At 31.7% G+C, this 130157-nt stretch overlaps 5 protein-coding genes and 1 non-coding gene across 9 annotated transcripts; 4 read left to right on the top strand and 2 right to left on the bottom strand.

The window, feature by feature from the left end:
* Positions 1 to 15559: 15559 nt before the first annotated feature.
* On the top strand, positions 15560 to 17945 carry LOC133681049 (small ribosomal subunit protein eS6-like). The gene is made up of 6 exons (XM_062104138.1): positions 15560 to 15680; positions 15819 to 15883; positions 16270 to 16327; positions 16415 to 16523; positions 16693 to 16965; positions 17492 to 17945. The coding sequence occupies exons 1-6, from the start codon at positions 15675 to 15677 to the stop codon at positions 17728 to 17730; spliced, it is 750 nt and encodes a 249-aa protein (XP_061960122.1). The 5' UTR covers positions 15560 to 15674; the 3' UTR covers positions 17731 to 17945.
* A 34647-nt stretch (positions 17946 to 52592) lies between these two features.
* LOC133693316 (ABC transporter G family member 1-like) lies at positions 52593 to 55730 on the top strand. Its single transcript, XM_062114505.1, has 8 exons — positions 52593 to 52983; positions 53187 to 53266; positions 53395 to 53865; positions 53971 to 54057; positions 54230 to 54355; positions 54444 to 54635; positions 54729 to 54815; positions 54898 to 55730. The coding sequence occupies exons 1-8, from the start codon at positions 52644 to 52646 to the stop codon at positions 55588 to 55590; spliced, it is 2076 nt and encodes a 691-aa protein (XP_061970489.1). The 5' UTR covers positions 52593 to 52643; the 3' UTR covers positions 55591 to 55730.
* A 1081-nt stretch (positions 55731 to 56811) lies between these two features.
* LOC133704500 (polyadenylate-binding protein 2-like) lies at positions 56812 to 59475 on the top strand. 4 transcript variants are annotated; one of them, XM_062129338.1, is made up of 6 exons: positions 56812 to 56988; positions 57118 to 57220; positions 58024 to 58097; positions 58524 to 58715; positions 58851 to 58978; positions 59098 to 59475. In XM_062129338.1, the coding sequence occupies exons 1-6, from the start codon at positions 56935 to 56937 to the stop codon at positions 59144 to 59146; spliced, it is 600 nt and encodes a 199-aa protein (XP_061985322.1). In that variant the 5' UTR covers positions 56812 to 56934; the 3' UTR covers positions 59147 to 59475. The 4 variants fall into 4 exon arrangements, with proteins under 4 accessions (XP_061985322.1, XP_061985329.1, XP_061985346.1 ...); XM_062129345.1 differs by having other exon boundaries at positions 56813 to 56982; XM_062129362.1 differs by lacking the exon at positions 58024 to 58097 and having other exon boundaries at positions 56813 to 56982.
* A 1806-nt stretch (positions 59476 to 61281) lies between these two features.
* LOC133704491 (protein EXORDIUM-like 2) lies at positions 61282 to 62410 on the bottom strand. The gene has a single exon (XM_062129326.1). The coding sequence runs from the start codon at positions 62324 to 62326 to the stop codon at positions 61436 to 61438; it is 891 nt and encodes a 296-aa protein (XP_061985310.1). The 5' UTR covers positions 62327 to 62410; the 3' UTR covers positions 61282 to 61435.
* Positions 62411 to 90242: 27832 nt separating this feature from the next.
* Positions 90243 to 90323, top strand: TRNAL-AAG (transfer RNA leucine (anticodon AAG)). The gene has a single exon. It is a non-coding gene; the product is annotated as a tRNA-Leu (tRNA).
* Positions 90324 to 100618: 10295 nt separating this feature from the next.
* LOC133672248 (paired amphipathic helix protein Sin3-like 3) lies at positions 100619 to 102347 on the bottom strand. Its single transcript, XM_062092653.1, has 2 exons — positions 101198 to 102347; positions 100619 to 101106 (listed from the first exon to the last, which is right to left on the bottom strand). The coding sequence occupies exons 1-2, from the start codon at positions 102345 to 102347 to the stop codon at positions 100619 to 100621; spliced, it is 1638 nt and encodes a 545-aa protein (XP_061948637.1).
* Between the last annotated feature and the right edge of the window lie 27810 nt (positions 102348 to 130157).

Raw genomic sequence — 130157 nt, 5'->3', positions numbered from 1 at the left:
ACTCCTCACAGCCGAGAACAAGGACCGAATAAGTAGCTCCTCTTTTCACTGGACCATCACAAATCCATTGTCTCTCCTCCAAAATCAAATCTTCATAGCCACTTGAAGTTGTTTCTCCCAATAAACCCAATTCCACCTAACACCCACCATCTTCAACCTCATTTTCTTAGTCGGCCCTTCCTCAAACTAGCAAAATCTCATTTCAATCTTCTATATTTGATTAAAATACACAGCACTCATCATCCTTCTTGCTATTTTCATTGATTTTCATCATTCTCCACTATTAAACCATCACTCCAACACAGCAACCAAGTCACTAAACTGCCATAAAACCCAACCAACAAACCCGACTGGAACCATAGCCTCTCATCTCCTTTATTTTTGTAACCCATAACTATGCTCAACACCTTAAAACCAAAGACCCCATCTTTATCCTAATCTATCGACAACCTCCACACAAAAAATCCACTACTAGCCATATTTTCCCACTCAATAACCCTGTATCTCTTCTAACCATGACAACTCACTCTCCCATATACCATTAACAAAGAAAACTTGCCTCTTTTTCTTTTTCTTTTTTTAAGAAAAAAATTGATTGACATATCTTCCTCTTTCATTTTATCTTCTTCATCATCGAGGAACATAGTACAGATATAGTTGCCATATCCATATCGGGCTCTAGGCAATGGTAGCGGTGTCCCTCACCAATGACAACCTCCTTTTTCTTTCATCCATAGCACTTATTTCTTCCTTGAGAAAAAATTAATGGTATTTTTTCCTTTCAAATCGACGGCCAACTACGTACTGCAACACAAACTCCTCCTTAAAGTAATAATAGACAAAGAAACATTGTCTCCATCGTGGTAAAAACCAATAGGGAGAGTTGAAAGAAACAAACTTGGAAGAGAGACAAACCTAGAGCTTGGGGTGTCCAAATCTCCTTTCTCAAGCAGTGCTAAGCGTCACCGCTAGTGTAGGAGCGAAGAGGAGACATAGGAACATCGGATCCGACAACTCATTATCCTTCAGTAGTGATGACATGTGAATCCACCCACCAATAGTGTTGGGGGTGCGTTGTACACACACTGCCAGAATTCTTACAACCCTTTCAATTTGATTTCACTAGATCCTGGACACACCAAACACCTTGGAAGGTCAATCCATGAACTCCAATCATCTTTTTACAAAGTGTTAAAATGTTATAAAATTTGAGATGAAATGTTCATTGTTGTGTATATTTTTTGGATTGTTTGGATATTATTAGTTTGAATTGATGTTGTTTTTTCATTTTGAAATGATTTGATAATTTATGTTGGATTGTAAATTTATTTTTAGGGTTATGATTTCTAATTGAACATTAAGTCTTGATCATGGATTATGCTTGGGTTTATATTAATTTATTTGATTTAGTATGAGATTTGAATATAATTCATAATAAGACTTGATGTTTGATTGTTAGTGATTGTTAGATTACTATGTTGGTGAGTGATGAATAAATAGTTTATTTTGAGTTGATATCTTGATAGTTTGATTAATACAATTTTTCAAACATAGTCTTAGTCTAATTTTAATAAATTTTAAATTTTTTAAAAGATCATTTTGCAATTAATTTTGAGCTCCCCATATTTTGTTACCCTTTCATATTTAATATTTGAGATTGTTGCCTACAAGCGAGACGCTTTTTCAATATTAAATAAACTTGTTTTTTTCTACAAAAAACAAATATCTTTCTTTCAAAAATACAACTTTATTTTAAATTGTACATTGCCAAGTCTCTCAAATAAAAATCACATTTGTATAAAAAATAATAAAATAAAATAAAAATACATGGCATATGGGGATATATTCCCTTGCAAAGTAAAGAGAAAAATTCATTTTTTTAAGTACCAAAATTCAAGAAAAATATTTTTATTTATATTTTTGCATGCATTTTTGGATTTAATACACAAGTTTATGAAATTCATGATAACTTGGCCTATATTTCAAAAATACCAAAACAATTATTTTTTTATTCCAATATCAAGGATTACAAACTTATATGTAAGACGTATTCTTAAATATTAAAAGAAAAAAAATGCAAAAATATGTTTTGACTTTAGAATAGTTAGGTTTAACCTATAAAGTCACGGTTCATTATACGAGGATGGATCGACTTTAACCAATAGACAGATCCACGATTAAAAAAACACAATAGTGCCTTAGGAATCAGACAAATAGCAAACAACTTACCTTAGGTAGGATGTATTAGAGGTGATATTGTCTTTCTTATACACAATCAATTCCCTTATCTAAACTCTTAAGACAAGTTAGAGATACTAGTGACCAAGATACTAGTGACCAAAATACTAGGTGGTGACTCCAAAAATTTTTAACTGATAAAGGATAAGAAGTCCTTGTTATTTCCACCCATACCCGAGGATCATGATCTAAAAGGACGATCATCGCAATGCCGCACATATGCGACAAGCCACATGCATTATTAGATTGTTATTTGGAGTGGGTTTATGTTTGATTTATAAAGAGAAATTAAGGATCTTTAGAAATCACCCTCGCTAAGTTATGACAAGTAATTTTTTAATGCCTTAAATCTCTATTCTTTATTGTGATTGGAAAAAATGCTTTTTTCAGGTTTTAAAACAGAATATATGAGAAATTTAGAGAAATTAAAGAAATTGATTAAAAGATGAAGGATCGATTAAGAGAAAATGGGTACTTTGAAATCAAAAATCCATTAATTATTTTTTATGGTGTTTATGAACAATTTAAAACTACATGAAGTTTTATCTCTTTTTCCTTTTTTACATTGCATTTATCCTTTTTCAACATGTAGGGATTGTATCAAAGATAAATGGATTTCATGGATTATGCAACATAATCCTCGAACTCCAAGGACTAAAGTGAATATATTTTTTTTAAAGAAACCACATTTCTTTTAGAATAATGACATCATTTCACACCAAAAATAACTAAAATGGCATTGTTTTGGCCTTTGTGGACAAATAGATTAGTAGTCAATAAATAATTGAGTGTGTCTAGAGGTACAATATAACATAATAAAACACCAATATATATATATATATATATATATATATATATATATATTGTTAGAAATTTGTTTAACTAACATGATTTAAACAAATTATGGGTGAATGACAAATTAATTTCAATGAACCATTGGTTTTTCTAGATTTAATTCTTGATATATGATGGCTAATCAAAAGTTGATAATGGTTGGAATTAATTCTTCAATCTTTTAGCTTTTAAAATTCATTGTAATAAGAAGGGCAAATGAAGAGTTTCTAACTTAAATTTTTTAGATTTTTTTCACACACTTTCTTGCCTTATTTTTAGTGTTTTCATTCTCTTTTATGCTTTATTTTTTTCTCCCAAATCTAGAGCTTAGGTTCTTATTTTGTTGAGAGATATTTGAGTTCTTTTATTTTGGTTAATTGACCTTGTTAAAAAACGTATCTAAATTAAGGTGGTGGTGTTGGAATCTTAAGAAGTATATTGCAAATATTCTATTATCATCTTTCAAGATGTATAGTGAGAAACCTGAAAAGTTCAATGGATGAAATTTTAAATGGTGACAACATAAAATATTGATTTGTGTGCCCAACTCAAACTTGGTTGAGTTCTAGTAGAAAAAAGTGCCAAAGTGTCAAATAATAAATCTAATTATCATTATTATGGTAGCTTTGGATATATGGAATCATAATGATTTTATGCATAAAAACTATATTTTGAATAGATTAAACAATATACAATATAATGTGTATAGTTCAATCAAGAGTGCAAATGCACTTTAGAAAGTTTTGGACAAATGGTTCAAGTTTAAAGTTGTCGTTATGAAAAGATTAATAGTCGACAAATTTCTAAATCTCAAGGTTGCATTTGAGAGTAATAAATTTATACTCTCTAAAAATGGCATTAGGATATATGGTTGGTTTTGTTAATGTATACAATACTATTCACAAATATATTACTATTCTCATGTGCAGAAAACCAATACGGTGAATAAATACAATCTAAAAAGTTTTGTCTAAAGAGATTGAGTTTTAAACCATTTATGACCCCTTCAATCTTTTATGGGAACTTGCTTAGTGAAAGTTTTATTCACACGGTATTACTTTTATATATGTCACAATTTATAAATGAAATGATGATAATTGAACAAATCATAATCAACAAAATAAGGATGAGCAAAATAACCCAAGAAAAAAAATGATTGTTGAAGCCAATATCAACAAGGTTGATTATCTCGTTGATAAAGTTTCAAAAATGAACATGTTTGTTGTTTTCAAAGTCGACTTGATTAAAAACTCCAAACAATGATAGGTTGACACTAGTGCAACAAGACATGTATGCACCAAGAAAAATGATGTTCCATTTACAAAGAAATGTATGGAGAAAATATATACATGGGGAACTTATCAAGCTCCAAGGTACTCAATGTTAAAAGTGTCATATTATATGTTGTTGACATTAAGAACTTAGTGTTTGACTTATTGTTGAGAATATATATATTTTTAAAATGGTTTATTAGAGTGAAAAATGTGTTTCTGTAATGATCTCTTAAAATGAATGTAATAACCATTGTAACTAATGATAAGAATAATAATAAGATTATTTCTTCTTCTTATTTGCTCGAGTCTTGAGATGTGTGACATGAAAGGTCAGGTCATATGAATTGTAATTATATACAAAGGTTAATAAACCATGAATTATAATTAAGAATGGTTTTTAAGAAAAATTGCAAGTGTGAAATTTATAAAGAATCAAAATTCACAAATTTTTTTTTTTAAATAATTAAAAGAAGTACTGAACCTCTAGTTTAGATATTAGTGATTTAAAGTTTGTGCAAATGAGAGGTGAAAAAAAGTATTATATTATTTTTATAGATAATTGCACAAAGTATTGTTATACCTATTTGTTTAGGAGCAAAGAAAAAGCTCTTAAAATATTTAAATATTATAAGAATGAAGTTAAAAATCAACTTAACAAGAAAATAAAAGGTAATTAAAAGTGATAAAGGTGGAGAATACAGAACATCATTTAGTGAATGTTGTTCCTAAAGTGGTATTATCCACCAAACTACTAATTTTTATTCATCATAATAAAATTACATTACGGAACATAAGAACCGAACATTAAAAGAAATGATGAATGTCATGTTGATAATTTTAGAAGCACCTTAGAACTTTTTAGGAGAAAACAATTTTAACTGTCAATTATATACTTAATGAAGTACCCTATAAAAAGTTAGAAAATACACCATATGAATTATAGAAAAGGTAGAAGACTTCCTATAAATACCTGAAAGTATATTGATGTCATGTAAAGATAGTAATACCTGATCCTAAAAAAGTTAAGAAAAGACCTAAAACTATGAATTGTGTATTTATCAGATATGTATACAATAATAATGCATATGAATTTCTTGTACACAAGTAAGATATTAAGGATATATATATATATATATATATATCCTAAAACTATTATAGAATCAAGAAATGATATATTCTTAACTTAAGAGAATGATTGAGTCTAACTCAAGTGATTATTAATCAAAAGATGATGAAGTTGAGCTTAGAACAAGTAAAAGGGCAAAAAAGTATTTGGTCTGATTTTTTAACATATTTGTTAAAAAACAAACCTCGAACCTACTCTAAAGTGATGTCATGTCCAAAAGCTTCTTATTGGAAGGAGGCAGACAATATTGGAATTGAATCCATTATGAAAAATCATATATGGGAACTAATGGATCTTCCTTATAGAAGTAAACCATCAGGTTATAAGTGGATCTTCAAAATAAAGATGAAAACTAATAGCACTATTGACAAATATAAAGCTAGGCTTGTTGTTAAAGGTTATAACAATAAGAATGTGTGAGCTATTTTGACACATATTTACTTATATCAAGAATAACTTTCATATGAATGTTAATAGCCATTATAACTATTAATAAGCTTCAAATACATCAAATAGATGTAAAAATAGCTTTATTAAATGGTGCCTCAATGATGAGGTTTACATGAAATAACTCGAGGGGTTTGTTATCAATGGACAAGAAAAGAAAGTTTGTAAACTTGCTAAATCATTATATGATTTGCAATAAACACTTAAACAATGGCACAGAAAAATTGATAAGGATATGTTGTCAAATGAGTTCAAAACCAATTAAGTTAATAAATGAATTTATATGAAAAACACAGGTAAATATTATGTCATTTTATGTTTTTATATGAGTGACATGTTAATTTTAGGTAACAATAATCACATGATTAAATCTACTAAGAAAATATTAACTAACAGGTTTGACATGAAATACTTGGTTTTTACAAATGTCATACTAGGAATACAAATTTCTAGGATATCTGATGGATTGATATTATCTTAATCTCATTATGTTGAGAAAACTCTCAATAAATTCTCTAAATGTGACAATAGCACTATCAAAAAACCAATTGATATAAGTGTATATATGTTCAAGAATAGAGGTAAGGGAATAAATCAATTAGAATATTCCTAAATAATTAAAAGCATAATGTATGATATGAACTGTACAAGGCCTGATATTGGTTACTCGATTAGTAAACTAAGTAGATTTGCAAGTAATTCAAGTATTGATCATTGAAAGACAATGAAAAGGTTACTCAAATATTTAAGGTACACCATGAACTATGAGCTACATTATATTGGTTACTCGGCGATACTAAAGTGGTATAATGATGCTAATTAGATATCTAACACTAGGGATTTGAAATCTACAAATGAATGTGTCTTTACACATGGTGGAGCAATCATGTTATAAAAACCCTTCAAAAAACATGCATTACTAGATCCATAATGAAATTAGAGTTTATTGCTCTTAATAAAACTGAAGAGGAAGCCAAATGGATTTAGAATTTCATAGAGGATTTTCCATGTTGACCAAAACCAGTTTCAACTATTTGTGTCCATTATGATAGTTAGTCAATAATTGGAAAGGTACAAAGTAGTGTGTATAATAGGAAGTCTAGACATATACATCGTAAACATAATTTCGTTAAACACTTACTCTCAAATGTAATTATTTTCATTAGCTATATAAAGTCAAAGGAAAATATTTCAAATTTGTTAACCAAAAGTTTGTCGAGAGAGCTTGTGAATAATTCATCGAGGGGAATGAGTTTAAAGCCTTTAAGAGATGAAAAAGTGTAATGATAAATATCATACCTAGTTCATTGGAGATCTTAAGATCTAGGTTCAAATGGAAAGCCAAGTCATATGACATTTTTTATAGCATTAGAAAATTATTATTTTCTGTTTATTTTTATGATGAAATAAGTGTTAGTTGCAGTATGATAAAGGGTGAGCTGAACTCTTAATGATTTTTATGTCTTGATACACCAAGTGGGGAATAACAGAAGACTCTTATTGAAAAATCACTTATATAAGTAAGAAATATAGTTATTTCTTTGAAGATTTCAATAAAGACTAAATTCTCTAATGCACTCATAAATTCAAGAGTTGTTTAAGGCCAAAATAAACACAATAGTGAGAACTAAAGAAAATCTCTATGTAGAGAACTATGTAAGTACTATTGTCTTGGTTGCTTGGTTTATATAAACAAATTAATTGTAATGCCTTGAAAATTTAATACAATTTTTATCTATATGATTGTCATGTACATGAAATTTAGAGATAATGTTATCTTTGATAAGGATTGTCTTTGATTCACCATCCATTTATTTCATCTATAAGTACACTAGTATAATATTTATACTTACACATTAGCGCAATTACAATGCCTTACAAAATACATACATAACTTGTTTACAATACATTCATTAAATACCACCAAGACCTATCTAATATGAAAGTCAAGCAGCTTGATAACCCTTTTATGAGAATTGAAACCCTTAATAGAAGATATTTGTAAAGCTAACAAGATCATGAAAATTACTGTATGTATTCACATCATCATGATTACTACAGTTTTACAACTATATGAACAAAACTAATATTATTAACCTTTCCATAAGTACATCAATATATGTCCTTTTCAATTTAATACTTCCTCATCAAGTGACAAACTCTTTTTTTTTCATTAAACACATTACACAATCGTCATCACTTGTACAACTACTCTTTAATTTACCATCTATTCCTGAACTCATCTCAATACAATTTTTTACTTGCTTCTTTTTATGTTCATCGAATTCATTATAATGTTTCCATAATATATTTCCTTTTCACATGATATTTAATATATACCTCCATTTCATCTCATGAGTGTATTTAGTTTATGTCATTATTTCATTTCATAATACCCTTACTTCACACCACATTTCATCTCTTAATTGCAATTTTATACCTTTTGGCTTTTCCAAGTATTTATTCCAATTTAATAAACTAATTTCATGTGTTCATCTCGACATCCATTATATCATTATTGGCTTATTAATGTCAATTTCAATTCCAATGTCCATTACATCCATATGGTTTATCCATACAAATTTATGCTTATGATATGTTTCTGGCTTATATATACACACTTCCATTCTTATATACTTTATGTTTATTTGGCTATTTTTAATATATTTTTTTTATCTTAAATATTTCGTAGACTCATTTATGTGCATTCCAATGTTTATTTTCATCTTGAATATTTCTCATGGGCATTTATGTCACGTTATAATATTTTTCTAACTTGAACACTTTTCATGTCCATTTATAGCATATTATAATATTTTGCTGACTCAATTGTTTTCCATGCCTATTTATGGCATAATATAATATTTTTTCTACTTAATTGTTTTTCATGCGTATTTATCACACATTATAAATTTCTCACTCAATTGTTTTCCATGACCATTTATGACATAATATAATATTTTTCCTACTTAATTATTTTTCATGCTCATTTATTACACCTTATAATATTTTTTCACTCAATTATTTTTCATGCCCATTTATGTTACAATATAATATTTTTCCTAAATTATTTTTCATTCTAGATTCACTATTATAACCAAATTAATTTTTTTACATACTAAATCTCTTTATAATGGTCAATTTAATTTCTACACATTACAATATGTCGTTGTGATTCATTTAATTTGTAAAAGATTGAGTTCCTATCATGAAAATCTATTTCCTTTCATATCATTTATTATATAACCATAACCTCAATTCATAGTCATCATCACAATAGCCAACTGTGTAACTAACAATCTTTTAGTTTGCTTCTCTAACCAACTAAATCCATATTCTCTATCACCAGAGCCGACTATGTAACCTACGATCCCTTAATTGCCATCCCCGACTAGCTAAGTTTATAGTTCCCATCACTAGGGTTGACTGCAAGGTTGTTAAAATCGTGATTTTAACACGGCATGGAAAATACAAAACAAACTCGGATCGTAAAAACGGATCGTAAAATCGTAAAATCATAAGGAAATTTTTTGACAATACTTGCACTGATTTTTTTTTGAATTCTTATCAATATCTATATCATGTTGTCATCTTACATCAAGCCTATTACCAGAGAAATTGTTTCTAAATGCCATGTGTTCAATAAGTCAAGAATCAATTTAAATCAACCTTGTAATCAATTCAAACATGATTATTAGAACCAAATTGTGATCAATACAAACACAACTTAGATATTCTATAAAAATATTTTATTTTGGAAACATCATCAATAAATAGTCAATAAAATTATGACTATATCAAATTGCATATTAGTACACTGTAAATATTATATCATTTCAAATTTTTTTATAAATATTTTTAAAACGCAAAAACAAATAGAGTTCAAAAAATTATTAAGTGCTATAGATGTTGGTTTAGAATTCAATATATATACAGGAGTTTATAAGTGAGTTCCAATTTTTTTTAATTTGATTTTTTTTATTTTAAGTTAAAAAAATTAATATTTTTAAATTATTTTAATATCTTAATATTGAATTTTAAAAATAAAAAATATTTTTTAAAATTATTTTTAAAATTATTATTATTACAGTTCCACGCAATTTAAAAGAGAAAGCTGGGCTACTTATTTTGGTATTGTCATGTCAAAGTGTTCATTTTTATGTCAAAAACTAATCTTGAATGTGACTTTCTGGCAGCAGAAAATAGGTCCTCTGTAAGATTCTTACTTTTCCTTCGACAAAACTAACCACTGACATAGATCTAGTGGTCTGTGCTTGGAGTTGCTTCGTGTGGCCAACAATGTTTTGCCTGAACGGTCGCTTGGAAGGATAAATTGGGCAGTTAGCATCAAATAAATGGTGAAATGACATATAAACAAGAAATTTCAGGAATACTGCAGTATATGATGGTTTTTTGGTTAAAATCATAAAAAAGGTTGTAAACTCGCGATTTCATCCGATTTTACCGATTTTACCTGATTTTAACTCGATTTTACCTCTTTTCGAGTTTTTAAAGTAATTTGGCACGTTAAGCATGTATTGACTCGTAAAATCATACGATTTTACAAGTCAACTCGCGATTTTAACAACCTTGGTTGACTGTATAACCAACAATCCCTTTGTTTCCATCATCGATCAACTAAATCTATAATCCTCATCATTAGGGCCAACAATCCTTTAGTTTCCATCCCTGGCCAGCTAAGTTGATAGTCTCCATCATTAGGGCTAACTATGTAACCATTAATCCATTAGTTGCCATCCTCGAACATCTAAGTCTATAGTCCTCATCACTAGGCTTAACTATGTATCTTCATCAATTTCATTGTTATTGTCTATTTGAAATTTAGACATTGCTCTATAACATTGCAACCATTTACAATTTTTTTAGTGGATATATATCGTTGCAATTGTTTGCAATTATATCAATTTCAATTATATGCTAGATACCACTGTTACGGTCAATTACAATTATATGCCAAATATCATTGTTTTGGTTTGTTATGATTATCTACTAGCTACTGTCGTTGCGATTTATTACAATTATCTATTGATTACTGCCATTGTAGTTTATTATAATTCATATGTAACCTTTTACCACCTTTACCATCAGTTACAAAACTTATATAATTTTCTAGTTACAAACAACACAATTTAATATTCATTGAAAATTTTATTTAAATAATTAAACAAAAAGAGTAAGGAAGGACAATACCTTACCTTAACTCCCCTGCTATCCAAACTCTTGTGAAGTCATATCATAATTTGTCCTGTAACTTTCTAATAACAACAATTTGTATCATACCATAATTTAAAATTCAATCATAATCATATCTATACAATAAATCCTAAAATTCCAATTACTATCCATACATATCTCAAACATCCTTTTTATAATATAGTTCACAAGTAATTATCCATGTCATCATATTTTAAATTCATATACTGGACTTTTATACTCTTAAATCCCAATTTCATGTTTAATAAATCCCAACCCAATAGTTAATATTCACATCCTCCTACTCCAATCACACTTAATATCAAACATGTCCAATATCATAACAACATATATAATATTTCATTGTCAATGTCCCAATTATTTATCACTTTCCTATTTCATCCATTTTAATGTTTCTCACACTATTTTTTCAAAATCACAATTTAGTTCCATCACTTCTTTACACACTTACATTTCTTAAATTTCACAACATACTAACCTACATTAAATCCCAAGTTCCATTCTTACCCATCCATTCTAAAACATTAACTTAATCCATGTACATGTTATATTACAACTCACACAACATTTTCTTATCACAAATCAACTACTCCATCATCTTAGATTCAATCTTCATCAAATCATATTCCATCTAATATTTTACCTTAACTCTAACACACTAACAACCTCACAATCCAACAATTTTCAAAATCAATCTTTAAATAAATCCAATACTTTTAAGAATCTAGCTAGTATTCAAAATTATATTCTAAACTTGTTTCTTTACATGCCACACACTCAAAACACACTCTAATTATCACCTTTACATATCATTTGAACACTTCTCACTATTTTTATAATACATAAATCATTTCCTTAAAATACCTATAACATAATTTATAGAATAAATACCAAACACTTGATTCAAAATACATTTTTCACATGTTTATTTCATATTAACACACAATTTCACCAATTTCCCATTAAATTCTCATTTTCTCCCACACATGTACCATAGCTGACCCTAAAACTCATTACCATCTCTTGATGCTTCTTCATTTTTTACTACTTTCTAGTCTAGCTAACATATATTTCATATCACAATAATATTTTTTAAATAAAAAACATCTTCCCCCAAATTCCACTCAAGAACTCTAACTTGAAAAGTAAGGTTTTCACTAAAATTGTTGCAAAACTCAAAACAACAAGAATAATTTAGTGAAGAACACATTACCAAGTTGAGTTGCACTTAATTTGTGGTCCCTCTTACAAGCTCCTTCGATTCCTTCTCTTCCTCCTCTTCCCTCTTCAAATTCCTTGCTTTCTCTCCCTAAAAATTTTATCTCTTGGTTTTTCCCATTCCTAAACAAGTTGGTGTATAGTTTTTCCTTACAAATCTTTCCCAAATTTATTCTTAAATCAAATCTCTATCATCAATTCAAGAAATAAAAGAAGAAGAGAAGAACAAGAACAAGATGAAAAAGAATTGAAATTCCCCCCTCTCTTGCTGCTGAAATAGTCAGTTCTTTACCAAGAAAAAAAAAAGGGATGTTTGAACAATATTACCAAAATATCATTAATGAGTCAATGTGTTATTTTCTGTATTTTTTATTCAACCATTAGCACTCTCGTATGGCCTTCCTGAACTTCAATTGATTTTACATTTTAATCCTAGATAGAAGAATATGTCAGGGGACTTCTTGTAAAATTTTAGCTTGATCCGATTGTCAAATTATGAGTTATGCTTGATATCGTAAAACTGGATAGTGGGTAGTTTTACATAAAAATCCAGATTTATGTACTACTTATTTACTTAAATCATCAAGATTTCAACTAATTCATCGAGGATTTCATCTTTATTCATAATAGAATTTTTCCCCCCCTTAGATTTCCTCCCCTTTCAATTAAAAACTACACAATTGTACATGGGCTTATACCGATAGTTAACGTTTTTCGCTTGTAAAATCATACATTAATTTATTTGGATTTCCCTTGTATTTTTCTAAATATTTTAATCTCAAAGTTACAAAGATTCTTCCTTTAACATAATTATTTTACTCGGTTAGAGAGTTTACACAATTTATTACTAGTTAACATTTTGCGTACCAATTTTATTACTTTATTTCATCCAAGATTTAAGATAATTCACTAGAGATGTCTATCCTAAATCACAATAATTTTTGCACTTAATTTACCAATTTTCAATTGATTGCCTGATTAGCACTAGTTTAATGATTTTCGGACCGGGGGTTTACATTAATATTTCAAGATACCATGTTCACTATTCAGCCGAGTAAATCCGATAATATTTTACTAAGAAAAGTTCAAAGCCAAAAGCTACCTATCCTAATATAGCTAGTAATCTATCAAATCCATATCTCTTAACAAATCTTCTAGTCATTTTAAAACTGATGAGACAATTTCAATTCATGTAAGGGGTTGTTGAAAATTTATTTAACTAACATGATTTAAACAAATTATAAGCGAGTAAAAAATTAATCTCAAATAACCCTTGATTTTTCTACTCAAAGAACTCTTGATTTTTCTAGATTTAATTCTTGATTTATAGTGGTTAATCAAAGGTTGATAATGGTGATGATTAGTTCTTATTAATTCTTCAACCTTTTAGCTTTCAAAATTCATTGTAAGAATAAGGGTGAATAAAGAGTTTTTAACTTGATTTTTAAAAAACTTTTTGAGACATTCTTTCTCATATTTTTTTTAGTATTTCATTCTCTTTTATGCTTTGATTTTTTTCTCTCAAATCTAGAGCTTAGGTTTCTATTTTGTTGAAAGATATTTAACTTCTTTTATTTTGGTTCCATGACCGTTTAAAAATGGATTTAAACTAAAGTGGTGGTATTGGAATCTTAGAAGACATATTGTAAATATCTTAGTTGCACGAGTGAGGAGCAATAAAGTTTTAAGGATAAAGGATTCATCATTGACAACAACAAAAGTTTTATTCATTTAAAGCGCTTCAACAAGTAAGTACTATTCATTATTTTAAGCATTGTTATTTTTATTATTAGGATACATGCTAGAACTTTGATTTTTTATATCATTTGCAAGTTTGAATATATTCTTAGTATGCATGCTAATATTCTTTTATTTATGTTAAAAGCATATTTGCTTTTAGTTTTAATTTTGCTTGTTTATATATTTAAACATGTATGTACTCTAGACTTTTCTCTTGAATAATTTTTTATATATATTTTGTATGCTCTTGTTATGATAAACTAAATATTTTTTTTTCACTAGTTTAGTATTACTTTGAAATAAATATATGTTACCGATTAGTTCTTTGGTAAGATTTGTGAACTTTTTCAAGGATTTCATTGAAATTTATGTAGAAAAACTCATTGTCTCTCATTTTCTTTTTATATTTGTGTTGGTATCAGAAAACTAGTCCTTTCTTTATAATTGGCTCTTCTTCTTCTTTTTAGGTCGTTTTCCTCCTTTTGTTTTGTCTTTTTTTTTTTTTATAAGGAGAGCCTCTTCTCTACATATCCTTCTTATCTTATTAGAGGTTAAAGACTTTCCTCTAGATTTAGTTTTTTTAATGGTTTTAATTATATTTATTTTTTAATATTTTTTATTTTCTTGGTTGCTAATTGTTTTTGAAAAAGAGTTTTAAATATGTGGATGTTATTTATTTAGAGTTTGTTTATATGATTTTGATGGTTTTGAAGGTGAGGAAAGCTAGTGATTTATGTTGAGCAAGTTTAGATTTTATGCATAACAATATTTTTTTGTGGATTTTGTTTTACTATAGTCTTAATGTTGCCACTCAATTTGAAACTCTATTCTTTTTAATAAGGATAAGACAATTGTTTATAAGTTAGTATTTTAAGTTTGAGTAGTTTAACTTCTAGATTGTTCCTTTGTTTATGTTACTATGCTTTCTACTTTAATTGTATTTGATTTCCCTTCTCAATGAATTTTCATAACTTATTTCCATTTAAATAAAATAAAAAGTGCAAGTTAATGAGTTAAAAAAAGTGGAGCTACATTTTTTTAATCTTAAATTTAATTTCAATATAAAAAAAACTATGAGGAATGCATTTTTACAATTAAAGATTAAAAAAAAACAATAAAAAAATTATTTACACATTTTGCGTAAATCTACCCAAAAGTAATCTATTCCCATTAATTCAATTTCTATCCAACTCAATTCAAATGATTATGAACACTGAAAAAAAATTATATATTTCTTACGCATTATATATAACCACTATAAAAAAACATGCATAGCTAAATAATAATTATTTATTTCTTAATTTATATATACATTAATTGAATATATTTCTTAGTTTATATTTCAAATCTAAAACCTGGTATATTATGGGCCGGACAAGAAAAAGGAGAAATATTCTTTAACCAGGCCCAAACGCCTCTCGATATTACCTTCAAACCCAACCCAAATAACCTCACTATAAATTCCCTACACACGTAAATCCCTAATTCCTTTTGTCACCGCACAACCAAAGCCACACCCACAGTGTTTGAAGCTCGCGGCGAGAGCTAGCAGTGGATCCAAAATGAAGGTTTGAATCTAACAAACAAAACCCAGTTTTCATTCATCAGATCTCTTTCGATTATTTTCATTTTCATAAGTTTCAGCTATTTTGATTTAGAAAACGATATTTTTTTTTGTTTGAAGAAAATCTTTATGTTCTTTGCAGTTTAACATTGCAAATCCAACAACTGGGTGCCAAAAGAAGCTTGAGATCGATGATGATCAGAAGCTGTAAGCTTTTTCCCATTTGCCTATTCTGTTTTTCTGCTTGGTTGCCTAGAAAATTTAGAAACGAAATGCTAGAGAGTAGTTTTACTTTGGTTCAATTTTGATTGAGCAAGTAGTAAATTTTCTGGCTTGTGTTGACTGTTAATAAAAATGGGTTTTTTCTTTTTGATAAATTTGATTTGTTTGTTTGTTTGTTTGTTGTTTTTCAATATTTTTAATACCCTTTTAAAATCCTCGGTATAAAAAAATTCGATACTTTCTATTTTTTTTGTGATTGAAATTTGTATCGATTGCTTAAAATTAATAAAGAAAACAACCCAGTGTCCTTTGTTGTTTATCGTCCTATGAAAAGTTATCAAGGTTTTTGTTAATGTGAAATTTGGAAACAGGCGAGCTTTTTTTGACAAGAGGATCTCACAGGAGGTCAGTGGAGATTCCCTTGGTGAGGTATGATACTACGCCTTTATACTGCAGTTGTTATAATGGGTTTGGTCAGTGGTATGTTTAGCTTACCTATGATTTAATGTTTGACAGGAGTTCAATGGATATGTGTTCAAAATCATGGGAGGCTGTGACAAGCAAGGATTTCCAATGAAGCAGGGAGTTCTGACTCCTGGTCGTGTTCGTTTGTTGCTTCACAGAGGTGGGTAGATTGTGGGGTTTCTGTTTTTGTATAATCTAGCAAACTAAGAATAATCTAAGAATAATGTAATTGGCTGGTCAGGTGTGGAATAATACTTTGAATTAAGTTTTTTTTTTTTAAAATTAATTGTAGAATTGAATATGTTTTGCATCTTTTGTTATTTGAGCAGGCACCCCTTGCTTCCGTGGATATGGAAGGCGCAATGGAGAACGCAGGAGAAAGTCTGTTCGTGGATGCATTGTTAGTCAAGACCTCTCTGTTCTGAACTTGGTTATTGTGAAGAAGGGTGATAATGATCTACCTGGTTTGACTGACACTGAGAAACCCAGGATGAGGGGTCCAAAGAGGGCATCCAAAATCAGGAAGCTTTTTAACCTCTCTAAGGAGGATGATGTTCGCAAATATGTGAACACATACCGCAGGACCTTCACAACAAAATCTGGTAGCGTTTCTAAGACTCTTTTACTTGTATTTTATTTGATTTGCATGACTATACATAGGGAAGTGCTGATGCATGTATTTGCACGTTTAGCAGTCTTTCTATTTGAAATATTGCAGCTGTTGAAACATTAGAACTGTTTTGCATAACGATTACCTTCTAGCAAAGTTTGTTTTTCTTTATCTTTTTTGCCTTGAATAAATGAAGGTGGCAGGACTGCAATGCATGATAGTTTGGTTTCATCAAATCATGTAGCCTGGAGCCAGTTATGTAATGGATTAAACTGTTAGTTTGCAAACAGAGATAAATAGAATGTATAGTGGCAAAACAAATCCCTTGATATATTTAAAAGTATAAATTCTCCATTCACAATGATAAGAACAAGTATATAAGAATTTAACAATCTTTTCTGATTTTGGGTGATGTGGTCATCGGGTCAGGGTAGGGTTGTTAGGAGAAGCATTGTAGATGGCTGTTATATTTAGTTCCAATCATACACGATAATGAGTGCCTTTTTTTTGGTCCGCAGGGAAGAAAGTCAGTAAAGCTCCAAAGATACAAAGGCTTGTAACTCCATTGACTCTCCAAAGGAAGCGTGCCAGGATTTCAGACAAAAAGAAGAGAATTGCAAAGGCCAAGTCAGAAGCAGCTGAGTACCAGAAACTGCTTGCTACTCGGTTGAAGGAGCAGCGCGAGCGCCGTAGTGAGAGCTTAGCAAAAAAGAGATCCAGGCTCTCAATTGCTTCCAAGCCATCTGTTGCTGCATAGAGTGGTGATAGTTTTGGTGAGGATTCACCATTTCCTTTTTGGTAGTGTAATATCATGTTTTCGCAATTTCAGTGCTGTAATACTTCTTAAGATGAGATTTGTTTTGTTATTTGATGCTTGTTATGAACTTTGTTTTAGCACTTGAACGCTTTAATTTATAGTTTATTACCTTGTGAAGGTGATTATGGTATGGGAAATGTTACACCTTTTTGAAATGGCAGTGCTACAATTCTCAACAGTTTGGGTTGGCTAAATATGGTGTTTTTTTTTCTGGTAACAACCATCCCATGCACAAAGGGGTTATGGGCCTCGATTCTAAGTTGGTTTTGGCATGGAATTAAACTCCTTTTGTTACCAATATTTCCAATTTTTTTCCTAAAAATCTCTACAAGTATGATATTTCTTTCAACTACATTTCTATTACCCGCACCTCACTCTAGGCGCTTGTGAAGGCTCAAATTGAGGAGTTGGCTAAAGACCAAGCCACCCAGTCTACAGCCCATTTCGACAATGGAAAACTCAAAATCCACCGTCCGCATCTCACAGTATCACTGTTACAATTCCCTCGAAAGTTTTTTGAAATAAAAAATAAATAATTCCCTCCCAAGAAAGAAGTCGAAAAGAGAGACGAAATCCGTAACTCCCCCTTGCTTTTCACATCTTTGTTTTTCAGTAACAAATTACTTTGCCGCTTCAGGGTTCAAGAAACTAACAGAAATAACAGAAAAAGATGCTTCTACGGGCTGTGAAACCAGCCAATACACCAGCCCCAATCACCCCTCTAGAAAAGATGAAGATCCTACCACCTTTACCACCTCCAGATGATGACGAAGCAGCACCTTCGAACCACCCATCTCTTGCTGCTAACGAAGGTAACGCATGTAGTTGTTGCTTAAGTGGTTGCTGCCACTTTGCATGTCATTATTGTATTAGTGAAAATGAAAAGAAAAGGAAAGGAAGACAGAACAAGAGAGAAAAAGAAAAATAATTTGTGACTTGAATTGTACTATATGCCTATGCCAATCATTTGCTATTGTTTTTATGATGAGAGTTTTTCTTTCTTTGTTAGTTTCTTGAACAAGAATCTTGATTGTAAAAGAAGATGTCAAGTTCTTTGGTTGTCTGCAACTTTTTCTTTCTTTGTTTCTTTCTCTGCATGTACATGTCAGACTATTAAAGCCATAGTTATGTTTGTGTTAAAGCTGATGATGAGAGAATCAAGTGAGAATTCATTTAGATAATGAATTCAGTTTTGTGGTTAGAATAGAAGCACGAGTATGGTTACTAGTCATGTTTCAATATCATTAGTATATTTGATTTGTGTTATAGAGTAGGAGCATAGGGGTGTTTGTTATTAAACTTGTTTACTACGATTAAGTATATTGAAGTTAGTGCTATAATAAATAATCATAAAAATAAAAAATATTATGAATTTAGTGTAAGTATTGAAGAGTCTAATATTAATTAAGTACTTTGAAGATTGTAAAAGACATTCTATAATGTTTAAATATATTGTATAGATTTTGATAATGAAAAGTGTGAGAGTATCATTATTTAGTGTATTGTATTCTATTAAATCGTGTGAGTAACCCCTTCTCTGTCATTTTGTTATTGTTCTTCCAACAAATTTGGTATTAAAGCTTGAGAGTAGTTATGGTTTCCAGTAATAACAATGCTCAGTTTTATATTCCCCGTCTTCCAAAACAAAATTATAATCCATGGTGTATTCAATACACTGAACCAGAATCAACAAGAGAAGAGGCAATAATGAGCAATGCAGAAAGACAAACGTTGAGAGAATCAAGGAAGAAGGATAATAAGGCTTTATTTATGATTTATCAAGGACTTGATGAAGCAACTCTTGAGATGGTGACACCAGCAAAGACATTAAAGGAAACATGAAAAATGCTTAACAAGACTTATAGTGGAGTTGAAAAGATAAAAAGGATACAGTTGCAAGCATTGAGAGGAGACTTTGAGAAGTTGAATAAAGAAAGTAATGAGACAATTTTAGATTACTTCACAAATGTAATCTCTTTAGTGCACCAGATGAGAAGGAATGGTGAAAATATTGATGATGTTCATGTGATGGAGAAAATTCCAAGGTCTCTGGATTCAAAGTTTGATCATGTGGTTGTAGAAATTAAAGAATCAAAGGATTTAGAAGATCTGACAATAAAAGAATTAATGAGATCTCTGCAAGCTTATGAGCAGAAAATTGATAAAAGAGAAGAAGAAAGATTTCTTGAACAAGCATTGCAATCAAGTTAACTGTGAAGAATGTTAGTGAATCTGGCAGAGGAGCATTTTAAAGAGGAAGGTTCTTTCATAGAAGAGGAAGAGGAGGAAGATCATTAAAAAATCAAGAATCTCATGGTGCAAGCAATCAAAATTTTAATTTTAAAAGCCGTGGTAGAAGTAGGGGAAAAGGTCGTGGAGGATATTCAAATTGGAGGAATAATAATGCAAACATATAATGTTATAATTGTAAAGAGTTTGGTCATTTTGCTTCAGATTATTCACAATATAAATTTGAAGACAAGAATGTTAACTTTGCTGAGAAAGAAACTGATTCTGAAGAACCTGTGTTATTGTTGGCCTGTGAAAACTTTGATGGCAACAACTCCAGCACCTGGTATCTAGATACAAGAGCATCAAATCATATCTGTGGTATGAACTTTGATGGAAGCAACTTCAAACTTACATACAAATTTTTACCATTTAAACAAACCAAAGTTTTATGTAGCTTTTGATATCATAATTAAAGTTCATAATATAAATCAACATCTTAATACAAGAGTTAATACAAATATCGTAATTGTAGAGCACTAACTGGACATAATGGAACAATATTCATTATAATAAAAGAGCAGGTTTTGAAGTCCAAAAAAAGAGACTTACTAGCAAAACTATACACTTGAAAATGATAAATAACGAGAGGGTGAGTTCAACAACTCAATGAGTAGATAACGTTCAATATATACATACGAGATAATAAGGCAAAGAGAAACATTTACAAATTTGACTTTGGCCTTTTATAAGAAAGTTTCACTAATAGACCATAACAAGAAATATCATAAGGTAAGGTTTATTAGAAAATCAAAATGCAATGAGCATATGGCTTTAGACTGTGTGATAATCAGTCCACACAGGCTAATGACTCCTTCAACCAACTAGGGTTTAGATACAATGTGCAAAAAGACTAACATTACCATGTTAGCATGGGTATTCTGACTGTCATATCAAAGGTCATATCATAATCAAACAAACATAATCATATATCAAGACTTAACTCATGACATTAATTAAATAAGGAGTTATCAATTTAGAAGTGCATAATGATTCATATCAAATGTTCAATTTCAATAAGTGATCATGTTTAATCATAAATAAGGAATAAATAACAATATAGGGATTACCAAGAAGTATGCTTAATTTCATATTAACAATTTAAGTATTTATATTAATCCTCTAGGATATGAGAAATTATCCACTCACTTGACTCAAAAGCGAAAAGAACACAAAAATAGATATCCAAGGAAATCTTATCGATGTCCCGCGGATAAAATATTAGGATTATTTGAATATCAAATGGAACATACTAAAAAATAACTCCAAAAGAATGTCCAATCTATTTAATACACTTAACTTAGGTCTAACTCATAAACCTATATGTTTAGGAACCAAACTGGTCTTTTTTTTCTCCCCCAAAAACCCTAAAATCAAACGGTTTCTCGACATCTAATTTCAAAAGAAAACAAATTATAAAACTTGATAATAATTCACAATAAACCTCAATTATTCATTAAAACCAATATGAAAAACTAAAATTATAGCTAGGGACCAATGTAGATTTTTCTTAGAATTTAAGGGGTTAAATTTTAATTTTATCAAATTAGAGAACCAAACTGAAAATGTTATAAATTCATAACTATACTAAAATTGTACCCATAATCCATCCTCAATTCTTTCCAGAATCTCGAATTATGCTCTAAGGACCAAAATATAATTTTTCCAAAGTTCAAGGACTAAATTATAAATTTCTAATATTGAGAAACCAAAATGAAATCTCATCATCTTCAACCTCAAGATCTTACTGTCTAGATTTTTAGAAAGGGTTTTTTCACAATTTATCAATATTCTTACATCCAATACATCAATTAAAGCAATTAATCTCAAAATTATTATCCATAATAAAATCATCTAAAATTCCAACCAATTAAACTATTATTTATAACAATTAACCCATAATATTCCAATCAACTCATCAATTAAACCTAAAACAAAATCTTCAAAAATCTTCAACAAATTCAAAATCTTAACTAATAACAACCCTTATACACATTAAAGTATAAATCTTATAGTTTAAACTTATTTTCTCTAACTCTCTTCCCTTTCCTTTATCTTTCCCTCTTTTCTCTTCTTCTTTCTTCTTTAACTTACAATCTTTTCTCTTCTATTTTCTATTTTCTTTTTTTTTCTCATCTTATTTATATTTACCAAGTCTTTGTTCAATTACTAAAATATTCTTTATTTATGTATACTAAAACTTACCCTTACAAGGGTATTGTTGTAATTTTCTATCAAATCTTTCCTTCTTTATTTCAAAATATTACAAGGATTTTGCTGGAAGAATTCTAAAAAAATTTGGAATGTTTGGTTGCAAAATTATTGATACGCCTTTTATCACGACCCGATTTCCGGATCCATGACCGGTACATAGGTAAGGTTCTCCTTTAAGGTTCCATACCTATGTGAATCCAAACTTACATACAAACTTATTCTTTAAATAAATCAATCAGAGTTCAATGCAGCAGTAACAACAAATCTAACTTCATAATCTAACTTAATTGTCTTAATACGAGAGTTAATACAATTTTATAGTTGTGAAGCACTAACTAGACATAAAAAAAGTACAAATTACGACCAAAAGAGCAGGTTCTGAAAGTCTAATAAATAACCCGCTAACAAGCTAAAAGCTTGAAAAGATAAATAATAAGAGGGTGAGTTCAACAACTCAGTGAGTAGATAACGTTCAATACACACACACACACACACGAGGTAATATAACAAGGATGGATATATATAGACACACACACACACACACAGACACAGACACAGACACACACACAATTATGGCTCTAAGTTCTTATAAGAAGGTTTCTCCAATAGGTCATAACAAGAATATCATAAAGTAAAGCTTGTCAGAAAATCAAAATGCAATGAGCATAAGTCTCCGTACTATGGGATGATCAGTCTACACAGGTTGCTGACTCTCCCGACCAACTAGGGTTCAGATACGATGTGCATAAAGACTAACACTGTCCTCTTAGCATGGGTATTCTGACTGGCATACCATAGGTTCATAATCATAATCAAACAGACATATTCATATCTCAAGGCTCAACCCATGATATAAATCAAATGAGGAGCTATCAATTCAGAAGTTAATTCAAAATATATATTGGTTCATATCAAGAATTCAAATTCAACAATTGATCATGCTTTATCGTAACAAGGATAATAATTAACATATATATATATATATATATATATATATATATATATTATCAAGAAGCATGATTCAATTCATATTAACAACTCAAATATTTATAATATTTCTCACTCATATGAAAAATTATCCACTCACCTAACTCGAAAGCAAACAAAACTTAAAAGCAGATATCGAAGGAAATCCTACTGATGTCCCGCCGATAGAATATCAGGATTATCTGAATACAAATGAGACATATTCAAAAATGACTCGAAAGAATATACAACCTATTTAATACACTTAACTAAGGATCTATTCTATAACCTTATATGTTTTTAAACTAAACTAGTAATGTTTTCTAAAAATAAAAAAATTAAACGGTTTTCCTGAAATCTAATCCATAATAAAACAAATAATAAGACATGATAATAATTCACTAAATAACCATCAAGTATTCATCAAACCAATCTGAAAAAAAAAACTAATAATACGGTCTGAGACCAATCTAGAATTTATCATATTTTAAAGATCAAATTGTAACTTTGTCAAATTGGAAGACCAAACTAAAAATATCATAAATTCATGACTATAGTGGAATTATATCCATAATTCATCCTCAGTTCTGTTCAGAATCTTAAATCATGCTCCAGGGACCATTCTGGAATTTTTCCAAATTTTTAGGATCAAATTGTAATTTTTATCAAATAAAAGGACCAAATTGAAAGTGTTATAAATTCATAACTATACTGGAATTCTGCCGATAATTCATCTTTAATTCTATCCAAAATCTTGGATTATGTTCCAGGGACCAATCTGTAATTTTTTGAAGTTTTGGGACTAAATTGTAATTTTCACAAATTGAGGGACCAAACTTAACTTTCATCATCTTCAACCTCAAAACCAGAACTTCCACAGATTACCTACTGGTATCTCCTGATTTCTAACACAAATTCACCAATTAAACAAAATCATAATTCAAAATCATCATCTTTACCTACAATCTTTCATAATCAACTAAATAACTAATTACTCATAACAATCAAATCAATTCATCAATCAATTCAAAACACAATCTTCAAAACCCTAACATTCAACAAAACATAAATTTAAAGCTAAAAGAACACACATTTATACATTTAAAAACCTAAATTTTACATTTTAATCTTATTTCTCCAACTCTCTTTTAATTCCTTTATCTTTCTCTCTTTTCTTTTCTTCTTTCCCTCTCATGGTTTGCTCTCTAAGAACATAACTTTTTTTTTTCTATTTATATTTATCAATTTTTTGTTCAATTACTACAATGCTTCTCATTCATTTATACCTACTTTTAAGCCTCCAAGGGTTTTGTTGCCTTTTCCTACTCATTTATTTCAAAACATCACAATTTAGTGGTGAATGAAAAGTTAATGAAAGATAAAGGAAAGAAGGTGGATATTACTTTTTATACAAGTTTAGTTGGGAATGTATTGTACTTAACAGTTATAAGGCCAAATGTAATGTTTGCAGCAAGTTTGCTTTTTGGGTTCATGAATTCTCCAAGTCACTTTCATCCTAGAGCTACTGAAAAGGTGTTAGATACAAGACACTATCGAGTATGGAATTAGATTTGACAGAATTTTTCAGTTGAAAATGATTGAACTTTGTGACAATGATTGAGATGGATATGTTGATATAAAAAGTATTTCAGACTATGTTTTTTTGTCTTAGTTTAGGTGTGTTTGCTTGGTGTTTGAAAAAACAACATTTAACGGCTCAATTATCCGGTGAAGTTGAATATGTTGTAGTTAGTTTAGTTACTCAAAAAGCTATTTGGTTGAGAAGAATTATAAAAGATATAGTTGAAAAGCAAAAAGAGCCAACAACATTAACAATGTGATAATAAATCAGCTACAACAATGGCAAGGAATTCAGTTTTTTACAGTAGAACCAAACACATTGCACTTGAACATCATTTCATTCATAAAGCAAATTAAGGAAGAGTGGTTAATATAGATTTCTGCAAATCAGAAGAGTAGGTGGCTGATATCTTTACAAAAACATTGTCAAAGGATAAATTTCAAAAGCTGAAAAATATACTAGCAGTTCAAGTTTAGCATATTAAGGTGGAGAATATTAAAGTTAATATGCTGTAACTAGTAGTAAGTTACTGTGACAACTATTTAACTTTTACTTTAGTTCGTTAATTTATGTTAGAAAGAAAGTAATTATAGTTAGATTAAAAGGTGAAAGAAAGTAATTATAATTAGATTAAAAAGTGATTAAGATGAAAAAGTGTGAGGCTAAGATATGTTGGTTTTTTGTATATATATCTGAAAGTTCTGGAGATGTATGAGAGAAAAAAGAAAGAAAAGTGTGATAAGTTTTTACGGTGTATATCTCCTCTTGTTCATGCTATTCAGCAGAAAATTACAGACTTGTTTTCTCCCTTAGAACCTGCATTTTGTTGTTGTTTTAACCACACACAAGCTAATACCACATCTCACTCTGGTGCTTGAGAAGGCTCAAATTCTGGAGTTGCTCAAAGAGATCACCACACGGCCTGCAGCCCATTTGCCCTTCTATGTGCTCCCAAAGGGCCATATCGACAATGAAAAACTCAAAATCCACACCGTATCACTATACCATTTTTCTTGTAAAGTTTTTTGAAAAACAAAAGTAAACCCTCCCGAGAAGTTGAGAAGGGAGAAGAAATCCATAAATCGCATGCACTTGCTTTTCACATTTCCTTTTCTTTTTCCTTTTTGTAGCCATGCACGAAGTACTTTGCTGCTTCAGGGTTCAAGAAACTAACAGAAATAACAGAAAAGATGCCTCTGCTGCTCTGCAGGCTATGAAACCCTCCACTACAGCCTCCCCAATCATCCCTCTGGAAAAGATCCAACCAGCTTTACCACCTCCAAATGATGATGGAGCTGCACCTCGGAATCTTCCTTCTAATGGAGGTACACATAGTTGCTGCCGGTTTGCATGCCATTATGGTATAGTGAAAATGAAAAGAAAAGGAAAGAAAGATAGAGTGAAAAGAAACACAATTTGGGAATTGTGACTTGAATTGTATTATATTCCAATGATTTGCTATTGTTCCTGTTATTGTTTTTATGATCAGAGATTCTTCTTTCTTTTGGTTATCTTGGTATAGTTTCTTGAGCAAGAATCTTGAATCTTGATTGTGAGAGCCTTGTTTTCCAATTTCAGTTTTGTGGTTAGAATAGGAACATGCATAAGTTTAGTGTTTATGCTTTGGCATCAATACCATGTTGTGTTTGGGTTATTGTAAATTTGTCTCAAATTGGGGCTTATCACATTTATAACAAAGGAGCTGAATGGTGGTGCAATTGTAGGAACGGGAAGTATAGACTTCGAAGAAGAAGGTGGTCAAGGGAGATTTGATGGAAATGTTGCTTAGGGAATGGAAAAAGAATACATGGCGGAAGTTGAGAGGGAGAAGATGGAAAAACACTAAGTGGAAGAAGTGAGAAACGAAGTTGAGGAGCGTCAAGACGTGCGATTTAAGGTCTTTGTTGGAGGGTTAGATAATTATGCTACTGAGGAGGATCTCGGGAAGGATTTTGATAAGGTGGGGGTAGTGACAAAAGTGAGAATAAGTCAGGACCCCGAATCCCATTGGAGGGTTGCTTTCCTGACGTTTGCAACTGTTATGCAGGCCAATTATGCTATCTATGAAATCTCAGATCCAGTGGTATGGTTCTTTTCTTTATTTTATTGTGTTTTCATTTAACTTGTTCAATGTGTTTTTTATAAAAATTGTGAATCCAAAATGGTATTAGATGCTGATTTGATGCTTTGTAGAGTATAGTAAGTTGCTATCTTCATGTTTTCAGGCTGCCACTTCTTGTTCTGCCACATAGATTGAAAAGCAATTTTCAAGCCATATTTCTTGTACTAGTAGTTGGGATATTTTCCTGTTCATCTCTAGCTACTTTATGGTAGTGTTTGGTATACTGGGCAGTATTGATGGATCGTTCTTTTCAGGCGAATATGTGGGCAGAGTTAGCAGAACCGCGAGCGAGAATTCTTTCAGCAGGTATTGCTCAAGGCAGTTGTTCTGTCACACAGGAATTGGCCGGGAATGCAAAGTTCCAAAGGATTCTCATCGCTCTCACTCAGATGCTCCTTGCACTACAGATAGTAGTAAGATAAGGGATCCAGGTTGTATGCCATATAATTGTGGTCCTAGAGAATCATTTAGCCCTAGAAATAGAAATGCAGCACCCCATAGAGTTGGAAGGCAAAGGCAGAAGAGGTTCGCACCAATATATCCGAGGAGAATTTGATTGTTGTTATATCTTTATACAACAGTGCAAGACCTCTGCTCAGTTCATATAGCTCTCTGCTTGGATTATAGGCTTATGTCTATGGTTTTTTTTTTCTCTGTGCTTGTTTTAGATTGTCTGATACATTTTCCATGGACATGTCCCTCGGTAATAGGAGACTAGATTGCTGGACACGAGAAATTGTGCCGTGCATGATTAGACTAGTTTGGTGACGTATTGACATAGCCGAACCAGAATTTCTGATAGGGTTCTAAACCAGAATTGTAATCCTTTACGGAGAGGCAGACATTTAGAGAATAAACTATTCAGTAATAAAACACGGTTAGATCCTTTAATTATGTCTGAGACAGAATCCCTCAACATATACGAGAAAAAAAACTGAAATTAAGGTTGAAAACCTGAAATTAAACAGGAGAGTAAAATAACTAAATCAAATCCTATCTTCTGGGCTTTTTTTAAAGGTTTTCTCGATGTGAGCCGACGAAGAGGGCTGGCCCCCATACCTGTGAAATCTCGGCAAAATTTGAGCGTGATCTAATTGTTCAAAACCCCAACATCACATATTGACAGGATTTATCCCATTGGTCTTGTTTCTTTCTACTTGAAAATTTGGATCAGTGTGTGCCGGTGTGCAAACAACTGAAATATTATGCGAAAATGAACTCCTTGGGACTTGGATTATTGGTCTCTACATCATGTTAATGATTCATTTATAAATACAACAATAGAACGCTTGATAGATCATTCTTCTGAAAACTGCGGTGAGCATTTTGGCTGCCTGCTTGTCACAGCCAAAATTGTCCTGCAACAACAGAACACTCAGTAGAGACTACCAACCTATTGCTTCGATTCAGTAGACCTAACAATGGTGAAAAGCATGTCTTAAACAATTTATTATGGATTTTCAGTGCAAGTAAAAGGAAGAGTGCTTAGGCCAAAACCAAGCAAAAGAGAGCACTGCGTTTCCACAGCTACTTCCACTGTTCCACCACTCCCTGCAACAACCTTTTTCTCTGTCAAGTCTAACGTGCATAGAAAGACGTGTATCTGGCTCGACCCATTAGCGTTTATCTGTGACAACAAAGGAACGTCCTCATTGAAAAGCTAAAAACGAACAGTCCAAATCTGTTTCTGTGAAAAAGTTGACAAGCTTCACGATCATGCACCATCAGTTTTTAGCAACTTTTGTTTCCCTTCAAGAAACAAGTTAAAAAGAAAAGGAGATATCAAAACCTCATTTCTCTTTAATTCTCTGTATTTGTTTCAGTTACAAAGCATAACTTTGCAGCTTCTTCAGAGTTCAAGAAACTAACAGAAGTAACAGAGAAAAATGCCTTCACGTGCAGTGAAACAATTCTCTACTGGAACCGCTGACACCCGTCCCAAAAAGATCCAACCACCTCCACCTCCAAATGATGGAGCAGCACCTCCGAACAATCTTTCTCTACCTTCTAATGATGGTAACATATATAGTTTCTCAATGAGCACTGCTAGTTTGCTTGCCATTATTATATAGTGAAACCAGAGAACTCAATTTACGCATTGTGGCTTGAATTATGCTATATGTCAATCATTTTCTTTTGTTTCTGCGATAGGACTTCCTTCCTTTCTTTTTCTTTTTGTGTAGTTTCTTGAACAAGAATCTTGAATCTTGATTGTAAAGGAACATGTCAAGTTCTTCGATATTCTGCAAGTTTTCTTTTACTTTCCTTCTGTGCATGTCTAGACTAATTATGTTTGTGTTAAAGTTGATGGCGAGAGAATTGAATGAGAATCCATGTAGGTAAAGACTAACGAGGAAAGAGTTGTTTTCCAATTTCATTTTTTTGGTTAGAACAGAAACATGGATATGGTTAGTGTTTCTACTTTGACATTCTATCGGTGTAACAGAGGAAGTTAAGAGGGAGAATATGGAAAGACATGAAGTGAAAGAAGTGAGCAATGAAGTTGAGGAGCGTCAAGATCTGCGATTTAAGGTCTTTGTTGGAGGGTTAGATAAATATGCTAAGGAGGAGGATCTCAGGAAGGTTTTTGGTGGGGTGGAGGAGGTGACTAAAGTGAGACTAAGTTGGGACTCCGAATCCAAAAAGAGGGTTGCTTTCTTGACGTTTGCAACTGTTGAGCTGGCCCGTCGTGCTATTTGTGAAATTTCAGATCCAGTGGTATGGTTCTCTTCTATTTTTTATTGCGTGTGTTTTCATTTAACTAGTTCAATGTGTTTGTTTATAAAAACTGTGAATCCAAAATGGATTTAGATGATTTTCGTCATTTAATGAGAGCTTGTATTAATTAGATGCTGATTTGATGCTTCGTTGAGTATAGAAAGTTGCTATCTTCATGTTTTTCAGGCTGCCACTTCTTGTTCTGCCACATAGATTGAAAAGCAATTTTCAAGCCATATTTCTTGTACTAGTTCAATACTAGTATTTGGATTATTTTCCTGCTCATCTCTAGCTACTTTATGTCATGCTTTTTGATTCCATAATTTTTCTTTCCTTGCTTCCATATATAACGTATTTAGATGTGACTTTGATGTTTTAACTGTCAGATTAATGGCAAGAGATGTTGGACTGCTCAAATCCAAGATGGCAGTAAAACTCTCTACGTTCCGAATATATGCAAGGAATGGACGAAGGATGATGTGAGTGTTTTGTTATTGAATTGTATTTCCACGTTTGGAGGGAAGGTTCAGATTTTAGTTGCTCATGTTGGGTTGTTTTGCTGTGTAGCTGGAAGACAAGCTTGCAGAATATGGTGTTAAAAACTATGAAATCTTGACCTTGAATCCTGCTAGAGAAAACAAAGAGAAGAACCGGGGATATGCTCATCTGGATTTCCGTTCCAGAAAAGATGCATCGGAAGCTCTTGAGCTCTTAAAAAAGGAGAACGTTTCATTTGGTCAGAATCGAGCTGCCAAGGCTGATTTTTCACGCAAATATGCTAGTGGGAATGACGAAATTATGTCACATGTATGTATGTCCTCTTTTACATGTAAAGATTCTTGTGTATTCCTCTGATCTTTTCCGCTGCCTTGGTCTAATTTATATCACTTCAGGTCCTGATAACTTAGTGAATGGTTTCTAACATTTAAGATTCCCAGCACAGGAAAATAATTGATAGTCATTTGTCTATACAGAAAAATATTTTCTTGATTTATACGCAGAAAGGTTGAACACAATTTCTTTCTCTTGATTGTTTGGAATTGGTTTTAGAAAACGTACAAAGGAGAATAATCCTTGTGATGATATGTATACAACGCATTTATTATTCCAGGGGATGCATTTTTCTACTCATGATACCTTGCATGAAACTGTTGAGGTATTTTCTTAATTCAAATGATAAGAGATGTTTTCGAGTCGTAATTATTTCCTATGAACTTGTTGGAATTATACAAATATAGGAATGTTCTGATATGTCATAAGTATGGCTAAATGGTTTTCTTCTTTCTAGGTCAAGAGAGTATATCTAGATGGTATCCCTCGTGCATGGAGGGAAGAACATGTTAAGAAGCATCTTAAGGAGTTTGGGAGGATTGTAAAGGTTGAACTTGCCCGCCACATTCCTTCTGCTATAAGAACAAATTATTGTTATGTAACATTTGAGACTCATGAAGCTGCAGCGACTTGTGTTAATGGTGTTAATGTTGACGGGCTTTACTTCAGAGATAAAAGGGTAAGACAATTGTTGTTTACTGTGTCTTCAATGTCAGTTACATTGCATGGTTTTCTCGGTCGAGTGTTGTGTCATTGTTATTTCCATTTAAACAAGACATCATGTTTAATTCAGGTTTAATATCAGAGGGAGAGTAAATGCCGATTTTAAGTTTTAACATCTGAAATGTTTTGGTGATATATTGCATTATAATTATGTCAATGCAAAGTGGTGCTGGCTTGTAAAGAAGAGTCATTCTTTTCAGGTGAATGCGTGGGCAGATTTAGCAAAACCGCGAGTGAGAATTCCTTCAGAAGGTACTGCTCAAGCCAGTAGTTCTGTTGCGCAGGAAATTGGCCTGGGAAACGAAGTTCAACAGGATTCTCATCGCTCTCACACAGATGCTCCTCGTGCTATAGATCGTAGTGAGAGAAGTGAGGTGAGAATTCCTTCAGAAGGTATTGCTCAAGCCCGTAGTTCTGTTGCGCAGGAAATTGGCCTGGGAAACGAAGTTCAACAGGATTCTCATCGCTCTCACACAGATGCTCCTCGTGCTATAGATCGTAGTGAGAGAAGTGAGGTGAGAATTCCTTCAGAAGGTACTGCTCAAGCCAGTAGTTCTGTTGCGCAGGAAATTGGCCTGGGAAACGAAGTTCAACAGGATTCTCATCGCTCTCACACAGATGCTCCTCGTGCTATAGATCGTAGTGAGAGAAGTGAGACAAGTTGTAAACCATATAATGGTGGTCCTAGAGAATCATCTAGCCCTGGAGATAGAAATGCAGTATCCCATAGTGTCGGAAGGAAAAAGCAGTTTCCTTCGCCGGAGAGATTAAATACTGGAACGCCTTCTGGTATGTCTTACCTTAATCATTTTAGTAGCAGTACCCCACCTCCCCCAACGTTCTCTTTTCTTCATCTTATTACTGTGTGTTTACTTGACAGTTCCATCTCAAGGAATTTCTCGAGGTGCTGCTCAAAGACCTTCTCGTCACAATGACTACAGTTATGGAAGAAATACCAAACAGCCTTCAAACTATTATGAAAGTCATATCTGTTCTAAACGTCCTCATTCTGCAGTACTGGTCATCATCTTGTCAACAAATTTTATTCATATGCGACTGTTATATCCATTTGTGACCTTGTTAAGTCTGTCTTTGTTCTTATCAGGAGGAAGTTTGCCCTCGCAGTACTGAACCTTTCGTTCAACGAACAAGAGCTCGTGTTGATCATAAGAATTCTTACAGAAATTATTCACAACGGTGCGGATTTTTAACACAGCCTTGCCCTTGCACAACTTTATTGCTTTCTTTTGTTTACCTAATTTTGTATCAATTTTGTCAGGAAGGAGCATAGTTCTCAAACTGTCTATGGAGGAGAAGGTGTTCCTCATAGACCTTCTCGTCACAATGACTACAGTTACGAAAGAAATACCAAACAGCCTTCAAACTATTATGAAAGCCATAGCCGTGATTACAATTACACTTCTGGTTCTATACGTCCTCATTCTTCAATGGTCAGCATCTTGTCAAAAAATTTCTTCATATGCGACTGTTAAATCCATTTGTGACCTTGTTTAGTCTGTCTTTGTTCTTATCAGGAGGAAGTTCGCCCTCGCAGTACTGAACCTTTCGTTCAACGATCAAGAGCTCGTGTTGATCACGAGAATTCTAATCGAAATTATTCACAATGGTGCGGATTTTGAACACAGCCTTGCCCTTACACAACTTACATGCTTTCTTTTGTTTACGTAATTTTGTATCTATTTTGTCAGGCAGGAGCATAGTTCTCGAACTGGCTATGGAGGAGAAGGTGTTGCTCATAGACCTTCTCGTCACAATGACTACAGTTATGAAAGAAATACCAAACAGCCTTCAAATTATTATGAAAGCCATAGCCGTGATTACAATTACACTTCTGGTTCTATACGTCCTCATTCTTCAATGGTCAGCATCTTGTCAAAAAAATTTCTTCATATGCGACTGTTAAATCCATTTGTGACCTTGTTTAGTCTGTCTTTGTTCTTATCAGGAGGAAGTTCGCCCTCGCAGTACTGAACCTTTCGTTCAACGATCAAGAGCTCGTGTTGATCACGAGAATTCTAATCGAAATTATTCACAATGGTGCGGATTTTGAACACAGCCTTGCCCTTGCACAACTTACATGCTTTCTTTTGCTTACGTAATTTTGTATCTATTTTGTCAGGCAGGAGCATAGTTCTGGAACTGGCTTTGGCGAAGGTGCTAGTAGTCCTGTCAGGAATTCTCGTGGACTGTCTGACACTAGAACATCAACTGTGGCATCAAGGGGATGTATGTGAATAGGAATTCTCGTGGACTGTCTGATACATATACATAGTTTGTTATTTATACATTAAGCAATTTTCTCTTCGGGTTTCTGTTATATTTTGGACTCTGCTCGCGTAACTTTATTTCTTGCAGGCGAGGTTGATAGAGGGGATGATCGGAGGATGCCTTCTAGATATGGCAAGGATTACTCATCCAGGGATCATCCACGCTCTGCGTCAGATGATGTATTATTATATTCTGTTGAAAATCCCCTAACCCAGTATCTTCTGTCTCCCGTCTGTTCTAGGAATTTATTTATGTGAAAAACTTACTTCCCCATGCATTCAGGCACATGAAGAATCACACCGATCTGATTACCATCACAGTCGTGTGAAAGATGGTAGCTCAAGCAGCAGAAGAGGTTCACGCAAATATCACAAAGGTGAATTTGGTTGTTGTTAATTATATCTCTATATATTTGAGCTTGGTGTGGCACAACTTGTATATATATAAACTGATCCTCAAGATGGATAATTACTGCTATGTAGGATGACTGGTGCAGCACCATCAGGCACTCTTAACTAATTCAGTGTTGAAGTAGGCTCTCGGCATTTATTACTTGGAGACCTTCAGAAAAAGTTTTAGCCATTCAGATTTTGAACTGATTGTGCTATCACATAATATAATGTTCAGTAAAGTGATCTGATAGAGATGGAAAAAGTGTGTTTTGCATATAGTCAGATGTTTTAATATAGGAGATGTTCTAAAGCCTATTTTTTAGATAACGCTAGCTGATCGTAAGGTAATGGATATTCTCGCTCTATGGTTCATAGAATGCCTCAGATCAGATCAGTTGAAAAAAGCTCACTGCTTGGGTTACACCTGCATGTTCTTTTTGCATGACTAAAGGGAAAAGTAAATGTCGCAGTTCCATTCAAAGGAGTTTTTCGATTTTCGCGTTCGGGTTATTGGTGACATATTGACAGGATTCCTTGTTTCTTTCAACTAGAAATTTGGATCAGTGTTTGCAGATGTTTGAACCAATGAAATGTTATGCAAAAATGAACTCCACAGAACTTGGATTGGTGCTTTCGGCATCATGTCCTAGATCGATTCATGAATACAACAATGGAATGCTTGATAGTTACGAAAACTGTGATAAGCAGTTTGGCTGCATGTTTGTCGCAGCCAAAATTGTCCTTCAACTACAGAAAACACAAAAGATGCTGACAGACTGCTTTCCAGTAACATCGTACGTAACCCTTGCTTCTGTTAACTCGTGCCTGGCATCTGAACTTCTTGTTGATTTTGGATAAGCAGCTTGTCAAGGTGCACTTTATAGGCTGTGAGAGTGTGTATTTAGACCTAGCCTGATTCATTGCAGTCATTTCCTTTGATCTAGAAAAGGTGATCACTAGTTCATCTTTCATTTAGTGAAGCTTGGAATAATACTTCGAGAGATTGGTGGTGGCTTTGAAATACTGAGGGGGATAAAACACATTGATTAACTTTAACAACAAGAAGCTTACAAATAACTAAAAACTCTTTAAATACACCCTCTCCTTCTTTCTAGTATTTTTTTTATATATTTTTCATTCTATATTATTTATATATAAATTGAAAGTTAAAAAAATCAAACTTCAAATGTAAATATAAATGATTGGCAGTGGTGTGAAAACGGTTTGTGGTTGTGGTTGCGGTTGATGATTACAGTTGGTGGTTATAATCTTTGACTTTTTTAATTGAGTTTATTACAACAATTTTCATCTTTAAACTCAATCGAGAGATATCATGTCAAGCATATATGAACTTTATTTTGATAAATGTTTCTCCTTTTCAATGGCTTTGTAAAAATATATGCTACTTGATCATTTGTTTTATAAGATATCAATTCGACTTTTTTGTTCTTCACATGCTCTCGGATAAAATGATAATATATATCGATGTTTTTATTTCTTTCATGATACCCTGAGTTTTTTGTTAATGCAATCCCTGATTGATTATCAACATAAATCTCTTTAAGATTTTCTTAAGAAAATCCCAAATACTTCAGCATATTCCTTAACCATATTAAATAGCATACAACTGAGTTGACAATTACATACTCAGTTTCACAGCTTGATAAGGTTACTACCAAGTACTTCTTGAATAATCATATAAAAGATATATCTCTCATGAAAAAAATATTCTATTATGTTTTTTTTATTTTTATCTAGATCTCTAATCCAATTATTTATTATCTGAGTAGCTAATAAAATTAAAGTTTTTACTTTGAAGTATAGCAAACAGACCGGAGTAAAACTTCTCTCCTTGCAAAATCATGTCTTGGCTAATTAAGGGACCAATGAAATCTCAACATGTAAGCTTAAGGATCAGGATTTGGTGTCAGTTGCCAAGATGGTCCTACCAATCTTTAAGTTGAAATTGTGCTATGGTTTCTGGTTTCTGGTTAGTGTTTTGGGTTCAATTGAGCAGCTAGGTTGTTTGTTTTTGGTTTTAAAGTTTGTTTCGTAATTAGAAATTTGTTGTTTTTTAAAATATATTTTTGCTTAAAATTATATTTAAAAAAATATATTTTTATTTTTTTAAAATTTATTTTTAATATTATTATATCAAAATGATATGAAAACATTCAAAAAATTAATTTAAAATAAAAAATAAAATAATGTTAATTTTTTTAAAAATATTTTTAAAATATAAAAATAAATAGGCTCTTAGCCTCTTGGCCTTGGATTGAATGAGGAGGTTGATATGTTTGGTGGATGGTCAATAACAAAAAAATAGTAATAATTTTTTTTAAATTTAGTGACAGATTTATTTTCCAATCTACTAGCTAGTTCTTCATAAGAAAAAAAGAGGAGGAAGTGATTTTTATTTTATACTGTAGATATTTTTTAATATATCACCAATTTTATCTCTGGCTAGTACTTCAAATGTTATAGAAAATACTATGATGACTAAATATATTGATTGATATTAATAGAAATAAAAGAATTCCTGACATTCAAAATATATAAAATTAATTTAAATTTTTTAAAAAATCATTATTGAAGTGCAAAAAGTTTGAAATTTAAAGAGTTTTATTTTCTTGAGTTGGTACTTTTTATACTATGGTCATCCTTAATTTGATCCTTTGTCCTTCAAGTTGCATTTTGTGCAAATTTCAAAGTAATACTTTTTGAAAAATAATTATTAAAAGTTATGTAAAATATAGTTTTTAAGTACATATATTTTTTTAGAATAAGTTCTTAAGTATATATGGTGATAAATTAAAGGGTGAATTACTAGTGGAAAGACATATAAAAATTGAAATTGGTTGTATTAGTAATGATAGGAAACAAAAACAAATATAGTTAAAGGTACTTGGTGACCCTTTAATAATCACTATCCGAAAGAATAATTTTTATAAGGTTATTTTTATCCAAACATAGTTTTTTTAAGTGAATAAAAAATATAGTTATCAAACCCAATTCAAAATCTAATTTAAAAAAGATTATAGGTTGTTGGTTACTAAATTAACTCGGGTCAATTATTTTTATTAAAATAATAACATTTTATTTTTTCTTTAATTGTTTTATAAGATATTAATCTAATCGGTTTTGATCAAGTTAACTAAATCATTAAAAATTCATCTAGATAAACAAGAGTTTTGTTGTGCCAATATATAAAAACACACTTATTGAGGTTAGTTTAGAAAAATATATGTTTGGTTAAAACTGTGGTTAAAATTGAGGTTGAACAAAAAGTTGTATAATATGTTTGGTTAATAATGCTTTTTAAATTGAGATTATAAAATAACTAAAAAACATATATATTAATATTGATAATTTTTAATTGAAATAGTATACATTTAACTACTGCTATTACATCATAAAATAAACAATATTTTATATAAAATATTTTTTATTATTCCATTAAATTATTTGCAATTCTATTATGTATAAATTTCATCCGACAAAAACTACAGTTTTCATGACTTGTAACAAATTCATAAATATAATGTGGTGGTTGACGCACACCACCACATTCGATAGTTTTTTATTGTTCCATTAAAATAATAAAAAAATATAAAAAATAATTAATTAAAAAAACACAATTCTAAATATCACAAAAACCTATTCATAATTACCACCTAATTTCAAAACATAAATCAAAGTACTAGGTCGACACATATAATCTAAAATCGATTATTTTTTTTATATATAATAAAACTAATTAATTATTAATACCTTTTATTTTAAAAATTATTTATTTATTCTCTATGTATTTTCTTGGAAATAAATTAAAAATTAAAATTTTTTTATAAATAATACACAAAATAAATTAATTTTTTAAATACATTTTATATGAGAAATATCTCTTTTCCGAGGCTATCATAATTTTTTCTAAAATAGTAATAAGATGTTGTCATTATCATACTTATTTAATATAAAAATATCATAAAAAAACAATTACATCAACTAATTTGAAGTTACCACGAAACATAACCTTCATAAGAATTTTCGCATTCAAAAGCTTTTTTTTTCATTATTCACATGAATAATAGAAACATGTTTCGTTGTTTAGTGAACAGTAAAACATGATTCAGTATTTTGCCACACAAGAAACACCTTCTAGCTACCTCTTTTTTTTTTACGTTTCAAACACAAACACAGCATTCCGTGAAACTCATAAATAATAACCAATATTTTTTTAATTATCAAACAAGTTACGTCAGTGTTTTATTTACGCAACCTCTTAAATAAAGACTAACATCTTCTGACACCGAATGGTGTTAGCAAATCCCAAGCTGTGGGAATATGAAACTGACAAAGCTAGCATGGGCTTGCTGCGAGGGTTTTTGTCTTTTTTTTCTTCTTTTTTTCATCGCTGTGTTTATAAACACATCATTTCTTTCTAATTTGATTGTTGCTTTCCATTTGGCTTTTTTGCTGCAGAAAATATCTCTGTGGTAGGATGGAGACTGATCTAGAAACTAACGTTTCTGTTGAAAATCTTACACCTTTTATATATATATATAAAACAACTTTGCGTGCTTATGAATTATGACTGATGGAGCCAGGAAGGTTGCCAAGCCGACAATTGAATACACAAATAACACGAAACTATCAACCACCTTTGAAGGGACTGAAGGAGATAAAAAGAGGCTTACAAGAGTTTTAAGGTCATCCATCAATCATAGTTGTCTACCAAATGACCCAAAAAAATTTAAATAAATAATCACAGATGAACGCATGTCCACTCAGTTAAAGGGTGCTTTACGCTATGATAACGGTTGTTTTTTAAATAATTTTTTTTATTGAAATGCATGCTAATAATATTTTTTTATTTTCTAAAAATTATTTTTGATATCAGCATATCAAAACGATCCAAAACGTAGAAACCATATTAAATTTTAATAAAAAAACAAAATTTAAATTTTTAAAAAATATAATTTGTATCCCATTTCCAAATATATTAATCAATTATTTTTATTAAAACAGGACATAGATAACGTGCAACTAATTTGGATGATTGGATCACATATGAATTTCTAGTTTGCTAAGTTAATCTGGTTCAATTCTTAATGTTAACTTAATTAATTATATCTAAATTAAATTTAATTAAATCAACTTAAATTTTATTATATTTTTTTAATTTTATTTAAAACTTCAATGAGCTTTGTATTATGAATTTTCCAAAAAAAATCTTTAAATTTTTGAATTTAACTACTATACCATCTTTCCTTTATTGGAGGATATTTGAGAATGTATTAGCGGTTAAAATGCTTTTTATTTTAAAATACATTAAATTAATATTTTTATTTTTTAAAAAATTATTTTTGATATCAACACATCAAAATAATCTGAAAAAATAAAAAATATATTAATTTAAAAAATAATATTTTTTTAAAAAAATTTTTCAAAAAAACTTTCAAAACACAAACATAACCTAAATATCAGGGTTGCGTATTGCATTGGACATTGATATATGAGAAGCTGAATGAAAATATTACAGATACAAGTGCTTTTAGGGACTTTGCAGTCGCTTTGACCAAAAATACTAATGCCTCATTACCCAAGCACATACATGATTGTCATATCTATTTTTCTGCTCTATATATTCCCAATACAATAAATTATTTATGAAAAATAATTTTTAAATTTATAATCCTTTTTTTCACTTTAAATCCATATAAATATTTCTCTTTTATTCATTGTTTTATGTTTTATTTTTTTAACAATTTTAAATAATAGTTTGATAGCGATAACTTTGTTCAAAAATACTGTGAAATTTTTTATATTTCAATTTCAGTTCTTTTAATTTTAATTTTTGGCATTTTATAAAAAAATTATTTGTTTTCAAGTTTATTTTTTAATTCTAATTTGTTAAATATTATTTTTTAATTTGATTTTTATTTTTATGATTATTTTTTTGAACTTCTTTTTGAATTGATTTTTAATTTAAATTTCACTTTTCAATTAAAATTTAATTTTAATTTTTATTCTGATTTTTTTTTTCTACTTGAATATTATTTTTAACATAAAAAAAGCCTTCGGCGTTGGACGGTTACACAACTAGTTGGGTAACAATTACTTTTTTTCATTCCAGTTCGGAACATAAAATTACCACTTATACTTTAAAAAGTTTAACATATGGGTCTTTTTTTTACATGTGGACAAATCAAAATGGATTGAAGGATGAGTATAATGGGAATATAACCAAAAGTAAACTATTTTCTTGCTTAAAAAAATTAACATTAAAATATTATTCCAATATAATAATAATAATTTTATAAATTTTACGTGGTATTTAGATTTTATAGTTGTAATTTAATTAATTCTCTTATGTTGATATTTAATTTTCCTTTGTGTTTGTGTGATAAATGTTTTTTTAAAGAAAGCATTTGCTGCTAAGATTTTATAGCTGCAACTCGTTGATTTTTAATTTTTGTATTATAATAATATTATTTTGATTTTTTTTAAAAAAATTAACTCAGATAATCTAGTTACCTGATGAGAATTCAAAATCTGAATTTTAAATTTAATCGGCACCAAAACGGATCTGAAAACTATGCTATGAAGTCTGAGCTTGTTCTGTATAGTCAGTACACGCAAAACACATTTGGGTGGGGGCGGCTCAAACTCTCCATCAAAGAGTAGTTATTGTCATCAACTCCCTTTCGTGCGAATGGTTACAAATTGGTAGGAATTGATTGTGAGCTGGTAGAGAGTTTGATGCAAATCGTGTTTGAAGTCTTGTATAAAAAATTAAATTTTAAAACCTGACTTGTAATAAGAACTCTAAGGTAAATCCTAAAAAATACTTAAAAATAAAAAATTAATATGTTTATGGTCAGATTTTGTTCGGATCACTAGATCAATTCAAGATTTTAACTGGGTTAGCTGAGTTAATTATTTTTTTCAATATAGATTAATCTATGCTCTATATTGATCAGGTAATGAGTTGATTTATTGAGTCAACCTAAGTTTTAAAACAATGCATCAAAGGGTTATGAGTTTCAATCCCATTTGATAAAATTAAATATAAAATAATAATATGTTTGTATAAATTTTAAATTTTAAAAAATTTCACTTGAAAATATATGTTAAAAAGTTTAATATAAAATTTAATACTCACCCAATAACTTAATTCTTTGAATTAAAATTGTTTATTTTTTTTACATAAATTAGTCCTTATAATCTAATAAAACTAATAACAAATATACTATAAATTCATCACCCCCCTCATATTTTTCTATTCACCACTATAATGTGGTGGTCATTTTATCATCCTGATAAAAAAAAAATAAATGTATTTTGATTAAAAGTATTTTGATAATTTCATATAATTCATAAGTAATTATTAATTTATTCGGGTATTTTTATCCTTGTATTTTTTCCTAATAAATCCCTACATTATTCAATACGTTTATAACTAGAATTCTTTGTTATGCCGAAAATCTACAAAATATTTATTCTAAATACATCAAGCTATATATAAATAATTTATATATAAAAAAATAGCATTATTGCACCAAAATTAATCTGAAATACCTTATCATTAATAAGCTTTGCGCGCGCACCACATATAAATGTTCCAATAGCCGAATTAGTCTACAGCCTGTCCCTCGAATGTATGACATATGGAAGGCTCATAATCCCAAGAAATCAGGGCCACATATTAATTGCTAGTGTCCTATGATTTTTGTAGTTGCGAGTCAGACCTGGCTGCTCATTTCTTTCTCCATGTAAAATAATTTCCATGCATTAAATGACTACATACGAGCTATCAAACACCTGGAAAACGATTTATGATGTTTCTATTCGAGGGCTTGCAACAATGTTATTATAAAACCGGTGGGTAATTTAGTGGCTCAAGACATCACTAAGTTCAGGTTTTATATTGAATTATTTGGGATTCATTCGGTAATTTTAATTGATCTAGTAGATCAATTTATAACCCGATCAAAATATAAAAAAACCCAACTTAATTTTAAAAAAATAACTTTCTTTTGGAATAAGCAACTACGTATGATGTTCTTGAGAAGGGTTTGCAATAATTTTATAAAATAGAGCTTTACCTGTGATTAATCCAGTAATTTATTGAACTTAAGTATAACTCAAATCAGATTTTATATTGAATAGGATGAGAATTGATTTAATCAAATCCAGTAAATTAATATGTGACCCAATTAAAATACAAGAGAAATTCAGTTTTGTTTTTTAAAAAACATATCTTTTTAATTAACACATCACCCGATGAAATATTGAATTTTATAGCCATGATGAACAAGACTTTGTTTTGTAATTGGCTACTGGTGATGAGTAACATCAATTGTAGTTTTCATTCATTTACTGCCTTTATTCGGTGCAAAATAGTCAGTGGACACATTAATGATGGATTCCCTGGATATTCATGAACGTGTGGCCACTACTTGATGTAAGAGAAAAACAAATTATACGGGGAAAGGTTACACCAGCCAAACACACCCAACCACATCAATTATTATTATCATTATTTATTTCACTGCAAAAAATAAAAAAATTGTCGATTTTCAGCCAAGATTGTGACAGAAACGTTATGTGATTAACCGATGATTTTTTTTCTAATTTGATGTTTGATGGCTTTTAGTTTTTATTTGGTTTTATGTTGTTTTAAAAATTATGGCATTTTAATTAAGCAATTGAAAATAAAATAGGTTGTTAAATTCTAAAATTAGGTTGTTACCTTGAAATTGTATACAGAGATAATAAATTAGGATTTTCAAGTTGATAAGTTAATTTTTGGTGAAACATGTTTGAGATTAATAAATAATTATTTGCTGTATGAAATGATGCTAAATTTTCAGGAAACGTAAGCATTAATATATAATTAGTTAGTTTGAGAATTTTGATTAATTTAAAGAGTATATTTGGATCCTTTTATGTTTCCTTATAAACATGATTGATTATGTTCTAATTAAAAATAAATAAAATCTTTTATATATATTTTTTTTCTAGTATATTTTGAGGGAATATTTTCATCAGTAAAATTTATTCTAATTTACCGACGAAAATATTCCGTCAATATTTTCGTTTGTATTTATTAATTTTCTAATAGTCGTTGTTGACTAACCCAAAGTATCAATTTTATATAATAAGCTTTGAGATGTAGATATTCTTGAAAGATTAACCTAGATTGATAAACATGTTACATGTTTTACTGGCTATTTGGTCTGTGCTTTATTGCGGGTGGGATCTAACAAAAATTAACACAAAAACATAAATGTGCAAGTGTTTTTGATGTGTTTTTTGACATTAAAAAAAATTAATTGTAAATTAAAAGTCTGACGTATGCATTTAATTAAATAAATCAAGAATTATTTGTGTTAAAAAAAAATCATTAATGATAACCACAAATTGAACTGAAAAGTTGAAAGATTGATGTAGATAACAATAAAAGCTTTCATACATAAAATATACACCATAAAATCTTCATAATCTGGTCCTATTCCATCTCTTGAACATAGAAAAACTAGCAATCCTACGAAGATCAACAACAAATATGGATATTTTTGTTGGGTTTTCTAATACACATACATGCAATGAAAAATATAAATTCAAAATCTTTTAGGTGTCCTAAGATCCCATTAGATGGATCAAGGGTTTGTGAATTATACGAAAATTACTTGAAGATCAAATATTTGTTTTAACTTTGACACAAGTCATATTCGTTTTAACCTATATAAACTATCATTGAGAAATATCATCTGCAAAGGAGGTTTGGGATCATCTGCAAAGGTTATTGACACAATCAAATTTTACAAAGCAATATCAGTTAGAGAATGACATACGGGCTCTTCATTAGAAGAACATAAGTATTCAAGAGTTTTATTCTGCTATGACAAATCTTTGGGATTAATTGGCTCTTACAGAATCGGTAGAATTAAAGGCATATGGTGCCTATATTGAGCTATTGCCTGAAAAAATACGTTTTCAGTCTTATTCTGAAAAGAGAATTCTTTCTGCTTCGAATCCTTCTGTACTAGTAGTACCCTTTAAGTCATTCTTTAATCATCAAAATAAGCCTTACACAAGAGTTTGGCTTCGATCAGTGCAATTTCTATAAGCAAAGAGGGCATTGGAAAGCCTATTGTCCCAAGTTGAAACAACAGAATCAAGCTTGAAAGCATGGCAGCTAGTCACAATCTAATGCTCATAGACCACCTTAGGGTTATAAACTACCATACCACAATACTGCAGTAGTAACTTCATAAGGCTCTATTACCTATCTTAGTACTCTAGCTATGCAATTTTAGAATTTTCTCTCCTTACAGCCACAAGCAATGTCCACTTCTCTTTTCATAGGTCAGTTGCCTCATAGTTCCTTAGGTATTTCATATTCTGAATGGATCTTAGATTCTAGTGCTTCACATCATATGTCTCAAGATTCTTTATATTTTACCTTTGTGTCCCTTTCGCCCTTTATATCTGTTATGATTGATGATGACACTCTCATTCCTACGTGTTGGTTATGTTATTACACCTTACTTGTCTCTTCCTAATGTTTATCTCATTTCAAAACTCAAATTAAATCTTGTTTTCATTAGTCAATTATGTGATTTTGATGATTATTTAGTCATATTTTCTTTTTTTTTTGTTGTGTACAGGATCTGCAGTTTTAAAAGCTGATTGGGACAGGTCGTAGGGAGAATGAACTATATATTTTGGATGAATTAAAAGTGTCAGTTGCCGCTGCTGCTTCTACTACTATTGATTTGTCTTTTTTTTGTTTGAGTCTTTCATCTTCTAGTTTTTATTTATGGTATTCTCGTCTAGGTCATGTTTCATCTTCTCGTTTGAGATTTTTAACATCCATAAGAGCTTTAGAAAAATTACAAATGTATGGTGTTTTTTTTTTGTAGTAGATGTAAACTGACAAAATTTTCCGCTTTACCTTTTAATCAAAGTATTTCTGTTTCTTCTTCACCATTTGACTTGATTCATTCTGATGTATGAAGACCTTTTTTTGTTGCTATAAAAAGAGGGTCTTGATATTATATTTCATTTATTGATGATCATACTCATTATTGTTGGGTTTATTTAATGAAACATCGTTCTGAATTCTTTGAGATGTACACAACCTTTTAAACTCTTGTCAAAACTCAATATTCTGCTATAATCAAATGCTTTAGGTGTGATTTGGGTGGAGAATACACCTCTAATAAATTTTGTCAGTTGTTTGCCTTAGATGGAACCATTCACCAAACTTCATGTATAGATATTCTTGAGCAAAATAAAGTTCCTGAAAGAAAACATAGGCACGTTGTCGAAATTGCTCATTTTCTCTTGTTGTCTGCTTCTATTCCTAGTGAGTTTAAGGGAGACGTTATCCCTAATGCTGTAAGTTTGATTAATATCATTGCATCACCTCATAGTTCGGGTTTGTCTCCTTTTGAAAAGTTATATGGATGTGTCCCTGATTATTCCTCATTTAGAGTTTTTAGTTGTACTTATTTCATTCTTTGTCCTTTGCCCTCATGTAGAACGCAGTAAGTTGTCCTCCCGATCTATTATTTGTGTCTTTCTAGGTTATGGTGAAGGTAAAAAAAGGTATCGTTGTTTTGACTCAATAACTCAAAAACTTTATGTGTCTCGTCATGTTGTCTTTCTCGAACATATACCTTTCTTTTCTATTCCATCCACTACTTATAACCTGGCTAGACCTGATCTTATTCGTATAGATCCTTTTTATGAGGATTCTGATAGTTTATCATCTTAAGTTCCTAGTACCTTAGATACTCCTCTCCATGTTCAACCAATTTGCACTCATAATTCTGCAGGTACTGACACTTTACTCTCCAGCACACCTAAAGCTCCATTCTTATCTACAACTTCTCAAGCTTTATATGAGATAGTGAATCCATCTCTATGTCAATCCATACGCATTCGTAAGTCCACAAAACTACCATATTTTACTTATTCTTGTTATTCTTCATCATTTACTTTCTTTTTAGCTTATATTCATTATATATCTGAGCCCTCTTTCTAAAAAAAAGACAATTATTGATTCTCTTTGGCAGCTGGCTATGGATGAGGAACTTTCTGTCTTGCATAAGATAGATACTTGGGATCTGGTTCCTCTACCTTCTGGTAAGAGTGTTGTTGGTTGTCGTTGGGTGTATAAGATCAAGACTAATTTTGATGGGTCTATTGAGCGATACAAAGCTAGGTTGGTTGCAAAAGGATACTCTTAATAGTATAGTATGGATTATGAGAAGATATTTTCCCCTGTTGTAAAAATGACTACTATTTGTACTCTTATTATAGTGGCTTCGATTCGTTAGTGGTATATCTCTTAACTTGATGTTAAAAATGCCTTCTTGAATGGAGATCTTCAAGAAGAAGTTTATATGATGCCCCCTCCTAGTGTTTCACATGACTCTAGGTATGTTTGTAAGCTTAATAAAGCATTACATGGTCTCAAACAAGCACCTCGTGCTTGGTTTGAGAAATTCTCTGTTGTGATCTCGTCTCTTGGATTTGTTTCTAGTAGTTATGATTTTGCTCTTTTTATTAAGTGCACTAATGTAGGTAGTATCATTATATCTTCATCAATAATGTTCTGGTTTAGACATTATCATGAAGTGTGTTTACTCTGTCAAATCATGTTTATTCTCAATACCATAGTCATTAATTCTTTGAATAAGATTTCATATTTTTTTTTTCAAATTTCATTCCACCTTGCAATCAATATTATTTGAGAACACGTGAATCTTTTTTTCCAATTCATCTAGGGTAATGAATTATCTCATGATCACTCAAATAATTTCATATAGTTCATGTTATACCCAATATCTGCTTGTTTGTTATCCTTGGTTAGGATAACGTATAGTCATGATCAAAGCATCACATGTCCTATATAAAATAATTTAGTGATCTCAAGTCCAATGATCACTTACATAACTGTCAAGTGAGCCTTTCCATAGACATAAGTGATCTCTCTATATGGAATTCTTATTGAGTCAATTCAGTACTGTATATGTCATCTAACAGGTACCTACATATTAGTTTTAGGTATTCCTCATGCATTAGCTCATGAGAACAATTGTTTCTTTTTATAAAGGAAATAACATAATATATATAAGTCTCAACAACTTTAGTTAATTTCTATTCTTAATAAAGCATTGACTAGAAACATGTAGCAATAATGTTTTGATGCAATAAGAATCTCGTTATTATAATGAATTTATAATTTTATTTGCAAAATATTTTTTTGTTCCAAGTGCTTTATCTTTACTCCAAATTCATTAATCAAATATTATATTTATTATATTTGATGAATATTAAAGATAAATAAAGACTTTATTAAAATAAATATGTTTATATGAACAAAGTCAAATAATATGATGTGTAACTAACCGATTATCAACAACGCATATACACTAACAATTTTCACTTGTTGGTGTCCTATGATTTTGTGTAGATCTTGACAATGTTATCCCATGTTAAATATTTTTCATGCATTAAATGACTAGTACTTAACATTATTATATATCCCATGTTAAATAATTTTCACGCATTATTAACTAGTACTTAAGAGCTTTCAACGACATGAAAAATGATTTGGATTAGTTATACACCACTTCACCATTAAACAGTTTTATCGATGGATTCATTCCGTCGGTCTAAGGCACGCAATTTGTCAGTAAAATTCTTACCGACAGCATCACCGACGGAATATCGATCATCAGTAATTCCCTGTTTCGTCGCTAACTCTATCAGAAATAAAAAAACCAAACCGACGGTTTTACAGATGGCGAACTTTTCTGACAGAATATTTCTGTCTGTATTTTCAACAGCAATCACCGATGGAATGGTCGTCGGTGATTGTGGCATAAGCGATAAATATTTCAGAACTCTCTGTAAACTATCGATGAATATATTCTGTCTGTAGTAGCGATGCGACAGAAGATATCCATTGGTGATTGTGGCATGGATGGTAATTGTTTTGCAACTCTCGGTTAAATACCGACGGCCTGGTGTCGTCTGTAAGGCCGTCGGTATTTATTTAAAATATTTTTTAAAAAATTATTTATTAATAGTAAAAAAAACTAATTAACCTAATAAATAACAAAATAAAATTGTATTAAACATTAAAAATATACAAATAATGTTAAATAATATTCATCCAAATATTCATTACAAATTTAATGTGTTTCAAAAACAAAATTAAACAAGAATAACAAAGGAGTTGGAGGAGGAGAAGGAGGAGGCTGGTTGTTCCTGGAACCGTACGACCAAAAAAGGGATGCACATGTATCATCACCCATCCTTGATCTCATCTCCATGACCATTTGATGGTGCTGATCATAATTCGTCAAGAGTCGTTTATATTGTTGTTTCAAGGCCATGAACTCCTCAGACTGGGTGCTCGATATTGATGAAGAGCTCCCAACGGTTGAGACACTACGGGCCGACTGCAAGTTTTCAACCGTAGTGTTGGAGAGCCCGTAGATCTGATTTTTTTCAAGTCCACCAGACAATCCTACCTCCATCCACAAATCTAGATCGAAATCCGGATGGGTCGAAGGATCGTCCCCATATCTCTCCCTCAACCAGCTATTATAGGTCTCCTGAATTTTTTTTTTTAAAAAAATCATCATATTCAAGTCAAGAAAATAATAACTTACGAAATAAAATGATTGAAAAAATATACAATGAAGTGTTGAGCATGGTTATCCACGAACTGTTGCACCCCCTTTTGGCGGTCTTGACTCCGCACGTGCGTCTCTACAAACAGCTCCATTGGGCTCGGCTCACGTCCAAGAGACGTAGCCTGTAAGGAAAAAAAAGGTTGCAAGTTAAATATATTTATAAGCAACAATAAATTAATTAACGATATATTTCATTTAAATTAATCTTACCATCCGCTTCGCATGTGCACTGAATGGGACAGACTCGCCGGTGTGTGTGGTCACCGAACCATGAATTTGCCGGTACCGGTTGTCGGCACCGGACTATATACGTCGTGTGAACCGCTCAGACGTCACGTGCTCAATATATGTCATCCATATATCCTCCGAGATGAATGGCGGTTTGAATTTTCGCCAAACCGCCACCTCATTCCATCCTTCAAGACCGTTATCTCTCACATATCTTTTTGTTTTTTTTTTTGTGTGTCATACCAAAAATCACGCAACCTACTTTCATAGTAACAAATTAGAATTTAGAACATAAAATTATAAAACAAAAATAAATATTACTTTCAATGTTACCTAGTTGCCGCGTGATTCTCCCATACCCTCCTCACAACATTGTTGTCCGCGCTATCCCACTCAAATTTATGCTGTGTATATAAATAATTCATTTAAAATAAAAATAGTATAAGATATGAAATTATAAAAATAATTTATTAAAAATAAGCTAGAAATTAAAAGTTAACACCTACTTGAAATCGTCGAAACCATGCATCGATATTAGGTCTCCAGTCAGGATGTTTGGAAACCTGACTCCATTGAAATAATGGAATCTTCATCGATGATTTAAACACCGATGTTATTGTCCGGGCAGCCTTAATGTTTGTGAACATGAAATTAAATAAAATTAATAAAATATTAATTAGTTGTTCATAAATTATGTTATAAGTATAAAAAAAACTAAAACCTAAACAAACTGACATTGAAAGGTCATCCTTTCATTGTGCCTGATACTTGCGGGTGAATTAACCATGCTATGAAGGTACACCACCTCTGCGCTGTGAAACTGCGGTAGAAGAGGTAGCATCACAAATTGACGCAGATTCATCACCATGATCAACACCTAAGGATACGTCCTTCTCGCTGTTAAAAGAACTAGCTGCAACCGTCTGTTGACGACTTGTTGTAGATTTCATTCTACGCATCTGCACAAATTTATAAGAATAATTACATAATTAACTTTGATTATTTAAAAAAAATTTGGCAGCACCTCCCCTATACTAGAGACTACCCATAATTTTCAAACCTACAAATCTTTACAATAACCACAAACCAATTGACTCCATTGGAAAATCTTATATACAACCTAACATCTATAGAAAGTAAACATCTATATATGTTCAACTAACATCTATAGAAATGCATAAAGTGTTTTCATGCTTTGCCGTCAGAAGGATGCACCATCACTTCATCAACCGCATGATGTGATTGGTGTCATATTATGTGCTCAGCAGTCCTTGGTGACATGAATAACCTCTACAGTCTAGGTGTGATTGGGAAGTATCTAAGTTTTTTATATGCCACGAGAGTCTTTCCCCTACCGGTTATAGGAATGCCCACATGTCATGCACTCGGTCAGCTCAGCATTTTCAAGGTAATATAATATGCAGAAGTTAGGGCTCATGTCAATTTTCTGGTATCCTAAACCAAGGGGTTTCATCAGGGACTTTGCAGTATAAAAGTTCTCTTTTAGCCTGTTCCCTTCAGGTAAAATGCTTATCGCCCATTCGATAATCTTGTCATAACCGGCCTCACTCAACCCGTGATCTTACTTGATGGTGAATACCTGTGCTACGACCGATAATTTATTGTGGTTCGTGCAGTCATCCCATAATGGTTCGTAAGAATCTTTCAACATATCAAAAAACCCTGTTGCATCTGCATTATGTTCTTCTTCTACGATTGGACATTCACTGACATTACCTTCATTCATTCTCATTGCATCCATAACCATTTTCCTGTAAGGATTACTGTTGTCATTTCCAACTTCATGCACGTTGTTAGCACTAGAAGTTGACCCAACCACCATATCTACCATGCTCTCATTAGGAACAAATAGTTCTCCGTGTGCATACCAACACAGGTAATCCTCCATGAACCCTTTGCTTAGAAGATGCATCGTTACAACATCTTGATGCATAAACTTTTTATTTTTACACTTCATGCATGGACACCAAATATCGCCTTCAGTAAAATTTCTCGGAATAGATGTTGCGAAATTAATAAAACCCTGAACCCCGTTACAATAATCCATCATCCACAATCCTTGAGGCGAGTTCCGATACATCCATGAACGATCATCCATAACTTCTATCAAACCTCTATAAAATTATAACGACAACATGTATTAATTAACTATGTTACGTAAATAAATTTATAAAAATATTGGTTTGCCCTGACATTATCCAACAAACTAAAAAAATATTTATGTTAAATATTCATTATCAATTATTAACTATCAACGTCCATACAAATTTATACATATATAAATTTACGGAAACCACAACTTAGAATTGATAAAAATTAAAACGAACATGTTAAACAAGCAATTATTTATTTCATCACAACACATCTAATTCGGTGTAATTCAAACAAAGTTTCAACAATTTACAAACAAATACAATTTGACAAAATCTAAAACAAACTATAACAACTACAAAATTATACATTCATACTACAAGTTTCTTTGACAAATAACAATCAAACAAGTACATACGTTAACAAAATATATATACTAAAAAAAATAAAAAAAAATAAAATTGACATTTAAATGTTAAAACTAAAAAGGATAAATTTACTTATAAAAAACAATAAAATCCACAATAAATTGCTCGAAGAACGAATGTTGTGATCACGTACAAAAGTATAAGAAACTTGAGTGCTTGTGTTGAGAAGAGGGGGAGAGCTGGGATGGGTGGTTGACTGTAGTTTGGGAAGGGAGAGTTGGGATGGGGAAGAAGGAGAAATAGAGAAAGAGAGTGTCGGCAGAGTGGGTATATATTAGCTTTTACCGATGGATTCACCGACGGACATGTTCCGTCGGTATACCGGTCGGTGAGTCCGCCGGTGACTGTGCCACGTCACTGTACGGAGATCCCGGTTTGAATCCCTCGATCATTCCATCACTAAAATCGTCTGAAAAAAAAATCAACATCATCACAGCGTTGCAACTTTTCAAAAAAATAACCGTATCTCCGATGAGTATTGTCTGTCGGTATATACCGACAAAGTAGAGATGGAATTATTTCTGTTTGTAATTCTGTTCGTCACTTTTCTAGTAGTGCACTGAGTAAATACAACATGTGTTTGCATAACCAAAACAAGTATGAATAAATCCATACTTTCATGGTTGTTGTATATGTAATAAAAAAGAGAAGTTGGTTGAACTCTTTGATGAAGAGTAAATGACTCGTGGAGTAGTAAATTGTGACTTCTGGGATAGGAATAGAGAGTAGACATCAGTTCTAAATAAGAAGGCTTTTACAAGAGTGATGAACTCTTGATGATACTACAGTACTTCAGCGATGACTATTGTATTTTACAAAAAAATTTGTTGAAGGAAGAGTTGTAATTAAAAAGAATGAACTTATATATGAGAGCGAGATTTTAAATATATATGTGAGTAGTAACTATCTTATATTAAAAAATAATGAAAAAAAATGATATGCTTGTGTACATAAAATTAAACCCTAACACAGTAATTTAGGGTTTTATGTTAGAGTAATGTCCATACGTAGAACTTATACATACAAGTGACGACTTCCTATTGGTCGTTTTAACAAATAAAATTACTATATATGTTTGAAACCGAGAAGAAAACAAAATCTATCCAACCACGTGCAGCACGAGGTCGAGGGACCCATCATCCCCTTATAAAAACAAGCCTTTGTCTTGGACATTGCCTACGTACAATATCTGAAGACACACCACTCATTCCCTTGCGCTCTCAACTCACACGTTCCACCATGTCTTCTCTTCCTTACCCTTCCAAGCAATCATCTGCAAGCGATCATAGGCTTAATTATCAGTCAACATCTTCGCGTTATAACCACGAAATTAAGGCCACACTAGAAGTAAAAACTGTTGTTCCACCGCCAAGCAGTAGGGGAGGAGGAGAAGGTGCAGCCATTGATCATAATGGTGTTTTCTTGACTTGGGAGGATTTGTGGGTGACTGTTTCCAATGGGAAAAAAGGCAGTAAATCAATCCTTCAGGGCTTAACTGGTTATGCTCAGCCTGGAGAGCTTTTGGCTATAATGGGTCCTTCAGGCTGTGGCAAGTCAACACTTCTTGATACATTGGCAGGTAACTAATTAGATAGTACTCAGCTTTTGGAGTTTGCACATCACAACATATCTGATCCTCTCTTCTAAAGTTGATCAAATCTTGAAAAGCTCCCATACATTATAAGATCACAATAACACTAATCAAGCTGATCTGCATAATCTTTCTTGACAGCTAATTTATGTGTTTCAAATGTTATAGTTTGACTTGAGTTTCTGTTGCAGGGAGACTGGGTTCAAACACACGACAAACAGGAGACATACTAATCAATGGCCACAAACAAAGGCTGGCTTATGGTACATCGGTAAGGAAAAACAAATTGAAGAAAATGATGAAAACATTAGGAATTTTATATCATAAACTATAATATTTGAAAGCATTAGGAAAGACAAATATTTTCTATAAGGTTTTTTTTTTCATTGATGCATACAGGCTTATGTAACTCAAGATGAAACCTTAATCACAACATTAACAGTCAAAGAAGCTGTGTACTACTCAGCTCAGCTCCAATTGCCAGACTCAATGTCAAGGGCAGAAAAGAAAGAGAGAGCAGAGGTGACAATAAGAGAAATGGGGCTGCAAGATGCCATGAATACAAGAATTGGAGGATGGGGATCTAAAGGACTTAGTGGTGGTCAAAAGAGGAGAGTGAGCATTTGCATAGAGATACTAACACATCCGAAACTTCTCTTTCTTGATGAACCCACAAGTGGGCTTGATAGTGCAGCATCATATTATGTCATGAGCCGAATTGTTAGATTTGACAGCAAGGATGAAAATAGAAGAACTGTAATTGCATCCATTCATCAGCCTAGTGGTGAAGTCTTTCAGCTTTTCGACAGTCTTTGCCTGCTCAGTGCTGGTAAAGTAGTGTATTTTGGCCCAGCTTCTCAAGCAAATGAGGTATTTGAGCATCAAAATTTTGTAGGCTTAGTTGATCTAATATATGTAGATCATATAGGAATTAACAGCTTGACTAATCCTCATCTTTATTTTGTTTCAATATAGTTTTTTGCCTTAAATGGCTTTCCTTGCCCGACTCTCCAGAACCCATCTGATCATTTCCTGAAAACCATAAACAAAGATTTCGAAACGGTATGTTGTCTTATCCAAGGTCTGGCTTTGCGGTATCTTTGGTTAATTAGTATATCAGGATAGAAGAGAAGGAGACAATTAAGTATTGATTGGTTGAACACCAATGTAGACAATGGTGGCTTCAAGATTCATCTTAAAATGTTCATAAAAATTATGATTATGTCCTTCACAGGATCCTGAACAAGGTTTAGAAGATGCAATTACCGCAGAGGTAGCGATTAATACTCTTACAAAGGCGTATAAATCATCAGACCATTATCAACAGGTTAAAAGACTAGTCACAGAAATATGTGAAAAGGTATGCTCCAATTCCCTCCCAATTTTCTAAGTGATAAATTCTTGATATTACAGTCATTGAAAGGGATTTAACAGTCAGATGGACACAGGATTGTGGGACATTAGAGGAAAGAAGCCACTCTAGCTTCCTTACTCAGTGTCTTGTGCTTACAAGAAGATCTTTTGTAAACATGTATCGAGATCTTGGGTACTATTGGTTGCGGGTCGCCATCTATGTCGCATTAGCATTAGGCCTTGCCACTTTGTTTTACAACCTTGGATCTGATAATGATTCAATTCAGGTATGACATAATATACAACTCAACCGGCCTTGATTTGATTTTATTAATTACAACTTAATTAACATGGAGCCTAAAAAATCAATATGGTTTCAGGATAGAGGTTCTCTGCTAATGTTCATAGCTTCTTTCTTAACGTTCATGACAATCGGAGGATTCCCTTCTTTTGTGGAAGATATGAAGGTATAGACATAAATCAGTGCAAATATATTTTTGTTCCAAATTGTATGTTTATTTCTAAATGTTTTTCTCCTCTTGAATCCAGATATTTGAAAGAGAAAGGTTAAATGGGCACTATGGTGCCACTGCTTTTGTTTTTGGCAACACATTCTCCGCCTTTCCATACCTGTTGCTGATATCGGCAATTCCTGGAGCAATAACTTATTACCTTCCTGGACTTCACAAGGGATATGAACACTTCATATACTTTGTTTTAGTATTGTTTGCTTGCATGATGTTGGTGGAGAGCTTAATGATGACCGTTGCGAGTATGGTGCCAAATTTTCTGATGGGAATAATAACAGGAGCTGGGATTCAAGGTTTCATGATTCTAGGTGGGGGGTTCTTTAGATTGCCACATGATCTCCCTCAGCCATTCTGGAAGTATCCCATGTACTACATTGCCTTCCATAAGTATGCCTACCAAGGAATGTTCAAGAACGAATTTGAAGGACTAACATTTCCTAGCAATCAAGCCGGAGGGCCACGGACGATTCCCGGTGAACAAATTCTGAGAGATCGATGGCAAGTGGAAATGGGTGTCTCCAAGTGGGTTGATCTTGCCATTTTGCTTGGAATGGTGGTTCTATATAGAATTTTGTTCTTGGTTATTATCAAGACCACAGAGAAGATAAAACCTATTATTACAGCTATTGTATCGGTACGTCCCAAGCAAACAACACAAATCATGGAAATCCCCTTAACTACACCTTCGCATGGGGATCAATCTGTAGTCTAGGAAGATCAAATCGCTTGTGTTAGCGAGCATTGAAGAGTAAATTTACTCTGCATGCTACACAGTACTTAAGCTAGTATCATGCTCAGCACCTTTTCCTTTATTAATGTCTTGGCTAATAAAATTCTGTTGCAAGCTCTCAATTTGTTCTCTCATATTAGGTTTTTAAAGTTGCAGACGAGACCAATATGGGAGCTCAAAGGCTAGCTTCTTTCAAGAAGCTATGCTTGGAGCTTTTAGTCCAACCTCTTAAAGACAATGTTGAGGTTTAGTGTATTGTTAAGTATCAAAGAATTATCTTAACCCAATAGCTTAAGCTATTAGATAAGATTTCCAGATATAATTTATATTATTCTCTAATATACCCCCTCAAGTGAAAGCCCTTTAACCTAATAAACCTGTAACCTAGTAAACCTCGCTTAACCTTAGACATCAATCTTTTCATATGCAATATTGAGCGTATAGATTGGGTGACCACAAACCTAGTGACATCACATTCTTCATGCCTTCATAAATTTTCCAAAAAGAAAAATTAAAGGGAGGATGGTCGGTCAAGGGATTATTTAATCATAGAGATTCATTAATTAATTTTTACAAACTATAGAAACTAAATAAATTATAATTAACTTATAAGAAAATCTTGTGTTTTATACCTATATGTAATTTCATTTCTTTTTTGGTAATGAAAAACTATTTACAATTTATGTAATAAATTAGGTGTATATACCATGATTGTAAATTTTGAATTAATTTGGAGGGTCAATCCTAAACTTGGATTGATGCAGTTAAAAACAAAGGAAAAAAAATCTAATTAACCTAGTTAAAAATTCAAGTTAATTTGTTGATTTGGTTACATCTAACTTGACCTGATTAAAAACCAACTCTAAACTTGTTAAGATAAATTTTTTAAAAAATAATAAAAATAATATTATTTTGATATATTTAATTTTTTTTAAAAAAAATCATGTTAAACCCTTTCAATTTATTATCAAGATTCCCAAGTTAAGTTTTACTACTATAAAATAAACGATTTATCATGCCTTTCGTATCCATACACACATTTAAACAAAACTATTTAAATGAAGATAGTCAACGACAGTCAAGAGATTATTTAACAAATTTTAAACTACAGATACTGATTAATACGTTTTGAGAAATTACAGGGACTAAATTTCAATAAACTTGAAAGAAAATCCCGTGCTGTGTATGACATGTCGTTGCTTTTCCTTTTTTGCAAGTGAAAGAATTAACAGTGGAGAGATTGGCAGTGTTAACTACATTTTGGCATCAAGAATTGTGTGTCGCTCGCATTCTTCACCGAGAGAACTCGAGAAGGAGGGAGGCAGAATGGACGGTGACGATGTGGACATGGCCGCTGCAGAGACCAACGAATCTGTACCAGTATTTTTTTTCTGGTTTTTTTTGAATCGATTTTTAGTTTTTGATTGATATAAAACACAAAAACCTTAATGGGATTTCAATTAAGATCAAAAAGAGAAATCTAATTTTGGGTTATGGTTAAAATTGTAGGAACTTGATGATATGAAGAAGAGACTAAAGGAAATGGAAGATGAAGCTGCTGCTCTTCTTGAGATGCAGGCCAAGGTTGAGAAGGAAATGGGCTCTGTACAAGGTTGTAACTTTGGGTGTTTTTTGGCTATATGCAATTATGGTCTAATGGGTTTTTGTTATTTTTTATGGGTTTATGGTTTTTTTCTGTGTTTTTTTTTAATCTGTTAGGATTTTTGCTTTTAATCAGTGTTGTGGTAGGGATGATGGGTTTATTGGAGATTGGGGGATAATGGGGCATTGTGGTGAGGATGGACTTGTTAGTGTGAGTTTAGAAGTGATTTTTTTGTGTGTGTTTGTGTGGCTTTAGGGTGAGGTAGTTTGTGTTCCGTGGTACTGGCCTTAGATTCGTGAATGTTTTGTAATATATGTTGGTTTCATGTTGTTATAGATTTTTGTAATACTGGCCTTAGATTGAGATGTTTCCTGAAGTTAGTTGAATGTTAGAAATGCAATAGATTTATGGTTTCGGAGAACTTCCGTTATCGAGATGAGAATGTTCTGTAGACTTTTAAGGGCAAGAAAGATTTTAGGGCTTAGGACTTTTATGTCATTGATTCTTTAGCTTCAAGCTACTGAAGATTTAACAGGGGCATTCCACATTGGTCATTTGTATCAAGCACTTGCATTTGACTGAATGGTTATTCTATTTGTTTACCATTTTCTATTTTCTCAATCGATAACGCGCCTAAGTCTTGGCCCTTAAGTTAACAAGAGAGATACATCACATGTCAAATTCCTATGCTTAAGCTATTATATTATGTGTCCCTTCATTGGTTAATGGAAGTGAGTAGGAATAGTAACTGCAATGATTGATTTTTGTTTTTGCATATCTTCCTCCTTCTTACTGTTTCTATGTGCAATTAGATCCTAGTGCTTCAGCTGCTGCATCCCAAGCAAATAGAGAGGAAGTAGATTCTCGATCAGTGTTTGTTGGTAATGTGAGGCCTCTTTTCCTTATTATATGGTTTGCCTTCAAAGAGTTATTTTAGTGTCAAAAACTTGTAGTGTGGATTTTTTTGGCTGGTTGCTTGTGTTACATATGTTATCAAAATGATTTCTTGACCTGGGGATAGAATCAATATTCTACCTGCCCTACTTTTTTTGTTTGGTTTACTGTAAAAATAAAGTAATTGAAATTGTTAAAGCCATACATGCACGACAGAGACATTGGGATAAGTGCTTTTTGAGATTGAACTTTTAGTGTTGGCATATGACAATGGGATAAGGGATTTAAGATGTTCTTGCAAACTAAAACGTTGGCATGGCAAAAGCGTGGCTATCTATAAGAAGCAACACAGCTTCCCCTGCCTTGCTCACCTTTTTCTTATAGCACTATAAGATTTTTATTCTTAACATGGTTGCAGGTGGACTATTCGTGCACCCCTGAAGAAGTGCAGCAGCATTTTCAGGCATGTGGGACAATAAATAGGGTCACTATCCGTTCTGACAAGTATGGCCAACCAAAGGGTTATGCATATGTCGAATTCATTGAACCAGAGGCTGTGCAGGAGGCTCTCCTTCTGAACGAGTCTGAGTTACATGGCCGCCAATTGAAGGTAAAGAAACTCTGTATTTTTCTCCCTATCTAATTGCAATCTTCAGTCCCTTAACCGTGATAACCTTAGGTTCTATTCTTTCTTTTCTCTAAACTATTTCTCAACCACAAATTGGTTTGTTCTGTGCTTTTGCAGGTAACTGTTAAGCGGACCAATCTACCTGGGATGAAGCAGTTTCGTGCTCGTCGACCCAACCCATATATGGGGTTTCCACCCAATGGCGCTCCTATGCCTCCTTATCTCTTTTCTCCTTATGGATATGGGTACACTATCTAAGAAGTGCATTAAATTTCTTAATGAATACGCTTATACTTCTTGCTTTTTCTGTCTTGATCTATAAGGAGCAATGATGGTCATTTAGCATATTTTCTTTGCACTGCAGGAAGGTTTTGAGATACAGAATGCCAATGCGTTACAGCCCCTATGGCTGAAATACTATTTTGTTTGAGGCAGCATTGCTAGCAGAGAGATTTATCTAACAAAATTTGTACTCTCTTTTCTTCTCACATGTTTTAATCATTGGGAAAGATGAACAGAAGATTTTTCCCTGCTTGGGTTGACGCGTTGAAATGTGAGAATTGGAGCTTTATGTTGTTCATGGTAGACAATGAAATCAAAATGCCTGCTTCTGTACTGCCTAAAAATATTCATGCCTGAGCTATCTTGAAAGCTTCCTCTGGTTGCAATATTATAGTTTTTGTCAGGTACATTGCTGCCTCTGTGTCTTTGCTTAAATTAAGGCTGCTTTCTTTCTGTGGAACTTTTCTGTTTGAGATGTCAACTGATGCTGCAATTGTTATCTTGACTGCTTTTCAGACCATCAATTGTTTTTACCCTAAAGAGAGTACCATCCGCCTAAAAGCTTAGTGCTTGTTTTTGTGGTTGAACATGTTTTTCAGAGTGTTTTTCTCTTAAAAAGTATTAAATTGATTTTTTTAGATGCTTTTCATGATGTCTTGATGTCAAAAAATTTTAAAAAAATTCTGAAAAAAAATTATTTTAATATATTTTCAATTAAAAAGCATTCTAAATTGCTTTACCAATGAACTATGTTAGCGGGACATGAGTATGATTTTATGGGGTATTTTTCAAGGCCTGTGATCTTGCAGGTGCAAGGAGCTTACTACTACTAAGCCACGCCTATTGATTTCCAACTCTAGATTCAGTTTGTGAGCTTTTTGTCGTTTAAATTGTGTTGGCTTGAAGTATTTGTATATGAGATAGCATTACTCAATGACTCGAGCATTGGCAACGCGAACGAATTCTTCCTGAGTTACCAACAATCTAGAATCTTATCCGAATGTAAAACCCAAATGGGTCTTGTGTTTATTAAGATCATTATAAAACTGAAAATTAAGTTGCTGCCATTACATGTGATGCATAAATGTTAGATTTGTTAATGGATGATAGATACAACTTTGACCCACTTTGCCTAGTTACAAGACTCGGTCAGGTGGGCAATGGACAGGTGCCATTCATGACTTGCTTACTGAGTTGATAAAACCGTGGCTGCTTCTGAACTTGCAGCTGATAATCCAATCATGACCGCAAAACGAGTGCTTGCTCTTACGCATTAGCTCGCCAAAAAAATTGTGGGCTTCAGCTTTTTACTTTCCTCTTGAGCTGGTTTACTTGCTTAGTGAGCTATGAGACTTTGTACTGTACCTCTGTCAGATTGCTGGTAGATGTGAATTAAGCTTTGCCCATGTATCGTTATGGCTGATGATTATTAGACCATCCCCCCCACCCGCTCATCATGGCACAAGGCACAGAGTGCTTCGTGATTTCCACAGCTTGCGTCACTATGACCAGAAGTTAAAGACAAAGAAGGCAAGCATCATGGCAATGTGTGACCCAGACTGTTTTGATTGCACGTAAGCATGTTTGCTTCTACACAAATATAGGAGTTGGTTCCGAGGCTTTTCTTTTCTTCCATGTACAATGGATATATTATAGTGATGGTGTGTTAGAGAATGCACAAAAGTCATTGGTACTGCAAATATGTACTGTTTAGTACCAATCTTCGTACTGTTAGGGCAAAGACATGAAATTTAAAGAACATATTTCACATAGTTGAAAAGCAGGCAAGTGTTTTTTGATTACTTTCCAAGAACAAATCAATCTGACAGGACGAATCCAATGAAAAAAGAAGAAGAGAAAAAGAGTCACCGATGGTGTCATGACCGGAGTGAAAACGTGGCAGATTAGTTCATCTAAAGTTACAGCACGCAGCAATTTTACCTCAAGAAAATGAAGAGGTTAAAATTTCAGGAAGAATCCAAGGGAGGCAATTAGTCACAGGTGTTGAAATTGCTTGATCTTATCCTCTCATGTCATAACATGATCCTGAGCTAATTAATGGTCCCTACAAAATCATTGATGGCCAAACCCCATAATATAGTGAAATGCACCTCATCATTCCCCTAAAGCTGTCATTATGGTCTCCTAGCCCTCCAGCATCATTCATGCAGGCACACCCCCTTCGGCTTTCATTACCCCCAACTTTCCTAGAAACCAAACAGAATTACCCCATTGAATCCTACAAATTAATCCATACCAATCCCACTTTACACATCATCTGTTTTTTTTATTATTATAATATTTATATCTCTTCTGCATTTTTCATAAGGAGAATTTACATGTCACCCAAAAGGACAAACTAGTCCATCATCATCAAGTCTAAGAAAGAGAGAGAAGAAAAAACCAGGACCCGATTTTTTTTACACAAGTGTCTTGCAGGCACTTGATTTTGGGTCCCACATAGCAGGCAACATATACTTCCTTCCATTGACACCATAAGCATTGTAACTAGCACCCGTGACCTTATCAACCAGGACCCGACCCGGATAACCTGGATAGGACCCTGACCCGAAAATCCCAGTACAAGCCGAAACAGCCTCCAGAGGAGCAGTGGGTGGGCCCTGAAAGTACCCACTGTTGAATGGATTGGTAACGGTGTTAGCCAGCAAAGTAGCCAGGTTGATGATCATTCCGTCAACTCCAACGTCTCCGTTAGGTGCCCCCAAGGGTGGTGTCTGTGGGCCATAGAGTGGCTGGTGAAACGGCCAAGCACACTGGCCCGGACACTGAACGTCCGAGTTACCAACCCAAATATAGGTTCCCCGACCCGACCCGGATTTTGTTGACCCGTGAGTCCCACACCTGTTCATGCAAAACCCATCAACGGCAACATCTTTTGCCGTCAGAACAACGTTAATGGAGTTAACGGTGAAATGGGTTTTCGAAGCCAGAGCTATCAAATGTTGGCTCTTCAAGATTTTGCCTAGTGTTAACTCTTCATGAAGTATTTGATGGCCTACGGTGAGTGACGATGAACCACCACGGTACATCTCAGTTGTCTTCCACCATGAAGAGGTGGAAGGAAGTGGGGCCCCTTTTGAGTTCAAAGAGTTGATGAAGTCAACGATTATAGACCGTTGGATAGGTGTAAACTCGCCATACCAGATTAGATTAACTGTTATGTTTCCTTTCAAGAGGATGCCGTTGTGGTACTTCAGCACCAAAGGTTGTTCTTGAACCAAAGCTGAGAGTGAAGGGCTAATGAAACAGAAGAGGAAAGCAAGAGTGGCAAGGTAGTAATTAGAAGCCATCGGTGGGGGTACGGAACAGAAACTAAGAGTTTCTTTAAGAGGGAAGGTGGTATGGGACTGGCTTGTGGAGGAAGAAGAGGGCGATGGGCTATTTATAAGAGGGAGAAGAGTAAGGAAGACAGCTGGGAGGGAACTGTGTCAATATCAAGGGAAGGACACATGGAATGGTGTGATTGGGAGGGAAGTGTGAAGAGGAGTCTCTAACAGGCTGTAAGGTTCTTTGGTGGTGGTATGTAGAAGGGTGGGTTTGGGGTTTTTTTTTTTTTTTTAATTAATAGAATATTTTATTATTTTTTTATGTATTTTAATTAATTTTATGAATTTTAAAATTAATAATCATATAAATTTTTAATAATTTTAAAATTTATAAAACTCAAATTAATAATATTTAAAAAATAAATATCAAGTTTAATAAGTTAAATTACACTTCCAGAAAATTAGGTTGGATTTTTATTGAAAAGTGTGATGATAACTTTTGGATTTTTGAAGTTTTCATGCATGAAATGAAAGCAAAGAAAAGGGCTGCTGATGAGATTAATCATAGTTTAATAACTTGTACTAGATCATGTAAACGGAGATAAATGGAAAATTCAACGTTTAAATATAGTATATTTACAATTTCACAGGTTATAATTGAAAAAAAAGTAGTTTCAACTATATATTTTTAAAAATGAAATAAGTAATACAATATAGATATGATGTTTTCTATATAAAAAAACTTATTTATTAGCTAAAACTAAATTCACTTTATGTTCATCTTAAAGAAAAATCATTCATGTTTATAGCAAAATATTCACGAACATTTTATATATTCTTTCTTATTTTTTTTATTTGAGCACTAATGACAAGGAAGGAAATACCCTTTTGAATTAACAAATAGAAGTGATAAAACCCGAATAAATATTTTCTAATGAGATGATGATATTATTTTATTTTAAAAAAAACATTATAAATTATGTTGATCTGATAGCCAAACTCTCCAAAAAAAAAATCATAATATATATCATCATTGATTCTAAAAGCTCTACCCTCGTCAAATCAAACCTCTCTATATATAAATCATGGATCCATGGCATCAGAAACCGATGGACCACAAATTGTAAAATCATCTTCTTTAAGGTGGTAGACAGAGGCTAAGGAGCTAAGGTCTGGTGCTCGACTACCAGAGCTAGCTCCTACTGCGTAAATGGAGATGTGGCCCACAGTCTCTGAGCTTTGATGACATCAAGCATTTGGACACTACTGTAAGCTTGCTGCAGACTTCGATGGTAGTGTTTCAGTGCCCTTTTCTTAAATAAGCATTTATTTAAAATTGTTATTTAATATTCTGCTGCTGAATACACGCATGATCTTTATTATATTCAGTGGGGTCCTTAGGCTCAGTTCCCCATGCTTGCTCAAGAGCTATGGCCATGGATGATGGGCCCTTGCCCCCTTCGAAAGGTGTGGCCATGCTTGTTTTGTGTTCTTCTTTCTTCCTCCAAGAGAAGAGAGGATAGGCAAGGGAGTTATGCTTCTTTCCTTTTTCTTTTTTCTTTTTTCTTTTTCTTTTTTTTACAGAGAGCAATGAAAATGTTTTTTGAAATTAAAGTTGTGTATTTTGACTACTTTTCTATTATTTAGGTTGAAATAGTGAGGTTTGAAAATTCAATCACCCGATTAAAACAAAATCAATTATGAACTCAATTATATATGTATAATTAATTAATTAACTTATTTATATCTATTTATCGAATCAATCAAGCTGATTTAATTGACTATATAATAAGATCTTTATTACATCTATTCATTTTTGTTTTTTTTTTCAAAGATTTTTCTTAGGAGAAAAATACTTATTTGAATTAGATTTGATCAACTATTTGATAAGATTTTTATCATAAAAAAATATTAATGTGCTTATAAAAAAAAATCAAAATTAGTATTTAATTATCCAAGTAACCTAGGAGGTCAACTTATAATCAATATGAGATTTTTTTTTTATCTACCACTAGTTGGATTGACTCAATTATGCAATACATAAACTTGCAGAGGTGTTCGATCTACTCTATGATTAAACTGAATTAAAGGTTTGAGTTGAGACTAAATTAATTTTGTGAAAGGAGTAGGAAAGCTAGAGAACAAGAAAGGTGGGGTTCGGTTCTGGGTGGGGTTGGTTCGTGGCCTGGAAACAAGAGGAGGCAAAAGTTGTGGCCGTCCCAATAGGGTTTTTGAAATTCTCCAAGGACAGCCTTTTTGCTTTCTGGGCAAATGCAATATTGCATTGCCCATTTGCCCAAGCATGCCCTGCCCAAATGGGGCCGGTGCCGACTCTCTGTGCTGCCACACTTGACTTCTACTTTACATGTTTTGCAAATATTGCTGGCATGCATTTCAACACCATGAGAGAAAAAAAATATCTTGTTGTTTAAAAATCAAACAATAAAATACCCTTTGATGTTAGCAGATGATAAGATAATTTAAGATAAACTCAAAGATAATTAATCCCATTAAATAATTTAATTTCTTCAATGGGATTACTATATATTTTGTTCCTGAAATACAACATTGATTACAAAAGAATACGTACCATATGGTACTGGGATTCAAATGGAGATGGGACAAAATTTAAAATCTTTTACATCACAATTTTTTTACTCCACCTAATACCAACTATTAATTATGGACGATTAAATTTAATTAACTTACATTACAAATGGAAGAAATTCTGGTAGAGGACGACCTATATACATTATAAAATCTAAAATCATTGAATTTTCTGACGAAACAACGTGGAAATATCATAAAGTGTGTTTGCTCAATTCCTTGGATTCGAGAATCAGATTTAAGCTGATTCATTCTAATTATAATCCGACTATTGCTTGACACTTGAAGTGACCTAGCTCTTTTAATTAATTGATTGATTGATTGATTGTAACGAGAAAGGCACAATACTACCATCCAAAAATCTAAAACCTAAAGAAGATTGAGGTAAATTAAATTATGACTGCAAAACTTTGATGCCATAGGGAGAAATTAATATTATTATTAATTTTAAAAAAAATGAGTTAAGGTAAAGTTTTATTATTGTTTCAAGACTAAGATAACATAGGCAATGAGAATAAAAATATATTTTGTTAAAAAAATTTAAAAAAGTTATATCTTTATGATAGTTTTGAAGTAAATTTCTATATTTTTAAAACAAGTAGCATAGAAAAAAACATGTCATTTCTATGCACATTAGTATTGGCTTTTAAAAAAAATTATTCCTTTAAAATTAAGCTAGTAGAACTATGGAAAATCCATGTAAAACTCTCTTTTTTTTCTCCATTGTTATAAATTGTGTACAAGAAACATAACTCATGGAAACAAATACATCAAATGTGTTCAACTGACAGTTTAGGAGTGAGACAATATATATATATATATATATATATATATATATATATATATATATATATATATGATCCGAAGAGCTCAATTATTTATTTAAGCTCTACGTACATTCCATTAACTTAATCATCCAACTTCTTTCCGGTGGTCAATGAAAACAGCTTTAGGTATAATTATTAAACAAAAACAAATCAAACAAAAATCCAAACTCCCTGATCATGTCTTAATGTTTCAATCGCCATGTTGTGATGTAAAAAGAAGAGTAAATGGAAAGAAGAGAGAATCACTTCAAAAGGTAGCAAAAGTTAAGGTGGTGACTTTACAAAGCTATGTTTCACGTGCAAAAACCAATACACAAGGTGACAATTCCGTAGTCAAAAATGGCCAGCTGATTTGCGATGCACGTAGGACCAGACAGACCCAGATTGCCCGTGGTACCTCTCTTTTCTTGATTCCAATGGATGGGTAAAAGCAGATGATCCTGGTTCCTGAACCTGCAGATTCTTGATCAAGACATGGTAATCTTTGGAGGGTTAATTTTATTATTTGGTCCATTTGTTCTTGATATTCTCTTAATATGGTCCCCTTACTCCTTTTATGCCAGGTTGGTCCCTATAAATAACCAGATTTCTTAATATGAACCTTCATCAAATTAAGGAATTCATGTGAAATTGGTTGAAGGAACAAATGGATCGACTAAATAAAGAAAAAAGAAGAGTAGAAGGCTTACATCAAGAGTATATCAAGAGTACAATGACCAAATTTACAGTAAATCCAATCAAAAGCTTTAGGAGTTAGGAACCACACCAAGAACCGAATTTAAGAGAGGACAAGCATGTCTCCAAAAAGTTGTACCAATAAATTTTGAAGAACACCCAGACCTTTTTTTCTCTTTCTTTGACTTTTACTTTGCCATAATATGAAAAAAGTTTGAAGGACTTTTAGCTCATCTCTCTCTCTCTGGGGTATGGAAAAAAATAAACTATATGGATTTGAATTTTATTAATAGATTTTTAATCTCTTTCGCTACTAAGTTTTAATCTTGTTAGTACACTTACAAATTTTTTTTACTAACTATCAACTCATGTATTTACTAATATCATTAATTCATTATTGTTGCTAGCTTGCCTATCACAAGCATCACCTTTTTATTTATATAATTATCATTGTATTCACTACTTTATTTTCATTGTTACAATTGTTATTCCATTACCATCACCATCAATATCATAACTCATTTTTTACCCCTTGTTTTCAATATATTTTTCAAAAAGTAAATAAAAAATACAAAAATTCTTAAAAAATTATATTTTCAACTCGACCCGGCTAGTTTTTGATCTTTTCATAGTTTTCAATCATTTGATTGTTGTTATCATGTTAATGAACTTCTTAAAAAAATCAATCAAAAAGGAAAAATTAATTAGAAGAAAATGAGTAAGATTTTTATTAGTGAATATAATGTTGTTGTGGAAGGTATGAGGACCGATTTGAATTTTGACAACCCCAATTCCAAACAATTCAAAAATAAAATTAATAAAAGTAAATTAATGAATAAATACAAGAATAAAAAGGAAGGTTGTGGAAAGTTAGAGAATAGACGAGGACAAGAGTTTTTGGTGTTGGTATAAATAAGAGTGAGTATAAAAGTAAACGGGAGGCAAAAAACAATAATAATAACATAAAGGAGGATAACACTAAAAAACCCACCCACCAAAAAATACAAGAAAAAAAGAGACACTCTCTCCCAAAAAAACACAAAAAAAACCCTATGCTAATTTTTTTCACCAAGCTGCCACCTACCTAAATGAAGGCACATAACAAGTTCTCCTCCCTCTCATTCTTTTTTGATCTCTCTCAAAGAGTGGTGTTGATTCTCACTATTGTTATAGAAGAGGAGATGAAAGGGAGTCACATCAGTTTCCATTGATCACGTTTCTCCAGCTTAATTGTAGGTGGATCCACGTGCCAACAGCCTTAGCGGCGCATGTATGCCACGTGTCAGTGCTTCCAACACTGTCCCTTTTGGTTCCAGACAGCTCCATCCATTATTAAAGGTTGATTTCAAACATTAAACATGTTTTTTAAAATAATATTTTTGCATGTTGTCAATTTTGATGAGTATTGTAATGAATTTTATGGGATTTGGACAATTTTTAATGTGTATTGAGTTTAATTCATGTTATTTTGAATGATTATTAAATGACTGAAGTGTGGAGTTTGTTTATGGATATTATGTGAATGATGTTCCTAATTTTTTGCATTAGATCACAATGTTGTGGATTTGTTGGGTTAAAGTTGCTACTTGTAAAATGATGGTGATATAATTTGTTGTTGATTTTTATTTTGTGAGTTTTTATTTTAATATTGATTTTATGGGTTTGATTTTTGATAGATAATTTTATTTGTGGTTTTGTTGTCATAGATTGATATATATATATGATGGATCATGGTTTCTCAAATCAACCTCATTTAAGAGATAACGCACGAAAGTTATAACCCGAGGTGGGATTATGTCTTTCACGGCGCCCAACTTAAAGTTAAGAGGGGGACTGACTAAGCCCACCCCACGTTGGGCCCGAACGCTTTTCCGTCCAACCCCACGTTGGGTTCAAACATGATCGTGTCTAACTCTATGTTGGACCTGGACGCATCCACGCCTAACCTCATGTTGGGTTTGGACAGGACCACGTCCACCTCCATATTAGACCTGGAAACATCTACACCCAACTTCATGTTGGGTTTAGACGCGACTATATCCACCTCTATGTTAGACCTGGAGGTGTTTACACCCGACCCAATGTTGGGTCCGGACATGACCGCGACCACCTCCATGTTGGACTTGGACACGCTCATGTCTAACCCCATATTAGGCTAGACGTGACCGCCTCTGATCATTTTTTGGTGCAATCACGAGCTAGACCCGTTTTCTCCTATCCTCCGTGCGTGAATTGAGCCCAACATCCCTCAGATTGGGTGCATAACTGAAGGGTCACTTTACCCTAAGCCTCCTATACCTTGAGCCTGGTTAATGATTATAATGCCCATCATAATTCCATTAAATACGAACAAGTCATCCATACTTACATTAATTAGATATGATGGTACAAGCAGTAAAATAATATTATTTTAATCATATAAGGTTACTTTTTCACCTTTTCTACGTTGCATGAGGTAGAACAATAAGGTGATATAAAAGAAGCGAAATAAAGAGGAAGAGGACAGAGTTCTCCTCTCCTTATCTTTAGATATTCTTTTCCAACCCTTTCTATACATTCATAAAAGCTCTTTAATATATCCATTAATGTCATTCTTCACACAAATATTCCTGGTATTGACTTGATCTTTTAAGGGTCCTCCATCAACACTTCCCATGGGACTTTGTGCAGGCATTTATTCTAGAAGAGTTGATATTCCCCTAGAGAAAGATTTGCCTAAGAAAAAGCCTACATTGTCTTGAAGTGAAGGTCATTGATTTCATCATAAATGATGCAGGGGAATTTCTAGAAATAATTCATCCTAGAACATTCCCTGTGATTTTTATAACCTCATTAATATAGAAAAAAAACCTCAATGGTTTTATCCTTAAAAGTTGATCTAAAAATGACAATAAAATCACCTCAAAAAATATATTTTCAACTCGTGTATTTGTGATTTGCGTATTTGTGGTTTTATTATTATTGGTTGACATAGGATAAAAAAAACCAACAGTTGTATCCTAAGAAATCAATCTAAAAATAATAATAAAACTGTCTTTCAAAAATATATTTTCAACTCATAAATATTTGTTTATGGTTTTATTATCATATATTGACATATGATAATAAAAGTTGAAAATATATTTTGTTTTTGAAGCGATCTTATTATCATTTTGAAATTAACTTTTAAGGATAAAACCCATTGGTATATATATATATATATATGGTTTTATTATCATAAATTGATATTGGATGAAAAAACCTCAAAATGGTTTTTTTCCTAAAAAAATGATAATAAGACCATTTAAAAAAAAACATGTTTAAATAATAATTTTTATTATAGTCAACATAGGATAAATAAACCTTTACTGAGTTTCATCCTTAGAAGTCAATCAAATTACCTTGAAATAAAAATATTTCCAAATCATAAATATTTGGTTATGGTTTTATTATTCATAAGTCCACATAGAATGAATAAACTCTAAATGAGATTAATCCTTAAATATTGACCAAAATGATAATAAAATTAGTTGGTAAAAATATTTTTTACCCACCTTTCAAATAAATAATTATCGAAGTTTTGATTGTGTGTCAAGATTTTTAATATTCAAGATCAACTTGGAATAAATAAACCATCAATGGTTTTATTCTTAAAAGTTGACTAAAAAGATAATAAAATTATTTGATAAAAGTATTTTATGTTCATCTTTCAAATAAATAGTTATTGAAGTTTTGGCTAAGAATTTTATTATTCATACTAAGAATAAATAAAACAACATTTCACATTATCTTGAAAAGTTAGTTAAAAGGATAATAAAATCTGTTAATAGGTTGTTTGATCATAAATATCAACGTGAAATGTTTTTTTTGGCACATTAATTGTATTTATTTGCAACAGCAATATATGATAAATGAATCATTATTGAATATTATTATACTAAACTGCTTAATGGGTAATATGAGCAATTAATATGTAATTTTATATTTTATAATAAAAATACATATATATCAGTTTACACAAACATTAGCATGAAAGTACATTAAACATATGTTATCACTAAAAACAAACAACAATGCAACTAATTTTAAGTAAATATATATATAGTAATATCTATTTTTTTTATTACATAACCAGCCCAGTACTTAGAACCTTTAAAAAACGAGTTAGGATTCCTAGTTATCATAAAACTAGATGATGATTTTTTTTTTCATATTCTTAGTTGTCTCACTTATTTCGCCTTGATGTCCACATGAAACAACCACCATCCTTACCATGATTGTCGTTATCTATTACCACTACTTTGTTATAAATGAAATCATTGATAAAATTAATATTTTTATTATCATCATTACCATTACTATTATATATCGCTGTTATCCATTACCATTAGCTTGTTACTGATGCAACCACTATAATAGTCATTATTTTATAACCATAATTATAATTATAATTGTCACAACAATCATCATCTTATAATTACCATAGATCAATATAATTATGAATTATTACTTGCACAATAATCATTATCCTCCAACAACTATGTACCAATACAACCATAACTACCACACTATTTTGTTACTACTTCCACCACTTCTCTTATTATTATTATTATTATTATTATTATTATACAACTATCAATATAAAATAATTTATTTTAAAAAAGTATTTTTTAACATATCCAAACACTAAAATATAACTCAATTTTTTTTTAAAAAAATATATTCTAGAAAAATACTCTCCACGAAACGATTGCAATGTAAGAGATCAAAGTTTTATGCATTATGAAATTTTAAGGACAAGACACGTATAAATATTTGGAATCTAGACTTAAATAAAAACTTAAAATTACTCCCATCAGTCTACTAATTCTCAATTAGATCCCTAAACTAAAACATTTTGAACTATGCTCCTAAAATACCAGGCATTTCTCAACATAAAAATATTCAAGACTTTTAGGACTAAAGTTAAAATTCCTTTAAGTTAAATGAAAATATTGTGGAAGAAAAATTAGATATAAATTCCCTATTTTTTCCACTCAATCAACGAGCTGTATATTGGAAGTCATAATCAATCATCGGATTAGGGATGCATGTTTAAATCAATTGGGAGAGAGTCGGGAAATCATACTCTTAACGTGAGATTTGTTAATGATTAATTCGTAGTGATCTAGCTAATGATTTATGTACATACTCTTAATTTTCTTTAATGTTATTCTCTTATGCATAACATTAATAATTGCGATTTTATATTCTTGGATGCGTGGCAAGATTTCTATCGAATAACCCAAGATTTTAGTAGTCTAAACAGGCATGAGAACTCTCTGTATTCTTTCATTTTCCAAAATCTGGACCACTTTGCCTCTTTTCCAAAGAGAGTGATGTGTTGAATTTGCTTGCACAGATGCATGAATGGGTATATACAGGAATAGTAATCATTTGCGTGCTGGTCGACGGGAGTGGGGTTCGATAAAACAATGCAAAGATTTAATTTGGCTTTGGCTAGGAAAAAGAATGTTGTGCAACGACAAAAGTATATATGAAGCCAATAATGCAGGAAGTAGAGGTCGTATCCTAGGGTTTGGTTTTGTGACGAATACCTTTGATGGCCATAGATTACCTTCTACTCCAGGAATTAATTGCCCCTTTTTCTATCATTAATGCACACTTGACTCATTTTATAGCCATCCTGATCACAGCTGCATTCCATCACAAACCGCATATATTCTTCTCTTCAAAAACTATCTCAGCTACCTTTTCAACTTTATCAAGCTAATGGTTTCTTGTGTGGGTGACTTTGGTCTGCAAAATCACTGACTATATAGGCTCAGCTCCTCTGATCGTTACCTGAAAATTCTGCTTCCCAATTAATACCATGCTATTATTTGTTTTTATATCTGCTGTAGGAAAATATTTTTGTAAAAAATTTCATTTTTTGTATTAAAAAGATAAATTTTAAAAATTAAAAAATATATCATTTTAATATATTCTTAAATAAAAACTTTTTCAAGAATAGTTGTTATCACGCTAAACAGCTAAAAAAACATAAAAAATAATTGTAAAAAACAAATATCATACATAAAGTGGCAGTAATAAGTTCTACTAGGGTTGGTGACAAAATTGTTGTATTGAAGGCTATAGGATTCATCCTGCAATTACTTCTCAAAATTATTAAGAATTTAAGATTAGATCAAAAGATCATATGTGGTTAGTTTACCCCATGTTTATGTATATATGACCTAAATGAATTGATGAGTCATAAGACATTTAATGCAAACCCTTGCCCTACTTCCATGGCTAGGAAATTAATTTATGATGGTGCTGAAGATCATGCACGTGTGACTGTGACGTGCATTTACAAATTGGGTCTTGGCGTGGAAGAGAAAAATTGCCAAAACATGAAGGAATGAACCTCTTTAATTAGTTTCTTGTATGAACTGAAAAATTGCATATCTACTACTAATTATTTGGAGTAAATTATAAATGAATCTCTTTAGGTTTGTAAAATGAATTAAATAGTCCCTTTAGTTTTAAGAACTAATTAATTAGTTTCTATATTTTTAAATCTATGTGTACCTTTTGTTTTTTTCCATCCATTTTATATTTTAAAAAGAAAATAAATAATATAAAAATATTATTTTGCCGACTACATCTCCAATAAAAATATGAATATGATTTATCAAAAAGTTTTTTTTTAGCTTGATATTTTGGAAATCTATAGGCAATTTTCGTATACCAATATTAATCGAAATCAAAAGATCCAATTACTTCTATTTTCCTATAGGCATCATGTTATAACTTTGAATCGAAAATTGAAAGGTTTAAAACGGATGTGTGCTCTGTAATGTGATTATGGAGTCATTATCGTTCCATCGATTGTAATAATACCATCTTAAATGTACTTTGTCCCACTAAGAACATACAGTGAACAATGCCAATAGCAAATTGTGTGGTTATGGTTAGGCCGAACTCAGCCAACTGTGAAGGAAAATACAGTCCACCAACTTGGTCATTAATTAATTCGCGTCGACCGAGCACCAAAGTTCTGAATAGGTTAAGCAGGAATCTGGACATGGCGCACTGCCCGCATAGACGATAAAATAACAAGGCTATATGGCTCGAGAAAGGGATTGGTAGCTAGCAACGTCAATTGATTATAGGATAACGTCCACCTAAGAGCCTAGAAATCAAGGAATAATCCGACTCAAGCTTTCTCTTGAATATATATATATAAAATCCTCTCTATTGGCGGTTTATTGCTTGAATTGATTGAATTATGAAAAGAACAAACTACCTTCTTATAAAATAAACTTCGACACAATGTAATTGCACATTTTGTTTGAGGATGGCATTTTAGGGAACTATAGTTTTTTGTGATGATTAAATTTTAATTTGTTGGTTATATTGGCTGCAAATATGCGCATGGACAAAGTGATGGCAACTAAAAAGTGAAGAATTATAGCCGGAGAAGATGGTGATGGTGGAGAAATAGAGGAAAGCAGGAGAATGTTGATTGCCTTCAGTTGAGCATATTAATTCAAATAATTTTTAAAATATTTTTTATTTAAAAATGTATTAAAATAATTTTTTTTTATTTTTTAAATTATTTTTGACATCAGTACATCAAAATGATTTAAAAACACCAAAAAAATATTAATTTGAAACAAAAAAATTAAAAAAATTTTAAATTTTTTTTAAAACACTTTTAAAACGCAAAAATAAAAAGGATCTAATACATAATTAATGATATAATTGTAATTTTAAAGTTACTATTATTTTTGGACTGAATCTAATTTTAAAGTTGTGTTCAACCTAAAACAAATCCAACTTCACCTCATAATTAAGAATAATATTTGAATTCAAAATATCAAATTATCTCCCTGTTTTAAGTTTTTAGCACTTATGCTAGTTGTGGCTAGCTAGTGTAAACACATGCTTGCTTCTCTGATTATAAATATATAACATAATCAGTTAAATTTATCTTTATATTTTAAATTAAGTCTTCAATATATTTCTACAAGTTTAAGTGTCTTCAATAAATCTTTATATTTTAGGTAATTCTCCAATTAATTATTCTACAAAACATTTATATATATATAAACTAACATAAATACCCTTGAAAAACTCAAACCCGTCTAATTTATTTTAAAAAATGAACTGTCATATGGTTTTAAAACTCATTTTTTTCTATGATTTTCTTTTAATAAATTAAGTTAGGTTTGAGTTTCTCACATGAAAATATTTTCATCAATTTGAAATAGAAAGTATTACACAATTAGATTAGAGAATAACCCTACATGAAGAGATAAATTAGAAGCAATTATATTTATACAGATAAAAGGGTAAGTTCTTTTATTTCATCACTGGAACGCATCAATTAAAGAGGCATCTGCCTCTAATTCAAGCACAATTTTCATAAAAGTAGATTTTCTCGTATTTTTTATAAATTGATTTGTATAGTATATCGCATGATTTTGTTTAATTAATTAATACTAATAGTTTATTGTTCCGTCATAATTGAGGGTCCGGGGGACCGGGGCTATATATATATATCTGGAAGGTGGGCATCGGGAGGCATTTTGTATTGTGCCCAATATACAGGAATTGATGGAGCCCTGATTATTAAACCCATTATGGCCTGAAAAGTTGACTTGGAATCCGGTCTATCTACATCTATATCTTGGTACATGCCAACTGTCGTAACCAAAAAAAAAAAAATTTAACAAAATTCAAGTTCACTTGCTATTCATTAAACTTGTCAAAACCTAGTAAAAAAATATTGATTTCTTGATTTCTTTTTAAAAATAATATTATTTTAATTTTTTAAATTTATTTGAGTTAATTTGCTTGATTCATAACTCTAGTTTTAACTTGGATTGACCCTCAAATGATATTTAATAATTATAAATGTAGAATGAACTTAATTTAGTTTCAAATTCTTAGTAACATGTGAATTAGTGAAGGATACATAGATAATGTGACTCGATGAATAATTGTAAGAAGATAGAAGATATTGCATGTCATCTTAAAGTGTTAGGTACTTGGGATAAACTCGACCATTAATTTCTCCAAATTCGTGACAATATCCTATATATATATATATATATATATATATATATTGTCAAAGATTCAAAGTCAAAGCAGTCATAGTCTAACTTGTTATTTTGCGAGGTTGTCAAATGTAGCCGACTCGTCACTGTTAATTGCTAGTTAGGTTCCAGTTCGATTCATGCCTAACTCTTGGGGTTGTGAATCTTGTGATTACAGCTCAAAGGAGGCAACTATGAGTCTATGATACTGACAATTAGTTCACCAAGATAAAAGAATTAGAATTATTTATAGAGTTAGAGACAAACCTGATTTAAAATTTCGCCCTAATTTCTAATAATGAATAATTGTATTTTTAGTGTTTTTATTTAATGATAATGTATATCCTGAAGCTAGTTTTCTTCATAAATATATAAAAGCTTATCTTATAGTTATATATTTTTTATATATTTAAATTTGGGGAAATTGAGGTTGATAAAATTATAATAATTTCTGAAAACTTTAAACTCTAAAGGCAATAGTTAAAACTTAAAACTAGCAAAATCTTTGTAGGTTAGAAACTTTGAATGACAGTTTACTGTTTTTTTGAACACTTGTAACCTCATCTAATTAAAACAAGCAGTACACGAATTTGGCACTATCTTGCTGCAGACCGGCAAAGCATTCAAGTTCTTACGCATGGGACCAAAGTACATATTTCAATCAAACTATCGCGAGCTCAAAAGGGTACCATAAAAGAGTTTTTTCACATGTTAGCACAACTGGCTACATTATTTTCCACACTACTATAGTTGAGAAAATAATTCTTATTCTAATACAAAAATAGAAGTCACGTGTATAAAGACACACATGTGCTACATCTGAGTCCATCATTTATGCACTACATGCGCAACCACTAGTCACATATATAGTACATGTACAATCAGAAATTCAACATGATCATTTTAAAAAAGACACTTAATTTCAAAATTAAAAAATAAAAACTTAATCTCGACACCAAAATAATTTACGATAATAAACCATATCAATTCAATTATAGATTAATTAAACTATGTAATTACATAATTAAACAACATCTAACAAAATAACCTGTCGATGAGCTTACATCATCAGAACCACGAGCATGCCATCATCATGCATGATAAACAACCTCAACGATCTTCTATTGCATTTTCCAAACATTGAACCTCCCCAACCTCTTGAAACATGAGTGAAGAATGACATGATGAGAACCAAGTATTGAAAGTGTTGTGCATAACATTGTTGGTTGCATCACAAACTACGGTTGCATTTCTCTGACTCTCGCGTATTAAAAAATTGACCTAATATATGCGAAAATATTATATTATCTATAAAATACGAATAAGAATTTTGTTACATGTAAAAAAAACTAATTCATACATACCAATCTATTATATTGTGGTGCACAAGGTTCATAATTATCCAAATTACATGTTAGCTGACGCGGAGTGTCACGCGGATGTCTTATAACATGGTTCTATGGTGATGTTATGAATCGTCTTGTTATGCTCATGTACCAAGACATGTAGAGATCTAATTCAATTTGGATACCGCTATGTAAATATGTGATATCTCCTTTCATGCTAAAGATTGAAATATTATACATGAACCACACACCAATTGTCGTCCATTTTACCTCGACCATGAATAACATATAGGTTATCAAGTGTGTTAACATCATTAGATATGTGTTGATACAATCCAAACTAACACATTACCTGATTAGGACAATGCACCTCAAATATGACCAAATAGTGCATGTGAACTACTAATAGATATAAATCACTTCCCTCCATGGAAATGAAGATGCTCTTTTAATCAAATAATTGGTATACAGTGTCCATATCATGTATGAAACCATAAAACACATATATATTAAGAGTCCGTTTGGCTACGCGGTTGCGGTTGCGGCTGCGTCTTAATTAAAACGCAATTTGCAGCCGTTTGGTAAAAGAAAATACACACTTTACTGTGTGTGGAGCCAACATATTTTAGCGTTTCATACGCAGGAAAAGAAAAGGCAGCAAAATGTTGATTCTTCCTTACTGTGCATGCTAATTGCACTGTTCACTGAACAATGCAATTAGCATGAATAGTGTATATTGAACACTGTTAACGTGAACAGTGCAAGAGAATTGCACTGTTCACTTAAAAAGTAATGAACAGTGCAATTCTCTTTGCACTATTCACGTGACTTTTTTTTGTGTTAATTTTTTTAACTAGTTTTTTTTTTTAAAAAAAAACTAGTTTAGAGTGAATTAAATTCACTCGCACTGTGATGTGAACAATATTTTATTTCCCAAAAAACTAGTATAGAGTGAATTAAATTCATTCGCACTGTAATATCAATTTTATACTTGGTAATATTTTATCTATGCTCAAAAAATTATGAAAACTGTAGTTCTTTTTGGATGAATTTTGTACGTAATGGAATTATAAATAGTTTAATGGAATAATAAAAAATATTTTATATAAAGTATTTTTTATTTCATGATGTAATAGGAGTAATTAATTCTACAATATTTAAATTTAAAACTATCAATATTAATATATATTTTTTAAAATTATTTTATAACTTCAATTTCAAAAGCATTCTTAACCAAACACATTAAACTACTTTTTTTTCAACCATAATTTTAACCAAACACTTATTTTTTCAAACTAACCTCAACTAAAAGTACTTTTTATAAAACAACTTTTTTCAAACCACAACCACAACAGCTACCGCAATACCAAACACACTCTAAAAACATTCACACCAGAAAAAAATGTTAAATAAGAAAATGAATAATTGAGTTCATGCATACTTGGTGAAGCTCATTTGAATCCAATTTATCTTGATAGAACTTATGAACATAGGTGAAATTTTATGTAAAATACTTAGGCATCTCCCCAACCCAAATAACATGAGAAATAGTTAATTTATATTTTTTTTATAGAAAATCTAAATTTAATAATGTGTTCATAATTATTATTACTGAATTTCAGTTGAGAGTCATATTCCTATAACCGTGTCCAGCATTTGATTTTTCCAAACTTTAGGACGACCAATATCATAGCTTCATATTCACAATAAATTTTTATTATAAATATTTTATAGAACATAATATCAAATTATACATGTAGAAACAATAAAAATTTGCCAATTTGTTTCTCGTCTCACATGTATGCTTGGCAAAGCTAACGGTACAAATATATCAAGATTATCGAGCCCCAACTATAGTTAAGAATGGCATCAAAGTTTTATAGCAATGGCAAAATGTAACATGGAAGTGCATTGCCTATCAAACTAGCAAAGATTGTAGCACATATATGGCGTCATGACGATCATCCTCTCGAATCAGGATTTTTGAAAGTGGGTGAAAAGAACAAGGAACTCTTGTCCTTTATTAGTTAAAAAGGTGTGGAGTCGCTACCTAGTATTTTGATCATTAGAAACCCTAACTGGTTTTTATAATCTATATAAGAGGATTAATTATTTATAGAAAGGACAATAACACCCCAAATATACTCTACCTAAAATAAGCTATATTGTTTATTTGTCTGATTATTACTAAAGCGCTGTTGTGTTTTTCTAAACATTGATCTATATATTGGTTCAAGTTAGTCCATCATAGTAGACTGGACCATGACTTTATAGGTGAAGCCTAGCCATTCTAAAACCAAAATATATTTTTACATTTGTTTCTTTTAATATCAGGAATAGATTTTATGTATAAGTTCATAATCCTTGGTATTAAAATAAAAAAATTAATTCTTTTTGTGTTTTCAAAATTTAGACCAAATCTCCATGGTTTTAATAAACTTGTTATTAAACTCATGATGCACATAAATTATAAAACTATTTTTTTAGCATTTTCAAGAAATGCTAAATCATGCAATATGCTTTTTCTTTTGTATTTCTTTTATTAAAAATGCAAAAAATGATTTTTTTTGGGGAGAAACTTGGCCATATACAATTTAAAACATAAATAAATATATTTTTTGAAAGAAGAGATTTTGTTGTTTTTTCAATTAAAAGTAGACTGTTTTATTTAATACCAAAAAATACCTTATGTACAGGTTCATGATTCCAAATATTAAATATAAAAGGGTAAAAATGATATAAAGACCCCAATTTAATTGTGAAACAATTCCCAAAAAATCTAAAAAAAGAACTAGGATGTATTTGGCAAAACACACAAAAACATAGAAAATGAAAGCTGTAAAAATAGGTTATGACATGTTTGACAAACATGTTTTTAGCTAAAAACACATACTTAAAAAGTGCGTTATGGGCGTGTTTTCCCAACATGCCTTAAGGATCCAAAAATGCATTTTTTTTAGCCAAGATTTTGTCTTGCCACACATTGGCTTAAACCTTAAAAGGGTTTAGCCCTAGTCACATGAGCTGGGCTTCCTAGTTGAACCGAAGCCCAAAAACACAATCCATACTAAAAAAAAGAAAGATCAAATGGTTGTTTTCAATTGAAGGTCTCAAGAACACAATAAACACATCAAATAACTCATAAACCAAATTGAAGTTATAGATCAAATTATATCAAAATCATAGGCACAAAAAGACTGAACATGAATGATTAAAGCATAATGATGCATCAAAATAGAAAAATATGATATTAATTTCATGAATCGAATGAGATAGTTTTTAGCCCTAACCTAGGCATTCAAAGTGTCGAAGATCAATTAATCCGATACGAGTTTTAAATGGACAAAATAAAGGCAGAGAACAACCATGTGTGCGTCCAAGCTTCGATCGAAGCATACAAGACATATCAAAACATCAATTTTTAAGGAAATGAAATCGAAAGCCTATGAACATTCAACCCAAACCAAGAAAAAAAAACTAGAAATGCCTAAAAAGTGCTTAAAACAATAAACTAACTAAAACCATATAAGCATGGCCTAAACCCAACAACTTTAACTTAAACATGCTTATTACAACTTGCTTGAAGCATAAAAAAGTCAAGAAAACAAAGAAAGGAAACAATGTAACAAATTATATCAACTTCAATACATAACTTCAATTGAATATTTTTCTACTCTAACACTGTTATATTAGATAAACTATTTCCAACTAGACCAAACATGAACATTACTTGCTAAAGAACCAACAATCTATTTATAAAAACAAATTGACAATCATAATTTTTTTAACTCTCATGCAATCAACAAATTAAATCAAATGATCAAATTGAACTTCTAGACATCATTGTTGATATCATAACAATTAACTAACATGCTAAACAAACAATAGTATTAGCATTAAACATGCATTCAAGTCATCTTGAATTTATTTTTCAGAATCATGCATATCTTTAACAATTAAATCTACCTTATCAAAAATAGATACATTGCAATTAGAACACATAAATAATCATCACAAATAAACATTAAACACTCATAACGTACACAACGATTAAATGAGAGGTGTTCTAATTAAGCTACACAATCTCATTAAAGGTTCAAGGTATACCTTCTTTAAGTAATGATGCCTTTGGTTTGGAATTTTTGGCCCATATGTAGCTCCAAATCTTTAATGTTTCCAGCTTTTAATCTTGATTCATAAGTTCTCTTTTTTATTTCTTTTTTCTTCCCAACTTTGAACATTATTTTTTATCATGTCATTTATAGACTGAGATATAAACATGTCATTTATAGACTTGAAATATGTAGAGGATATGTATATCTATGACTGGGAACATATCATGCTTGATTTGAAGGTCTAAAACTCCGCATTTATTGATTGAAAGATTGGTTCTCGATCTATTTGAAACTATTAACCTAGAGGAGGCTAACTAGGCATAAGATGTTGTCAAGTTCTTTAAGCCAAATTTGGTATAAAATTTGATAAGAATGACTGATTTTGTAAAGAAAGTGTTTCTCAGTCGTTTGGTTTCTATTAAAATCCCTGAGGTAGTTAGAGATGCCATATTTATTTATCTAAGGGTGGCTTATTGATTAGCCTTCTTAGCTGAAGAAGAATAAGAATATTGACTAAACGGTGAGTTAGTTGTTGTCTTCATTAAAGTCTGAGGGACATGTCACCTATTCTAAACCCTATAAATTAGGGTTTTTAATTAAGGTATTAAGAATTTTCAATCTAGTTCTTGTTCTTCTAGTTTCACTATATGCATCATCAATTAACCCAAAAACTTCTCAATTCTTGCAATTGCATCCTTGGAAACATCGGTTGAAAACTTTTAATTTGCATGCCTTTTATAAATCAATCATTGGTTTCTAAATTATGTAATTTTACCCTTATTAATCATCAAACTTTCAATTTATCTCAAATTAACCCCTGGTTTGATCAATTTTAGTCTTTGAATGCACATGTATATTGCACTTTGATCATTGGTTTTGAAGATCTTTCATTCAGTCCTTAATCAACCTTCACTCTTTAAATTTGTTTCAATTAAGCATTTGATTACACAAATTTAAACTTTTCAAATTTGATTTTTTGATTTTGCAAATTGATCTAAATTAGGCTTCTAAACTTATTTTTTCTTTTAATGAGTCTTTGATTAAGTCAACAAAACTCATTAGAAGTTTAATTAAGCCATTGAATTTAATTAATTATTTTAATTTTAGCCAAATTGACTTTTAATTTTTTTTGGCTTTAATCAATTCTTTAATTAAGTCAATTAAATCCATTATAAGTTTAATTAAACCCTTAAACTTAATTAATTCTTCTAATTTTGGTCAAGTTAGGTTTCAATCTTAAACTTTGTTTCAAATAAGTTATTAATTTAGCCAATTAATTCCATTAGAAGTTTAATTAAGTTCTTGAACTAAGTTCTTGAACTTAGTTAATTCTTTAAATTTTGGTCAAATTAATTTTCAAACTAAATTTCTCTTTAATTAAGTTCTTCTTTAGCCTATCTCATCATTAATATTTCAATCTGACTATCCGTCTAGTATTTTGACATATTACAACTAAAAAACTTACCTATTTGTGTCTTAAAAGTATCTTTTGATTTTGATTTTGATTTTTTTATTTTTTTTTATTTTTTGAATATCTCAATATTAAATAAATAAATAAATAAATCTTGGGGACCCAAAATTAAGTTATGATAAAGATTATAGCCCTAAACATATATATTATGTATGCTCTAGCATAATAATACAATACAACCTCTGTAATGTCCTTTAATGGGGTCTCAAAAGTCTCATTTAACCATACTAACCTAATACAATCCCCTTTATATCTCCTAGGGGGAGGTACCCGTTCCAATAAACTCATATTTGTTGAAAGTTGTGGGGCCTACAATAAGAGCTCTATTTGTCAGAAGGCTGACTAGCTTAACTATATCTTAAAATATCGGTGTCATCTCTTCAACATGAAAATGAAATATATGGATCTCTCACCTCCACTACTCTACTAATATTGTAATCAATCCGTGATTGATATTTATGCCTTTTAGATGACTGATCTTGAAAAATCCAGCCTCGATGACATAAGAACAAACACGATCATCTAGGTCCATCAGGGCATGATGGTAAAGTTTAACTGGATCAACCTGAGATTTTCATCAAACAAATATAAACACAAGTATTAACAACATTTAAAAAAATTATCAATGACCATGTTATATAAAAAAACTAACTTACTCATCAAGCCTAAATATCCTTGAATCAATATTTGTACTGCTATCATAATACCGAGAAATAATAAGGACCTAGACATAATGAGGACTCATTCTCCTGTATGCCGCAACATCCTAATATAGATCCACCTCTCCTGGTTCACACCATGACGTGTACCTATGTAAAAAAAATGCTAAAGGATAGAGAATAAAAGGATAAAAATCAATAAATTAACATAGAAAAATGACATAAAAGTCTTGATTTTAAATAAAAGTTTTCACTTATGTTGTCTATTTTGGCACGTTTTCTTATTATGACCTATTGCATCGCATAACCCACAACTAATTTATGTATGCCCCTTTCTGACATCCATCTTGTTATGTAGATGAATGGATCTAGTTCGACCTTTTTCAACTCTCTATCTAGTTGGAAATCCTTCAACCCGTGGCCCAATATAATCAAACCACAATAGAATATCAAATAAGGATTAAAAAAAGGACCATATGAATTTATGTAACTGATGTTAGAAAATAAAGGGTCACTAAATTATTCAAAGTCAATATTGCATAATGTATAACATGCAATGAGGTGTGAACATGGTTGATCATACAACTGTTATTTACCACACATACATATTTTTTTTTAATTAAACCCAACTGTTCATCAAACCTCTCTTCAATTACCAGTTATTGAGAGGGTCTCAACTTGAAATACACCATCTCAGATATTAAATATACTCGCAACATGTGATCTTGATTTTGTTTCACTATTAAGTAGTTCAGTAGCACTTAAGGAGGGAACAATAAACCATGACTAATGCAATCATCAGTTGCAGCTCTTCGACCAATAAAATATTTAATAATATAGAAAAAGTTAAGTTGTACTATAGCCATTATAGGCAAACAACTAACACTTTTTTAAATTTTTTTTTGAAAATCTCAAACAAACTAGTGGTCATATTTTCATAATAATAGCCACCATTATATGAGAATGTCAATCCTTCTTTTAGTTCAATCTCATGTTATTCTTTGATTTGATCATTCCTGTCAACCATATCATCATATATAGTATCAAATTTCCATTTTGAAGGGTTTTGGCACATCTTATCTAAAAGTTTTTTCATTGCCACATCTTTAAATATTTTATTGAAGTTAATCACAAAGTGGTGTGAACAATATAATGATACTTATCTGGCTTGGTCCATATCTGTGATATATCATTCTTAATTTTCCCATGCCTATATGAAATTATACATAACTTAGACATGTCTGCGAATCAAATCTAAAAACCATGTTTAGTTACCTTTTTTCTTTCTCAACCAAAGCATAAAACAACGAAAAAACCTCATTATTCATGTCATAAGCAGCTCCAATCAAGATATTTGCCTTGTACTTTCCATATATATGGGTGTCATCAATACTTATTAGTGGGTGATAATATTAAAACTTTGAATTGAAGGTTCAAATGCCAAAATACTATTTTAAATATTATTATATCACTATTAACCATCTTATGATCACAACCAATAACTATACCAGGATTTGATTTTATCAAAGCTAATAGCATTTTAGGCAATATTTGAAAAGACTTCTTATGTGATCCAAACAAATTTCCCAACTTTTTTTGTTTAGCTAACCAAGATTTTTTTTACTATATATCATAGAAAAAATCTATATTGATAGTAGCTTGAATGTTTGCAATTTTAATACTTATTTTAACTTTGATAGTGATCAAAATCATATTAGCAATAAAATCAGAGTCAATTTGATGGTGGATTTGTATAACCATTGGATGATGACATGTGTGAGACTCTTTCATTTTTGAAATATTAAATAAATCAGAATTCTTGTGATATCCCCCATGCAAATACCATTGACATGATAATTCATGCTTACACTGTAACTACACATAAGTTGTTGTTAAATGTTGCACTTTATGTTATAGTGAATTCTTTACATGTTATCTTTTAACTGTATTAATTAAATCAGTCTTGGTTCAAAATATTTGTCTAACTTCCAACTCAATACTTATACCTGAAATTTAATGACTCAAAGCCCAATCAAAGCTCATCATATGAGCAGACCCCCTAGAATCCTCAAGGAACAAATGGTCTTATTATTTGGTTTATTAGTTCACCTTACTCATCTTCCTTAACTACCGCGTCAACATGAAAATCATCTTTCTTAACACTTAATTAAGATTCATCATAACAATATGTAGTCATTATTATACCAACCGAGCTTTCATATGTTCCTTTCTTAAACGAATGTTAGTTTCATTGCATCACCAATTTTCCTGGACAGATTTGTCGTATTTGATGATTATGTGATCCTTTGACTGTAACTTGGGACCCGAGTCAACTCCAAAATTTAAGAGTTTCCTCGTTTATGTTTCCTATTCAAGTAGAGCTTTAGCATTATGTGAAAATCACAACAAAACACAATGCTAATAAATCAATATAGCAAATTATTCAAGTTACATTAAAAAAAATCCAAAACTAAAAAAAAATCATAAACTAAACCCTAACACTAACATAATCAACGCAACATAATTCATTGATTTTTCTTACTAAATAAGACAATGTATACACTTACTTAACTAAATTTATATCTAATTAATCTCAAATTATAGTTAAATTAGGCAAAATTAACAAAAACCCTAAATTAAAACCTAAAACCCTTACCCTAAAATACTCACAAAATTGGCCAAGAAAAATAACAAATCAATAGAGGGGGAAGGTGAGTACATCTCAAAGGGGTTAAATAGGGCTCTTGTGGGTGGTGGTGGTAATGATTGTGAAGGACTGATGGTTTTCGTAGGTGGATAGAGAGAGAGAGAGAGAGAGAGAGAGAGAAAGAGAGAGATGTGAGGTTTATCATGGTAAAGGAAGAGAGATTATTATTATTATTATTATTATTATTATTATTATTATGGTGGAGAGAGAGATCAGGTGGCCTGAGTTGAGAACAATGTGGGAAGGAAGAAGGAAACATGAGAAGAAAGAAGTACGGGAAAAAAAAGAAACTAACTTTCAAATAATTATTCAGGTAGTCGCACATGTTGTACATAGGCGACATATATAGACATGCATGTACTACATGCATGACATTTAAAGATGCACTTGCAGTATATGCACAACCAGTGATTGTGCATGTAGTACATGCACAACCTTTGGATGTGCATGTAACACATATGTGTCTTTATAGGTTACACATGTATATACAAGACTCATGTTTCAATGCTAAAATGAGAATTAATTTTTCAAATAAGCTAGTTTGGAAAATAATTTGGCTGATGATTGTGTTAATGTAGGAAAAAACTCATCATAAAATAAGCAACAATCAATTTTTTTAATCAATTCAAAGAGTTGCATGCTTTCATTAATATCTTATTGTTTTAGAAAAAATAAATAAATTTAAAAGGATATTAAAGCATCTCTATTATTTACATATCATATAAGTTACTTGGAAAAACTCCATATTCAGCTAAGCTTTCATCTAAAATTTATAATATTATATAGTGTTTGGTTATTGTATCAGGATTAAATTAAAAGTTATAGACAATTAGACCAAAAAAAAATCATACTCTCTTATCTTTCATGTTTTGAAAAAAATAAAAATTATCTCTTATCTATATTTTTATCTATAACATTAATCAACGTATATCATGGGTATAAACAATGTTTGCATGTTAAAAAACAATTGAATAATGTTTGCGTTATCCAAGAACTTCTGTAATTCATGACTTGAATATTCTCTTGCAAATCTCAATACTTGATCATATTGTTTCAAGACTTGAATATTATATAACAATGCTTCAATATTGCGCCACAGAGAGGATTCCAGCCAGTTTGACGGCTGATGATGTAATCTTTGCCATCTTACTTTCCGACACCATTGAAAAAAAAAAAACTTTCAAGCTTATCTTTTAAAAAAATTAATTAATCCTTTTGGGTTTTTAATGATTTGGAGCCTACTTTCCAACTCATCATGCCAATTAATTATTCTTAGATGTTCCAAGAGAAAATTATTTACCATATATAATTAATAAACTATAGGCAGCTCATGAAGTATCTATGATCATAGATGGTGAGCGAATAAAGAAGGTTTTGAGTGTATAACTTGATTAGGTGGCTTCAACTATGATGGTGGGTTCCATTAAAATAACCATTTTATTTATTTTTATGTTTTTTTTTTATATTTTTTCTTTATGTATAACATTTTTATTATTTCTCTTCTACTACTTAATATTTTAATTTCTTATACTTTTAAAACATGAAATACAGAAAAACATGTTCATTTTATTCATGTCTTTTCTATTTTGAAATAATACACCAACAATATCTAAATAGCTAAATTATGGGTGTTTGTTTTTGACATAGTTTTTGTGGTTATGGTTTTAAAAAAATAAGTTTAAAAAAAGTATGGTTAACTGAAGTTAGTTGGATTTAGATACGTGTTTGGTAAAAATTATGGTTGACATTTATGTGCAGCAAAAAACATGTATAAAATATTTGGTAGTTGTGTAGTTGCGATTGCTTTTTACTTGGAAATGCATTTAAATAATATATTTTTATTTTTAAAAAATTATTTTTGATATCAGTGCATCAAAATGATCTAAAAACACCAAAAAAATATTAATTTTAAGCAAAGAAAAAAAAAGATTATCAAATTTTTTTAAAAGCGCTTTTAAAACGTAAAAACAAACAGTGTTTTACAAAACTCAGTTAAAAAAGCATGTAAAAACTGCTTTACGAAAACTGTATTTTAAACTTAATTTTTTAGTGGATCCCGCAGTATAAAACGCAGTTTTTACAGTTATTAAATATCTTACTGTGCTTTTTGCACCGGAAACATAAAAGCAGGTGCAAAAAAAACGCAACCTAAACTTTGTTTTCCCATTGCAAACCTTGAGAGTAATCAAACACTAGGAATTCCAAATGGACATGTTTGCTAGTTGGTAATTTTGTATGGCAATATTCCTGATGCAAAATATCCTTAATGTGCATGCAATTTAGTGGAAATTTAGCTTGAAAAATATTGGGGCATAATATAACATCATATTAATGCAAAGATTCCTATACGAGTCCAAAAGGAAACATGGTATCTGGCACCCTACTGGTTTCTTTGTGCATTCTAAGGGAGATGAAGCCCATTGTACACCAAAATGTACTTAAACGATTGATGGATCAAAGAGATTAATCACTTTTGTCAAGGATCCCTGTAATGGGAAACTTTTCTTGGAGGATAATAATATTGTATTAAATTTGAGGACAATTATATGAACATTTGCCTCTTGATGTGTCAAGTTGAATTAGTACGTAGAGATAGCATATGTATATGAACATAGAACGAGGCCATGAGTGCTCGTACTAGTAGTAGTCATGCATGCTGCACTATATACGATTCCTATGTTCTATCACTTTCCAAAATTCCGACAACAATCACATTTTAATTTGTACAAATTAAGAGAGTGATGTATCCTTTTATTTTTCTTGGATAGATATGCATGAACGTGCACAAGCACACAACAATTGTTTGTACGAAGGGATGATAACCTCAAGACAAACAACATTGTGATAAGAGGTCATAATGTTGGGGTTAATTTTGTGATAAACGTACTTTTTACGCCCATTGCCATAGCTTTTATCACACTTGGAAACGTCCCTCTCTACCTTCAAATTATTTGAATGCCACCTTTGGGACCGCATGGTCATGTGGATAGAGGCCACAGCTTCCTCTACAAGAAAAATCCTACCACCAAATGCAGCCGCTGTATTAATTTTTTCGTCCTCTCTAGACGATTGTACATGAAAATAAAATAAAAACTACTTGTGGAACTCAATCTATGTAAAACTTCGTGGCTTTTTTACCATTGGATAGCAACTGGGATTCTTTTAGAAGTGTATTTTTAATCCTAAATACAGAAGGCTTTCTCCTCAAATTCAGAAAAATCCCTTGAGTTTAATGAGTGTTTTCAAAATAATTATGTGATTTATCACTGTCTAGATTGCATGGTTTGTTTCTATATATATAATATCATTTTAGTCTGCATAAATCGTATAAGAAACTGCCTGTATGCTCTGTGTTCTGATGGAGCACTCAAAATTAGCAATTTAATGGTAAAAAAAGAGAGAGACTACAATCTACACACATTGTGGTTCTAGCATGTGAAGTCTTTCTTAAATTGAATAGACGAGACAGACAACATTTATATTCCACAGCTAGTCAAAACCTACTAAATTAATTTTATGGTTTAATGGCTACACAATTTAGGATGATGGAGCTAGCTAGGCTTCACGGGTGAGAAGGACTTAGCTAAACTTGACGTGGAAGAGAAATCTAGCCTAACATACTAGTTGACAACATGTAATGTGGATAAGACTCTTTAATTTTAAAGTTTTATAGCTATAAACTATAGAGAAAAAAAATAATAATTAGGATTTTCAAATCTAAATTTACAGTCCTTAATGATAAAGAAATTGTAGAAACAACTAATGTAATGTATTCTAAAAGGTTTCTTTCATAAATTCTTTTTTTTTAAAAAAAAAATAGTATATAAAACTATTTAAATACAAGAAAAAATGCTATAATTATTGAAATTATAATTAAGTTGAAATCCTAATTTAAATAGAAAACAAATTAAAAAACAACAAAAAAATAAAGAAAAGTTCAAAACAATATCTTCCATGTATGTCTAATTTGGATCTAGAATGAAAACAACTAGTTAACTCTATATAATAAGGTTTTCAAAATAATCTAATGAAATTTCAGCACTTAACAATTGAATAAAAGTTTATACTGGTTTTATAAAACTGAATATTGAACTTATACAATAACAAATAATCTTACCAGGAATAATAAAGAAAGCACCCATGTAACTAATTAAGGAATTAACTAGCATAATTGCCTTCTCATCCTTTTTCAGCTTTTAAAATCCTAAAAATGTGTGCCCAGAAATCGAGTACTTACCCCGTTATGCTCTCATTCTAGGATTATTGCAGTAATTTTTATTTTATTATTTTTTTAAAAAAACTATTCGATTGATGATGATAAAGGTATCTAGATCGTTTAGCTAAACCCAAATTATATCTTCAAGTACATGCAAAACCGTGAGTAAATTTTGGACCAAAGTCCATGAACACTATTCAAATGTCAGACTATTATAACCTGATTAAAGGAGTATCCAAATCTTCGTCGATTGTTGAGATGGCCGAGTTGGTCTAAGGCGCCAGATTAAGGTTCTGGTCCGAAAGGGCGTGGGTTCAAATCCCACTCTCAACATTCTCTTTTCTTTATTTGTTTTTCCTTGGAACACAATAATTTGAAATAAATAATTACAATATCCCCTCTTTTTCTCCCCTAAGATGCCAATTGCAGCTTTATGTGCTCCCCCCCGCCCCTCCATTTAAGAAAAAAACATGATTTATTTATTTGTTGTTGTGAATGCTCAGGGTTTAGTTTAATATTCCTAGTTGTATGTTTAGCATGCAAATAGGTTTAATGTTATCGACAAGCAGTTCCTGTTTCCAAACATGTTGATTCACAGTACTAAGGCAACATTTTTCTAATTTTGGCTGAATTGTTAGTGGTATTAACTTGTCTTGAGATACCGACACGATTTAAATATTCTATATTTTTTGTGTCAAGTAAGATTTTAGGCCACCTTAAAAGTCAATTAATAAATACTCTAATTTGGCATTATTCTGCTGCAATGCTTTAAATTATTTTAGGTACCATGCCATGCAAAACAATGGACGTTTCAATCCAAATAATTAGCAGAATATATACCCCACCACGACTTCTTCTTCTTCATGATGATGATGATGACTATGATGATGATGAGTTCAACGGGTCTTAGACTGTATAATAATTGAGAGTTTATTATAATCCTTCCTCCTTTCCTCTAAATCTTTGGCTAGGATCTTGTTCCTTTAAAACAATTGAACAAAGTAGTTTTTTTAGACTTGGATGTAAAGCATTACTTGCATTTTCTATGGTAAAGTTCTTTGAAATTTGAACTGATTTTTATTATCCTCTAATTAGTACTTTTTAAATTCATCTGGGAGATCAACTTAATGTAAGGATTAGGTTATAGATCATGAAAGTTAACTAATTAATTTAGGACAAAAGGGTTTATTTTTTTTTTTAAAAAAATCGAAATGATATTGAAAATTTCTTTTCAATACGAAAACAGATGGACCTAACTTCTCTAAATCCGAGCTTCCATGACTACTGTTTTGGAAATCTAAGGCTAAATATTTTATTTCACTTCAAAGGTTTAAATATTTTCAGGTCAGTTAATTATCGGTTGAAAACTTACGTATCATTTGTTTCATTGAAAAGCGAAAAAACTAAACGCCTTTTGTCCTTAAGAGGATAATTCTGTGGTTAAAATATTCTTATAATTTCATTAAAAAAAAAAAAGAGTCTCAAGTAAGCTGCAAAAAAGTGGGATTATATTTAAAGAAATAAATTAAAGGACTATCTTTTTTGGTATAACCTTTTGTCCAAAAGTTTGTTAGGGACAGAACTAGCCATAACCTTGGGGGAATAATCCATTTTCTATCTATTTTTTTTTAATATATATATATATATATATTAAAAAAATATTATTAATTATAAGGATTTTGGACATTTATATTTGCCAAAACCAATCTATTCGAAAAATTGACGGTCCACCTGTACAGGCTCACAGGTCTCCTATCTCAAGTCTCTAATTAATTGTTTCAATCGACCTCTTTTTCCCATCATAGGACAACAACGCCGTAGGGCAACTTGAAATGACATCTACTTAAGACAATAATGCCATAAAATCCATAGCCTTTTGCTTCTAATTCATGCTTATCATCCGCTAAGTTGGAAAAAAGTAGAATAAACAGACAATTATTTCACTATCTGGGACCAATCCAGACATTGATTTAACAGGTTGTTGAGAATTAAGAGTGAAGTGAACAAAAGATTTTCTTATGTTTTTTTTATTGCTTTGACTTATGTTTTATACAAGTTATTGGCAAATTAGCTGTTGAATTATTGTCCTGAGATAGATAGATAGAAGTAAAACACACAATATAGATAAAAATGTTCTTTCCATCACACCGATGGGCTTTTCTTGAATGCCTTTTGCCAGCAGACTTATATAAGCTTTTCCCGACTTCGTACTAGTGGGCTTTTTCCATCGGACTGATGGGCTTCTCTTGAAATAAAATTCTTTTTACCATTGAATTAATGGGTTTTTTTCTCAAATACTTTTCCCAGCACCATCTGCAATTCACCGACCACCATTTTTTCCAACAAGCCTACACCAGCAACAGCTATACAAAATGAGGAGAAATAATTGGAACATGAGATAGTGAGGAGAAATGGCAGAATATGGAAACAACCAAACCAGACTCTCCAAGCCATGACCTCCATTTTTTTCATTACTATTCGGGAGCAGCAGCGACAATGCCGTGAGCAGCTGCCTCCTGATAGAAGCGACAATGCCGTGAGCAGCAGCACCCTCTCCGAAAAGCAGTAACGCTGGCAAGCAATATCATGTTTTTATTTATCTTTCCATGGCTTCACATCATCTGCTTATAGAGCGGACACCTTCTCATTCTCTGTTCACGACATTTGTAGCAATAGACTTCTCCAACCAAGAGTGTTTCATGTGGATTTCGAGGCTAAATAAGTGTGAAACGAGTAAGAATATGAAAAGGGAGTCGCTATTTAATTTTATAGTAATTAAGAATTATAACTGGATTTTTAAAATTTTTGATCAAGGGATTGATTATATAATAGAAAAGATAGATGTTATTTTATCTATTATATCTAAGTTAAGATGTATTATTGTTTGTTTTTAATAATAAAATATATTCAGTGTATTTTTATGCTAAGATTTGTCTAAATCAGTATATAAATATTTTTTATTATAAAATATAAAATCAGATATTAATTACTTTTATTATCCATGAAACAATTTTTTAGAATAATGTCAAATGATGGTTTATTTATCCTATATTATATTTACAAATAAATACAATTAACATATCAAAATATTTTTTCATGCAGATATTTATTATAGAATTTTATATTAAAATTTTTTATTATCCTTTCAATCAATTTTTCAGGATAATACCAAATACTAATTTATTTATCCTTGGTTGACCATAAATAGTAAAATTCTTAACCAAAACTTTAATAATTGTTTATTTGAAAGATGAGCAGAAAATGTTTTTGGCAAGTAATTTCATCATCTTTTTGGTGACCTTTTAAAGATAAATTCCTTTGAGGGTTTTTTTTTTCTTATTCTATATAGACCCATATAATAAAACACAATCAAACAAATTAAAGATGCATTCAAAGTAATTTTATTATCTTTTTTTTGTTCAACTTTTAAAGATGAAACCATTTTGAGGTTATTTTTTAATTCAATAACAATCTATGGTAATAAAATCATAAATGAATATTTACAAGTTGAAAATATATTTTATATTTTGAAGTGATTTTATTATAATTTTTACATTAACTTCTAAGGAAACAACTTAATCAAAACTAACAAATTTTACCCTTATCAAAACTCACATAATTCACTTTACATTTTCAAAATCACAATTCAAACTCATATTTCAAACTTACAAACTTGTCCACCATTACTGGATCAAACAATTAAACTCACATGCTTAAAGATTTAAAAATCTAAAAACAAATTCTCAACCAAATCAATAATGCTCATTTATTATTCCAATTCTTTCACGCAATGCTTCCAACAAAAGTTTTATATCTAATTAAATATCAATCAAATATCTCATCATTTATAGATCACAACCAAACAACACTAAGAATTTCCAACATAATCAACAACGCTTCACACATATATTTTTTAGAAGTTCAACTTCAAACCTCAACTTCATTAACTCATCATAATCCAAACAATGCTAGCAACATCAACCTTTCAATAATATCTCTCATCAGTCATCAAAATCACTTAAAAAGATTTAAACAATACTAATAATTTTCAATTTATCAATCAACTTATTTTACGAAAATCAACCACAAATCATATTCATTATATCATATTTGTTTCTTCAATATTAAGAACAAAAACAAGGTTTATTTAAATCATCAACACATTCAAATCGAAGATTTTCATCTATTTCATAAACTAAAATTTTTACTAACATCTCAAACACTCAATGTAATCAAGAAATTGATCACCACAAATCATACACACAAATCACCATCAAACACTCAAATAAATCAAACAAAGTATCATTAATGAATTTACACAAAAATATCCAATTAAAACAGATATTAATCATGAAAAATCAGGCTAACATGTTAGGGTTTAGAATCTTAAAAATCCACCTTCAATGAAGGAGCTAAATGTTGCCAGAATTGCTGGAATCTGGTAGGAACCGTGGCAATATATGTCTGTCTCACAAATAGGAGAAGAGCAACTATTGTTCGCATGTCATTGCACGTGCCACCAAGGTTTGAGAGGCACATGGATGGTCTCATGTGGTAGACCAAATCTTCCTCCTTGTACTGAAACCGGCGGTGCAACTCACTATCGTCGAAGGTGAGAGATTCATTAGTTTGAATGTTGGTCCTTCTTTACCCCCCTCTCTTCCTCTTTCTCCATTGTGAGTTACTACTTTTTCCATTGACCATTGAGGAACTCAAGGCTGTGCGTGGTTATTTGGGTGGTGGCTGGTTGGAAGTTGCATGTTTGGTGAGATAGTGACTATGATTTTTTATGTTTAGATGTTTAAGGAAGAAGATGATGAATAGTGAAGGAAAGTGAATGAGTTTCTCTTTTTTATATTTGAATATGTGTGTGAGAGAGATAAAGAGCGAGAGGTTAAGGGAGAGTGTTTTTGGTTTGGGGCCTTTTTATTAGAATGTTATAATGTGTAAGGGGTGTAGGTGTGTAGGTCTATTTATACTATGATGAACGTTCTCAACACTTCCATCTTTTTATCATTTTCCTAATTTTTCTAGATAGCACTTTCAAGATTTTCAAGATTCTCTCTCATAAGATAACTTTGCTTTTCCTTTTTTTTTCCTTAATACTTATTATTTTTAAACTAAACTAGTCCTTTTTATTGGATTGATTTTCTTTTTTTCTTTATTCTGAATTTTTTTATTTTTAAAAATTTATCAATACAAAACAATACATAAAATGGTCAAAAATTATGAAATGACTAGAAATTTATTGAAAATGTATTTTGAGAATTTTTTTGTTTTTGTATTTTTTTATTTTTTGAATAGTATGTTCAAAACTAAAGGTAAAAAAATGAGCGATGACAAAAAGCAGCAACAACACGGTGTTTGTTCGGGAGTAGTAGCAGGCCTTTCCAATCAATAACAACAACCGTTCTAGCTAAAAGCAACAACAAAGCCATTCTAAGTCGAGAGCAGTAGTTTAGAGTAGTTCATCCTCATAACAATACCATTGCAACCTTCTAGTAGTAGAGGTTCTAAGTTTTAGTAGCATTACTTCCCTATTTTTTCTCCATTAAAGGTCTAACTCTCAGGCGTTTAAAGCACTAACTCTCAAATTTATTTTTATGATTTTTTTATATGTTTGAGATGATTTTCATGAGTATTGGATTGGTTATGAGACTTTAGAAGAGTATTTGATTAAAGAGTTGATTATTGAATGATTGGGTTCATGTGTTGAACAATGGGTTTATTGAATTTGTTGAGTATTTGGTTTGATTCGGTGAAATTGAATATGAAATGATTTCCTTTTGAATTTGCTTAAGTAGGATATTGTTCTTTAAAATAATGATGGTACTGTGATACTTAATTGATTATGAATTTGTTATGATTTCTAGGTCTATGAACATGTGGATTTCTTTGGAGAATTTGAAATTAGTAGATGAGTTCTAATTAAAAAATGAAATGGATGATACATTGAGATAAAAAAAAATTTATTGATGTTAATCAAGTGTTGTTGTGTCAGCATGTTTTAGAAATGACTTGAAAATGAAATAAGTTTTTGAATGGTAATTGATTGTATAAGGAGTTATTGATGAAATTAAAAATTCATTAATGTTGTTTGGTTGTATGAACATGATCTTGAGGTGATGAGGAAGTGGATTGATTTTGGCTTTTGTCATAAATATGAATTTGATATAAGTATCATGTTGAGATAATAAATAAACATTATTGATTCAATTGTGATTTTGTTATCATATTTTTAAAATTTTAAGTATGTGTTTGATCGAAAAATGATTGACAAGTTTGAATTGTGATGATGTGTGCATATATATTTTTTAAAATATTGTTGATTGAAAATTGTTAGATAATTAGTTTTTTGTTATGAGCTTATTGGAAATAAAATCATGCAAGACATGCGGGTTATGTTCTTTGAATTTATTGGTTGGTTGAGTAGATGAGATAAAGTTTTTAAAAATTATAATATGCTAGTTTTGATTGAGTTGGTTATGTGATATTAGAAACTAAAACCATGAAAGATATGTGGGTTGTTTTTGGTTGGATGAATGTGATAATGGTTAGATGTAGTTATAATGTTGTATTTTTGACTATTTTTTATGGAAAGATGTTGCAGTGAGCACATTGTGGATATATTATTGTGGAAAAATGATGAAGATGAAGAAATGTGCATATATAAAAAAATTAATAAAGTAATAATTTATTAATTAATCTAAGATGATATGGTCTAATTAGACCCTGTCATTTGAATGTTAATTAATAAAAAAAATAAAAATAATAATAAAAATATCTTTATATTAATTGTTCTTATTAATTGTTAATCGACTTAAGATAAAATGATTTTAGACTTTATCTTTCTAATGTTGATTATTGAGTAATAGGATCAATGCATTATTTGTTTCTATTAATTATTAATCGACTCAGGATGATATGGTTTAATATTAAATCCTATTTTTTTGATGTTGATAAATGAATAATAGTATCAATTAATACATGAGCTCCAATATATTAGTGGATAGCTTTTTTTTTTCACCATATAATCATTTCATTTCACAATTTCAAAACAATTTGATATTCCTATTATTTATTAACTGGCCCAGGAAGGAATGGTTTAATAGCGAGCCCTGTTTTTTAAACGCTACTTAATAGATAACGTGAATCTTTCAAATCGTAATAAGTTTCATACATAGATGTTCCTATCATATACCAAATAACTCGGAATGGAATGGTTCAATATTGGTCCATGTTATTTGGATGTTATTTAGCATGTAATCATTTGACCATGACCAAAAGTATTCAATCTAGTATATTAAATGATGCAATCATATGTTAAATAACCCATGATAAAATGATGCCTTGTCTTCTGAATGTTAACTAACATATAATAGTCAATTAATATAGTTTTGTCCATGTTTTTGCGCTAAAGACCTATTTATTGCCCACTTAAAAACCTGGAGGCCAAAAGGAGAGTCTTTTACAGGCACCAAAGTTTTATAGATGCAGAATGCACAGCAAAGCCTGACCCAATAAGCTGGAGTTGAACTTGGTCTGCTGGTATAGTGAAAGCCTTTAACCTCCAAAATGAGACAAAAAAAATATTGTTTATATGCCAAACCGTAGAATTCTGCAGTTTATAAATTTGATCCTATTGACAAATAAATCACTATATATGCTTTAGTTTTATGTGGATTTTTTTATGGTGGAATTAAGCCTTCCCTTATTCATCCTTAAACAACTTTTAAGGTTCTGGCTTTTTTTCATGATATTGTTTTAATTACAATATTTTTTTTGAATATTTTAATTCTAGCGTATAAATTGTTTGTCAAAAATGTAACCGATAATATACATAAAGTAGTCTAAAAAACACCTTATTTCAAGAAGATCAGGTGTTCAAGCGATCAGGATCAGGTTTCTTTCATTGAACTCGTGAATTTAAACTTTGAAGTCAATATTTAGAGTAATTTATTAATGTTTTTAATATATTATGGTGATTTATTGTGCACTGACAATTTAATATGGATTCGAATAATGACCATTTTACTATTGAGAAGAAAAACCACTTAACTAGACTTAGACATGAGGGGCAATATAGTCTTTTTTATGGGATCCATTGGTCATTACAAAATTAAACATGGTGAATAAGTCTTTTCAACTTTTTGTTGCATTGTGAAATTACTAAATTACCTTTAAAAATAAAAAAAATATTTAAGTTAGGTTAATATATATTTTCCCAACTTTTCAATTTTTTTCACATTACAATAACTCAAATACCCCTTAAAATTAAACTTTCTTAGCTTTGCTTACAAGGATGCTTTTATCATTTTATTCTGGCTTTTTTAATTACCATGTGGGGTCATAGTAATTGGATCTTTTAATATATATATATATATATATATAATTTAAATAAAAAATAGTTGGCACATATAGCAAGTGGACGTTACTCAAGCTCTTTGGGTGACACTGTTAAGGCTTCAAATGCCACCTTTTGGGGTGACTTTCAATGAGTCTCTTCGCCCCTATTATGGTGGTGCGATGTGTGCCTCCAAACAAGTGATGGTTGAGTTCCGACAATATGCTTTTTCTTTGCCCTTATTTCTTTCTCTCTCCTCATAAAACACGCTGGCATTGCAAAAAATCAAAGAAGTCCAGTTATTTTTTTATTGAATCAAATTAGGTTTTTATTCTTTTGATTGCAATATATTTGATCTTGAATCCTTTATTGGATATTTTTTTAATTTTATCCATTGGCATATGATTTTTATATCAAGTTTAGTCTACATTCTTTTTAATGTTATTTGTTTTTTTTCTTATCATTTTATTAATTGAAATTTTTTATCAATTTCATCCCTTATAATTTGATTTTATTTTTTTGTGACAAATTCTGTCCTCATTCTTTTCAAATATATATATATATATATTTTTTTGATATTTTTTTAAATGTATCCCTAATTATTTTGGTTGGGTGGGAATTTGATATATTTTTTTCAGATTTGCCTTTTATGGTGTAACTTCTTATGATCAATGTCACGAGTTTTGAAAATAAGACCGGGTTGGTTTTAGTCTTTTTATGTCTTTTTTTTTAATTTCATCCTTCAATATTTGGATGGTTGGAGATTGACATTCGTTATTTTTTTAATTTTTCTTTCTATGAAGTTATCATGATCTCATGTCGTCATGAATCGGTAAGTTTATCAAGGTTGACTCAAGCTTTTTTTTTTTTTTTTTTAATTTCACCCTTTAATATTAGATTGGTTTGAGAATTGAACTTTATAATTTTATTCAATTTGCTTTTCATAGAGTTATTCCTGTCTCACGACTAGGTTATAGATTTGGCGTGTTAGCTTAGATAGACTCGAGTCAATTTATTTTTTGTTTTTTAAATTGTTTTCTTTTCAATTTTTTTATTCAATAATTTATTTGTTGGGAATTAAGATTTGTATTATTTTTAAAATTTTTCTTTTTATGCAAGTATCCTGTTCTTATTTAATTTTTATTTTGTTAACGAATAAAATCATTAAGACCTTTTACGAATATTATAAAATATATTTCTATAATATTAACAAACATTCATTTTTAGCATTGAATCATGATTGCATTTATTTTATTTTTTTTGCTTTATTTGTTGTTGATATTTTCTTTTCTAATCATATTATTAAATTAATAGAGCTTATTAAACTCAATCATTAAGGGAGGAGATGACACATGTGTTTGGTATTGTGGTGCCAGATGTTTTTTAAAAATATTTTTCACTTGAAAATATATTAAATTTTTTTTTTAATTTTTCTTTTTCTTTTTGATTTTAGCACATTAAAACTATAAAAAAATACTAAAAAAATCAATTTAATATTTTTTCAAAACTAACAAAATCATCAAATATAGTTCTAAACACAAAAACAAATAGAATTGTAGTTCAGTTTTATTATTAAGAAAGAGAGGCACAATGCCTTTAAGCAGGGGAAAGCTACATTGAAAGTAGCCCTTCGGATTACAAAAGCACTAGAGCTAAAAAGAACCAAGTCCACTACAACTTCTGCAAAGAAAGAAACAACAGTAGAGAACAGGATAGCTTGCTCCGAAAAGAGCTCGAAAGAAGGAAAGAAATGAAGACTTAGTCTTGGAAATGCTTAAAGTTGATTTCATACGTACTTGAAAGTTCAAACATCAATTTGAGCAGACCCTTTAAATGGTGAATTTTTTTTTGTAATTTTGCGAAAGAAATTGAATGTAGCAACGTAGTATGAAGAATATAATGAATGCGTTACAAGAAGTTGTAATAATGCAAATTTATCATTAAGAAAAAGAGGTAACGAGGCCCTAACGAGCAAGGGAAAACTACGTAGAAATTAGTACCAGAGAACCAACCACTTGAGCTTGAAACAATGAATAACTACATCTAGTCTTTAGCAAGATGAAGGAACAGCAGTGTTAGAACAGAATGGCTTGCATTGAAGAGCTCTAAATAAGCATAGAAAAGAATACTTGTGCGCTTAAATAAATGCTTAAAGCTGATCTAATTCAGACTTTGAACATCATCTTTGAGCAGACCCTTTAAACCTACGAACGATTTTACAAATTGTTCTCAAGATCAGAGTTGTCAAAGTCCAAGTGATCTGTGATAGTTTGTGGCATATGTTTCAGCCGTGGTGCATTTCAAAACTCTGACGATATCGAATCAGCTCCTCTAGTTTCTTCTGCAAGCGCAATCTCAAGACAGGCAGTGCACGTTGAGGATCTTTATCGAATATGTCCAGAATCTCCAGACCTTCATCACCATATAAACGTTCGATACACCTCAGAAAGATTCTTCCACTCATTTTGTTCTCTTTATTTTTTACTGTGCCTCCTCCCATTTCCTCAGCATATATAACAGCTGATTTGAACCATTCCACTAACATGTCCAGCTCATATTGTTCATCTTCGCATTTGAACACGTTCCTTTCATGGTGATTTGGAAGGCTACGCCTTGGAGTGCTCCTTTTACAGCTAGAGAAATCAAGTTCTTCCCTTGATTGCCTCTGCCTCCTCCTGTCCCTTGCCTTACATCCCCTTACTTCAAGCACATTAACACTCTCACAATTCCTCCAGAAATTATAAAAATCACTCATCAAATCAGGATAGTTTCCTATCAAATTGGCAACCATTTTTACCAATTCTGCCTTTCCAATTTTTCCCTTGCTGTAAATAAAAGAAAAGCTTCAAGAATGTCTTGTGACTCATTTCACAAGGTAGCCTCTTCTTAACTTTCTCGAAGAATCCAATTCCTTCTCTAATCTTTTCCGCCTCGCTGTCACTGGCTTTCACTTCAGCTTCATCTTCCATGATAAGTTTTGCTTCCTTGTCATTCTGCCGCTTTTTCTGCGGCACATCAGCAACCCTAGTGTTGGTGAGGTCTGTAGATAGCAAATCTGAAAGATGATAAGCCAGTGGTTTTTCTAATTCAGAAAGTGGCATAAATTTAATGAAGTCCTCTTGCAAGTCACCATGGCCTTCGGTTAGCTTAAGACCAGAATCAAAAACATCAACCAAAGTCCTAGACCCTTTCTTAAGCAATTTGAAAATCTTCAAGAATTTTTCCAAACCATCCTCACCACACTTGATCTTCAGCTTGTTTATAAAATCCATAACCCGTCGGAATGTCTTACTCTCTGTGGTTGTCTCAGTTTCCTTCTCCTCCTCGTTATCGTGGCTACCGCCTTTCACTTGAGATCCACCTGCCTTCACAAATTCTGATTCCCTGTTCTTTCCGCAAACTTCAAAACTTTCAGGACTCTCTTTCTGCAGCTCATCAACCCTACAGTTTCTAAGTTCTGAAGATTTCAAACCAGGAAGATAATCGGCCAATGGTGTTGCTTCAGTAATTGGCATAGAGTAAAGAAAGTCCAGTAGCAAGTCAGGATGGCCTTCTGTTACCCTATGACCAAAATTGCAGACATCAGCCAAACTCATAGATCCTTCCTTACGCAAACGTAAATCCATACGCTCTCCATCTCCAACTGTCTTACTCTCCATGGCTGGCTCAGTTTCCTTCTTCTCCTCAACGTCAAGGCTGATTTGAAACTCAGGCCGCAAAAAGGAGTTCAGCCCACCAATCAAGTCATGATTACCTCCAAGAATTTCCTTCACTCTTTCTGAAAAATTTTCAAATACGACTGTCAGCCCCCCTACCAAACCATCATGTGCAGCCGCTGTATCCATGAACTTTTCCAAGATCCTGCCAAGGCTGCGGATTTTTTCTTCAGGCTGGTCATATTGAAACCAGGCTTTAAGTTTCTTGGAATAGTTTAGGGCAGGCTCAACTTCTTCACGAGGATATTGAGAGAGGAGGGAACGATAGTGGTCACTGTGCTCTCTCTGTCTCTTCATCTTTTGTAAACTTTCTCAGGTATTAGAGAGGAAAAATAAAAAGTATACGGACTGCAGTTTTTGGAGAAGGTGAGAGGTTTTATATAGTGATATTCTGAGGAATCCGTTCTAAAGAGGATGTTATGAAAGTATATAGTTTATATATATGATTTATTCTACTTTTTCCTCAAAATTTGGATTGGAAAAGATTAATCCTAATAAAATCAGGATTTCAGAAAATATTTTGACAGCTAAGAAGATTATATCAATTGCCCATTTGAATAAAATCCAGGTAGGTGCAGGACTAAGAGAAATTAGAAATTGTGGCTGACTTATATTCCGAATTGAGAGAGAAGTTGCTTGCCAGCTTCAGATTTTCAGACTCTCCCTAAATCCTTCGTTGAATTTTTTCCTTGGCATTAGGGCGACCGAATATCGCAATGAATCTCTCCTCTCTTTCAACCTTTATTCCTAGCAGCCTGTAGACCCAACGCATCCTGCATCAACCAAGATGTGAAGACTTCATCTGAACTTGAAAAAATTCAAGTTCAGATGACAATTTGAAGAACTGAAACTTGACCTGATCCTGATGTATAAAATTGAAGTTAAACTTGCAAATAATGTTTATAGCTTTGATATAAAATATGGTGTTCTGATTAGTGAAAGCTTTGATTATCATCATTTTTAATTGCTTCCTATTATTACACCATAAATTTTTCAAATAACAATGAAATTAGCGATGAAAAATTTTCTGTCACTAATTAACGATGGAATTGCTGACATAATAAAAGTAATTAAAAAATCAAGAAATATTTGTTAATGATTCCATTAATAAAATGACACATTATTGTTTTATGATGTAATTACCGAAGGAAGTATTTTATCACCAGTTTCCATCGAAAATTCAATTGGTAAATTTAAAAGTATTATAACCGACGGTAGCCCCATCCCTCATCCCTCTTTCTTCTTCTTCTTCTTTTCTTTTTCTTTCACAGCAAAAAATAAAGACCCGCGCCATTTTGCCACAAATCTAGGCCATATCCTCACAAATTTAGCCCCCCCAACACACAATAGTGTCAGTATTATTGTCTTGGTTGATTTTTTTTCTAAACATTCCATATACCAAGTAAGCAAACCTACCCATTTATATTTTAAGTTAATTTATTGATATTTTTGTGTAGTATTTGTAGTTTATATTTATATTTATATATTTCACAGTGTTTTTATAGACAATTTTGTTATATTTAAATATGATTTATATGTTAAGTTTCGTTTAGGATTTGAGGAAAATTGAATTTGTTTGTAATTTAAAAATTTTAAGTTTGATTTTGTAATTTAGGTGTGATATACTATAAGAAATGATGAGTTATGTAATGGATACTAATCACATTTGATCAATTTAATTGTTAAGTTGAAAATTTTAGAAAAAATAATTTTTTATGGAACTGATAACAATTAAATGGTATAAATTTAGATTGAATAAGTTTGAATTGAGAAAAATAATAAATAATTAGTTAGGAACCAATTACTTGTTAATTTGATTTATTTAGTTCACATTTTGATGCATCATTGAATTTTTATACAAATGATAATTGGTTATTAGATTATAATTTTATTTTTAATTACTTAAGTTGAAATTTGAATTGATTGTTACATTATTAACAACTATTGTTATCAATATTCTATATAGGTTTTATATGTAATGAGTGATTATTCTTGGATGTATTGAGATTCACCTAATAGCTGTATAGGAAAAATTATTATAAAAAGGTTGAAGGTTTTATTAATTTTACACTTTCAAATCTAAAGAGTGTTAGTGGAGGTGGAATTATATGTCAATGTGTAAAGTGTAAAAATCAAAAGTTCTACCAATCAGATGTTGTGATCATGTTAGAAAGGATTGTTGACTTAACATATGCTTCTAGCAACATAAATAAAGATGTAGATGATAATAATAATAATTGTTAAAGGAGTATGGTGATGAATACAATGGTAATGAATCATGGTTATTTAGGTGAAGGTTCACATGTAGATGAATGTTTTTAAAAATATTTTTAACGTGATCATGGACATCAAGGAAAAAGAAAAGAATAATATAAAAGGTACAATAAATATAGCTTTATTTTGTGATTATCATAATATAGTGTTGTTTAATGATGGGGTAAGTGTTGTAAAGTCCAAAGCCACCATCACTTTAGATAAAAAAAAGGGTATTATTTCTTATCTATGAATGGCTTAATAAGAGTATGTGATTTCTTGATGGATATGCTTCAAACATCGCTAGATTGATGAATTTAAAGGAATGAAGATTGTATGGAATTGAGAGTCATGGCTATTATGGGTTTATGCAAATACTCATTCTAATTGCTTGTAGAGATTTGTTTTCAAAAGGGATATGATATACACTCACGAAGATTAATTATTTTTTTAAAGATGTTTACTTGAACAATTTGCATTCCCAACACATTGAGCAACATTTAAATGAACATCATTGAGATAATCTGCAAACTTGAAATAATATCCCCTTCATTCTTCTTCGATTCAATAAAGTATCTACCTATACATTTAGCGTATGAAGCATAAGTTTGAGGCTATATGTAGTACAAATGGATGTATCCATTTAAAAGAGGTTAAGGATTACATGCATCTAAAATATGTAATGTGTTTTTATAAGCATTTGGTTATTCAATCTATATTTACTTCCATGCATGTTCTTGTTTAAACTTAAGAAAAAGGCTAACAACAAGTTACATGTTGAGGCTTCGATAAACAAGGTTTATATTGTAAAAGAGATTTCAATATTTGTCTTGTATTATTTTGAGCCTCATATGAGAACAATAATCAATCGCATTTCAAGACATGATGATGGTGGTGAAATGTCTTCTAATGGAAATTTGCCAATATTTTCCTATTATAAACGACCATTATTAAAGAATATAGTTTTGAGAAGATATCTGATAGACATCGAATTTAAACAAGCAGATAATTATATGATATTTAACTACGATGAATGAGACCTTTTGTTGAGTAAGAAATTTTACAATTTTGTAGTCTCAAATCATTTTCTCTTGTATTCTTATTTAATCTAAATTCTCAATAACATCTTTATAGGCAAAACCATCAATTTTTATTATTTCAAAATCCATATATTATTGAAGCTTAAATTTTTCAATTATAAAATGAACAATTTACCACGTGATTTAAAATACAAGTAAGTATGTAATAATTTGTGACTCTAATAAAAATACAATTACTTAACTTTTTTGGTCGATCGTTAATGGTTGTTATCTTTAATCAGGTGTACAATATAAGAGGTAATGCTAAAAGTTTGAAATTACTATCTTTGGATATTTAAAGAAAGGACTAATGTTATAATAAGTATTTTGTCAATGAATATATCTTTCATAATAAGAGTATGAAGAGGGTAGAAATACCAATAATAGTGATGTTTATGTTAAAGGATCAACTTCCAATGAGTTTGAAGTTGAATATTATGAAAAGTTAAAAAAAGGTAACTAAATTGCAATATCATAGAGTGCAAAATACAATCTTTTTATTTAAATTTTATTGGTATGATATTGATAGAAAAATTAGAGTAGATCCTCATCATGGTTTAATCAAAATTAATAAAAAAGATAGACTTAGCAACATCAATAATGTTTTCATATTTGTAAACAATGCCAACAAGTGTATTACATATACACTCCTTCCATTAAAAAGGATCATAATAGAGTTGATTAATTATTCATTGTGAAAACCGAACATAGGAGTCACGTACAAGTTGTTAAAGATAGTAACGATGATGCTACTGAAGGAGAAAATGTATTTCAACATGATGTTGAGTTATTTAATTCATATCGAGTTACTTCATCTACCAAGTTAGAAGAAAATTTGATTTCTATATCGCTGAGAATACCTATGTTCATATTGGTTTTGATTACTTAAACCACATATTATGTACTAGTAGACATATAAAAGTGGATGAAGATAAAGAAATCAAACAACTTTAGTTCAACAAAGAAGATAATGATGGACATGAAGATGATAAAAATGAAGATGTAGAGGATTTAAATTAAAAAGGATTTGAATTGATTTTAGATGTGAAACATCATTATGTAATTAAGGTATTTTTTGTCACTTTATAATGCACTATATTTTTTACATTTATCTAGCATTTATTATTGTGGTTATGATTTCAATAAGTTGTTGTTGAATAAGTTGTAAATACGAGTTGTTATTGAATAAGTTATGAATGATGTTGTTGTTGTTGTTTAATTAAGTTGGATATGGATTATAACCAATATATAAGAAAAAAAAATATTTTTTAATTTCACCAATAAAATCACCGATAAAAATAAAAAACTTATAAATTATTTAATAACCATTAGTGAATCCATCAACAATTTAAAAAATAATAAATTATTGACGGACTCACTGACAAATGTTAAATGATTAAAGGATTACAGAGAGCTTGGCAATAAATGCATGAAATTAGAACCAAATGATAGATTGACTAACAAATTAGCATACATTATTAAACTTTATACTCACTGACAAACTCTAAAATAGTCAGAGAATTAATAGAGTCTGGCAGGAAATGCATGAAATTAGAACTAATTGACAGACTAATATTTATTCATAAACTTTATACTCACTGATGGAGTCATTAACAGAATCTAAAATAGTTAAAGAATCACAAAGAGTTTGGAAAAGAATTTAAGAAATTGAATTGACTAGCAAAAATATTGATGAATGGAAATTCATCGATGAATTTGGGAGTTTAAAAAAAAAATTCAAAAATCCTCGAAATGACCAATGGACTCACTGATAGATTTAAAAAGTTCTATCAGTAAGCCCATTGATGATGTGCTATTATGGTTAATCATCAACAAACCAACTGATAGAAAATATCATTGGTCAATTTAAACCCAAATATGTCGGGGCAATCTTTAATTTTCCCTTTACTTCCCCTAAAATACCTTGTTATCCTCCCTCCTTCTCATCGTTCTCTCTTCTACCAGTGGTCAACGTTCTCTCTCTTATTTAGAAGGAGACATCTTTCTCTCTCCACTACTTAAGGTTTGATCTTGATGGTTCAATGGTTTTTTCTTAGATTCATTGGTTTTTTCATGTTTTGTTTAAGTTAGAATGCATGATTTAATGATTCGGGAGAGATGACAAATTGTTTATTTTGGACCTACCATGAGGAAGCAATCGAGGGAAATGGAAAATTTTTTTAAACTTATAATATTGTATGGTTATTAAAATTGTAGGTATGAGTAAAGTGTTCTTAGGAAAGAATTTTAATTTGTATAAGGAAATCTTAGAAATGGTTTATAATTGTATGTGAAATTGTTAAATGGTTGTGTATCATAATGATATCAGTCAGAACTCCCTGTGATAGGTGACCAGGAAAAAAAATGGATCATAAAAAATTAGAGTCTCCACCTAGTAATTAAAGAAAATCAAGGATTCTATTATTTGCACTAGTTCTAGAGATTCAGGTAAAGAGTTAGTTATGCATAAGGGAAGAACGATGTCAATCTTATAAAGGCTAGAAAAAACATCATTAAACCTATGTTTAGCTCTCTTAGTAGCACCCTAATTAGAGGTCCAAATAGTTATAGCCTATACAGTTGAGATCAGAGGTGGAGGTAAAGGGATTGTCATCATTGATGCCTCTATTGTTGAGGCTAGCACACCAGTCTCAACAGGGGCGAAGACCCTCTTTCTTTTGAAATGGACAACAATACCCGTAATTATTTCAAAGGGGATCAGATCTATTTGACCTCCAATTAGGGCAATATGATTACCCCTAGCTTTCTTTTCTACTGGAGTCTTGGCTCTCGCCATTGTTACCTTAGGAAGATAGTCCTTAGGTATAGTAAGCTCATTCATGTTGATGGGGTTATGCTTTATCCCTTCTCATCAACAATTCCATTCACATTAAAAGATGAAGACCCTACCCTTGACGCAAACAAGCTTTCTTGTGCAGACCTAGCTGGAGTTTCTCCTTCTCCTACATCTGTTAATCCTGTATAAAAAAAAGTCAACAATCAAATTAGATGTATAGAAAACAAGGGATAAGGAAGTTACATCCTTTGCAACTTGGTTTGGTAATACCCTCTCACCATTTTATTGACGTCATAGTTAATTAAGGTCAAGGCTAACACAACACATGTTTTCTCCTCATTCAAGCTAAGACAAGGCCTATTGTTCATCTTAGGGGGAGGTACCCTTCAATAATGAAAACAACCTTAGATTTATTGCATCTCAACTTTAGGAATGACCGGCCTAATATACCTCATTATCAGCCACCCCCCTTCTATTTCTTGACATGTGTAGGATTATCATGCAGAGCTCCTTTTATGGCTCCTATGGTTCTATTAGCAAATGTAAAGAACGAATACATGTTATTTCCACCATCAGTGTCAGTGACTAAATGGTAACGAGTCCTAAAGATGTTAATTGTAGGCTTGATTATAATGAGCCTAAAAAACTTATCAAAGGTGAATAAGATTATCCAATCATTACGGTGCAACTGGCTTAGATCTGACTGGTAATATCTAAAAACTTGCCTCATAAATCCATGGAGGGAAAAGGAATACCTCAACACATATGTGCAAAAGGAGGTTGTAATTTCAAATTCACACCAGGCAGAGCCCAAGGTCAGTTAATTAATACGCTCATCCCTAGTAGGAATTTGAGCTATGTACTCTCCTGGTTGCTAATCATTAACAAACGCCACTTCCTCTACACCTACGGTGCTAGGGGTATCATCCTCAAGGGCCTTAAGCAATTTTCACTCCCTTAAGGCCAGTGTTTTTAAACCCAGCCCAGGTCACGAGTTTTGAACAGGTCACCCAAGTCAACCTCATTTTTTTATAAATCAAAACGACGTTATTTTGGTAAAAAAATAAAAAAATTAGTCAATGGATTGCAACAAGGTTTTTGACCAGGTATTGTCGGGTTTACCAGGTCACCGAGTCAACCAGTTGGGCCAGTTGAGTTTTTAACTACCCCTATTTTTTGATAAACCCGACCCAGTTCTAGCCCTGGGTTGACCCGCTGGGCCAGGCCAGGTTTTAAAACTATGCTTGTGGCTATCTAATAATAGCAGGAGAAGAACTTATCCAATGTAAAAAACTATTTTTCCCTTTACTAGAGGTGGATGCTGGGGTCTCACCCCCTCTAGTTCTAGGGCTTTATCTGATGGACCTTTGTCCCTTATTACTTCCTCTAGTTTAAGATTAGAACCTAAACTCCTCATTAAATTTAGCGATATCCCTATTCCTAGGGTTCGATCTAGCTTTTTGGGGTTTGTTTTTTTGTTTAAAGAGAAGAAGAAGAAGAAAGAAGCTTTTTGGGGGAAATACCTAGGATGATGGTTTCTTCTCATATTAGAGAAACTATTTTTCAAGAGTTATAGAGAGTGAAAGTAAAAGAGAAGATGGAAGAAAGAATGTCTAAGGTTATAAAGGAAACAATTTTTCACCCTCACTATTGGATGGATGTCTTTGCATGTCATCTCATATCTCAAGAAATCTATTCAAATCCATGTTTAAAGGATCCATGTTTAACTCTCAAATAAAAAGTATCTCATTAAAGCTGATAACCTTTCAAATTTTTACGTATTTAAGCTATTATTTTTGCAAATCGATGTTTAAAAGAGCCAAAAGCAAAGCGATAACCCAATGTACCATATTAATAGGTATGGCTTACTTACAGGCCTAACATCTTTGGATTTAGCTACGTTCTAAGACCAAGTATACATAGGTCTAGCAAACTACGAGACCTAATCCTTGGGCTTAACTATACATTGAGTCACAATACACGTGGGTCATGCAAGCTTCTTGACCCAATATTCTTAGGCTCGACATCATTCCAAACCCTAAATGGATATAGATTTAATGATCTTTCTAAGTCTAATATTAGACCATAAGACTTCGTTTGTTTATTCTTATGACCCTTAACCTAAAATCTTAAGATTAAAGATACATAACCCTCTACATCCTTAGGTATATAAAAATCTTTTAAGGACCTATCATATTTTTATCAACACTAATATTGATTTAAGAAATAATATACAAAGGTCTTATAAGAGCTTACCATATTTTTATCAACATTAATGTTAATGTAAGGGATAATATATAAAGGTCTTTTAAGGGCTTACCACATTTCCATCAATATTAATATTATATAAGAGATATTCTCATCAAATTTAATATTGTGTAAATAATATTTTCTCTCATTAATGCTCTTAGGAGAAAATAACATTTCACCCCTTCCAATAAAAAAAGATAAAATTATAGAACTATAAATACCCCATGAATCACTCATATAAAGGGTTTAAAATTTCTATTCTTTTATTATACATTCTCAGAGCATTTATCATACAAAAATTAAGAACAAACACTTTAGTTCTTAGAATTTAAAGCTCATTCTCTCATTTATTACAATCTCTTACTAAAAAGTCATTGACTTAATCATCTAATGGTTTATAAACCCTATTAAAAGAGACTATTTTATCGGCTCTAAGACTTCTACCACCAGTTATGTGCTCCACTAGTTCCAAGAAAAAGAATGATGATGTAAACATGTGATCATCCACTATCCAAATACTAAAGAAATAATATTCCTAAGCATATTAGATTCTAGAATATCATCAGAATCTATTACCAGAAAGGTAAAAAAGGAATCATAGTAGATATTTGTCTCTAATTTATTTGTATCAGGAATAACCTGATTACTTTCGGAAACTGAAAAGAAAAACTTGAACCGTAACTTATAAATAAACCACTTAGGGTTGGTGCTGTTCTAGAATTTCTACACGAGGAGATCTAAATGTTATATTGAATCACTACCGGAAAATCGAATAACACCAACGAAATTACCGACAGATCTTTTCTGTCGGTAATTTTTAACGACGAAATTAATTCCGTCTCAAAAGCTGTCGGTATTTGCTGATGGAAACAAACCATCGGCGATGTCATCAGTATATACCGACGGGATTATTCCATCAGTATATACCAATGAAATTATTTCACCGGTATATACCGATGGAATCGCTGACGGCGAGAAACTTTTTTTGAAAGTTGGAACGACGTCATGACGTGGATTTTTTTTAGAAGAATTTACCGACAGAAATACCGAGGGATTCAAACCCAGATAGCCGATCAGTGACATGTCGCTAACACCGGCAAAATCATCGACGGGTATACCGATGGAAATATTCCGTCGGTGATTCCGTCGGTAAACGCAGGTATATACTCCCTCTACCGACACTCTCTCTTCCTCTGTTTCTCCTTCTTCTTCCCCATCCCACCTCTCCCCTCCCAAACTGCAGCCAACCACCCATCGCAACTCTCCCCTCTTCTCAACACAAGCTAGCACTCAAGTTTCTTATACTTTTATACATGGTCACAACATCTGTTAATTCTTGTGGATTTTATCATTTTTTGTAAGTAAATTGATCTATCCTTTTTAGTTTTAACTTTTAAATGTGAATTTTATTGTTTTTTTAGTATATGTATTTTGTTAAAGAAACTTGTTGTATGAATGTATAATTTTGTAGTTGTTATAGTTTGTTTTAGATTTTATCAAATTATATTTGTTTGTAAATTATTGAAATTTTATTTGAATTACAACGAATTATATGTGTTGTGATGAAATAAATAATAGCTTATTTAACGGGTATGTTTTAATTGTTATCAATTCTATTGCGAAGTTGTGATTTTTGTAAATTTATATATGTATAATTTTGTATGTATGAACATTGATAGTTGATAGTTGATAGTTGATAATTGATAATGAATATTTAACATAAGTGTTTTTTTAGTTTGTTGGATAATTGATAGTGAATATTTAACATAGAAAACCAATATTTTTTTTATGTTTTATAGAGATTCAATAGAAGTTATGGATGATTGTTCATGGATATATCGGGACTCACCCCAAGGATTGCAGAGGATGGATTATTGTAATGGTGTTTAGGGTTTTATTAATTTCGCAACATCTATCCCGAGGAATTTTATTGATGGCGGTATTAGGTGTCCATGCAGGAAGTGTAAAAATTTAAAGTTTTTGCATCAAGATGTTGTAATGATGCATTTTATAACCAAAGGGTTCATGCAGGACTACTGGTGTTGGTATGCATACGGAGAACTATTTGTTCCTAATGAGAGCATGGTTGAAAGGGTGGTCGGGTCAACTTCTAGTGCTAGCAACATGCATGAAGTTGGAAATGAGAACAGTAATCCTTACAGGAATATGGTTATGGATGCAATGAGAATGAGTGAAGGTAATGTTAGTGAATTTCCAAACATAGAAGAAGAACCTAATGCAGATGTAGTAAGGTTTTTTGATCTGCTGAAAGATTCTGACGAGCCATTATGGGATGGCTGCATGAACCATAGTAAATTATTGGCCGTAGCACAAGTGTTCACCATCAAGTCAGATCACGGGTTGAGTGAGGCCGGTTATGACAAGATTATCGAATGGGCGAGAAGCATTTTACCTATAGGAAACAGACTGAAAGAGAACTTCTATGCTACTAAGTCCATGATGAAACCCCTCGGTTTAGGATACTAGAAAATTGACATGTTATACTACCTTGAAAATGCTGAGTTGACCGAGTGCATGACATGTGGACATTCCCGTTACAAACCCAGAGCTGGAAGAGGAAAGACTCTCGTGGCATATAAAAAGCTTAGATACTTCCCAATCACACCTTGACTGTAGCGGTTATTCATGTCACCAAGGACTGCTAAGCACATGATATGACACCAATCACATCATGCGGTTAATGGAGTGATGGTGCATCCTTCTAACGATGAAGCCTGGAAACACTTTAACAGTGTGCATCCTCACTTTTCAGCTAAATCAAGGGACGTGCGTCTTGTGTTGTGTACAGACGGATTCAACCCATTCGAGTCATTTGCTGATCCTTATTCTTGTTGGTTGGTTATCCTGACGGTTTATAACTTGCCACCGGGGATGTGTATGAGGTTGGAGTTCATGTTTATATCTATGGTCATACTAGGTCCGAGCAGTCCGGGTCGGAATATAGATGTTTGTCTTCGTCCGTTGATTGATGAGTTGACACAGTTGTTGTCCTCTAGAGCTTTGACTTATGACATCTCGAGGAAACATAATTTTGTTATGAGAGTGGCTTTGATGTGGACTATCAATGATTTCCCAGCTTATGAAATGGTTTCTGGTTGGAATACGCATAGAAAGCTAGCATGTCCATACTGTATGGAGAGCAACAAGGCATTCACGCTAACAAACGAGGGTAAAGCTTTTTTTTTTACTGTCACCATCACTTCTTATCACCGAATCACAGGTACAGAAAAAACATGAAGGATTTCTTTATTGGTAGAGTTGAAAAGGATGTTGCACCCCCGCGTCTTTCCGGTGAAGAATTGCTTGATGTTGTTTCAAAGTACAGTGACATTGTGTTTGGTCTCCAATCAAGTAAGCAGAAGTTTCCTAGTTTTGGTTTGACCCATAACTGGGTGAAGCGAAGTATATTTTGGGAGCTTCCTTATTGGAAGACCAATCTTCTCCGCCATAACCTTGACATCATGCACATTGAAAAAAACATGTTTGAGAACATTTTCAACACTGTCATAGATGTGAAGGGGAAGACAAAGGACAACATCAAGGCTAGATTGGATGTAGCGTTGTTCTGTAACCGTAAAAATATGGAGTTGGTTTGTGATGGGTCACGGGTCGCGAAACCAATAGCAAGCTTCGTGTTAGAGAAAAACGCACAACTACTAGTCTACAAATGGCTTAAGAGTTTGCGTTTCCCCGATGGACGTGCCTCGAACATTTCAAGGCTGGTTAATACCGAGGAATGCAGATTATATGGAATGAAGAGTCATGACTGCCATGTGTTTATGCAAACACTCATCCCATTAGCTTTTCATGATTTTTTGCCAAAGGGGATATGGGATGCACTAATGGAGATCAGTCATTTCTTCAAAGATATATGCTCCAGCAAGTTGAATGTTGATCACATTAAGATGCTTGAAACGAATATCGTGGAGACAATATGCAACTTGAGATGATATTTCCTCCATCATTTTTTGACTCAATAGAGCATTTACCCGTACATTTACCGTTTGAGGTAAAAGTTGGAGGACCGGTCCAGTATAGATGGATGTATCCATTTGAGAGGTTAGATATTACAGTTGCTATTTAATTCATAATTAAATGTTTTTTTATTGATAATTTTTTATTAATTCTATATATATGTGTGTATATATATATGCAGGTACTTGTTCAATAAAAAAAAAAAGGGTTAAAAACAAGGCGCATGTTGAGGCGTCAATACGTGAGGCCTATATTGTTGAGGAGATCTCAACATTTATCTCATACTATTTCGAACTTCATTTGAGAACGAGTATCAACCGTGTTCCATGACATGATGATGGTGGTGAAGTGCCTTCAAATGGGAACTTGTCAATATTCTCGAATCCTGGACGACCCACACCTAAAAATACCATGAGGGGAAGATATTTGTCTGAAATAGAGTTCAAACAAGCACACAATTATATCTTATTTAACTGTGATGAGCTGAGACCTTTTATTAAGTAAGTAGATTTCGACATAAACTTTGTCAAGAGTGTACTATTTATGTTTTGTGATACCATAAACTCATATAATTTGAAACAACCTTGCAGGTAACATCGACGATACATACTGTCTAATAAATAACTCACAGCTGACCGAATCCCAGATTTTTCAATTACAAGATGAACAATTTGCCATATGGTTTAGAACACATATAAGTCCTATCACAAACTCATAATCTCTTGCAATGTAATTCACTGTACGTAAATATATATTACATAATATCTGTTTATTGATTGTTGTTGTATTTAATATACAAGGTTTATCAAATGGGAGTTAGTGTTGCTATTTCACTGTCTTTTCTAAGCCTTAGCCTTGAAAGAAAAGTCAAGTGCTATAACGGGTATTTTGTCAATGGATATGTCTTTCATACTAAAGAATATAGGCATGAAAGAAAGACATACAACAACGGTGTTTGTATTAAGGGATCGACTTCTATTGAGTTTGAGGTTGACTACTACTGTAGATTGGAAGAGGTCATCGAACTGCAATATCATAGCGAGCATAATAGAGTGTTTTTATTCAAATGCTATTGGTATGACACAACTGACAGAGGAATCAGAGTAGATCCTCACTATGATCTCGTTGAGATCAACTCAAAAGCTAGACACCGCAACGTAAATGACGTCTTTGTTTTCGCAAAGCAATGCCAACAAGTTTATTACACATACACCCCTTCCTTTAGAAAGGACCGATCAAGAGTTTATTGGTTATCCGTTTTAAAAACAAAACCCAGGGGTTGTGTCAAGGTTATTCAGGATGAGAACGAAGACACAAGTATGATAGATGAAGTCTTTCAAGCTAGTGAGTTGTTTGAACCATACCGAGTTGCTCCTTCGATTGACTTAGAAGAAAATTCAAATTTTTGTGTTTTCGAAGATAGTCTTCTTGATGTTGACATAGAGGAGTTGAATGTTGTTTTGAGCTCTACTAGTGCAGTAGAGAATGTTGATGAAGAAGTTGATAACCATATTGAAGAGTGTGATGAAGCGGATGATAACAATTCAATTGAGGACGAAGATGAAAATTCTGACTAAACATGATGTAAAACCTTATTTTTATAATGTAATATTTGGGAACATGAAATATTTATTCTTTTTTAATTGTCAGCTCCTGTGATTGTGCTATGTGTGATCTAAGTGTGTAGGAGGATAGACACAAATACAGGGAGCAGGCGTAAAAATATTGATTGTTTCACTGATGGTACTACCGACGGCCTAGTGTCGTTGGTATTTCACAGAGAGTTGTAATAAAATTACGGAGTTGTGCCACAATTTCCAACGGGTTCACCGACAGAATGGGGAACTTACTGATGGTACTACCGACGGCCTAGTGCCGTCAGTATTTCACAAAGAGTTTTCATTAAATTACAGAGTTGTGTCACATTTTCCAACGGCAATTACCAACAGACATCACCGATGGAAATCACACATCCCGAAGCGCACGCCTGTCAGAGGCACTATTACCGATGAAATTGCCGGCGGTATAATTTCTGACAGTAATTTCTGTCTGGATTACCGACGGATTGAAAAAAAAGGCGGTATTTTCGAAATTTTTTGTGCACATTTCAATTTATTTCCGTCGGAATTACTGACGGAAATAAATGCCACCGACAACATTTATGTTCCGTCGGTAATTTCGACGAAAATATTGGCATATAAAACCGTTCCCCCTCCCCCCATTTGGTTCATTTTTTCTCTTGGCTCTCATCTCTATTTCTTCTCTTTTCCGTTTGAGTTTAGTTTTGGAAGAGATTTGATTGTTTTGGAGGTAGTTTTCAACATATTAAAAGGTATATAATGGTTTTTTTTTTTATCTTTGTATTTTTTTATTTTAATTATCATTATTTTTTGGTGTTCTTTGTTTTGTGTGTTGTTTATAGATAAAATCTAAAAATCAACACACTATTAAGGTAAGCATTTTTTATTCCTAAATTTGTTTTGAATTAATGTATTTTTTTTTTAGTTTTGTGTATTGTTTGTTTTGTATTTAGGATGTTTTGTTTAATGTTATTGAAATATAGAATTAAATTAAATTTAATTAGTTTATATTAATTTTAATTTTGGGATATTATTGTTTGTATTGGAATAATTGTTATTGTTGAATTTATGTTATAAATTTGAATTGATATATATAATTAAATTTAATTATTTTATATTAATTTTAATTTTAGGATATTATTGTTTGTATTGGAATAATTGTTATTGTTGAATTTATGTTATAATTGTGAATTGATATATATAATTAAATTTAATTAGTTTATATTAATTTTAATTTTAGGATATTATTGTTTGTATTGGAATAATTGTTAATGTTGAATTTTATGTTATAAATGTGAATTGATAAATAGAATTAAATTTAATTAGTTTATATTAAATTAAATTTTATGATATTGTTCAATTTATGTTATGTTGTTTCTTATTTTGATTAATTTTAATTGTTATTTATGAATTTGTATTGATGGTAGTTGAAAATATATAGACGTTGAATTTCTATAGATGTTAGGTTGTATATAGTTGAGTTTGCAATATTTGTGTAATTATCAATATTTGAAGGTATGAAAACTGTGGGTAGTCTCTACTATAAGAGAGGTGTTGTTTATATTTTTTTAATGATTGAATCGGTATAGATATTAGGTTGTATATATGATGTTGATGGAGATTATATGGATTGTGGGTATTGTAAAAATTGCAGGTTTGAAACTGTGGGTAGTCTCTAGTATAGGGGAGGTGCTGCTGAATTTTTTTTAAAATAATCAAAGTTAATTTATGTAATAATTCATATACATTGGTATAGATGCGTTGAATGAAATCTACAGGACGTCTTCAGGAGATGGTTGCATCTAGTTCTTCTAGCAGCAAAGAAGGACATCTCCTTAGGTGCTGATCACGGCGATGCATTTGTGCAACCGTGTGATGCTGCCTCTTCTAGCGCGATTTCACAACGCAGAAGTGGTATGCCTTCACAGTGAGATCAATTCACCCGCAAGTACCAGGCACAATGGAAGGATGAGTTCTCAATGTGAGTTTGTTTAGGTATTAGTTTTTTTAGTACTTATAATATAATTTATGAACAACTAATTAATTTTTTATTATTTAATTTCAGGTTCACAAACATTGAGGCTGCCAGGACAATTACATTGGCGTTGAAATCGTCGATGGAGATTCCATTATTTCAATGGAGTCAGGTCTCTAGACATCCTGAGTGGAGACTTTATATCGATGCGTGGTTTCGACGATTTCAGGTAGGTGTTAATTTTTAATTTCCAGTTTATTTTTAATAAATAATTTTTGTAATTTTATATCTTGTACTATTTTTATTTTCAATGAATTATTTACATATACAGAATAAATTTGAGTGGGATAGCGCAGACAATAATGTTGTCAGTAGAGTATGGGAGAATCACGTGGCAACTAGATAACATCGAAAATAATATTTATTTTTGATTTATAATTTTATGTTCTAAATTCAGTTACTATGGAAGTAGGTTGCGTGATTTTTGGTATGACACCCAAAAAAAGGTGAAAAGATATGCAAGGGACAACGGTCTTGAAGGATGGAATGAGGTGGCGATTTGGCGGGAATTTAAACCGTCATTCATCTCGGGAGATATATGGGCGACATATATTGAGCACGTGATGTCTGAGCGATTCTCACGGCGCTCACAATTCAGCGCCGTCAACCGGAACCGGCAAATTCATGGTTCGATGATCACGCACACCGGCGGCTCCATCCCGTTCAGTGCACATGTGAAGCGGATGGTAAGATTAATTTAAATGAAATATATCATTAATTAATTTGTTGTTGCTTATAAATATATTTAACTTGCAATCTTTTTTTTCCTTACAGGCTATGTCTCTTAGACGTGAGCCGAGTCCAATGGAGCTATTTGTAGAGACGCACGTGCAGAGTCAAGACCGCCAAAAGGGGGTGCAACAGTACATGGACAACCGTGCTCAACATTTTGTGGTATGTTCGATCAATCATTTTATTTCGTAAGTTATTATTTTCTTGAATTGAATATGATAATTTAAAAAAAAAATTCAAGAGACCTATAATAGCTGATTGAGAGAGAGATATTGGGACGATCCTTTGACCCAACCAGATTTCGATTCGAATTTGTGGATGGAGGTCGGAATGTCTGGTGGACCCGATAAAAATCAGGTCTATGGGCTCTCCAACACTACGACCAAAAAATTATGGTCGGCCAGTAGTGTCTCAACCGTTGGGAGCTCTCCATCAGTATCGAGCACCCAGTTAGAGGAGTTTTTAGCCTTGAAACAACAATATGAATGCCTCTCGACGGATTATGCTCAACTCCATCAAATGGTCATGGAGATCAGATCAAAGATGGGTGATGATCCATGTGCTGCTTCTTTTTGGCCGTACAGTCCCGTCAACAACCAGCCTCCTCCAGCTCCGCCGCTATTTTAATTAGTTTAATTTTGTTTTATTAAAACATTAAATTTCTAATGAATATTTTGATGAATATTATTTAACATTAATTTTACATTTTTAATGTCTTAATGCAAATTTACTTGGTTATTAAGTTTTTTAACTGTTAATAAATAATTTTTTTAAAAATATTTTAATTAATTTTTTAAAATATTTTAAATTAATACCGACGGATTCACAGAGGGAATGTGTCCGTCGGTATTTTAGTATCGTTCATAATATTTACAGCCGTGCCACAATCATCGACGAAAATTTTCGACTGATTTACCATGACTTTTACCGACGGCATATATCCGTCGGTAATTCCATTACAATCACTGACGGAATATCCGTCGGTAATTACTGTTGAATTTTACAAACGGAAATATTCCATGGGTAACTTGGTGGCGGGAATTATTTTTTTTGGCGCGCTGAGCCATCTGTAATACCGTCGGCATTTCCGTCGGTATTTTATTTTTTAATTACTGACAGAAATTGTGACAGAATAAGAAATTACCGACTATCATTTCTCTGACGGAATAAATTCGTCGGAGATACCGTCAGTAATAATTACCGACTGTTTTTTTTCTTATACCGACAGATTAAATCCGTCGGTAAAACTGTTTAATGGCATAGTGAATGAGAAGGTAGTCGTTTTGCAAGTTTTTTGGGGTACTGAGCGTTCACAAGAGCTTGTGTTTAAGGCTCATCTTGTTGTAGTCAAGGTAGTTCCTAAGTAAGTCTCATATATGTATTTGTGCTAATTTGTTTTGATCCACATGAGTACTATTTCTCTATCATGCATAGTCATGTAGAATTTTATAATCATATATCTTATCTTAAGACACCTTGTGCGTAATGATGAATCTTGTATTAGAGAATAATATAAATCATATTTTGGAACTTTACCTAAAAGTTTAAATTATTAGGTTGAGATGGTTATTTGACATGGTATCAGAGCCTTGATGATAGAGCGGTCACGAGTTCGAATCTCAACATTCTCATTTATTTGATAAAAAAATTAAGCACAAGTTAGTGTGGGTTTATACAAGTTTCAAGCCCAAAAAGCTTTCACTTGAGAGGGTGTGTTAGAGAATAATATAAATCATATCTTGATACCTCACCTAACAGCTTAAGCTATTTGGTTGAGATAGTTCTTTGACATCCTAAACCGAGGCTATCAAAGATATAGTTCAACACCAGATCATATTCCCCACATGCAATACATGACATGCTTTGTCCATAATATGATTCATATAGCATTCAATGCAAAAGAGTTGCGTTATGCTCTTTGATTTGGTGCATTCTCTATTAACCCATGGTTTGACTTTGAGCTAGCGTCTAACACAGCCTTCCAATTTTCTTGATGAGGTTTAACAAATTATATTTGTATTTCCATTGCAGTCTGGGAGCTTTGAAGATGCAATTATTGTCCAAGGACATGAAGGTGGAGGGCATGTAACTGGTCAGGTACGTGAGAGCTTATGTGGGTTGAAATTTAATTTCTATACATTTTTTAAATGTATACTATTCTCATAAACTGATGGATTAAATACTGAGTCTTACCAGAATATTCAGCCTAGTGTGTTTCAAGAAACAGTTAACTCATTAATTGCTTAAAACTGAAACAACAGGAACAAATAGAATACCCATGAAATGCTGAATACCCTTTATACTTAGTCTGCTATTCTGTTTTTCTCCATTCTGATATCCTCTCCTGTTGCTAAATAATCTTGAAATGTTGAATACCGTTTACAGTACTTGACTGTTCGGGAATGTCGAATCACCTGTGAATTTCTTGCTCGTATACTTTCAGGAAGGTTTAATTTCACTATTGCCAAGGGTAATAGATATCGTGCTATACCTGTAATTGCTACCAGGGGTATTGCCAATGCTTTGGATATGTTGCTGCATTGGCTCTTGGGATGAAGAAAATAGTACTCAAGTATTTCTCTAAAGGATTGATTATAAACTCTAGATTAAGAGTAATTTTGAGAAGAAACAATGGTTTAAAATTAGAAGAGCACTGCAGAAAATATAAGAAAAAAATATGATGAAAGAGTGTCAAATTCTGTCAAAAAATACAGAATTAACTAAACCCAAATAATTTTCTTCATCTTTTTTTTATTGAGAATTTTAGAAATTAAAAGTTTATGAATTTCTCTACTAACAATTTTGATTACCCATAAAAATCCAGAATTAAATATGAATATTTTTTTATTTACAACAAGTGATTTTTTAACTAAAAAAATATATTCATGTATTCTTGAAATGTTCTAGAAAAACTAATCAAATTCTCCTTTCATGAACTGGACAAACCAAAAATAATTCTTCATAGATCAACCCCAAGTTAAAATTCTTCTCAACTTTTTATTTTATAAACACCAAGAATTTTTTTTTCTTTTTTATATAGGGTAGAGTTCTTTTAAAAGTTAATTATGAGTTTAACCAAAATATATCAATTAAAATTTTTTTGAGATTAATTTCATTCATAATTTGTTTTAAACATGTTAATATTTCATGTTAAATAGTATTTATTGAAGATTAAATTCCAACAAAATTTTAACCCTAAAAATCAACAAACTCTACTTTTAATTTGCCATCAAATATGCACATTAATCATATTTTTAACCAAATTTTCCAACAGACATGCCATCAACTTTTCATAGCGCATGTTGTCTGTCGAGGTGGTTCATCTCCACGTCCACGTTCTGATGTGCTCATAATCTAGCCTCAACCTGGCCATGCTCCATCCAGAAGAAATTGCTAAGCCATGAGGCAACGCAACTGTCCATTCACAAATCCAAAGCTAGCTCAATAGGACAGGTTATGCAGATAAAGAAAAGCATTGCATTCAGGCTACTACCTAACATTGCTCACATTTCTGAAGCGGAATGTGGAAACAACCTGTATCCTATCTTTTAAAGGTTGCAAGTTTGGCAATGTTGGTGGGAGAAACCACTGGTGGTGGCTTTAAAACACTAAAAGAGGATAAAATACAAAGTTTTATTTCAACAACAACAAGTTTACAAACACAAAAAGCTTAATACACGCCCTCTCTCTTTCTCTCTAGTGTTTCTCTCTATCATCTCCCACACAAAATAACATAAGCTCAGCTGACTATTTATACACGAATTCAAAACAAGATAATTCAACCTTCAAGTGTGAAGGCAGCTGGCGGCTGGCGGCATGCAGCTGGTGGCTGGCAGCCGGTAGCTGGGTGATGACAGCTAGTGGCTATCTCTCTTGACCTTCTGGATGGATTGGGTTTAATACAACAAGCAGGACCTCTAGAGGTCTCTGAGTTCCACAGGGTCAGAATCAGCTTGCCTTGCTTATAAGAGGGAGGCAATGCCCCTTTTCCTGCCAAAAGCTGCCTCATCAAAAGATTACACAGATTGAAGGAGATGGGTTTCAATCAAGTAGCTGAGAAATCTCATGCTGTTTGCATTCCGTTCCAAGCTCAGGGTCACATAACCCCAATGCTAAATCTAGGAAAATTCCTACATTACAAAGACTTCCACATAACCTTGTCAATACTGAGTACAACCATAAAAGATCACTCAAATCCAGAGGGTCCAACTCCCTGTATGGCTTGCCGGACTTTCGGCTTAAAGCTATACCTGATGGCCTTCCTCAGACAGATTATTCTGATGTCACTCAAGACATCCCTTCTCTAGCTGATTACACCTCAAAAAAGTGCTTAGTCCCATTTCGCAATTTACTTTACAGGCTGACAGTACTTCCTCTTCCAAATTCCCTTCAGTGACCTTTGTGATAACCGACCCTTTTATTTTATTATTATTATTACTATTATTTTATATACTGAAAAATGATAATAACAAAAAATGAAAAAATAATGATGAAAAACAAATAAAAAATTAAAGAATAAATTAAAATTTGGGTTAAGGGCAACATGATTGGAAGTTTTGGGGTTTAATTAAAACTTTGGAATTAATTTTATTAATCAAATCAAGGGTTTAATTGGAGAATTGATTAGTTTTGAGACTTAATTGAGCTTGAAATTAATTTAATTAATCAAATCAAGGGCTTAATTAGAGAAATGATAAGTTTTGAGACTTAATTGAACTTAGAATTAATTTAATTAATGAAATAGGGACTTAATTGAAAAACAATAACAAAGTTTGGGGTTAATAGGGGGCAAAATTGCAGCAGATTAAAGTCCAAGGACTAGCCTGTAAAAGGCACCGACATTTAAGGGTTCAATTACAAATTACCCAGGGGTTTGATTACATGATTTCAGAACTTCAGTGACCAGATTGAAAATGGATATTCCCATCACACAAACGGCGTCGTTTTGAGAAGTGATTCGTCGCCTTCTTCGCCTTCTTCCTCAGGAACCGTTTCTGGAGTAAAGGCTCAAAGCCGTTTCAATCGCAAGGATGCTTGGCATTCTCTGGCTATAAAGCCAGATAAGATGAGAGAGCGAGGGGAGCGACTGAAAAAAAAAACTGGGGAAACTGAGAGAAGAGGAGACCCAGAACAGGCGGCGAAAAAAAGGCAGAAAACGCAGAGGACTGGGGGCTGAGGAAAAACTGATGAAAAACTGGGAAGAGTGAACCGAGAGAAAAGGCCATGCACGCGGAAAGAAAAATGAAGAAAACAGAGGAGGAATAACAGAACCGGGGAGGGGGAAGAACAGGGGAACTGGGAGGAGAGAGTGAACCGACAGGAGAGAGAGAGAGAAGCAAACGAAACAAAGAGGAAAGCAAAACCAACCAGAGAAAAACGCAGGAGACAGAACGAAAGGAGGAAAAACAGAGAGACAGGGAGGAGAAGAACAAAACTAGATTAACAGGGGGGCTGGGGAAAAGAAAAAAAGAGACACAGAATCAGTTTCAACCATCTCTTCACCATCTTCAGCAACTCTTCAGCCTCCAGGAACCCAGACAGGAGAAGAACCCCCATCTCCTTTGTTCAGACCTTCATCACCATCGACCATCGTCTTCATCTTCCAATAATAGCACAAGCAACAGCACAGGAAGGGAGGACTAGAGAAGACGCAGAACAACAGAAACAGAGGAGGAAGCAGCAGCAGTCGGGCAAGCCTCCGTCACCATCGACATCGGCTTCGCCTTCACCCAGCAGCTGCACCACCCCCAGCAGCTCTTCCACACCGTGAACATCCAGCAGTCCTCCATTGAAACAGCCGTCTCCCTCAGCCTTGCCAGGTAAGTTCTTCAGCTTTCCTTCTTTTGGTAAATTAATTACCCTGCTACTGTTGCATGCATGCGTGAGTGATTCACGCATGCATGCAACAGTGGCCAGCCGGGTCACTGGTTTGGACCAGTGACCCAACCCCTTTTTTTTTGAGACCATGCAACATAAATAAATAAAAAATTATTTCTTTTAATACAAAATTTTATGGATTTATTTACTGGCGCTAGAGTTAGGAATACCATACTTTTTTGGGTTGCTCTATATTTACCAACATCAGAGTTGGAAATATTCTTAGGAGAATATTCACTGATATCAAAGTTAAAATAATAATACTGATTTAAATTATTTTATTTTTATACTACGTTATATTTATCAACGCTAGAGTTGGAAGTATCTTTAGTTGAATATTTACTGGTGTCAGAGTCAAGAATATTATATGCAAATTATCATAGATAAACTAATAAATATTTAGTAATTTAAGACAAAATCAGCAATGCAGTCTGCTTCAGGTAAAACGTTTAAGGGGTGATAATATCTTTTCTTCTACATAACCACTCCCGAGCCATAGAATCTCTGTTGACCAGTTAAGGTTATTAGTGACCGTAATACTAGGTGATGACTCTTTAAATAAGATATTTTCTTTTAAAATAACAAGATATCAAATATCTATTTATTTTAATAATCAAAAATTATTTTTAAAGCTGCCACGATGTTGGTTAATTGCGACAACCTTTATCATCTCTATGGTTCCATGTCCTTCACTCTTGAAGCTGCTGAAGAATTTGGAATTCCGGAAGTGCTCTTCTGGACTCCGAGTGCCTGAGGTCTTTTAGGCTATACACTTTACCGTGCTCCGATAGAAAGAGGCTTGACACCTCCCAAAGGTGTCAAAATTAAAAATCATGGTCAACTACTTCACAAGGCAACTAGAGAGAGCTTCAAGAGCTAATGGCGTGATTTTGAACACTTTCTACTGTTCGAACAGGATGTTTTGGATGTTCTCTCCTCCATGTTTCCTCCAATTTACACTGCTGGTCCTCTTCAATTGCTTGCTGATTAGATTTCTAATGGTAATATGAAAAATATTGGCTCGTTGGAAAGAATAAAGTGTTATAATAAAGATTTAATTTATTTTTAATATTCATGTAATATTAGATTAATTAATTTATAGTAAAGATAAAGTTCATGGAATAAAATATTCTGTAAAGAAAATTATGAAGTTGTTATAATTATGAAATTCTTATTGCATCAAAACATTGTTCTTAAAATATTCCAGGTTCATACATTATTAAATACTGAACATTCATTAGAGTCATAAATACTAATACATATTATGCTCTTTCATTTATAAAAGGAAGTAACAATTTTTATAAGTTAAGGTATAAATAATACTTAGAACTAATATGTAGGTGCTTGTCATAAGATATATACACTAGACTAACTTGCATGGGAATTCTATATGGAGAAATCACTTATGTCTATGAACAGGCTCAAGTGATGATTGTGTAAGTGATCCTTAGACTTGAGATCACTAAGTTATCTTATATAAGGAATGTTATATTTTGGTCTTATTACATGTTATCTTGATCAAAATAATGATATGATAGTTATTAGGTATAATATGAACTATATGAAGGTACTTGAGTGATTAAGAGAGAATTCATCATCCTCGGAAAATTAGAAAAAATATTTCATTTGTTCTCAAATAGTATTGATTGAAAAATCCTTGGCAAAAGTGGAATGAGATTTGAAAAGGATTTCAAATTTTATTCAAACGATCAATGACTATTATGTAATAAACATGATTTAACATGGCAAATGTACTTTCATGCTTTAATGTTAAATCAGAATATTATTAATGAAAGGATATTAATTACACTAAGAAACTGGTCACTAAAAAGTTAGGTCAAACTACTAATGATTTTTCTAATATTTAAAAGATTATGACACATTGTTAAACGATGCACCTGATCTTCAAATATAAATTAATCAATTGTTGAATGGATAATAAATTAAATTGTTTAATTCATTTAATTATAATTGTAATTTATATTTGGGTTAACACATTGAAAACCTAATGGATCACAAACATTAAGAACCATTAGTCAAAAATTAATTTGGGATGATTTAATTAAGGGTGACCAGATTAAAATATATTTAATAAATTAAAAACTAAAATATAATTAATACAGAGATTGAGTTGATTGAGTTAATTTCTAAAATTATCTTGAATTAATAGGTTTTTTAAATTTTCTAATAAATAGTAAGTTATGCCTCTTATTTTTGTTTGTTTGTTAGACAGAAAAATTATGTAAGTCACAAAGTAGAGAGCTAGCACTCTAGACATAACAATTTCTCTCTTTTAAATAAGGATTTAAGAGATTTCTCATTAGTGGTTTATATGAATTATTGTTGAAAGTCGGACAATTAAATGACTTATAGTTTGCTAGAACCCAGCCTTTAAAAAATTATTCAAAGTTCAAAAAATTAAATTTTTAGATAATAAATCTCTCAATAACTCTAAATCATTCTAATAGAAGTATCATTGTAATAGCACCCCAGCAAATGAAAGAATTTGCTTGGGAACTAGCTAACGGCAACGAACCTTTCTTGTGGATAGTAAGGCCTGATCTTGTTGTAGGTGGAAAGTCGACAAATTTACCACCTGAATTTCTTACTAAAAAGGAGGAAAGGGGGCATGTTGGGCAGCTGGTGCCCTCGAGAAGAGATTTTGAAGCATCCATCCATACGAGGTTTTGTAAGTCACATGGGATGGAATTCAACAGTCGAAAGCATTTGTGGTGGAGTTCCATTCTTTGTTGGCCATTTTTCGCCGAGCAGCAAACTAACTGCTGGTTTGCTTGCAATGGATGGGATGTTGGCATGGAGATAAATCATGATGTAAAGAGAGATGAAGTTGAGAAGCTTGTTAGAGAGAGCTAATGGAGGGAGAAAAAGGTAAAGAAACGAGAAAGAAGGCAATGGAATGGAAAACAAAGGCTGAAGAGGCCACCAGACCTGGTGGTTCTTCACATCAGAACTTTGAAAATTTACTAGGAGACATGCCTCAGGTGCAAACAAAGAAATAAAATTAAGAAAGAAAGGTAAGCAAGTATTTCTCCAATTTGAAGTAAAGAAATAAACCTGAAAACTGTACAACAAATCATATCTACTTTATGAGAATATTTGCAAGATTAAATATGTGTTTAGTAATGTGTTAATATCTTTTAAAAATATTTTTCAATAAAAAATGTATTAAAATAATTATTTTTTAGATTTTTTAAAATTTTTTAATATCAATAAATTAAAATTATAAAAAAACCTAAAAAAAACAAATTAAATAAGTGTACCTTGGAAATGTAACTTCATCGCAGCCCCACTTTCATAAACTTTCCAATCCACATTAAGAGTCTGTTTGTCTAAGCGACAACATTTGTATTTGTAAAAAATACACTGATATATATGTTTGGTTACCACATGCTAAAAAATTTCTAAAACACGGGTCCCACCATTTTGTTGAGGCAGGACCTTAATTTTGAAAAAACAGTAAAATTACTGCTTTTTGCAAGTTCAACCACAGGTTGAACTTTATAGGGATAACAAAGATGGGAAATTTACCAAAGCATCCTTTTCTCTTTTGCTCTTCTCATCCGTTCTTTGTATTCATTTCTCTTTACTATGCACAACAACCCTACAGGAAACCATTACTGCTACACAACCAAACAACAATTAAGTGATGGCTGCGTCTCTTTCTTCACATTCGATTGTCATTCGTTCCACCTTGACAACAGAAAAACAAGAACAACAACAACCCATTTTATTGCAATCAACAACCCCAAAACATATATCCAGATCATGCTTCATTCAAACTTCACAGCTGAAATTCCTAACGGGTTAGTTTGCTTACACTGGTATGGTCGTATAGTATGTTTAAGTTAATTTATGTTTATTATAGTGAAACATAGATCTATGTATTTCCTTTGATAAATCAACTATGTTTACTCTCGAAAGTTTTAATTGCAAATGTTGCATTCATTTCTCCTTATCTACAGAGAAGAAGAAGAGCAAATCGTGTTCTTGCAATCAACAACCCTAAAAAAGATTTCAACATCGTGCTTCATTCAAAGACAGGAGCTGCAATTTCCAACCGGTTAGTTTGCTTACTTCACTGGTCCCCTTGTATAGGATTTTTAAGTTAATTGTTGTTGATTCCAGTTAAACCTTGAGTTGTTTGTTCCCTGTTTTAAATTCATTTTCTTTTTTATTCTTGACAATGATAATTGATTATTTTTCATTCTGTTTATTCCTAATGATTTTTATCTCCATTCTTATTTATGTGTTGGTTGCTATGTTAAATTGGTTGTAGTTGTCTGTGTGTAGTTATGTATGTGTTGGGATGCTATGTTAAACTTGTAGTAATTGAGGCTGAAAGTAAACCACTCTCTGCAACTTTCAAGCATCAATAGTTTTCAAGTCATCAGCAACTGGTAGTAGTTGTTATTTGTTGATGATTGCTAACAACTAAATTAGCGTAAATTAAACCAATAATTTTCTTTGTTAATTAGAATATCCCCTGATAATTGATGACACATAGTTAAAGGTTTCAGTTGTTAATGTTATTTTCCCTGTCAAGAAACAGTTGACCAATCTTTTGTCAGCTATAGTTAATTGTTTGTTTAATGTTTCTTGCAATGTCAACCAAGCTGCTATAGATAATTGTTAATTTATTTTTTCATCCCTTATCAACATTATATCTTTTGTTATTCTTTGGTTGACCTTTTGCTGGAAATGTCATTTCCTATTCTGTTAGTATCTAATTCCAGCCCTTATCAGTATTCAATCTCTTGATTATATATAGTTCATTGCTTGTTTAATTTTTCCTTGCATTGTCATCCATTAAGCAATGCATGGATTTGACACACATGATAAAGTTTCTTGGACCAAGGCAATGTTGCACACATTTTTTGACATTTTCATTAAAGCAATTGAGAGAAGCTTGAGACCAAACACTCATTTCGACAAAGTTTGCTAGAAATTTGTCGTATAGTCATTCAAAGATCAGACATGACTTTCATTGACAAAAGCTCAGCTTAAAAACAAATAGGATTGGATTAAAAAGGACTAGAGGGTATGGAAAAAATTAATAACTGAAACTGGAGTTGGTTGGTCTACTGAACTTGGGACCATCTCAGCAACTGATGAGTGGTGGTAACTAAAAATTTAGGTTAGTTTTCATTATCAATAGCCTCACAAAATTATTTGTCATGTTGTATTATTAGTTAATGTATTATCATTGCTAAATACGTCTAACTTTCATTACATAGGAAATGAGAAAAGCAAAGAAGTTTAGGCATGTCGGCATAGAGCCCTCCTTGTGTGCCAAGTACGATATCATGTTTACTAACATAGTGGCCATAAGAGAATATGCTTGGACTCCCTCACAAGGACTCTTATCAAATGAAGATAATGGGGCTACTGCTGGAATGAGAAATACAACCAATAAGGAAGCTAATATGGAAGAAGGAAGTGGCGACTCTAAGAGGATGCAATCCCTAATTTCAAACATGATGTTAGCAA

Source organism: Populus nigra, chromosome 1 (genome assembly GCF_951802175.1).
Source record: "Populus nigra chromosome 1, ddPopNigr1.1, whole genome shotgun sequence".
Taxonomy (NCBI): Eukaryota; Viridiplantae; Streptophyta; class Magnoliopsida; order Malpighiales; family Salicaceae; genus Populus; species Populus nigra.
The sequence above is the reverse complement of the archived record's forward strand: the minus strand, read 5'-3'. Positions and strand labels throughout refer to the sequence as shown.

Excerpts from the sequence above, each read along its gene's own strand:
- LOC133693316 (XM_062114505.1), top strand. The coding sequence starts at position 52,644 with ATGTCTTCTCTTCCTTACCCTTCCAAGCAATCATCTGCAAGCGATCAT. Across the intron at positions 53,866-53,970 it reads CAGCTTCTCAAGCAAATGAG|TTTTTTGCCTTAAATGGCTT; the intron begins GTATTTGAGCAT and ends GTTTCAATATAG. Across the intron at positions 54,058-54,229 it reads TAAACAAAGATTTCGAAACG|GATCCTGAACAAGGTTTAGA; the intron begins GTATGTTGTCTT and ends TGTCCTTCACAG.
- LOC133704500 (XM_062129338.1), top strand. The coding sequence starts at position 56,935 with ATGGACGGTGACGATGTGGACATGGCCGCTGCAGAGACCAACGAATCT. Across the intron at positions 56,989-57,117 it reads AGACCAACGAATCTGTACCA|GAACTTGATGATATGAAGAA; the intron begins GTATTTTTTTTC and ends TTAAAATTGTAG. Across the intron at positions 57,221-58,023 it reads GGAAATGGGCTCTGTACAAG|ATCCTAGTGCTTCAGCTGCT; the intron begins GTTGTAACTTTG and ends ATGTGCAATTAG.
- LOC133681049 (XM_062104138.1), top strand. Across the intron at positions 16,328-16,414 it reads GTGGAGATTCCCTTGGTGAG|GAGTTCAATGGATATGTGTT; the intron begins GTATGATACTAC and ends AATGTTTGACAG. Across the intron at positions 16,966-17,491 it reads GACCTTCACAACAAAATCTG|GGAAGAAAGTCAGTAAAGCT; the intron begins GTAGCGTTTCTA and ends TTTGGTCCGCAG.
- LOC133704491 (XM_062129326.1), bottom strand. The coding sequence starts at position 62,326 with ATGGCTTCTAATTACTACCTTGCCACTCTTGCTTTCCTCTTCTGTTTC.
- LOC133672248 (XM_062092653.1), bottom strand. The coding sequence starts at position 102,347 with ATGAAGAGACAGAGAGAGCACAGTGACCACTATCGTTCCCTCCTCTCT. Across the intron at positions 101,107-101,197 it reads GAGGCTACCTTGTGAAATGA|GAAACTATCCTGATTTGATG; the intron begins GTCACAAGACAT and ends CCAATTTGATAG.